At 43.7% G+C, this 144,179-nt stretch overlaps 2 protein-coding genes across 2 annotated transcripts; one reads left to right on the top strand and one right to left on the bottom strand.

Annotated features, from left to right (window-relative positions):
• Nucleotides 1–36,250: 36,250 nt before the first annotated feature.
• On the top strand, nt 36,251–61,734 carry Cnn3 (calponin 3). Its single transcript, XM_090334232.1, has 7 exons — nt 36,251–36,532; nt 53,648–53,769; nt 53,976–54,042; nt 56,076–56,213; nt 56,591–56,707; nt 59,803–59,949; nt 60,644–61,734. Exons 1-7 carry the CDS (start codon nt 36,476–36,478, stop codon nt 60,983–60,985), a joined length of 990 nt encoding a protein of 329 aa, XP_090190358.1. The 5' UTR covers nt 36,251–36,475; the 3' UTR covers nt 60,986–61,734.
• A 2,279-nt stretch (nt 61,735–64,013) lies between these two features.
• Nucleotides 64,014–100,171, bottom strand: Slc44a3 (solute carrier family 44 member 3). Its single transcript, XM_090333953.1, is given in 9 exon segments — nt 64,014–64,115; nt 65,321–65,537; nt 65,539–65,555; nt 67,227–67,363; nt 74,213–74,234; nt 82,283–82,645; nt 86,100–86,256; nt 94,670–94,839; nt 100,151–100,171. Coding segments are annotated over 9 exon segments (1,206 nt in total).
• Nucleotides 100,172–144,179: the final 44,008 nt, after the last annotated feature.

The raw sequence follows: 144,179 nt of genomic DNA, 5'->3' as shown, positions 1-144,179 counted from the left end.
CCGCAGCAGGAGGGAGGGGAGATTCTGGAATGACAGTCTCTTGTTGCTAAAAAGAAAAGGGAAAAAGAAGTTTCATTCTTCAAAGAAAAGGCAAAAGAAAAACAAGATTTTTATGGACAGAATTTTATGGCAGAAATTCAGCAAGGAATAAAGAAAACTATCCAAAATGTTCCGTTATTCAGTTCTAGTCTGGCAGACAAATTAGAAGAGGTTCAATTTTCAAACAATTCCCTGAATTATGTAGTCCCAAAAACCGCAAGAGGCATCTAAAAGGGCCCGTGCTTTGGTCTGCTGAAGATACTAAGGAACAAGCTGAATCTAACCCCAGACAGACACCCCAAGATGGTCTCATGGAAATCTTATATCAAGCTAAGGAGTTTGTGAGAACAGGTTGACAGGTCTGAGATTGGCTGACAAATCCATTGCCAGGGTGGGGAGGGAAGAGGAGTCACAAGTGGACCAGGATTAACCAGGCCTGGCCATGATGACACCTGGGAGGACAGTGTATGCCCCAGAAATGTCACTATACAAACCCACCACAATCTCTAGGCTTTCTCTATGTGTGAGGCCTTTCCATAATGGTAAGTTCCTTTGCAGTGCCCACAGATTACCTGGCCCTGCTGGCTCACGCCTGGAACCCTAGCTATTCCAGAAGATGAAATCCAAGGATCATGGTTCAAGCTAACTCTGAGCAGGAAAGTTTGTGAGATTTTTTTTTTCTCCTGTTACGGGACTTGAACTCTAGGCCTGGGTGCTGTCCCTGAGCTCTTCGCCTCAAGGCTACCACCCTACCCTTGAGCCACAACTTCACATCCAGTTTTCTAGTGGTTAATTGGAGATAAGAGTCTCAAGGATTTGGGGGGAGGGAAATGGGGATAAAAACATGAGAAGGGGGCTGGGAGTTTGGCCTAATGGTAGAGTGCTTGCCTAGCACGTACAAAGACCCAGGTTCAATTCCTCGGTACCACATACTTACAAAAAAGCTGGAAGTGGTGCTGAGGCTCAAGTGGTAGAGCTCTGGCCTTGAGAAAGTCCAAGGACAATGCCCAAGACTGGCAAACCCCCCCCCCCCCAAAAAAAAAAAAAACCATGAGAAGGGGTAGCAATGATTGTTAAGTAATGCACCTTCTATCTAGTGAATATAGTGTAACCCTTCTATTAATTACAATAAAAAATTTAAAAAAAGAGTCTCAAGGACTTTAGTGCCTGGGCTGGCTTTGAACCTCGATCCTCAGATCTCAGCCTCCTGAGTAGCTAGGATTACAGATGTGAGCCACCTCGCCCGGCTGTTCGTGAGATTCTTACCTCCAATTAATCACCAAAACTGCTGAAAGTGCAACTGTGGCTCAAATGGTATAGCACTTGAGCATAAAAGCTCAAGCGGAGGGAAGGAAGGAAGGGAGGGAAGGAGGGAGGGAGGGAGGGAAAATACTTTTAATAATAACAAAATAAAGACTTACTTGTTTTTTATGTGTACCTCATGGGAAAGAAAAAAAAATCTATCTGCAAATCTAATTCCTGAACCTGGATAGGTTTTTCTAACTTGAGTCCTAAGCTGTTTAAATACACTACAACCACAGAGGAAAAGTCACCTTACCCTTTATCTGCCTTTGGGCATTGCTGTTCATTGTTGAGTAAATATTTGAGGTGTTCCAACATCAACTTGAGAAGACCTTTACCAGAGGCTCAAAGGCTCTGATTGCCTTTAATGGCTCCCCTTTCTCCAAGGTCACACCCTGAGCCTTGAGCCAAGGACTGTGATAACTCCGATCACTACTGTTGGCCATGAAAATTACAATTGAGGCTGACCCCTAACTCGGGGCTTCTGCTGCTGGAGAGACTGTCCAGGAAAGCCCACTGGGCAAGTGAAGCCTTGGGGTCCTGGGTGCAGTTAATGGCTTTGTCCCCTGTGACTATGTTTAATCATGGCTCACTTCCTCCCCTCCCTGCCCCCTTTCTGTGCCTTGTGCATGCCAGGTTGGGGTTCTACCACTGAACTCCAACTTAAGTCCTTGGGATTTTAAGCCCAGAATTTGACAGTGCCGCGCAGGCCCAGCCTCCCAAGTGCTGGAGTTCTAAGCATGAAACACTATGCTAGGCTTAGTCATGTTGTGCTTTCCCTTTTCAGGGTTTCACTTTTCCCATTGCATAACATAAAGGATTATCTTGGCAGTCCTTTGATGACAGTAACTACTGCCACCTCGGCATCCGTGACAGTATCCATCATTTACTGAGAACAAGCAGCAACCAGGTACCATAAGAGGCACTGTAAATTAATGCAGCCACTGTGGAAATCCACATGGAGGTTCCTCAAAACGTCTATGAAAATAGAAGTTCCCTAGGATCCTGCCATAACCTCTTCTTAGCACACATCTGAATGTAGAGCAGTCGAGTCACATGCACCCCCTTGCTTATTGCAGCACTATTCGCAATAAACAGATATAGCATTGCCTAAGTACCCATGAACCACTGAATGAAGAATATATATATATATATAATTTTCCCTTGTATATATTATTCAGCCAGAAACTAGAATGAAAATAAATAGAATCAGAGATCATTATGTTATGCAAAAGAAGCCAGACAAATAGAATGCATTCTTGACCTTAAAATGAACAGCAGGAATGTAAAATGGGCGCTATTTAGAATAGAGGACTAGCAGAATCAAGGGAGGGGTGAAAGGAAAGAGTGAATGGCCTTGAATGTGGTCAGAGTACTTTGTTTACATGGAAATAAAGAAATGAACACAGTTGAAATTGTTTTAGGGGCCAAGAGTTTGGCCTAGTGGTAGAGTGTTTGCCTAGCAAGCATGAAGACTCAGGTCCGAGTCTTTGGTACCACATACATAGAAAAAAGCCAGAAGTGGTCCTGAGGCTCAAGTGGTAGAGTGTTCAAGCTCCACGACTTAACAAGGGGTCTGATAGAGGGAGTGAACATAATCTAATACTTCATGTGCATGTATGATCATTTCACACGGAAACTCCTCTGTACCACTAATAGATTCTAAAACTAGGGTCTGGCTAGCACTCTACCACTTGAGCCACAGTGCTGCTTCTGGCTCTCTCTGAGTAGATTATTGGAGATAAGAGTCTCTTGGAATTCCCTGCCTGGGCTGGCTTTGAACAGCAATCCTCCTGAGTAGCAAGGGTTACAGGTGTGAGCCATCACAAGCACCTGACAAGAGTATTTAATGATGACCTTGACCTTGACCCCAGAAAAGAAAGAGCCAACACTATGGTAGGAAAAATTTGGTTCTGCTCTGAAATTGTAAATCTCTTTTGCTGCACCTCTGCTGAATAATGATGTGGCCTTCCTTTAAAGGCAAACATGTTTCCTGATGCTGGTTTGTGAAGCCACGTGGCTGCCTCTGGCATGTTTTAGAGTGGTGGGCTTTGTAGAGTCCCTCCACAATCCCTACCCTTCTCTCCCCCACACTCTCTCTCTGTGTTATTACCTCCAACTGTTTTCTACAGTCTTTCAGAAGATTGTTTTCCTCTGAAGATCAATGAGAATTAGGATTCATGAAGTATGAGAATGGTTCTGTCCTAAATAACGCTGTCCAAAAAACAAAAAAAATAGCAGCTCAGTAGCCATGGCTTTCAGCGAGCACAAATTCCTCCCCACCCGTCAGCTCTGTCTGAAACGATCCAGACTGACCAGTCATCCCCACATTCTTACAAAGGCCAGTGATTTCTTCAAGGTATGTGAACATTCTAACTCAGGATCATCCAAACAAAATTCCCATTTCATTTTTTCAGGTGTTTATGAGAGTCTTGTTTCTTCTGTGGCTGAGAGCATTTTAGAGGGGTGTCCACACCATGGCTTTGTCCAGGGGCCCCTCAGGAAGCTGCCTTGCATGGGTGCTGAACGTACAGAGAGGTAAGAACAATGCAGTGGGCTGTGGTGCATGATACAGACAGTGGTGCAGCTCTGGAAACAAGTCAGTTGTACAATGGAAGGATTTCCTTGCTTTTTCCTCTACAGTTCTGGTGAGAGTATGATGAGTAAAATTACTCTGAAACCCTGAGTAATTTTACCAAACATTTCACAAGTTTCACTTTTCATCCACATACTATGTTGTAGATAGGAGTTTGTTCTGGAATGCTGAGTATCTGCCTTCCAGCTATTAGCTCTAGTTTTAGTCAGTAATCAGATGTTTAGCATTTTAACATGTCCATGCTCACACACTTTTAAGCCCAGGGTACTTAACTAGAGTCCAGAAAAATGCATGGGGAATTATATCCATCTATAGGCTTTCCAGAAAGCCAGGCCAAACTTCCATTAGATACTCTATAAACCCTTATCAGCACCCTATCCCCCCCCACAAAAAAAAAAGAGATATAAAAGATACTGAAGTTTAAAGGCTATGTATTTATTTTAAAATCTTTTCTTTCTATCAGAGGCTTGAATTTAATGGAAAATAAACATCTCTTTTCCTTCCTTGCCCATTCAATCATCCCTCTCCAAAAATGAAGTGTGCATGTCTGTGTATATGTATATATTTATGTGTGTGCATGCATACATGTATTTGTGTGCATGTGTCATGTGTGTGCACATCATTGTGTTGACCTGTGTACCTATGAGTGCATTTGTGTATTATATGTGCACTCATCTGTATGTGTATATATATCTATGTATATGTGTGAATGTGTATAGATGGGTGCCTATGTCTGTTCTTAAAACTTTGAGAGGAGAAAATAATACTGATTTGTTTCATAAAATGATTTTTTTTCCAACAGAAATTTGCTTTGAACAGTTTTATTTCTCTCAGGAGTGTCTTGGCTATTACTTTAGTGTTATTTCGTGTTCTTCACCGTGAGTTTCTTTTGTGGGTGACTGTAAATTGCTAGATTCTATTTTAACTAGAGGGGCCAACACAGCAAACTTGGGTTCTGTTATAAATTAAGTGACATGATGACATACGCTTAGTGGTCAGACTGACATAAAGATGGTGATCATTTGCATATCAGTCAAGCCATCAAATTAACCACTGTGGGGTAGAAAAAGACAGACTGGTTTGTAGCAGCACTCTACCAAGGCACAAAAATGCTAACTGTGCAAAAGAGGCATAAATTTAATTGGATCCTTTCCTCTCTAAGAAGGCAATAACTTAGATGTGAAGATATGGAGTTAGGTAAGAATACAAGATCAAACTGGGCACGGTGGCTCATGCCTGTAATCTTAGCTACTCAGGAGGCTGAGATCTGAGGGTCAAGGTTCAAAGCCAGCCTAGGCAATAAAGACCATGAGACTCTTTTCTCCAATTAACCACTAGAAAACCTGAAGTGGCACTATGACTCAAGGGGTAGGATAGTAGCCTTGAGCTAAAGAGCTCAGGGACAGAGCCCAGAACCAGAGTTCAAACTCCACCACTAACAAAAAAAGAAAACAAACGAATGCATAACCAACGTCAGTGTTCTGGGTGACACAAGCACTGGTCACCAAAGCTCTCGTGTTTGTCTGAATTTTCAGGCCTGCTTTCCATGGCCTCTTCTCTGAAGACCTGAAGAAAGAACAATGGATGTGCAAATGGTTACACAACGCTGTTAAGAAATACACAGTTAGAACATACTTACAATAATACCTGAATCTCAGGTAACAGTCTCACTACCAAGAAAACGGAAAAGATACTGCTTCTTGATGAATAAATAATACCCAGAACAAATATAAGGCTGAGGTTAAACTGTAGTCATTGTGATTCTCAGGCTTCTGGTCTGATTTTTTTTTTTTTTTTGCCAGTCCTGGGCTTGAGCTCAGGGCCTGAGCACTGTCCTTGGACTTTCTCAAGGCTAGAGCTCTACCACTTGAGCCTCAGTACCATTTCTGGCTTTTTTCTATGTATGTGGTACCGAGGAATCGAACCCGGGTCTTCATGCATGCTAGGCAAGCACTCTACCACTAGGCCAAACTCCCAGCCCCTGATTTTTTTTTTAACTTAAAAAAAATTAACTTTACAAGAGCGAGGACTCAATAGTTGCATTCCCAATGCTATGGACATGAAATGGGAAATATAAACACAACTACATAGACATAAAAACTTATGACTCTATACACATAATGTGTTATTACATGGATTAATATGTATCTATGATATACAAACCCTTAACCTAATTTTGATTATGTTCTAAAATCTAAGTGCCAGTGATTGTATATAGAGATTCCCTTCTTGAATACTTGTTTGTTAAATACGTCATTTGAAATATGATGTAAAAATCAATGTTAATAAATTCTTTAATTAAACAGTTAACTTCGTTCAAATCATTTTCTTTATCCAGAGCCATACTTGCTCTGTGCTACGTACAGTAGCTCTTGCCTACAATCCCAGCCACTTGGGATTTGGGCAGGAGGATTGCAGTTTGGCACTAGCCTGGAGAAAAAGAAATGATCATAACCTCATCACAAACAAGAACCTGAGTTTGTTGGTACACATTTATGATTTCAAGGGCTTCTGTGGTTTCTGCAAAAAAAGAGGCTTCCATTCTTCCCTCTAGCTCCCCCAGAGACAGAGCAGTCCTAAAGAGCCCCCTTCCCATTGGCTTTCTGTAGCTCACATTGGGCTGTCCCAAAGAAGCAGTGGTTTATACCGTGAGGTTTGTCTATGAGTGTCAGCAGCCTCACAGAGCCGTCTTGTCCTGGTCTGGCACAATGTTTTAGCAATCCAGTACATGCTACATTCGCACTTTCTCTTCAGTACAATCCTAGAGGATATTTTTTTCTTCCCTTCTTTCTTTTTCTTTTTGCTGGTGCCAGGATTTGAACTCAGGACCAAGGTGCTACCTCTGATCTTTGTGCTCAAGGCTCTATCACTTGAGCCATGTCTCCACTTCTAGCCTTTTTTTTTTTTTTAGTGGTTTGTTGGAGATAAATAAAGAGTCTCATGGACTTGCCTGTCCAGGTTGGCTTTGAACCACAATCCTCACATCTCAGCCTCCTGCTGAGATTACAGGTATGAGCCACCAGGACCGGGATGAATTCTTTTTTTTTTCTTTTACTTTTTTTTTAAAACATGTATTTTTATTGTCTTTAGGGGGTTGTACAAAAGAGTTCCCATTCATTTTGTTGAACTCTTTGGAGGAAAAGAAAAAAGACACACAACAAGATTCTATAGTACAGCCAAGCATCAAGTCTCTGTAATACCCAGGAGACTACTACATGGTTGTTTTGTCACCTGGACAAATTGTCACCAAGGCTCCAATCTGTCTCTTCTCTCACCTTGGGAAATTCTGTCAACTCCTTGCCTCACTTATCTGTCTCATTTCATTATTGGGCTGTAGCTGTAACTTCTTTATAGGGTTGTTTTGAAGATGAAATGAATTAATAGATGTAAAGCACATAGGAATGTACAAGAAACACACAATTAAGATGCTTTATTAACTTAAATGCATTTCTTCACAACCCTCATAAAATCCTTACCACCCTTTTGCAGCATACTATTTTCAGAAAGTACTTAGTGATGTTGTTCCAGGGCATTCTTTGTGCTCCTTTCCCAGGGGCTTCTGAGAGCGAGTTTGTTGACACACTGGTAACATGCCATGAGGGCAAATGCAAGTGGGGTTTACCAGACAGCCTAGGAGCCTGGAGCCTGGTTAGAGGAATCCTAATGGCAGAAAGGGAAAGCAAAACAGAACCCAGTTAGAGAGATAGAGACAGAGAGCGGTGGAGGGAAGAAGTGAGGGAGAGGCAGGGAAGAGAGGGGAAAGAAAGGGGAGGGAAGGAGAAGAAGCAGGAAGGGAGCAGACAGAATAAAAATATGTAAAAGCCTAGCTACTCAGGAGCCTGAGATCTGAGGATCACAGTTCAAACCCAGCCCCGGGCACAAAAGGACCTGCGACTCTTATCTCCAGAAAATAGGAAGTGGGGCTTGGCTCGAGAGTAGGGGGACAGCCTTGAGCTAAAGGGCTCAGGGTCAGCGCCCAGGCAAAGTTCTAGCCCCATGACCCACCATATATATATATATATATATATATATATATATATATAATCTCAGTATGTATCTCAGGGCTGTGTGTGTGTGTGTGTTCATTTTCTAAATATGACTTTTCTTTCTGACCTTCTGCAAACAACTATCTTTCTTTGGGTCCATTTTAAACATCTTTAATTTCTTTTTAAGGAAATAAATTAGCAAAGAAGAAAGAAAAGGCCTTTCTCTACCCTGTGTCCACAGCTTTGCCATATGTGGGCTTGGCTATGTTTCTGTGACCCTGGGGCCAGGAGCTGACCAATGCAACCAGATCAGGTCCTGGTCCTATGAAGGAAAGTGTGAAGTGTTCATTTTTCAAGTGTAATTGTGACAGTTTCTTTGAGGCTGGTAACACTGGATACTAATTTATTCTATTATACTTTTTTTTTTAAACCAATCCTGGGGCTTGAACTCAGAGCCTGCTCCTTGAGCTTCTTTGTACTCAACACTAGCACACTACCACTGGAGCCATAGCACCACTTCCAGCCTTTTCTGAGTGGTTGATTGGAGATAAGAGTCTCATGGACTTTCCTGCCGAGGCTGGCTTCAAACTGGGATCCTCAGATCTCAGCCTCCTGAGATCTAGGATTACACGTGTGAGCCCTTAGCACTCAGATTACTTAAAGTGTGTGTTAAGTGTGTATGTGTGTGTTAAGTGTGTATGTGTGTGTGCTTGGGCTATATTACTGTGATAAGTGACAAGTTTATAATGAAGTCTTTTCAGACTGTTGGCCATCACGACAATGGATGTGGTCTTTTGTCTAAGTGGTGGGGTAAGGAGTGGAAAAAGCTATGCATCCCATGGGGGCAGGGAGGGAAAGGAGGGGGGACAGGGAGAAAAAGAGATGGGTGAGGAAGAGGAGAGTAATAGTGCGACTATCATCTCAGCACCCTGCAGAAGCATAACAATAAACACCTAACAAAGGAGTGGACAGGCCTCTGGCATAGCCTTTAAAACTCCTTTGCTTTCCCAAATAGGAAGATAGCAATTTATCCTTAGCAAGCCCCAAAGCCTGTGTGCACTAATATGTGTATATGCACATGTGTGTGTGCATGAAACAGCTGGAGTGACACTGAACTTACAGACTATTACTTACTAGATAAAAAGATGCCCCATATTTCTTTACGTAGCAAACTTCCAGCAGTTAAAGTATAACGGTTTACCTCCCTATCCATATGAGGTAGTGGAGTAAACGCTGGGAGCACAAGTTTGAGCCCTGTCTCCACTCCTGACTCTGTGGGTTGCTAGGCAGGCTTTTCCCATCATCCCTTTCCCCTCTCTGCATCTCAGGAATGGCTCCATGACCCTAAAAGCCCCTGAACTGTGTGGGTTAGCATCACAGATAGGAATATGAGCTGCCACAATTGTGGTAGTTGGGTAGATTTTCTCAGAGTATTCAGTGAGGGGACTGAAGTGTCGTCGCAGCGACTAGCCCATCCCCAGAGCATCCTGGTATGAGTAGGGGAGTCCATGCTGAATCCCAGCGGAGGCATGGACGTGCCTGACTCCCATTAGTTTCCGCCTGCAGGGAGGTGAGAAAGCACTGACCTCGTCTGCCTTGCGTGGACGAAAAGAGAGAATGCTTCACGCTCCTCTGGCTTCCCCATGCCAACCTCTAAGGCTTAGCCAGAAAGAAAAGGGGGGTAGCTGTCAACTTTGGGGGCAGCAGCTGGTCAGTCTGGGCCTGACCCAACTTGACAAGAACACTCAGCACCAGTGTGAACTCTTCAGTTTGACCCATAAACTCAGAGCTGCCGGGTGTGGTGCCATCTCTTCTCTTCCAGGCATGGGGGAGCCTAAGGGGCTGAGGTCCAGTGTTAAAGATTCCACCTAGCCAAACAAAGAACATTTGATTCAGGTTCATGGTTCTAATCCCTACTGTGTTTCCAGAACAAGTTGGGGGCGGGGGGGAGTGGGCAGCTGTGTTTTGTGTTTCCCTCTCTAGCAGGTGCAGTTACATGTGCCCAGCCTCCCTTTGCCCGTGGGTGGCTTCTGGAGGCCCAGGAAGGCCAGGGCCCTGGCCTGTTACTGAGGTTCTCTGCATTTGGGCTCCCAGGCTTCCTCCCTGGTAATGCCCACTCTGACCTTCCAGAATAAGGGTGGGCCTTCCATGGCTGGCTTACTGGATGCCCTCACCCTGCCTGACCCACAAGAGAGATCTTACTCCTTTTTCTGTGTCCCTGGCTCTCTCTTTGTGATGCTGGGGAATCCATTACAGCTCAAAGGACAGATAGATTATTTTTTCAAGATCAGAGGCCAAATGGCCTTCAAGAGCAGAGACACACAATCCAGCCCCTCCCAAACACTGTCAAATGCTCCAGAGAAACCAAAGAAGAACAAGGGGTCAAAAGTGGGAGTCTGCTATCCTTTAACACGCACACACACACAATGTACATACCACATATGACATATACACAAACTTGCATACCATGAGTACACACACACACACACACACACACACACACACACACACACATTCCCTACTGGCCTTTGTCCTCGACTAACACACTATTTTAACTAACCAGCTTCCCTATTTCGTTGGCTGAACACAATCTAATTTGCCTCTCTTGAGGAGCAGTCCAGTGCCAATGCTTCTTCTTGGGCACGGCTTCCTCCTTGTGGTAAGGCAGAGAGAACAGTCATCCTTCATCTTCCAGATGTTCCTGGGTCCAGCATCAGAAAGGACAGTGAGAGGAAAGACACGGCTGTGGCCTCAGTGTGTGGGCCCAGTTGTGACCCTCATGGCTTCCACTTAGAGAAACTCTTCCAGTCCGTTGATAGAGATGACAGACCTGTGGTTCTTGGTTGGACACCAATCACTTTCTACAGAAAAGGTGGTGAGAGGCCGGAAACGTGGCTTAGTGGTAGAGTGTCTGCCTAGCATGCACAAAGCTCTGGGTTCGGTTCTTTGGAACCACATACACAGAAAAAGCCAAAAGTGATGCTGTGGCACAAGTGGTAGAGCAATGGCCTTGAGAAAGTCCAAGGACAGTGTCTGGGCCCTGAGTTCAAGCTCCAGGACTGGAAAAAAAAAAGGTATAGAGAATTTGGTAGCTAGCTATCATAGTCTTCTTTGTAAACCCTCATTTCCTTATGTTACTTTTTCAGAAACCTTGCTCTAATTTCTTCTGTTTTCTTTGACAAAAGTCCCAGTGCGATTTGTTTCCTTCTGACGTGGCATAAAACACCTCTTGTCAACTTTCTGAATTTGCCTGTGGTTTGACTGTGTCCTATTATGTTTTCCCATTATGTGGGAAAACAAAACTCCCAGTGCAACCATGTTGGGACTTAGGCCTGATAGAAAGTGATAGGGTTGGGAGGCTCTGTCCCATGAATGGATTAGCGCCCGCCTTATAAGTTCAGCACCGCTGCCTCTTTTCTACCTTTGTCTCTTGGGTGTTGCTTGGCATTCTAACCATGTTATGACATAGTAGGAAGCTGTGGCTGGGTATCAGTGCCATACTCTTGGACTTCCCAGCCTCCAGAGGGGTGTGTGTGTGTGTATTTAGAGAACTGAATTCAGGCCCTTACACAAGCTATCACTAAGCTACCCCTCAACCCTTCTTGGTTTTGATGGTACTGGGACTTGAACTCAAGGGCCTCATTCTTGCTAGGTAGGCGTGGTAATTTGAGCCATGACCTTTTTGCTTTTGGTTTTTTTGTTTCAAATAGGATCTTGCATTTATGCCTAAGCTAGCCTGGATCACAGTAAATAGGAATTTATACTTCCTACTTGGTTGAGATGACAGGTATACACTACCATGCTTAGCTGTTTTATGGTTGAGATGGGAGCTCAAGAACTCATTTTGCCAGGACTTGTCTTGATCCTCAGTTCTCCTAATTTCTTACCTCTGAAGTAGCTAGGATTACAGTACAATCCACCCCACTAGGTTTCATATATATATATATATATATATGTATGTATGTATGTATAATATTGAGACAAGATGACAAGGCCTTACTAAATTTCCCAGACTAACTTCCAACTTGCTCGCAGCCCCTTCAGCCACAGCCTCCTGAGTAGGGTTACAGGAGTGAGCCGCTATACACAATTCAGTGAGTCATTTAATGTGTGGTATTCCGTTATAGCAGCAGAAAATAGGCAAAAACTCTCAGTGACTGGCTTCTCATCCTTACATTTTCATAGCTTTAAACTTTAACAAGGAAAATGACATGGTGGCACATGCCCACCAGCACCTAGAGGGCCGAGGGCCATATCACAAGACCTTGTCTTACCCTTCACCACTAAAGAAGGGGGAAATGGGCAAGGTAAATAAGATGAACATAAGTGAAAAGACTAAATGCCACCAGATGATGGTGTATCGCTTTGTATGAAAAGACTACAGAGATGGTAAGTCCAATGAGGGTTTAGAAGACAAAGATCTTACACGTCTTTACGATCACAGAATGCATCTGTGGAAGAAGCATGTCTGAATTAGCTTAGTAAATGCCAAGAAGATATCAGTGGAGGGAGGGAAATGAGGACTTTGCAAAGTAGGCAAATAAGAGGAATGAATCAGAAAACAAAGACAGGACTGAAAAAGTAGTCTTGAGTTCCAGTCACCAATCAATCTGAACAGAAGGAATCCTAGGAAAATATTAGTTTAAAAAAAAGGGGGGTGGCAGGAGTTTGGCCTAGTGGTTGAGTGCTTGCCTAGCATGCACGAAGAAACTCAGTTCAATTCCTCAGTACCACATACATAGAAAAAAAGACGGAAATGATGCTGAGCTCAAGTGGTAGAGCTCTAGCCTTGAGAAAGTCCAAGGACAGTGCTCAGGCCCTGAGCTCAAGCCCAGGACTGGCAAAAATCGAAGAAGGAGGAGGAGAAGGAGGAGGAGGAGGAGGAAGAGGAGGAGGAGGAGGAGGAGGAGGAGGAGGAGGAGGAGAAGGAGGAGAAGCAACAGCAGCTGCCGGGAGCGTCGGCTCAGGACTGTAATCCTAGCTACTCAGGAGGCTGAGATCTGAGGATCAGAGTTCAAAGCCAACCTGGCCACATAAGGACTTAAGACTCTTATCTCCAATTAACCTCTAGAAAATGGGAAGTGTGGCTTAGCTCAAAGGTAGGGCAGTAGCCTTGAGCTGAAGAGCTCAGGGACAGTGCCCAGGCCAAGTTCAAACCTATGACCCACCAAAAAAAAAAATAGGGGCCAGGAGCAAGGCCTAGTGGTAGAGAGCTTGCCTAACATGAAACCCTGGATTCAATTCCTTGGTACCACATACACAGAAAAAGCCGGAAGTGTCCCTCTGTCTCAAGAGGTAGAGTGCTAGCCTTGAGAAAGCCCAAGGACAGTGCCCAGGCCCTGAGTTCAAGCCCCAACACTAGCATACATAATACATAAAGAAAATTTTTAAAAATGGAAAATTTGAATCTGGATTGCATTTAAACTGAATTAAAATATTATGTAAATAACAGAAGTCCTTAAGATATCTTTTGCATGACAAAGTAATAGTTTGGAAGAATAATATAATGTGCAGGATATAATATAATGGAAGGGGAGCCCACAGAAGGAAAGGCCGGGGTCTTCAGGACCCTGCTTATACAACCTTGTGCTTGTTTCTGTTTTATCCAGGACTTTCTTAGTTGCCTATGTGAGAAATCCAGCTTAACCTAGCTTACGCAGAAAAGGAAGGGCCTTAGTTTATGTAAGAGGGAATCTGGGCTGCATCTGTTTTAGGCATGGCTGGATCCAGGAGCCAAAAAATATATCATTCCAGTGTTTGGTCTTTCCATGTCTCAGCCCTGTGTGGCTCTGCCTGCAGGATGCTGGCCCCTCCAGCTTCACATCTGTATGGCTTGGCAAATCCAGAAGAAGAGATCTCTTTCTCGGTAGGGGCGGTAATGAAGTCCTAGGGTTGATGTATGTTGAACAGGTTTCCATCATCCTGAACTCCAGAACCAAAATGAAGGCCAAAGAAGTAGATGTCTCTTGGCAGTGCCAAACTGTGTGCCTCAGAGTGGGAAGATAGCTATATTCAGAAAGTGAGCCCTGCGTATGTTCAGCCCAGCTGAAACACCAAAATGGGTCCACCTTGAAAACAAGCAGTTTGTTTTTGTGCCTGGGTTCTGTCCTTTAGCTTTTTCATACAAGGTTAGAGCTCTACCACTTGAGTCAGACCTTCACTTCCAGCATTTTGGTGGTTACTTGAAGACAAGATTATTAAAAATTTTCCCTCCTGACCTGGCTTTGAACCTTGATCTTCCGAATTCTGCCTTCTGGCAGAGCTGGATTACCAGCTCCTGGCAAAACAAGAGATTCCGATAGCAGCAAGCCAAGGAGAGGAGTACAGTTCACTACAGGTGATTTTCTTTCTTTCTTTTCTTCTTTGGTGGGGGTGGATTTGCTTTTCCTTTTCCCCCAAAGAGTTTTAGTTTCTACTTAGCTAGACAGAGTATCTTTCTATTGATCAGATGCTGCCTAACAACTAACCCCATTCCCTACACCACCTGATCTAGTGCTAAACATGAAGGAAACACGGGACTCTCTGAATTTGCCTTCAGAAATCGATTCATTCTTCCGCTTGATACCCACATTCCTACCCTATGAACACGGCCCGGCTCCTCATTCCTGCCTTTCTAACTTATTCTGCACTAACTACCAGAGTTATCATCCTACACCACCAGTCATCTGGTGATACGCTTTGACATAAGACCAATTCCATAGGCCTTAAGCTGGCAATGAGGTAGTTTAATAGCTACAAATTTCTCCTATAGGTCCTTGTTGATTCTCCTCTGGGAGAAATATGTGCTGACCTTGTGGCAGGGCTTGACAAAAGAGGCAACAGATGTGATACCTTAGGCCTAACAAGCCAGGCAACTTCCGCCTTTGCTAGTTTGGATGGTTTCCTTGAGACTAAGACACCAGCCTACTGGAGGAGCAGTGGCCTCATGGAGAACTGAGATTCTCTAGCAAACAACCTGTGTCACCTGGCAGATTACGAGGCCAGGTTGGGTCTCTCCTGCCCAGTGGAGGGTGCTTATGTGTGGGCTTAAGAGACAGCAAGAGGATTTAGGGTTGGTTTCTGACACAGCAATTGGTGGCTAGAAGAGGTTGAGAGACAGACACTAGATGTGTTAGGAAGGGAGGGAGATATCTAAATGACCTCCCAGTAATGCAAGTTTAGGGACCTGGTAAGTACTGCTGGGGATGTGATAAGCTCAAGGGCCTTGGGGGGAGCTTCCTATAAAGATGCCAAGTTGGGAGATAAACACATTACCTCATCTTGCTTCACTGCTGTCATCAGTTTCAGTAGTTGAGCCTTAAATCCCCCAGGGCCAGCCAGTGAGAGGAGACAGGGAGCCAAAGGTCAGACTTCAAGAATCTCTGACATTTATCATTGGGTTGGAGGGCGGAATGCCAGCAGAGAGTGAATTTCGCAATACAACTCAAAAGGGATAAAATGTGTTTCTTTGCTTTTATTCTTCACTGATTTTTTTCCCCCTCACCAGTCCAAAAATTAAGGAGGGAAAAGAAACTATAGAAGTTGAAAAGATACCTGAATCAGAAGGTCAAGGAAGGAAGTCCCAAGGCTCTAAATACTCATTCTCAGAATGCAAACGATTGTGAAAACCTCAAATCAGGGCCAAGGTACTTCCAGTGGCACGCCAGGGCTCTGGAGAAGGGCTTAGCTGAGGCCCACAGCCAGCCAGGCAGCAAAAGCCACTATCCCGCTTGACTCCTCCCACTTCTGCTTCTCCAGACAGAGGTCTGAGGGAAACCCAAACAAATTCACAGAAAAGAGAAAAACCAGCCACTCTAATCAATGCCAGAAGAGACAGACGAGTGTAGAGACGCAGTCACAGTAAGACACATAGGAAAACACCCCAGCACCCACCGACAACACAGGAAGGACAGCAGTAGAGATCCAAGAGGCATTTCCTGAACCGTCTCAACCCCCCTCTCCTTTCTTCCCTCTCCCCCCTCTCTTCCAGTCACAATAACATCTTTAAGTAGCTTTATGGGCTACTTACTGCCTGTGGGAAACTTGATTGCTCCCTTTATACTTCAAGATGTAAGTATGTAATTACATATTTATGTCAGAGTCAGAAACTCCCAATCTAAACACTCTAACAATTTAACAAAGTTGTTGTTGATGACATTTAAAATACGTGTGGTGTGTGTGTGTAGTAGTAGTAATAATAATAATTTCACCGTGTTGCACATAGAAAGTCAGTTATCTTGGATCTAGTCACCTCCTTTTACAATACTGGGGACAGTTTGAACAATAATCCTCTAACACTGTTTGCAGCTTTGCCTCTTAACTGACTACTCAATTTTACAAACACACTAAGCACTGATACCACAGGACCCTACAGAGCATACACTGATGCAGGAAGTGATCCCCTGGTAAAACCAGCACTCCAGAAAAAGAAGACTTAATTTTGTAGCATTTGACAATTTTTGTGGAGTGAATACTCCCATCATAGCTGATTTAAGGTTTTAAGTGGGTTAACAATTAGCTCTAAATATCCTGAAAATGGCTATGTGTTGTTGGCTCATACCTGTCATCCTAGCTACTCAGGAGGCTGAGATCTGAGGATTGTGGATCAAAGGGAAGGAAAGTCCATGAGACTCGTACCTCAAATAATCCACTAAAAAACTGGAAGTGGAAGTGCAACTCAAGTTACAGAGTGCCAGGCTTAAGTGAAAAAGCTAGGGGACAGGATAAAGCTTCAGTACAGCAAATGAATGAATGAATGAATGAATGAAATACAAAAATAAAAATTCTGAAAATTCAGCTTCCCTGAGACAAACACAGAAGCTAGGAAATGTGAAGTCCTTCAGACAGTCATCACTATCAGTGTGCAGCTCTATGTATATAAAGCACTTTTTCCTTCCAGCCCAATGACTCAGGCAAAGTACTAAGGGGGAGGAGGCTAGGAAGATGATCAGGAAGAAAGGGCAGAGAGGATTTCCCTGAGAATTTCCTCAGCAAATCAAAGAATCACAAGTAGGAATAGGCTGTTGTTTTAAGCCACTAAGCTTTGGGGTGGTTTGTTACACAACAATAGTTAACTGATATACACATAGTATAACTGGCATGAAGAAGAGTCAGGCTATAGAGAAGCAAGAGCCTCTTGGCCTTCCCTTCCTCTTCATTGCATTCCCAGTCAGACTGCCAGGCTATCTGAGCTACATAGGCTTTTCTCTTAGCATATACCAAGTTTCTCTGGACCTCTGGTTCTAAATACAGGACTGATCTCACTTATGGCTTGTGCCCCATTGATGGGAGGTCAGCTCCATTCTCAACCAGACTAGAGGCTAGACAAAGTAAAATCCCATATTTACAGGCAGTTCTATTCAAATTTTTGTTTTACTGAAAACTCGGGGCCTAGGGCCGAGAGTTTGGCCTAGTGGTAGAGTGCTTGCCTAGCATGCATGAAATCCCGTGTTCAATTTCTCAGTACCACATACACAGAAAAGGCCAGAAGTGGTGCTGTGGCTCAAGTGGTAGAGCTCTAGCTTTGAGAAAGCCCAAGGGCAGTGCTCAGGCTCTGAGTTCAAGCCCCAGGACTAGAAAAAAAAGAAAAGAAAAGAAAAGAAAACTCAGGGTCTAGTATGGCAGTGTATGCTGATAATTCCAGCACTCAGGAAGCTGAATCAAGAGGATAAAGAGAGAATTTAAGAGGTCAGGGCCACAATAGTCTCCCTCATTTGTCATAATCAGTAGAAACCTTGGGCTCTCCTAGCAGAGATTTACAATAGAACAAAATCTAGATACATTAGGCCAAACAGTATGACACTAAATGTAAGGACCTCCAAGATAAGAAAACAAAAGCCATATAATGAGTAACTGTTGTCCTTAATGTACTATGTTATCGCTCATCTCTTTTGCCATCCCTTGGTTATCTCATATTGTTACAATTTTTCACCTTGTTATCTGATATATTTTATATGTGCTTAATTGGTTATTTGAAATTGGATAGGGAAGGGGGGGAATCAAGATAAGTTGGGGGAGGGTGGGAGGGAAATGGGGACCATGTCATGAGAAAGGGTATCAATGTTTGTGAAGTTATGCACCTTCTATCTGGTGAATATAATGTAACCCTTCTATTAATTGCAATAAAAAAAATATTTATAAAAAAAAAGAGGTCAGGGCCAGGATTTTGGCCCAGGTTCGATTCATCAGTACTACATAGGTAGAAAAAGCCAGAAGTAGAGCTGTGGCGAAAGTGGTAGAGTTTTTTCCTTGAGAAAGTCTTAAGGACAGTGCTCAGGCCCTGAGTTCAAACCCCTGGACTGGCAAAAAAAAAAAATGAAATAAAAAGTTTCAGAGGTCAAATTTTAAGACCCTATATCAAAAAAGGGGCAGTGGGGAGAGGGGGGGAAGGAGAGGGAGAGAACACAATTATCAGAACTGTAAATGGCATCAAGTGAGCAGATTTGAAAACCATGCCAAACCATATCACTGAGAAACAGGTCTTTGAATGCCGACATTTCTTATCAATAACAGACTTGGAACAACTGCACCTGATCTGCTAAATATTAACTTGACATAGTAATGAGGATCCAGAATCTATTTTTTGCCAAGAAACTTCATTCCTAAAGTTTTGTCTTGTTTTGTACCATTCTGGGGCTTGAACTCAGCTTCTTTTGCTCAAGGCTAGAACTCGATCACTTGAGACAGAGCTCCACTTCTGGTTTTTTGGCAGTTTATTGGAGGATAAGAGCCTTGCAGACTTTCCTGCCTGGGCTGGCTTTGAACCTTGATCTTCAGATCTCAGCTGCTTAAGTAGTTAGGATTATAGACGTGAGATACCAGTACCTAGCTTTAAAGTTCTTATTTCTGATCTTCATATTCTCCCACGTCTGAACACTTTGGCTGAGCAGAACCAAATTATTTAGACTTCTCTAAAGAATTACCTCCAACCAGAGATTTTGAAATATATGACTTATTTTTTAAAAGCTCATGAATACATTGTGTGTAAAATATGCATGATTTCAAAGGGTCAGACACAGAGTAACAAAAACAAAAAAAAAACCCACATATATCTCTTCAAAGAATCCAGACATCAATCACAAAAGTCAAGAAGGTAGCTGGGTACAGTGGCTCACACGCCTGTAATTCTAGCTACTCAGGAGGCTGAGATCTGAGTTTTGAGGTTCAAAGCTAGCCCAGGCACTAAAAGTCTGTGAGTCTATTTCCAATTAACCACTAGAAAACTGGAAGTGGCCCTGTGGCTGAAGGGGTAAGGTGGTAGCCTTGAGCTGAAGAGCCTAGGGACAACGGCCAGGCCCAGAGTTCAAGTTCCGCAACTGACAAAAAAAAAAGTCAAGAAGATTCTGTTTACAATAGTGTGAAACTCTCTCTCTCTCTCCCTCCCCCTGCCTCCTCTCTCCTCTCTCATCCTGGGCTTGAACTCAGGCCTCAGTGCTGTTCCTTGGGCTTTCTCAAGGCTAGAGCTCTACCACTGGAGCCTCAGCACCACTTCCAGCTTTTTTTTCTATGTATGTGGTACTGAGGACTCAAACCCAGGTCTTTGTGCATGCTAGGCAAGCACTCTACCACTAGGCCAAAATCTCACCCGTGAAACTATTCTCTTCTTCACTTTTACTATGGTATTCAACCAATTACACCAGCCACTTAGAGATTGCTTATACCATATGCCGGGGCCAGCCGGCAGCAAACCAGGGTTCACAGATTGGGATTCCTGAAATAGGGGCAAGGACTAAGAAAAATTAAAAGAGAGACAAACAGATGGAGTCCGGGAGGTCTGCAGCCCAGGTAAAGACTGCAGCCCAGTTTATTTCAAGTTCCGACCTTAAATACTCTTCTTAAAACTAGGGAACTGCCAGAGGCTACATTCATACAAAATAGTAAACAAGTCACATATTGGATAAATGAGAAAGGATTAACATTGCTTAAAGTCATCCTGATAAGAACTGATTGACATTGCTTAAAGTTATCCTGATAAGAGTTACTTCCTTGTGTATACAGTTGTGTAGGTGCAAGGTCAGGTCCAAGGTCATTGACCCCACAGTCGGTCCCCAACAACCATAGGCTTGGTATCATATGAGTTCATCTCATTGAAGGCTCACCTAGTATTCTGAACATGTTTGAGAGAATCCAGACTCAATTAGGGCATTTAAAAGTAAGATATAATTAATACATTTCCAACTTAGATTACTTTTTTTTAACCTTTGAGGAGGCGTTATCAGAATATAACTGCTTATCCTGAATCAAGGAGTGTGTGTGTGTGTGTGTGTGTGTGTGTGTGTGTGTGTGTGCCATACTAGAGCTTGAACTCAGGGCCTATGCATTCTCCCTGAGCCTTTACACTCAAGGCTAGCCTGCTACCACTTGAGCCACAGCTCCACATTCAGCATTTGCACTGATTAATTGGAGATAAAAGTGTGATGGACTCTTATCCTGCCCCTCCTAGCTTTGAACCTTGATCCTTAGATTTTGTCCTCTTGAGTAGCTAGGATTACAGGCATGAACCACCATTGTCTGGCTTCAGATTAATATTTTATTGTGAAGTCAAGCCTACCTGCACAAGAGACACAAGAGTTACATGAATACCTCAAAGGTTATTAAAAGCCACTATCTAAGCCATCTCGAAGCCACAAACAAGTCATCTCAAGCTACGGCAAGTCAGTGACTGTTGTAATGCAATCTGTATTCTTATTTCTCACTTTGTTACTGGACAAAAATGTTAGAAATGAAGATTCCTAACTCCTCCTGGGAGATCTGTTGGGTAAAGCTCCCAGCCCACAGGTAATCTATCTTCTCATTGAAGCCTGAGGAGCTCTGTCCATGACTACAAGGCCTGTGCTAGGGAAAGTCACTTTTTCCCAGTGTCTAAAGCTCATCTGTGAAACAGGTATAATAAAGCAGGCCTGTCCTCTGTTCCATCCTGCTGTGAGGTTGATCTGTGTGAAAGTCCTTTGGGGAATAGCCTCAGGTAAATATTACATCATCTTGGGACCGAGTTCTGCAGCAATTGCAGAGAAGAAATAATGGTCACAGCTCCTTGAACTCCATACTTTCTGGAATAGCTTCACCTCCAATTTACTGACACATGTGCGTGCCTGAATTCGGCTCTATCAGAATAGACACAGGATCATCCAGACCCACTGAAAGGTTCTGAAGCATACTCCTCATGTCCCTCATTTCAAATGGCCCTGAAATCCTCATCTTGACTTTTTGACCAATCATATGTCTGCTGATGTGATATGGGGGAGTCTGGCCTCACGTGGGCTCCGTGTATGCTTGCATGGTGGATGATCAGATGTGGCATTTGAAGGACCTTCAGGAGTTTTTGTCCAGTTCTGCCAGACTTCCGAGTCCCTTTTCTTCTTGCCCAGAGTGTAGGCACCTTGCCACTACAGCAAAGGCTGTCATGAGTAGGATTGTGTAGGAGTTCTTGGGGGATCCATCAAACCTAGGGGTCCTCTTAGGGGCCTCTCTGTGTGATGCTGTACTAGTTACCACAAAGAAGAGGAGGAGGAGGAGGAGGAAGAAAGAGAAAGAAAGAAAGAGGAGGAAAAGCAGGAAAAGAAACCCCCCACCAGTTTTTTGTTTGGGGTTTTTTGTTTTTGTTTTTGTTTTGGAAAATACTTGTGTCACAGCATTGTGTAACTCAATGCAGGTAAATCATTTTCATACAGACTCAGAAACATGAGGTCAGGGGGAAAAAACACTCAACCTGTGGAATGTAAAAAGGCTGCAATGCACCATTCTGTCATCGTGACTCTTCCAAACACTAGCCATAGCATAGCTTCAACGCTGTGGAATTTAGCTGTATTGCATAGAGTAAAGCAGGAAGCAGCAATGCTGCCATTAACATTGTAAAATCATTGTACATTAAAAATTCTCTGATCCATGCCCATATGTCATTTACCGTCTTCATAGACTGGATTTCCTTCCTCTCTCCCTTTCTTCCTCCCTCCCTCTCTCCCTTCTTTCCTTCCTCTCTCCCTCTCTTCCTTCCTCTCTCCCTCTCTTCCTTCCTTTTTCTTTTCTTTTGTTGTAACAAGGTTTTGCTGTGAAGCTCAGACTGTCCTGAAACTTGAATCCTCTTATCTCGGCCTCCAGCATGAATGTTGGAAAACAGTCCTATGCCACCAGGCCTGGCTCTTTGTGAGCTTAAAAAAAAATGTTTTTGGTGTTTGTTTTATTTGCAATGCTAAGTATCAAACCCAGAAGGACCTTGGACATGGTTAGGCACTGAGCTCCCACCTCCAGGCCAAATGAAGCCAATTTCATGTTCATATTTTTCAACTATGGTTTGCTCATCAGTTTGAATGGGATGGGTACTGTAATCTTCAGTATGGTTGCCTACGGGCAGCTTAGAAGCCCTTGCTAGGTCATCCTCTGGAAACCTGCATTCTTTTCTTTTCTTTTGCATCAGTACTGGGGCTTGAACTCAGGACCTGGGCAGCACTCTTAGCTTTTCTCACTTTACCACTTGTGCCACAGATCCACTTCTGGCCTTTTGGTGGTTAATTGGAGATAGGGGTCTCATGGACCTTTCTGTCCTGGCTGGCTTCAACAATTCTATCCTCAGATCTCAACCTCCTGAGTTGATTACAGGTGTGAGCCATCAGCACTGGTTTAGTTTTCTGTTGGAGATGATCAACATCACCATTCATTTGAGGAGTCTCATTGTTCTGGATTGTGTGTCACATGAGTATTGTTTTCCACTCCTTTAATAGAATGCACATTTTTCATGAAAAAAAGCAAATCTTCATTTAAAAAAGGTTTAGTGAGGGGCCAGGAACATGGCCTAGTGGTAGAGTGCTTGCCCAGCATTCATGAAGACTGGGGTTCGATTCCTCGCTACAGAAAAAAAGCCCAAAGTGGTGCTATGGCTCAAGTGGTAGAGCTCCAGCCTTGAGAAAGCCCAAGGACAGTGCTTAGGCTCTGAGTTCAAGCCCCAGGACATCAAAACCAAAAATAATAATAACAATAAAAAAGGTTTAGTGAAGCTCAGTGGCCAGTGGCTCAGGCCTTTAATCCTAGCTACTCAGGATGCTGAGATCTGAGGATCATGGTTCAAAGCCTGCCTGGGCAGGAAAAGCTGTGAGAATCTTATGTCCAATAAAGTACTCAGAAAGGGCCATCAGAAGAGGCACTGTGGCTCAAAGTGGTAGAGCACTAGCTTTGAGCAAAAGAAGCTCAGGGACAGTGCCCAGGGCCTTGAGTTCAAAGCCCTAGGACCAGTAAATAAAAGATTAGTAAATAAAAAGGGTTAGTGAAAATAATTTCACTAAATCATTTTCTTCCAACTGATTAAATTAAAATACTAGGGGGAAAAAACTTGCAAGCCAGCCTCTTTTTGCACATCTGGACTAGAGCATTTTTATTTGATTGCCCTGGTCTTGAACTCTCAGACCTGCATGCCTTTGTTTGTTCTGCAAGGGAGGTGTGCCCTGAGCCCCTCCACTGCTTCTGGTTGGCATGATCCTCTGGGTTGCTGCATTACTGCTGCAGCTACTTTCTTGCAGTGCTAATAGATACAAGAGAAGGGCTTTGCCAAAACTATTATTATTTTCCTCTTCTGCTTCCCCAAAATGCCTCATGACTCTACTCCTCCTATTTTTTTTTTTGAGGCCTACATTGAGTAACTGGCAAGAACGATGGAAACTGGTGGTAAGTGTATCCAGCTGCAACAAGAAGCATCTCATTAAATCATCTTAGTTATCTGCTGTGAATAGATACTGCCTGAACCCTGGGTCAGGAATAAAACAGTCAAGCTTAGCCCTTGCTTTCCTTGCACTACCTGGCCACCTGCTGCTTCTTCTACAGCCAGGGGCTATTAGGAAGTTGGGAGGGGGCGACAGGACTTCTACATCTCAGTAATGGACTGAAGCCAAGAACTGGCCTGCCAGGGTCTATGGTTCAAGGGGGCCCCATGTTTCTCACCTTTTTTTTTCTCCAAGCCTCTATGCCCTCCTCACTGCCCACTGTCAAGCTACACTAGTTTTGAGAGTGATCAGTTTCTCCTGTCCTTTGAGAAGAGAGTTTTGGTTGACCCCATGGCTCCTCAACCAACAGCTGTACTTAAACATCTCCCTTGCTACAAATTGTAAGCATTTACTGGCATGCAGCTAACACACACACACACACACACACACACACACACACACACACACACCAGTCCTGGGTCTTGAACTCATGGACTGGACACTGTCCCTGAGCTTAGTATTTTGTTTTGAGTGTTAACTTTTATCTACTTCAGTTAATTTTAAGATAGAGTGTAAATGTCCATGACGTCTGCATATTAGATGATAAAGAAGGGTGTGATCTGTGGCCGCAGTGGTGGAGTGCTATCCTTGAGCTGAAGAGCTCAGGGGAAGAACCCAGCCCAGAGTTCAAATCTCCCAACCAAAAAAAAAAAGAAGAATAAAGAATAAATAGATGGTAAAGAACTCTACTCCACATACAAAGAGGATATGATTTGTTTTTTATGGGTTGTCCTTGAACTTTTTTCAGCAAGGATAGCCCTCTACTGCTTGAGCCACAGCTCTGTTTCCAGCTTTTTGTTAGTTCATTGGAGATAAGAGGCTTACAGACTTTCCTGCCCAGGTTGACTTTGAACCCCTAATCCTCAGCTGCCTGAGTTGCTAGGTTTCCCTCTTAAACAGGGTAAGCTACTATATTCCTCTTGTTCTCTCCTTGCTGTTGATGTACAGCTGAGATGACAAGAGTTGAAATCATACTGACTTTGACCTGGAGGTGGTCAGTATGTCTGGGGAGGGCAGAGCCACAGGGTAGAAGAGGCCCTGATCTTCAACTACAGGTAGTCCAGACTGCTTGCTCAAGGTCACTTGTTTACAGGACAGAACATACATTTCTTTGTCTTATTTGGCCTGCTGTTTTATAAAGCTGTTGCTAAAGAAGCAGGACTGAATCTGACACATAGGGAACATTCAACAGCTCTTTGTTGAATGAGTAAGTGAATTTGATGAAATGATAAAATATTAAGATCCATGTGTGCTGACCTTTGTTCATCCTTTATGGATTGATGCAGATGGCAACTGTCGTTTCGATTTAGCTCAGAGCCAACAAATTCTTCAGTTATACATTAACCAGATTTTGGATGGTTCTAGGACTGGCACAAGCAGTTGCTCTGAAACTTTAACTGCTGTTTCATTGCTATCTCCGCTGTGACAATGAACCCAAGAAAATCACCTTTGCTGGAGGAAAGTGTTAACAAAGCTCACAGCTTCAGATCCATCATCAACCAGACCAATTCTTTGGGCCCCGTAGTAAGATAGAACCATCATGGCCATGACAGAGGCCACATGGTAGAACAGAGCTGCTTGCCTCATGGAGGTCAGGAAGTGAGAGTAAGAGGGGAGGGCCCTCTCAAGGACACCTCCCTATGGACCTAACTGCCTCCCAAAAGGCCTGACTTTGAGACTTTCACCACTTTCCTTTGGGGGGGGGGGGTTGGTGATCCCACCTTTAACACATGGGCCTGTAGAACACATCTCAGATCCAACCCATAGAACAACTTGTACTCATAACTCAGACAGAAACCAGCGGGGAACAGGTATAAAACAACTACTGGCCAATGGATTTAAGGTGTTATGTAGCAATATAGGAGCCAGGGGCTCACCTATAATGCCAACTACCCAGAAGGCTGAGACCCAGAGGTGTATAGTCAGATCAAGCTGAAAAGTCTTCAAGACTCCATCTCCAATATTACCAGAAAACGAATGGACTGCAGGTGTGATTCAAGTGGGAGACTGCCAGCTCTGAGGAAGAAAGCCAAGAAAGCTAAGCCAGGGTGCAAGGCCCTACATTCAAGTGCTACATATACCCTTCCCAACTCCCACACACATACACATCAAAAATGTAATATATACAGATGAGTGTACTCATGCCTACCATTCTACATAAAAGGCTGAGATCAGAAGAATCACAGTTCAAGGCTAGCCCAGACAAAAAGTTCTCAAAACTCCCATCTCAATCACTAAAATCTGACATAATGGTGCCTGCCTGTCTTCTTAGCCATATGGTAAGCATAAATAGGATCATGGTTCGGGCCAGGATAGGCAACAAATGAGATGGGATTCAGAAAGTAACTAAATAGCCCGACTGCAGCCCATATCAATAACAGATGAGGTTTAATCGTCCAACACAAAAATTATTTAGGCACAGTAAGGACATTCAATGTCATTTGCATAATGGCATTCCTATCGCACGCACCTAACCCGTCTTGCATAAACAAGGCCTTGGGACCATAAATAATAATAAATCATGACGTCTACACGCCTCTTGCGGTAATAGGGGGAAAAAAAAGTAACTAAAGCAAAAAGGGCTGGATACATACATCAAATGGTACAGCACCTGCCTAGCAAGTATGTGACCCCTGTAATGTAAGAAGGAAGCAATGTGCATAAAGGAAGAGTGGTAATTGCCAAGGCTAATAGCTAATGGTCAGTGACTAAATATACCTTGTAAATAATATACAAATAAATGGAATGCAAGATAGATAAATGAGGATGAATGATTATGAGCAGTGCAATTCAGCTTGGGAACACATACTTAGAAATATTTTATCACTTGAAATTCATACAACCACATGAGGCAAGTATTCTCATTTGACATGCGTAAGCTAAAGCTTAAAAGGCAATCTGCCTACAGTCACATAAACAGATGTCTTCAAGACCAGTCAAACTTCTGCCCCATAATTCCTACTGTATTTCAAAACCTTTACTGAGTCAGGTCCAGAAGCTGGGAATATGGCTTCAATGGTAGAGTGCCTGACTGATAAGGGCAAAGAATTGAGTTCAAACCTCAGTATGGCCAAGAAGGAAAGAAAAAAGAAAGCCACAGTGGTTTGCCCCTATAATCTTAGATACATGGGAGCTGGGGAAATCAAGGTAGAAAGTAGCCAAGGACAAAATTAGCTTACTAAGCTGGGCGCAGTGGTGCATGCCTATAATCCGAGCTACTCAGGAGGCTGAGATCTGAGGATCAATGGTCAAAGCCAACCCAGGAACAAAAGGGCCTGAGATTCTTATCTCCAATTAACCTCTAGAAAATGAGAAATGGGGCTTGGCTCAAGGGTAGGGCAATAACCTTGAGCTGAAGAGCTCAGGGACAATGCCCAGGCCCAGAGTAGGGTGGTACCCTTGAGCTGAAGAGCTCTGGGACAGTACCCAGGCCCAAAGTTCAAGCCCCATGACCCACAGGGGAAAAAAAATAATTTACTAGATTCCATCTCAGCCAATGGTTTGGTGTGTGATGGTAAATCTTTGGCAATTGCAGTTCAGAACAGCCCAGGCAAAATCAATACACTGCTCTGAAAATAGCCAATGCAAAAGGGTCAAGGAAGCATGACTCAAATGATAAGAGTGCCTTTCTAGCAAGTACAAAACCACTAGTTCATTCCTCAGTACTGAAAAAAGAAAAGAAAAGCAAAGGTTAGGCCCAAAAATGATGATAAGGGAAAACAAATATAAGAGGTATTAAAAACACCATGTTTTCCCCAAACAATCAAATTTAGTAATTCTTCTCTCTCTCTCTCTCTGTCTCTCTCTCTGTCTCTGTCTCTCTCTCTGTCTCTGTCTCTCTCTCTGTCTCTCTCTCTCTGTGTCTCTCTCTGTCTCTCTCTCTCTCTGTCTCTGTCTCTCTCTCTCTCTGTCTCTCTCTCTCTCTCTCTGCGACAATGTTATTAAACTTCTGGGCTGAACCTCATGCTTCAATCTCTAAATAGATGGAAATACAACTTCCTACCACTATGCCCAAACAGAACTATATACTTTGAAGGTTTGCTTGCCCCTTCCTGTGTCTTAGTCTATGTACTCTGCTGTTACAAAATATGTGAGAGTAAAATAATTTATAAACAATGAAAATGTATTTTTCCAAATTCTGGAGTCCAGAGAGCCCAAGATCAAAGCTCCAATGTGCTCTGTCACTGTTCTGTCCTCTTCAAGATGGTACCATCTTGCTCTATCTCCCCTAACGGGAGGTAGACCACCAGTTGCTGTGTGAATCTTCTTTCATGATGGCCTTAATCCCGTTCTCATGACCTGACTGCCTCGTATAGCTATTACTACTTCCTCTTCCAAGGAAAATATGTCTTCTTATCAGTTTGTTTTTGGAGGGACAACATTCAGGTTATGGCACTCCCAGTGTGACAGTAGTAAAACCAGGAAATCCGTAGGCAATTTTTTATACTAAAAGAATAAAGACTTTTATTAAGCATTGTAAGTTGCATTCAATAGCCTCCAGATACGCCACACCACAATCCATCAACAATCAGACCCAATAGCAGTTCATTCTTCACAATCCATGAGTTAGAGCAGACCTCCCTTCAACTTACAGTAAGATTCTACTTAGCTCTTGCAGGCAGGGGTCGGGGAATTACACCTCATTTCTAATCACTAATGTGATGAAGAGCATCAGAAGTATATGAAAACGATAAGAGGTGATTCAGATTTCAAAGTACATTGTTTGGAAACATTAACAAAAACATCAGAATGATAGAAGTATCCCTGCTTCTACTAAATTCTTGATGGGAACGTTCTCAAGAACAGGCAATCATTTCCATAGGCAATTTTAAACAGTTGAAATGGATCTTTTATTTGGGATATTGGAAACGATGCCTCTAAATCATACCTATGCCTTTTCCTGACTGAGAGCTTAGTGTAAAAACAATTCAAATCACATGGCAAAGCAGTTTTCCTTCAAAAGTTTATTTTGGGGAAAAAATAATTAGGTGCGGATAAAATATTTATTTTTAAAATTCATGATCATGATCCAAGCAATTTACAATGCAGAAAAGCAGGGGAAAGAATCAAAATCTAGTAGCATAGTCAATTCTAACCTTTTTTTTTTTTTTTCCATCATGGGCTTCAACTCTGGGCGTTAGCTCTTCAGCTCAAAGCTACCACCCTACCCCTGGAATCACAGTGTCACTTCTGGTTTTCTGGTGGTTAACTGGGCTGGCTTTGAACCCTGACCCTCAGATCTCAGCCTCCTGAGTTGCTAGGATTACAGGTATGAGCCACCACACCCAGCTATCACAGCTAATTCTAAACACACAAAGAAGGAACATTTTTTTTTTCATATTATGTTGACCACACTTCTGCTCTAAAATACAAGCTGTGGGTGGAATGGGTAATCAATGCTATTTATCTAGAGATGCTGGATAATGATGCTCCTATTTAATTCTATTTGGGGGATGAGTTTATCAGATGCACTACTCAAGACTTTCCATTTTTTAAATTCCCTCAATACTTAATTAACTGGGGTTGATTTTACTCTTTCTTTCACTTAGAAGTAAGCAGAGAAGCTCATTCTCTCAATATATAGGCCCAAAGACCTTCTTCCCGGAATACATTTCCCTCTTATCTTCACAACATTCACCCCTAATTCTGAGCATCCTTTTCTTCTTCAGTCCACCCTCTCTCCAGCACACGTACCATTGTGTGTTCTGAAGTAATCTTCTTGGTAGTGTTGCTTTTTTTTTTTTTTTTTGCCAGTCCTAGGCTTGAGCTCAGGGCCTAAGCACTGTCCTTAGGTTTTCTCAAGGCTAGAATTCTACTTGAGCCTCAGCACCACTTCTGGCTTTTTTCTATGTATGTGGTACCGAGGAATGGAACCCAGGTTCTTCGTGCATGCTAGGCAAGCACTCTACAAGTACGGCAAACTCCCAGCCCCTGGTAGTGCTTTTTGATTGCGGTCTGTCCCACCTCCTGCTGGACTGATAGCTTCTAAAGAAGGATCTTATCAATCCTCATTTATTTTTAGGGCCTGGGAAGAGTTCAGTATTACAGTGGCACTGAATAGATAGGTGCTGAATTAATTGACTCTAAAGATGCTTTCTATTGAATACATTCAGGTATCACCTTATTTCAAGTTCATATATTAGATTGTTAAAATATAAATATAGCCAAACACTGGAGACTCATGTTTGTAATCCTAGCTATTCAGAAGGCTGAGATTCTGGGGATCCTTATTTAAAGCCAGCCTGGGCAGAAAAGTCTTTGAGATGCTAACCTCCAATTAACCACACAAAGAAAGAACAAAAAAGAAAAGAAAGAAAGAGGTGAGTGTCCCTAGAGCAAAAAGTTCCAGAGACAGCACCTAGACCCTAAGTTCAAGCCTCAGGATTCGCACACATTATACACACATAAAAAGATAAACATAGACTCAAGACTTATGTGGATTTGTTTGAGCCACCTGGCTTCAAGACTTGGGCAGCCCTGTTCAGGCAGTTCTGTTGCCCATAGTCAGAGTTCAGCTGATGGCTTCTGATAAGTTTCACTGCTTATAGGGAACAGGGTTTTAACATCTCCCAATCGTTGCTGGTATTATTATTTATTAATGGGATAGACCTGGGGCCTTGCATGTAATAGGCAAACAGTTCTATCAGAATCTACCCCTACCTCCTCAATTAGTTATTTTAATAAAAGTAAAGTGTGTGGAAAATAATATCAAACAATGATTCCGAACCTCTTGGAATTTATCCTCTAATGAGAAGTAAAAGTCAGTTAATGAGTCTTCTGTTTATTGTATTACTACTTTTAACACCACTAAATAAATACCTATTTTTTCCAAACACAATCGTTACCCCATGTTTTCTTTTTAATTTTTAATTTTTGGGGGGTTGAACCAAACATTTATATTAGGAAACAAATGTTAAGCAACTTTGAGTTTAAGCTGACCCTGTTCTGTACTCCTTTATCAGGAAAGAGCCCAAGGAGTGACATTTCATGAGGGAACTCAGGCCTTACAATTCAGAGTAAACAAGTTTACAAAGTAATTAAAATACATTAGTATTCTGATACCATCTTAAATCAACTTATCTGACATTTTGTGAATCATTCTGGACTTCAAAAAGATTGCTTAGCTAAGATTCTGTAAATTAGTTAATCCAACTCCTTACAAGCAGAAGTTTTAAAGCTATGTCCTCATCAAAATCAGGAACAAATATTTTACAAAGTTAGAATTGAGAAACTATTTGACAGAGGTAAAAGGCAGCAGGACTCAATAGTTTTTGGTCCACCTCCTCTCAATCAAGAAAAGCAGTGGAATACACTCCCCAAATACTGTACATAAGGACACAGACACATACACATGTGTATGCACGCACACACACTCGAATCAAAGTCTTGTGATGGTTTAAGACACAATGACCCCAATTGGGGCTTCTCTGTGTTTGCTATATCTGCTCTCCAAGCTGCTCAAGCAAAGGCGGCGGCAGCCCAAGCATCATATTTTACTGTGCTGTTTAAATTTTCAATAAATACTGTTTTATATGAGGCATTCTACCTTTGGGGCCTTCCCTAAGAGTCTCCTCCTTTGTTCTCATTCTGCTTTATTGTTAAGGCCAACTGCTAATACCTTGAGTGACAATAGATAAAATTGGTGGGGGTGTTACCATTGCTTCAAGGAGAAAATAAGTCAAGATAAAAGTAAAAGGAGGGAGAAGAGAAGAGAGAAAGGATAAGACAGGAGAAGAGAAGCTAGGTAAGCAGGAAAGGCAAGCGAGGAGAAGAGATGAAATGGGAGGAAGGAAAGAAGATGCTGGTCATGTGACATATGCCTTTATTGCCAGCACTCAGGAGACCAAGGTCCGAGGACCATGAATTTTAGGCTAGCCTGGACTATGTAGTTAGACCTTGGTTGTGCATGAGTGTGTGTGTCCTTATGCACAGGAAAACTGAAACTATGGGACCCTGGGCCAGGAGTAACCGTAGAAATGTTTGCCAAGAAGAAAGGACCCATAAGAAAGGAAGTGAGGAAACCTTGTCTGAGAGAAATGGCTGCTTCTGGAGAAAGGTGGTGGGTGTAGGTGTGAGTGTGCACATGTGCGATTGCACTGGGGCTTGGATTCAAGGCTTTGCACTCTTGCTTGGCATTTATTTACTTATTTATTGCTCAAGCTCTTCCACCTGAGCTTTACACTTTTGGCTTTCTGCTGGTTACCTGGAGATAAGAGTCTCATGGACTTTTCTGCCCAGGTTGCCTTCTAATGGAGATCCTCAGATCTCAGCCTCCTGAGTAGCTAGAATTACAGGTGTGAGCCACTGGAGCCTGTCTTGAGTTGGATTTTGAAGTAGAGAAAACAACCCATGTTGAGGTCTGAGGCGAACCAGCATAGCATGGCTGCTCAGAGCTCTTTTTATTTTTATTTTTTATTTTTTTTTGCCAGTCCTGGGCTTGAGCTCAGGGCCTGAGCACTGTCCTTGGACTTTCTCAAGGCTAGAGCTCTACCACTTGAGCCTCAGCACCACTTCCGGCTTTTTTCTACGTATGTGGTATCGAGGAATCGAACCCGGGTCTTCATGCATGCTAGGCAAGCACTTTAACCAGTAGGCCAAACTCCAGGCCCTCAGTGCTCTTTTTAGAATTGAAGCATGCTTGCTGGAAGTGACAGAAGACAAGGCTGGAGAGATAGCAAGAGGGTGATGCCTTCTGTAATAATAAAAGTAATAGCTTCCAAAGATTGAATGCTTCCCCTGTGTGCTGGACAGACCTACATCATTAAGTACTTTACATACATGATTTTTTTTTTTTGCCAGTCCTGGGGACTGAACTCAGGGCCTTAACTCAAGGCCTGAGCACTGTCCTTTGGTTTTCCTCAAGGCTAGAGATCTACCACTTAAGCCACAGCACCACTTTTGTCTTTTCTATGTATGTGATACTGAGGAATCGAACCCAGGTCTTTGTGCATGCTAGGCAAGCACTCTACCACTAGACCAAACTCCCGGCCCTACATACATGATTTTTAAAGTTCTCATGCTGGCAGTCCTGATAGATAAACAATTTAGGTTTACCATGATGGCCAAACAAAGAAGCACTAGACTTTTTTTGTGTGTGTTCTGGATGGATACTACAGGCTTATGTATATTTATAGAAGTTATAGGTACCAGTTTGGAGGGTTGTTTTATTTTTATTTTTTTTGGTGGTACTAAGGGTTTGTGCTTATTAGGGAAAGCATTTTACCACCGAGCTACACCCTCAGCCTTAATTTGTCTTAATTGTGGCAAACTATACATAAAATTGCCATAATTATATAAATGTGTACAAGCAGGTGGCATCAAGACACTTACAGAGTGGTACGCTTCCTCACACCATCCATCCATTCAACTCCTTTCATCTTGTACAACCCATTACATGACAACTCCTCACACGCATTCTCCTCAGCCTCCCCCGGCCTCAATGGTGGACAGACAGAGCATGTATTCACAGTTAGTGACTGTGAAAATTTGGGATTTGTTGAAAAGGAGTCTGTCTTCAGCAGAAGTTGGGTGGTGGTATGGGAAAAAGGAATTGAACATCCCCAGCATTCTGGACAGAGGGCAGGAAATAAGGCAGAGATTTTGGTGAGCCGTATTGACCTGCACAACAGTACGCTTTGTGGCAGTGGTGTAGCCTACCTACGCTGTGCAGTGACAGGTGCTCACAAACTATAGGGATGCTGGACTAATTTTAGACTACCAGACTCTATGGATCCTGAGCATTCACGGCTTTTCCTCATCTCCACGTGATGGTGGAATCCTATGCCTGTGTATGCCTGGGGCCTACTGTCTATAGTGATATGAAACCTAGCAGTGCTTTTCTGGTGAGGTGGCGTGGCCAGGATTTCAGGGCAAGGGGTATGTGGCAGAATATGTACATTGCTGATTACAGATCTCTATGCGTGTCAAATTGTACATCTTAAATATGTGTACATCTTCAATTATCTCTTAATAAAGCTGGTTGCAATTATCTCTAATTCTCAATTTTTTTGCCAGTGCTGGGGCTTGAACTCAGAGCCTGGGCACTCTCCTTGGGATTTCTCAAGGCTAGTGCTCTACCACTTGAGCTACAGCACCACTTTCAGCTTTTTCTATATATGTGGTACTGAAGACTGGAACCCAGGGTTTCGTGAATGCTAGGCAAGAAGTCTACCACTAGGCCACTACTAGGCCTTCATTTAAAAAATGGGTCTTGCTTTGTAACCCAGTCTGGTCTTGAACTCCTGATCCTTCAGATAGTACAGGGAATTACAAGCAGCTGTTACCACTCCTGGCACACATTTTGTTCTCAAACACAGCATTACTTATTCCTAGGCAATGAACTAAATTAGAAATGAAGAAAGCCTGGGGAGCACTGATAGAATCTCCCAGACTAACTGTTCTTTAAATAGTAAGTTTTATTGCTTGTGTCAGATAGAGCGACTACCTCAGGGAGGATGCGCTGACCAAACAAACATAGCAAATGTTAAAGTTCATTTTAAAGCCACAGAGGTAGACAGCTTTATTAAGTACATTTCCATTGTTGTGTGGCCCTTTCCACTAACCACATTCCGAATTTCTATTTCATTTTATTTTCTTTTTCCAGTCCTGGGGCTTGAATTCAGGGCCCAAGCACTGTCCTTGGACACTTTTTGCGCAAGGCTAGCACTTTGCCACTTGAGCCACAGCATCACGTCTGGCTTTTTCGGTGTATGTGGTACTGAGGAATCAAACCCAGGGCTTTGTGCATGCTGGGTGAGCAAGCTACCAGAGGCTCTCTATGCTCCTGGTCCCACATTCAGAACTTTTGAGAATCATGAACTGAAGCTATAGTTCTTAAATAATAATTCCTGATACACAAATAAAGCTCATAGTCTTCATGAATATAATTATTTTACATTCTCCTCAGAAAGATGCTTAAACAGATTAAAATAATTTTGACCTCCATTTTCATGGCCACAGCAGCAGACAGGAAGCAGTCAGGCCTAGATTGCTTGTAGAACGTGTAGCTTTTCAGGCTGTCCCTGTGATATCTAACTCAGATTTGGCCACCTCTTTCACATAATGGTTCTGATGAAAAGTGAGATATGTGAATGACACATGGTCACTGTCACACTAGAAAAACAGCCCAAACTGCTTGTCCCACAAATAGTGGGTCACTTGTGTCATCTCTCTCTCTCTCTGTGGGAAGGATGCCCTAATTATCCTATATTGAGTCAAATGACAAACCATTTACAAATCATTTCACTTTTCCCCTATGATTTTTCTCTCCCAAAGTCTCCCCAAGTGAAGAGTGGTTTTGTGGGGTTCCTTTTCAAGTTTCCTTATTTGTAATCCCAGAATGTTTCAACTTGGGGAGATATTTGGGCTCCTCTTTTCAAGCAGGTTGCCACACCTTGTTCTGTGATCTCCTCTGGTATTTCAGCTGTGTTTGGCAAACAGTAAGATCCATAGGATTGAAACCTGCTCTCCACTCAAGATGACCAGAGGTGAAGTTCTGGAAGTGAATTCCAGCCAGCATAGCAGGGGTCTGAGTTACAGTTTGCTCAACTCCAGAAGGGATGTCAAAGTATGGCTAGACTGGTTTTGTTGTCCTCAGTTTTGGGGCTCTCTGTCAGTTTGGGTGCTCTCTCGGCTTTTCTGCTCAAGGCAAGCGCCCTACCACTTTGAGCTGCAGCTCCGGTTTTCTCATGGTAAATTGAAGATAAGAGTCGCACGGACTTTCTTGCCCGGGCTGGCTTTGAACTGCGATCCTCAGGAGGCTCAGCTCCTGAGCAGCTAGGATTACAGGCGAGAGCCACCCACTTGAAGGAGGGTTCAGTTTCTTCCCCCTGGAATAGAAATTGGACTTCCAGATGGGAATGCAAAGGGTCGGAAGGGTAGGAAAAGGACCACAAAAAGATTACAAGTTTAGAGAAAACTTCGGGTTTAAAGAAAACTTTCTACACAAAACGATTTCACATTCCAACAGGACTCCAGAGTAACCAACCAAAGAACCAGACAACTTGAGGAGACAGGTGGGGTGGGGAGAAGGATGGACGGGGTGAGACTGATCAAGACGCGCAGTACTCATTGAGAATGCATCAAAACACCTTTGTGCAACTACTCAAAGATTAAAAAAAAAAACACCAGCCAAACGAGACGCAGGGGTCGGGACTCCAGGGCGCAGCCGCTGGGAGGGAGGGACTGCCGGCACACGCGGGCCCGCTCGCGCCTGTCCACCCCGCACTGAAATCAGAACCCAGTCTGCCCCGGGTCTTCCCATCCAGGTCGACCCGGAGGTGGAGGTCAGGCGCTCAGGTGGGGCCCCGGTGGGGCATTCCGCGGACCGGCGCGGGGGACCCGGTCGTCTCCTCGGGGCGCGCGCCCTCCCACCCCGTCCTAGGAGCCACGGCCCGCCGGTGGACGTGGAGCTCGTCCCGGGGCGCCGAGGGGCGGGGCCTCCCGGAGCGGGGCGGGGTCGTCAGGGGGCCGGGCTCCCGGCCCGGGACCCCGCGAGGGGCGGGGCGAGGTGGAGGCGGCGGCTCTCCATTGGTCGGGCTGGGCAGCCAATCACTGAAGGCCCGGGGGACCGGGCGGGGGGCCGTGCGTGCGGAGCGGGCGCGGCAGCCAGCGCGTCTCTTCGGAGCGGACCCGAGGCTCCGCTGGACCCCGAGGACCGAGTCGCCCAGGCACCGCCCGCGCCTCTCCATCGCGCCCGGGCTGCTACTGCACAGCGCGGAGGAACCAGCTCCGAATCTCTCCCGCGCCGTCACCCCTAGGGGCCAGGAGCGGGGACACCGAGTGCGAGGGACTCCCGAACCCCAGCGCAGCCTCTTCCGGGCACCATGACCCACTTCAACAAGGGCCCCTCCTACGGGCTCTCGGCCGAGGTCAAAAACAAGGTACGGGGGCCCCATTAAATGCCGGGGGCCCCGCGAGATGGGCTGGCGTGCTGGGGGACCCCGCTAGACGCCGCTCGGACCAGGCGGCGGGGAGATCCCGCAAAACTCCGCCGGGGTCAGGGAAACCCTGCGCGACGCCAGAGTAGACGGGGGGGGGGGGGCCCGGCGAGACTCGGGGGCCAGGGCTGGGCCGGCACACTTCCCCCGCGCGCCTCGGCTCTCGGGTAGTGCGGACACGGGACGCCCGGGTGGTTTGCGAGTTGTCCCCGATCCCGGACCCCGGCCGCGGTCTTGGCTTTGTTCCCGCGTCGCGGGCCGGGACTCGAGGCGGGCAGAGGCTCCCAGGACGCCCAGAATCCCGCCTCGCCGGCCCTGGAGCTGGAGGGCCGGTCGGCGGCTGCGGGACGCGCCCCTCCGGGAAGGGGGCGCTGCTGCGTGGTCCTCGCCCTTAGGCGGGGCTCGGGGTCGCGGCGGGGTTCCCGCGAGCAGCCGCCTCCCGCTGCCCACCGCCCTCGGGGCGCGGGCTGCCGCGGTGGAACCCCGCGCCTTCCCCGCGGAGTGCGCGGCGGGCGAGGTCGGGCGGCGACGTGGCCAGCCGGAGCCTCCATTGTCTCTGTCTCCCGGGGAGGGACCCTCGGGGGTCCCGCCGACTCCGGCACGCCGCGGGGACGGACCCCGTCTCCGGAGCCGTTGGGCAGATTTTCTGCCCGTGCGGGAAACCGAGACAAAGCCTGGGCGCCGGGCGCCCCGCGCTTGGGGAGCGGAGTCCGCTGCGGATCTGAGACTTTTTTTTTTTTTTAAATAAAACCCGGCGAAGTTTGTGGCTCGCTGCCCGTCGCCGCGCCGGAGTCTTTGTGGCTTACTTTTTGTTGTTCAAGGTTTATTGGCCGAGGCGCGTTGGGGTTTGGTGACAATCAGCTTTGCCACCCAGCCTCAGAATGCGTCGGGTGGATCTTTGTAACTTTTGGCCTGCGAAAGAGATGAGAGGCGTCCCCCTCCCCAAATCCTCTCCTTCCTTCCTTCCTCCGGGCCTGCATTCCAAGCCCATGACATCAGGGGGTTCGGGGGCGGCGGGGGGGGAGGGTGGGGACCAGCCAATCGGCGTGGAACCGCGCACAGGCCGCTCATTGTCTCCCGACTGCCGCTCCGGCCCGGGCGCCACAAAGGAGGGCCGGCGGGGCTGTGTTCCCGTTCACCTCCGGGGAGCCTCCGCCCGGCCCTCCGCGGGGAGCGGGCACGCCGGCCCGGCCCGGCCCGGCCCGGCCGCCGCCAACCCCGGGGCCGCGGCTGTCCGCGCTGGCGGAGTGCGGGGCGCCCTTCTCCCGCCTCTGCGCCCGCCTCGCGCCCTTCCCATCCCCGAGCCGTCTTGGAGGTGGAGCTGGTTTTAGTCGGAGCATCTGAAACTGAAATCGTTGGGTTTTTCACCTTTCCGGGGTGCCGTGTACCCCGCCCCCTTCTCTCTCGCCCTCTCTCTTTTTGGGTGCAAGTCCTGGAGCTTGAACTCAGGGCCTATTCCCTGAGGATTTCCCCCCCCCCCCTCAAAGCTAGCATTCTACCATTTGAACCACAGCTCCAGTCCACGTTTTTGGTGGTTAATGGGAGATAATAGTCTCCGGAGGGACTTTCCCGCCTAGACAGGCTTTGAACCGCGATCCTCAGAACTCTGCCTCCTGAGTAAGTTAGGGTGATGGACGTGAGCCGTGGACTCCTGGCTTTCGCTCATATTTTAAAACGGCTTCCTATTTTTTTTTTTTTGGAAGAGACAGAAAGGTGAGAGGTTTGTTGTGTACAATTTGAGTACAAACATCTCTAACTGAAAACTCTGTTGGAAAATACTGCTCCCTGCTTCCTTCCACGGTTTACAAACGAAGCTTTAGGGGGCCTTGGAGCAGATCAGAGAGTTGGAAGTGTTGGATGCAGTGCTCTGGCCTGGCTCCTGCACCTTAATTACAACTCTGCCTGTGATTCTTGGCAGTGAGATCTGCCCACTCTCTTTACCTTTGCATTGTAAATGAGCTACTGATAACTTTGGCTGTCCTTCTAGCCCTCGACAGGCCTTTTACCTGGATGTTAATATCCAAACTGGTTTTCCTTTTGCTGACTAATGTAGCCCAGCCTCTGCCCCTTTCTTAATTCTAGTTGAGCAAACCCAGAGAAATTTGTAGACTGGCTCCAGATCACTATAATTATAAATGTTTTAACAGCAAAACCTTGGTTTTCAGAACTTTGGAAAGTTATAAGGGCTGTGAGGTTATCCCTTTAACCTTAAACCTATTTTTTTTTTAAATAACCCCTGGGGGGTGGTCAAGAGTTTGGCTTAGTGGTAGAGTGCCTGCCTAGCAAGCATGAAGACCCGGGTTCAATTCCTTGGTACCACATACACAGAAAAAGCCAGAAATGGAGGTGTGGCCCAAATGGTAGCGCTCTAGCCTTGAGAAAAGTCCAAAGACAGTGCTCAGACCCTGAGATCAAGCCCCAGGAATGGCAAAAAAACAAAATAACCCCTCATTTATGTGGTCTTTCCAGACAGTACCCTTTCATGGGAAGTCTTGAGCTTAACCTGCTAGCTGGGATTACTGGACTCCCTTGACAGATGAGGACTGGGAAGCCCAGAAGGGGGTGTGGCCGCTGAAGGTCACACAAGAAAGTTGGAATAACTTTGAGTTTCACCTCTACAAGCAGTTTCTTAGTTCAGTGAGATACTTAGTAGTCACTTTTGTCTGCCCCTCTCACTTATTTTTGTTACCCATCTGTCTCTTCTTAATATTTGATAATTCCTGTTACTCTGTCTTCTGTTCTGGGCTTGGAAACCAAATCTCCATGCATTGCTAGCCTGTGTTTGAGGTGATACATGTATAGTTAAGCTTGAGGGCTTAACTGTGGGGTAAAGTGGACAGGCTGGTGGTACATACCTGTGATCCCAGAATTTGTGAGGCGGAGGCAAGGTTGTGAGTGAGGCCAGTCTGGGGCACATGGTGAGTTCCAAGTCAATCTTGACTAAGATCTTGTCTCAGTAAACCAACCAACCAACCAACCAAACAAGCAAAAAAAAAAAAAAAAACCCAAAGGCAGTTGGATTCAGATGATTCACATCTGTAATCCTACCTACTTGGGAGGCGAAAAACAGGAGTGTCATGGATTGAGGCCAGCCCCAACAGGAACACCAAGTGAGACATCTCAATCCATATCTAGGCTCAGTATCATTCCCTGGACATACCAACCACATGGGGGGCAGAGAGTGGGAGGATCATGGTTCTAGGTTGGTCCAGGCAGAAAGGTCTGTGAGACTCATTCATAGAAGGGAAGCTTGCTGGGGTGCCCTGTGACTGGGCCTAGTGAGGATGGAGGCCTGTAGTGGGAGATTCTGGCTTAGGCAATCACAGGCAGGAAGAAAGACCCTATCTTGAAAAGAACCTGGGAAAATACCCACTGGAGGCCTGGCCTAGCTGTATCACTGCAGCCTTGAGCTCAGACCCCAGGGTCCCCCTCATTCCCCTAAAAAGACTGCATATATGCGAACATAAACTTTGACATTCCTTGGTTTGGACACCCTGCTTCTTTTTTTTTTCTTTATGTGTTGCATACTTTGTATGCAGATTCGAACGTCGGATCTTTTTTTAAAAAACTCATTTACCTCCTTTGTACAACAACTTAAAAATAATGGTGAAGATGAACAAAAGCCCTCACTAAGATTGAAAAAAGGCATAAACATTTTGGGGAGGTGGTGTGGACTTTATGTCAAGCATATGTGGGTTTTAGTCTCCCCTAGGCACTTTATTACCTTGTTTGATATTGTCAAGTTGTTTACCACCTCTGCTGGCTTCCTAAACTGTTAAGATGGAAGGAAACAGGAGTTTCCACCTCAAAGCTGTGCAGGGAGGTGTGCCTGTCCCTGTGTTCACTCAAAGATCATGTTGTGGCTATTGACTCTTAGTAATGGGAAATTAATGTTACATTTTTTCGATTTGTATTCCTTTGCTCTTTTAAGTGTTCTGTTTGTATGAATCACTCTTTGAGTTTACATTTTTATCTGTGAAAATGGTTCATCAGCGAATTGAAGGAACCTTTCATTGTAACTACTTTGTTTTCTGATGATATTGGATTTTGTACCTAGGACCTTGTACTTTCCTGACTAGTTTTAGACAAGTAAGACCCCACCTTGAGCTAGGCCTCCAGCTAGGCTTTTGCTGGTTACTTGAGAGATGGAATTTTTTGGCTGGGCTGACATTCTCCAAGATCTCAGCCTCCAGAGTAGCTAGGATTACAGATGTGAGCCACCTGCAGCCAGCCAGCCAATCTTAATCAAATACTTTTAACTAGTAACAGTCCAAGGGTGTGTGTGTGGGGGGGAAATCTTTAAAATGAACACATTTGATTAGATGATAATTCATAGCAAAACATAACAAACTTTTAAAAGGGGGGGCAAAAAGTAAAAAGGGCAAAAAGTTGAAACTAGCATTAAAACAGCCTAGGAAAATGAACAGTCTTTTATAATAACAGCAAAAAGATGCATCAGTTATGATGTGCAGGAAACCATGATGTGGGCACGGCAAAGACGCTAATCAGTCAGTGGAGGATAGCAGCACAAAATGCTGTTGTCCTACGGGTTGAGTCTGGCCCCCAGTATAACTTGGACAATAAAGGGAAAGCGCAGATAGTGGCTGAGGAAAAACAGTTGGCTGTAAACAAAGTGTTGGAGGCAGTGAAGCTCCTGAAATGCTGAGGGTCCCAGGAGTCCTGCCCTCTCAGGGTCTTGCCACAGGTGTAGCAGGGACCTCTCTTACAGTTAGCAGGGCAAGTGAAGGAGATAGATTGGGGTGGGAAGGGTGTGGCAAACAGCTGACTTGATCTTCTCAGAACCTCAGTTCCCGGAGAAGGTTGGGACTTCAGGATGGTTGGGTGACACACATTCCATCCCTTTGGAATGCAGTGTAACAAAGGAGCTGCTTTGGGGCTTTTTTGGTTACAGAATGCCATTCCTCAGCTGGGGAAAACCATTTAGAGGACTTAGCACTAAGAGTTTATCATTGAAGAATAAATGAGACAGTTCCATAGTTAGCAGCTATCAACTAGGAAAGTCCTTCAGCTGGGGCTGCCAGAAAGTGCTGGACCACAGCTGCTGGTGTGTGGAGAGAACTGGGGAAAGGAGCCACAAGTCAACCCCGAGGTGACTTCAGCTGGAAATTAAACTAGAAGTGCCAGAATCGCTGGGGAAAAGTGCAGGTGTCCTGCCTTAACTTTGTAAAGTTCAGAAGTCTTATTTTTAATTAATTTTAATGGTGTTTCTTCCACTCAGTTAACTAATCGTTGAAAGTGGAAATTAACACTCCCATAAGAGAATACAAATAAATGGGTGCATATATCATGTTTTAGAATGGTGTAATGATTTATATCACTTTTTTTCTTCAGTACTTTATTAGTTGGTTAAAATTACTCTGAATACGTACATCACTGAGAGAATTCTATCCTGGCTGTCATTTGTGGATTGTCTGCTAAGTCACCTGTTTTGTCTTCGACTCTGTTAGAAGTTAAGGGCCCTCTTTGCAAAGCTTTGTCTAATGCTTGCCACTCGCTGGAGACCTGTAGAAGTGGCCATTTGGTAAGTCAGAAAGCCAGCTCCTGCTGGTGGCTGACTATTTTGGTTTGTCCACTTGCTTTCCTCATCCCCACCCCCATCTTGACAGAAACAGATAAGGAAGATTCACTCCAATGAGAAGAGGAGGGGCCTCAAACTTTTCTCTTTAAAATACCCAGACTTACTGAGGGATGTCAGTGGGATTCTTATCTGCTCCTCCATCCAGCACTGGAACTTTCTGTGCTCTTCCTTTGTGGAGCTTGCTCTGTCTGCCTCACCTGTTCCCTTAGATTACTGCAAAGGCATTGCTGTCTGCCATCCACCAGAAATAACCACTTTTCCTCCTACCTGCTTGTCGGTCCAGATTGAGACTTGAGGATTATTGAGAGGCTTTTTTTTGTTGTTATTTTAACTTTGTTTTCTTTTTCTTCCCACCCCTCTTTAACTGTGTATTACCAGCTATGATTAATGTTGTCCCTGACTATTGGATGATTTTGGTAACTTTGTTTCCAGGAGGTTGAACAAATGCTGCACCTCCAGGAAACTTGTCCTCAGAGTTGTTGGCAGGTTCCACCTTATTTTAGGCACTAGTCTCAGCTGTGGCATGGGTCCTGTTCAATGGTTCTCTTTAACTCTCAACCCTCAGCCAGGTAAAATTTTTGTTAAGGATCTCTGGAGTCCAAGGATCCATTCTGGTTGTTTGTGAGGACTAAAACTTTGTTCTCATAAGAAATTCTTACCTTGAAAACATAACCGTATGAATGTTTGTCAACTGGCAAGTATTTCCTTGTTAGATTCTTGTTAGAGAGGAAGTTGTTGAGCCTGGGCCTCAAGAATTTGGATACTGTGGATTTGGGGCAAGTGGCTTATTATTCTTTGTATCAGCTCTGTGGGATGAGGATATGGTAATAATGCCTGTGCAGTGATGTTGGAAGAAGTAAATAAGCTGGATAATTCAGGTGTAGAGTTCAGGATGCCTGGAGCACAGTTGCATAACTGAGAACCTTAGCTCCCTGTAGCTGACTGGTCTGGCCAGGTTATGTATTCTGAGCTGCTTTTATCTTCTAGGTGTTAATAATACCTCCAGAAGCTTACCACTCACTCAGAAATCTTTATCTGGATTAGGGGAGCAGAGTTGCAGAGCTGCAGTGTCTTGGTTTTGTGACAGGAAAGTGATGACCTCCTGGGGTCCTTGTCCAGGCCTGCCCTGGGACACGTTTCCCCAGTGAGGTCCCGCGCTCTCTCCTCTTGCATCCTTCTGCCCACACTGCTCTTAGTGTCCAGAACATTTTGTAGAACCAGAGCAGAGCTTTGGACATGGCAGTTTTCTGCTTTTTCTTCCTAAGATCTCTTTCTCTCTCCCTCCCTCCCTCCATCCCTCCCTCCATCCATCCCCCCTCCCTCCATCCCTCCATTCCTCCCTCCCTCCCTCCCTCCCTCTCTCCCTCTCTCCCTCTCTCCCTCTCTCCTCTCTCTTATTCTTGTCTCCTCTCTTGCCACTGTCTCTCCACTCTCCTCTCTGTCTATTCCTTTCTGCTTCTTCCTTCTCTCCTTCCTCTCTCTTTCTGCCTGGGTACTGTTTCCTGAGCACTTGAGCAACAGCTCCACTTCTGGTTTTCTGGTGGTTAATTGAAGATAAGTATCTCACAGACTTTCCTGTCTTAGCTGTTTTTGAACTTTGATCCTGAGATCTCAGCCTCCTGAGTAGTTATGATGGCAATCATGAAGTCACCAGCTCCTGACTTGCTTTTATTCGATAAGATAATTTTTTTTGTTGTTTTTTAATTTCAGACAAGGCTTGTTCCTCTCAGTCCACTGCTAAGCCTTTGAGTGAATTGTTGAAAGCCCAAAAGTGTTATTTTCTGTTTTTTATTTTTATTTTATTTTTTTGAGGCCTGTATCTGCAGGGTACCTGGACGGTGAAGGGAGTCTGGACAGAAAAGAGGAGCGAGTGCTTCCAGTACCTTTTCTCGTACCCTGGGACTGGAGAGCTTCCAAAGTGGGAATGACTCTTGGATGAGGCCTCTCCAGAGAAAAGAGGTCCTTCTTCCCGGAGGGACACTTTGGGGTATTCCTAACCTAAGCTCAAAGGAATTGTCCCCACCTCCCTCCAGGCATTTCCCCGGGGAACTTTTCCCAGTGGCTGGATGAGGTTGGGTGATGAGGAGTAACTTTGGATTCTCAAGTGTGTGGTCTTTTGTGTGCCTCTGTGTCTGTGTGTCTGTGTCTATGTGCATGCATGCCTGAGACTTGAACTCAGGCCTGGGCACTGGCCTTGACAGTGCTCAAGACTACAATTCTACCACTTGAGCTGCATCTCCACTTCAACTTTTTGGTAGTTGATTGAAGATAAGGGTCTCAGGGACTTTCCTGCCTAGGCTGGCATTGAACCATGATCCTCAGTTCACACCCTGGAGTGCCACTACCCAGGTTTTAGAGGTGATGGGAGTGCTTCGTGGTTATACTTTTCTCTCTGTTTCTGTTGCACATGGAGGAAACAGGAGAGAAAATAATCAGTACCATGTGTAGCAGTTTCATACAGAGGGTCAGTTCAGACACACTATTCTACTTTGGGAAATGGCAACCGAGGGTCATACCTTGCTTCTAGTCAAGTATAGAAATTGCATGTACATGGAGCACCAGATGGAAATCTTGGGTTCTCTAGTGCTCTGCAGCAGAATTGTACCCCTCAGGCGGCTTTCCAGAGCCCAGGTACATTTGTTTCTGGTTTTCCTTTTTCTTCAAGCCCTGAATGTCAAATTAAAGCCCTCTTACCCCCTATTTCACCCTGCTCTCCACCCATCTTGCCAGTCAAGCTTTCACTTGTAATTTTCTTCCTTTCCAGTCTTAATTTTCGTTCCCTATTTTACTTCTTCCAGTGCAGATAGCTCTGCTGTGTGAACTTTCCTGCCTCTGTCTACAGGGCTTCCAAACATGCATGTGGCATTCACTTTAGAGGACCTGGAGGAGGAAGAGGAGGAAAGTGTTTTTAATCAGAGACATCTCTGCTATCTATGCCCTTTTTTTTTTTTTTCAGTACTGGGGCTTGAACTCCTGGCTTAGCTAGGCAGCTCCTGCAACCAGTGCCTTTTTGCTTTAGCTATTCTTACTCCTCATATGGTCTTCCATTTTGCTGGACTTGGCCCCGGGTCTGTCTTCCTCCTGGTAACTTCCAGCATAACTTAGATGATACATGTGTGCCACTGCCTTGTGTATATTGATGGAGATGGGATCTTGGGAACTTTGGAGATTGGCTGGCCTCAAACCTTGATTCCCTTGATCTCTGTCTCCCCAAGTAGCTGGGATTACAGATATGAGTCACTGTGCCTGGCTCTGCCAAATAATCTTATTGTGAACTTTTGCACCAGGCTGACAATACCCCTAGCAAATTCCTGTGGGCTGGTTTGAAGCAGTGCTTTTTTTTTTTTTTTTTTAAATCATTAGTGACTGTTCTGGTGCATTTGTCAGATTCATGATAGCATGTATTACCAGTGCTTTCCCCTACCTCCAGATGGGTTTTAAAATGTTCTCCAGGCTAGGTTCAGGAGTTTTCTCCTGCTTCAGCCTCCTGTGTGGCTGGGACTATAGTAGATTCCACTATACTAGCTTGCTTCTGTGGGATGGATTGTCACTTTGCTTCACTGTGGATTGAGAAGGACTTTGTGTCTAGCAACAGAGCCTAAAGTGGTCTTACAAAATATTACATTGTATTAGGCATTCATCTAGAGAACATTTTTAAAAGTATATGGACAGGTTGGGCTAGGAATGTGGCCAAGTGGTAGAGTACTTGCCTAGCATGCAGCAAGCCCTGGATTCAATTCCTTGGTACCATATACACAGAAAACATCTAGAAGTGGTGCTATGGCTCAAGTGGTAGAGTGCTAGCCTTAAAAAAGCTCAAGGACAGTGCTCAGTTCAAGCTCCAAGACTGGCAAATAAAAAAGAAAAGAAGAAAAGTATATGGACAGGGAGACTAGAAATGTAGCTCAATGGTGGACCCTCTGGATTCCATCCCACGAAGTATATTGGATAATGTGCATGGGTTATTTACAAATACTGTTTTAAGTACTGTTTTTACAAGGGACCTGAGCATCAGTGGTGCTGGTATTTATTGGGGTTGGTGAATGTTCTGGAACCAGTGCCCTGTGGTTACTGAGGGACTCTGTTCACTGGAAAGGAGGTTCTGGTCTCGTGGTCATAGCGGGCCTTAACCACAGCTCCGGAGACCTTTGTGCTGGATCACAGCACTGCACTTCCAGAGAACTTTCTCCCACCTTCCTGAGAGCTCTGTCTGCATTTCCAGAGAACTTTCTCCCACCTTCCTGAGAGCTCATTGCATAACCATAAACTGTGAGGAGGTGCCTTTATTGTTGTCCTGGGGGTGCCCTGCAGGCCACCTCTTGGCGCCCTCTCCCTTCAGGGCTAGAAAAAAAAAAAAAAAAAAAAAAAAAAACAGGACCTTGACTGGCTTTAAAGAGGAACTGAGTCTCATAACTGACTTTCTGCTTTGTTGTATAGGTAAAGAACTTGGACTCCACTGCAACCTGTCCCTCTTTTTTTGTCAACACTGGGATTTGAACTTTGGGCCTCAGACTTGCTAGGCAGGAGCTCTACCATTCCTAAACCAGCCTCTTTATACTTTAGTAATTATAACAATTTTTCTTGAGCTTACCCTATGATCCTCGTGCCTTTTGTCAAGCTCTCACTGACTGCTCAGGCTGGCTTCTATCTGTAATCCTTCTGTCTATGCTTCCTGAATAGCTGGGATTACAACAGTGTGCAAACACTATGGCTTAATTTTATCGAGGCTGACCTCCAAGCACTGCCCTCCTGTTTTTGCCTCCCTAATATCTGGGATTACAATTATGCACCATCACATCCTGCCTCTCCCTCTCTGGTAAGATTTATGCAAGCTTGGTAGCATGTGGGTATTTGAATTTTAACCTCCCCATCCCCCCACAATATTCTTCTTAAACAAAAACCAAAAAAGTGCAAAAAAAAAAATGACCAAAAGGCCTCAAGAAGCAGGATATGTTTTTATATTCTATTTCATAAGGCACAGTTAACCATTTTTTTTTTTTACAAAGAGGAAATGGGAAATTCCATCCTATGGTTTAATAGAAACCTTGTATCCTTTCATTTTCTTTTCTTTTTTCTTTTTTTTTTTTTTTTTGCTTTTATATCAACTTTATTCTCAGAGCCAGCCTTCATGGGTTTACATCTATCAAAACTCGTAACCATGAGTTCTGGTTGAAAAGTGGATTTACAGTTTGCATCTGTCTGTAAGGATTTGTTACAAATTAAAGACACACACACGCACTCACACTCCTAATTACTATTTCTTTCCTTTTCATGGAAGGGGAGAAACAACATATTTGCTAGACTCCTATCCACATCTACTCTACCTTTTGTGTGCGTGAGCATGCGCACCAGTAGTAGGGCTTAAACTTAGTGTCAGGACTCTGTCCTTTAGCTCAAGGCTGGTCCTCTACCACTAGAGCCACATATTCAGTTCTGACATTTTGCTGGCTAATTGGAGGTAAGTCTCCCAGACTTTCTTGCCCAAACTGTTAAAACTGAATCCTCTAGGATTACAGATGTGTGCTACCAGTGCTCAGCTTCTTCTCTCACCTTTAAAATGAGGTACTTGAGCTCTGACTGCTTATGTAAAGCCATCTCTCACAAATAGACTCTATTGTAGGAAGCCAAAAAAAAAAAAAGGCATTCATGGTCTGAGATCTGGATCTGGGTCCCCAAGGGAGTTCCAGAGTTTCCTAAGTCTGGCTGAAACACTGAGATTGTTTCTCCTCGATGTCCCCTGCCCCCATAGCTCAGGAGGAAGTAAGTATGGATTTGGAACATTTTGACACTGGTTCAGGTCTGCAGACAAGCACTTGGATGGCAGGTCACTTACTGAGGTGGCAGAGGTCTCCTCCTGCTCATAGGAGTGAGTTTGTTCCCACAAGCTCCAGAAACCAAACCTTCAAGAGCCTCTCTGTCTTCTGGCCTTGTACCTGTGGGAGTTCAGCTATTACATACATCCTCTTTCAGCAAAATCTCTGCAGATCCCTAACATTCCAGAGCAGCCCCTAACCCAAGAGCCAGTGCCTGCTAGCAGGGTTGCTGCTGGATGTGCAACTGGGATTTGTGCTCCGTGTTCTCCCATTCCTGGTTGCTTCATAGTCTGTCTCCTTGCAGATTCATCCCAGGGCACATATTTATTCTATTCTTCTCACCAGGTGGCCCAAAAGTAGTCATTTTGTTTTTTTCCTCAGGTTATTTTGTCACAGCAGCAACAAACTATCTCATGCACTGACTGTTGCATGTTTGGGGAAAGAAAATTATATGTTGTCAGGTGAAAACTTGGCAGATCTCAACATCTGCCAGTTCTGCTGCAGACATGATTTTTTCCCTGGCTTTCAAGCGCCTTTGGCAAGTTGGTCCAAGTTGACCAAGAAGAATGCTTGTAACCATCCTGAGGGCATCACAAGTGTGAAGCGGTTTTTCTGTGGAATCTTTATTCTTCCTTCCCCTACACTAGGACACTTCTTGAAAAGATGGATTACTTCATCCCTTTTACCAGCTATGGTATGAAAGGAATGCAAATTTGGAATCAAAGACACTACACAGAGGAAAAGCCTTTGGTGGTAGGAGTCCCAGTTGTGGATATTTTTTAAAATTAGATTGTAGACAGTAAGGAAATAATAGTAATAGAAAACTTTACTCCTTTCCATTTACTTCTGATGTGTGTGTCACATGTTTAATGGGGTCCTTTACCTGTGGGGCTTCCTTCGTCCTGAAGAGATAGAAAGCAGTGACAAGATGGAAAGCGGTGACTAGGTCTCTGGAATGTCAAGTACCAAGTTTTGAAGTTTGACCTCAGGAGCATGTGATCTTTTGTTGCTTGTTAGACCAGTGTGAATACTTTGAATTTTTTGCTAAAATGTTTACGTGTTTATAAGATTTGTTATGTGCGGAATTTCTGGTAGGGAAGAAACACTAAAGCCTGTTGGACTGTGCTGGTTTGAGGTGTCCAGAATGCAAAGTGATGAATCAAAAGGAAGGGAATTTGAGGCTGCTGAACATTTGAGATGGAAATCTAGTTCAGATTTTGAAATGGTTCCTGTTTTAACTCCCATTATCCCACCTTTATTTTGAATAATATGCCTTAGTAATAACAATCATATGCTTTTTTTTTTTTTTTTTTGCCATTCCTGGACTTTCTCAAGGCTAAGAGCTCTACCACTTGAGCCTCAGCACCATTTCTGGCTTTTTTTTTAGGTATGTGGTACCGAGGAATTGAACCCAGGTCTTCGTGCATGCTAGGCAAGCATTTTACCACTAGGCCAAACTCCCAGCCCCACAATAATATGTCTTAATGCCTCCTTCCCCCAGTTGTCTTTCATATATCCTACTTAGTATTTATCCCTTTCTAGATAAAAGATTTAGAACTGGGCAAAATAGTTTTTTTTTCTGTCAGTCTTGGTTACAGCTAGTGCTCCATAACTTGACCAGAGCTCTACTTTCTGCTTTTTGGTAGCTGAAGATAAGAATGTCACAAACTTTTCTGCCTGGGCTGGCTGTGAACCATGATCCCCAGAACCCAGCCTCCTGGGTAGCTAGGATTATAGGTGTGAGCCACCAGCATCTGGCTTACTTTGGTTATTTTTGAGGTAGGATTCTGCTTTGGTTTACATCTTTGTTAGTTTGAACTGTAATACTCCTGCTTGTGCACTACCACATCTTACTTATTGGTTAAGATGGAGTCTTACCAACTTATATGCTTGATTTAGCCTCAAACCTCCACCATCCCTCTATCTTTACCTTCCAGGTAGCTAGGATTAGTCTTGAGCGGCTGTACCCAGCATTCTGTGCCATTTTGTATGTGATCAACTATAGTGTGTACACTGTGAGATATGGCTGAACATTAGGGATTTACTTAAGGGAATGGTGTTGAGAACAACTAGGTAGAGCTTAGACCTTGTGACTCATCTCAGTGATTCTCACCTTTGTGTTGATTGTTAATTTCTTTAGGAGTCATTTTTGACTTTTTTTCCTACTTATCTACCAGCTTTGCTGGATTGCTACAGAGGGATAAGATTTGTTAAGGGGGTGAGCTTTGGTGGGTGTAAAATTTTGTAATATATAAGGTTTTCTTCACCATTCCCTTCAAGATCTAGTTTTTGCCCCTTTCAGAGCAGCGTCATCCTCTATTGAGTATGCTTCAGAAGAGGTCATATTCAAGGCTGGGAGTGTGGCCTAGTGACAGAGTGCTTGCCTAGCATGTGGGTGGTTAATTGGAGATAAGTCTCATGGAATTTCCTTTATCATCTGGCTTTGAAACTCAATCCTCAGATCTCAGACTCCTGAGTAACTAGGATTTCAGATGGGAGCCGCCCACCACTACCCAGCGAAAATCAAATATTTAAAGATAATTATTTTTGTTATGAGAAAGATGCTATAATTTCTTCTTTATGTTCAGGAATTAAAGCTTTTTTGGGATGAAAGTAATTTTTTCCTTTTGATTTTTTTTTTTTTTTAAACAGAAAGCTTAGTTGCTTAACAATTCTTTGATTTTAAGAGAAAATGCTTTCTGGGCTCTGTTGACTGGGAAAACATTAACAGAATTTGGGATAAAAGCCTTTGTTGCTTCTTTAAAAGATAAAGGAACAACCAAAGGTAAAAATCAACAGCAGGATGATGTGGCTACATACCTAGAGTTTGTTTGGTTTGGACTTACTTGTGTCAATATTGGGGCTTGAATTCAAGGCCTAGAGCTTTCCCACTTAAGCCTGGAGCTCTACTGATTGAATCACATCTCCACTTTTGGGCTTTTGCTGGTTAATTGAACAGAAGTGTCAAATTTGTCTGCCCAGGCTGACTTAGAACTCTAATTCTCAGATCCTAGCTTCCTGAGTATCTTGGAACACAGGTGTGAGCCACCAGCACTTAGGTTTTTTGTTTGTTTGTTTTTTTGCTGGTCCCGGGGCTTCAACTCTGGGCCTGGGCGCTGTCCCTTAGTTCCATTGTGCTCAAGACTAGTGCTCTACCACTTTGAGCTACAGCGCCACTTCTGGTTTTCTGGTGGTTAATTGGAGATGAATTGTACAGACTTGGCTGCTCTGGCTGCCTTCAAACCATGATCCTCAGATCTCAGCCTCCTGAATAGCTAGAATTACAGGTGAGAGCCACTGGTACCCAGCTCTTTCTCCTGTTTCAGCTGACCCATGGTCTTCCTGCAAAGGCCTCCTGCATTGCTGAGATGACAAGACGCACACTACCACACAGGCTTATTAGATGAGATAGAGGGTCTAATTTGTTTTGCCCACTGTAACTTGGAACCACTGTCTTTCAGGTAACTCTTGAGTAGCTGGGATTTACAGTGGTGAGCCCCTGAGAGTGAGTTCACTATTATTATTATAAAAGTGATGTTAGGTAGAGACTTTACTTTTGAAAAGAAAATCAATTCACATTCAGAATTTGCTTCCATAGCAATTGTTTGTGGTATCCACAAGAGTACTAGACGCTGTATTTTCTTACTCATTTTCATCCACTCATCCAGTTCATGTTGATTATTTTTCTAGCCAAACTAGGACAAGATTCTTAACAATCAGGACTTAAAAGATTTATTTCCCAGTTTAATCCATTTTCTAAAGTTACTATACCTACATCAGGATTTGTGTGGTATGGAAGAGATAAATTATCCAAGAATATTTATGGGGAATTATAAGAATAATCACTGCTTACTGCTTGGTACATTTCTGGAAAAATGTTTCCAAAGTCTCCATTTCTTCTTTACCTGTTCCACCATCCAGATGCCAGTGTAACCCAATCTGCAGACATGTGGGACATGAGGGGAGCAGAGATAGGGCTCTTACCATGGGTAGCTCTGCACTGTGCCTGAACTTCATCTCCACCTTGCCCTGAGAGTGGGGAGTAAGGGGAGAAGGTCTCTGCGAACTTGACGAGGCTCATGTGAGTCTGTACGAGGTGCCCAACTCTTCCCTTTATTTGACCTTGGAAATGGGATCTTTTCCCACCTTGAAACATAAACTATGATGGCAGAGGATGGAGGGAAAAGGGGAAAGGACCCTTTGTTTTTTAAGCCCCATACTGGACTTCACTGTCAGGTGACAAGAGCTTCTTCCTGTCTAGGCTGACCTTTCCCAGGTCCCCCTTGGAAAAGAGCTGCAGGCAGCCTGTAGGTCCGTACGCAGACACCATGAGCCTAGGGCACCTCAAACTTTGTGCCTGGTTCCCTTGTAACAGCTCAGACTAGACTGTGTGTGTATGTGTTCAGTGTATTTATCCAAAGAAGACAGACTATTCATATCTTTCCTTGTTCTCCCCTGTGATCTGCTTAATTCATTGAATGGCCTGTTTAAGGATCCAAGGCAAGGGATGGTTTTAAGAACTTGAGGGGCTGGGAGCATGGCTCAGTAGTAGAGTGCTTGCCTAGCATGCCTGAAGCCCTGGGTTCTATTCTTCAGTACTACATACGCAGAAAAGGCCAGAAGTGGTGCTGTGGCTCAAGTGGTAGAGCTCTAGCTTTGAGAAAGTCCAAAGACAGTGCTCAGACCCTGAGTTCAAGCTCCAGGAGTAGCAAAAATCAAAAAACAGTTTTCTTTCATTCTATTCAGTATTAGATGTCAGGTACTAATCTAGGCACTAAGAAGACAACATGACATGTCTTTCATGTGAGGAGAATAAATGAACAGAGTTTCAGCGGTTTACATTTAGTACTGAGGAAGGAGCATGTGTACATATGTGAGTGTCTGTCTGTGCACACCATGTTCTGGGCATCTGGCTGAATCGAAGGCAAGTACCAGGACTTTTTAGGCAATAGGACTACTTGAGTGTGATCTGTATTGGTGAATTGAGATACTGTATCATTGTATGCATTACAATTCTTTCATTTTGAACTGATTTTTAAATTTTGTAGTGTTAGTATAGAGGTCACAGTTACATAAGTCAGGCAACAAGTACATTTCTTTCTGGACAATGTCACCCCTTCCCTTGTGCTCTCCCAGTTTTTCCCTCCTGACCCCACCTACTAGTTGTAGAGTTCATTTTTGAGCACCACTGCTACATTTGTTTGCCCTTTGTTCCTCTAAAAACAGCAACCAAAGGAAAAAACCTCTTATTTCCATTTCCCGGAGTTCATTTCAGTCAATATTATTTGTATGAGTGCACCTGCGTGTTCCTCTCCCAAGAATAGCTGCCTTTGGTCTCCTTGTTTTTCTAATGTGGTGATTGCTAGCTTGATCTGTGAAGTTGTAAGTCCTGTGTGATGCCATACTGTCCTACACCACTAAGACCCTGTCACTTGCTGTGTGTCCGGATTGCAAGTCTCTTAATTTTGATAGATGGTTTTTCAGGGTCAATCACCTTCAGTTTGTACTTAGTTACTGGTGACTGTTGAGTGTCACTTCCTACCCATCCCCCGGGGTCTCGGTGCATAAGGAATGGGAGAGGGGCCACCCTCCCACTTGGTAGTGCTGTGCCAGAATTGCCCTGAAGCCAGTGACCTTGTGTTTCAGATTGCTTCCAAGTATGATCACCAGGCAGAAGAAGATCTTCGCAACTGGATAGAAGAGGTGACAGGCATGAGCATCGGGACCAACTTCCAGCTGGGCCTCAAGGATGGCATCATCCTCTGCGAGTAAGGAGGTCCCCAAGGGTGGGAGACACCCTTGCTGCTCGCTGGTCCTTCCCACGGGCTGCTGAGGGGATTGCCTGTGGTTCACGTCTAGGACATTGCCTGTCCGGTGATAACCTCCACAGATGTGTAATGCTTTGCTTTACTGATTCATATTGCAGTTCTTGTTTGACCAGTCAATAAGCAGCTCCATATACTTTTTGTTTTAGACTCATAAACAAGCTACAGCCTGGCTCTGTGAAGAAGGTCAACGAGTCCTCACTAAACTGGCCTCAGGTAATTACCAAGCTAGCAGCCCCAACCTCTGCCTCTAGTTGGTGAGGGGTGGGGAAGATAAGTTCTAGCAGTATAGCTGAAGCCAGCCTTCAACTAACAGTCTTCCTGTCTTGCCTTCTGAAATGCTGAGATTATAGACAAACAAATGACACTCAAGTAGTTTATTATTTAGTGAAAAATGTCAGGGCTGGAGTATGTATACTTTTATTTTTGTTGTTATTTTCCCCAACTTCAAACTTGATAACAGAAGCTTTTCATTGGCTTGTGTTCTACCATCTGAGCCATGCCTCCAACTCCAAAAGGGGTGGTTATTTGGTTGTTTGGGTTGGTTTCTTTATTTTTGCAGGGGGTGGGGGTTGGTTTTAAAAACCAAATAAGTTAGCAGAAGTCTGTGTACATGGCCATGTGTATTTTTGTCATTCTCAAAAATGTCTCCATAATAACTACATGTTTAGCTTAGAAGTTTGTCCTTTCTTTACACTTTCAAAAACCATTTCACACAACTTAAAGAGAGATACAAATTAGACTTTTTAATAGGAAGGAAATGGAACAAGCAAGGCATTTAATGTAACTGCTGCTTGTCAGCACACTGTATCAGATGTAGCTTTAGCTCATGAATATATATGATTAAGTAATTTCAGGCATTTATTTGATCTTAAAGATTTTTTCGTCTTATCCTTAAGGGGTTGTACACAGGGCTTCAACGTGTATATTTATGAGTACAATGTTTCTCCTTTTTTGTTGTTGTTGTTTTGGTCTGTTATGGGGCCTCAAGGCTACCGCCCTACCTCTGGGCCTGGGCACTGTCCCTGAGCTCTTCAGCTCAAGGCTGCTGCCCTACCCCGTCAGCCACAGCGTCACTTGTGGTTTTCTAGTGGTTAATAAGAGATAAGAGTCTTAGTCTTCAGTGCTCAGGCTGGGTTTCAACAACGATCCTCAGATCTCAGCCTCCTGATTAGCTAGGATTTAGGCATGAGCCACCGATCCTGGCTATATGTAGCTCTTTTTATGTTGTTTTGGTCCGTTGTGGACTTGAATTCTGGGCCTGGGTGCTGTCCCTGAGCTCTTCAGCTCAAGGCTAGTGTTCTGCCACTTTGAACCACAGCACCACTTACAGTGCAGTGCTTCTTGACCGCTCTCTCTCCTGGTATTGTCCCCACCTCTCCTAACACTACTGAGGATAATGCTTTGAGATATGAGAGATTGTGAACAATTCAAAAACCACAGATTTATTTTTTAATTAAGATTAAAGCACTTAATGGATTACTTAGTAAGTATGTAACCTTTGGAAAATGCCAGGCCTGGTTAGCTCTAGCTGTGACATAGCACAGTTCTTTTTTTTTTTTTTTTTTTTTTTTCTTGGTGGGTCATAGGGCTTGAACTCGGACCTGGGCACTGTCCTTGAGCTCTTCAGCTCAAGGCTATCGTCCTACCCTTGAGCCAAGCCCCACTTCCCATTTTCTAGAGGTTAATTGGAATGAGTCTCAGGTCCTTTTGTGCCTGGGCTGGCTTTTGAACCTTGATCCTTAGATCTCAGCCTCCTGAGTAGCTAGGATTACAGGTGAGAGCCACCAACCAGGTGACTTGGCGCAATTCTTAAAAAAGAGGAAGGGCTGGGAGTGTGATCCAGTAGTAGAATGCCTGACTAACAGGCACGAAGCCCTGGGTTCAGTTCCTCAGTACCACATACAAAGAAAAAGCTGGAAGTGGAGCTATGGATCAAGTGGTAGAATGCTAGCTTGAGAAAGCCCAAGGACAGTGCCCAGGCCCTGAGTTCAAGCCCCAGGATTGGCAAAAATAAAAAAAATAAAAATTTATAAGGAAGATTTTTGTCCTTAAAGAGCTAGAAAAGAATGTTGTTTAAATATGAATACTATTATGTAACTCCTTTTCCAGAGAGAGTTGTGTTTTTGTATGTATGTAACTGATAAAAATTCTTGACAAGTACTTTTCTGTCATGAAGACTTTAGATCTTAGAATGTCAATATTTAGCTTGAAAAGTTAGTTGTGTGCCTCTTTTTTTTTCTGTCTAGTTGGAGAATATTGGCAACTTCATTAAAGCTATCCAGGCTTATGGTATGAAGCCACATGACATATTTGAAGCAAATGATCTTTTTGAGAATGGAAACATGACCCAGGTTCAGACAACGCTGGTGGCGCTGGCAGGGCTGGTATGTACATGTCCTTCAGGGCCAGTTAAAACCATTCTCCACATATCAGCCTGATGGATTTCATCATTGCTCACCCATGGGTTTTCAGAGCACATGGGGGGAGGGCCTGTGCCTTCTGTAATTACTAGCTTTGCAGGGAGGCTGTGACATTTTTAGCTGCGTCAGGCTTAGATGGGTTCATTAGAACCCACACATTTCAGAGGGTACAATGTGCTACTTGAATAGCCTGAAATACGTTTCTCCAGTCTAGTGTGGACTTTACCTTAATGAGACTTGTGCCTGTAGACATATCATTTCTTTACCAGTCCCTCTGCAAAACTGTGCTGGCAAAATCTTTTGAGTGTGTCTATTTAGCAGTTATAATTGTTTCTGTCCAGGCTAAAACCAAAGGATTCCATACAACCATCGACATTGGAGTCAAATATGCAGAGAAACAAACAAGACGTTTTGATGAAGGAAAATTAAAGGCTGGCCAAAGTGTAATTGGTTTGCAGGTGAGTTGTTGTTATTTAGTTACTTGATCTCATTAATTACTGTCATGCAAAATGTTTTCTCTTGAAAGTAAGGTATAGATAAAGGTACTACAATGTAAATTTCTTGAGTATATATGTGGTTTATACAATATTGTTGTACTGGGGCTTGAATTCAATCAGGGCTTAGGAGCTGAACCTTAGCAGTTTTGCTCAAAGTTGGTAGTCTGCCACTTGAACCACAGCTCCATTTGAGCTTTCTACTGGTGAGTTAAGAGTTTCATGGACTTTCCTACCCAGGCTGTCTTCAAAATATGATCCTTAAATGTCAGCCTTAGCTGGGTGCCGGTAGCTCATACCTGTAATCTTAGCTACTCAGGAGGCTGAGATCTAAGGATCATGTTTCAGAGTCAGCCTGGGCACAAAAGTTCTTGAGCCTCTTATCTCCAATTAACCACCAGAAAACCAGAAATGGCATTGTGGCTCAGTGGTAGGGCACCAGCCTTGAGCTGAAGAGCTCAGGGACAGGGCCCAGGCCCAGAGTTCAAGCTCCACAACTGACCCCCCTCCCCCCCCCCAAAAAAAAATCTCAGGGCTGGGAGTTTGGCCTAGTGGTAGAGTGCTTATCTAGCATGCATGAAGACCTGGGTTCAATTCCTCGGTACCACTTACATGGAAAGGGCTGGAAGTGGTGCTATAGCTCAATTGGTAGAGCTCTATCTAGCCTTGAGGAAAGCCCAAAGACTGTTTAAGCCCAGAGCTCAAGCCTGGGACTGGCCAAAAAAAAAACACCTCAGCCTTCCAAGTATCCAAGTAGGTTTACAGACATGAGCTACCAGTGCCCAGCTTACAATTATTTCTATTTAAAAGCATATGAAAAGGATTGCGAGGTATGGCTCAAGTGGTAGAGGGCCTGCCTAGAGGCCCTGAGTTTAGACTTCAGTATTAAATAACAAAATATAGTCTATAGAAATTGCTGATAATTCTGGAAAACATTCCCAAGTATGCTACCTGACTTGACTGACAGTTTTCTCTAGGAAATAACATTTTTTCCCCTCTAATCATACAGTTTTTAAAAAGAAAATAAGCTGTATAAATTCCTGAACTATAGAAATTGACCAAATGAAGTGGGTTTTGTTTGCTTTGCTGATCTGGGGCTTGAATATGGCCTAGGCATTATCCCTGAACTTTCATGTTCAAGACTAGTGCTCTACCACCTGAGCTCACCTCCACTTCACCTTTTTGTGGTTAATTGGAGATGAGAGTCTTAGACTTTCCTGCCTGGGCTGGCTTTGAACCATGATTTTCAGCATACTCATGAGTAGCTAGGATTACAGGTGTGATCCACTGGCACATGGAAAAATGAAGCAGTTTTATAAGACTTTTAAGGCCAAAGCCATTCATTGACTAGAGCACTAAGCTCTGTAAAACCCTGGCAAATGCTTAGTTACAATGACTTTTCCCTTCACATGTTACCCTGGAAAGAATCACAAATATATCCTGGCAAGGGTTCTGTGTGCTGTGGACATATCTATCCCCCTTCTCCCCTGAGTCTCTATGGTGGCTTTACTTTTAGAAAGTACAAAAATAAGGAGTGCGAAATTAGAAACCTGACTTTCCAAACTATAGTCTGTTGGTTAAATTTTAACTTGTTGAACTTGGGAACTTGTTACATAAAAATAAAGCAATGTTTGAAAGATTAAGGGGAAAGTTAGGTAATAAAATGCTATGAGCAGTGAGGGTTTTTTTTTAGAATTTATGTTCATGCATATTTCTGTAACTGCGTGTCAGTGTATGCACAGTTATAGAAGTGCATACAGACCCATAAGTTAAACTGCCAGCAGGCACTGATCGACCACCCGTGCTACTTGCCTGCATGCAGATGCTAGTGCTTTAGTTTTGCCTCTTCCTTTTTGGCTTCTATACCTTCTGAATCTTTTTTGTTCTTTTTTTTTTTTGGTTTATGTTTAGTAATAAAGTTTTCCTTAACGTTTTTATGATCCAAAACAAAACCTTCCAACAGCCGAAAAGCAGAACAGGGTACTTGATGGCTTCTAAAGTCACAGAGTTCTCAGGGGGAAAAGAAAATTAATCGTTGTTTCTTTGGACTTGGCTGAGTTCTCATTCCTCATTCTGCCTCTGGCCAGTATATGAAAATTGAAGTTATAAATTGTGGTTCTTTTCCCATGAGAATGTTTAGAAACATGTTTAATGAATTAGGTCTAGTGGCTTATGCCTGTAATCCCAGCATTCAGGAGGTTAAGGTTGATAATGATTGTGAGTTTGGGGCCAGCAAGGGCTACATTGGTGAACCTTATTTTAAAAACAAATAACAAAATACTTATCAAATGCCTGGTATTTACTTATACTTTTTTATGTAAACCATAGGTGGAATGAGAAGGGTACACTTATTATCTGACCAGATTGCCTTAATCCATTTCCGTAGCTGAAGCAGGTAGCCCTTTGTGTGGTTATCTGAGCTACAGTGAAGAAGAGGAGCAGGGAAATAAATGACCCATAATTTTGCCACTGTACTATTATATATGCATGTTATATGTGATTGTTTATACTGTGAGGTTCTGAATACAATAGATAAAAAAATTAGTCCTTGTGTTTTGTGTGTGTGCATGTATACCAGTTCTAGCACTTGAACTCTGGGCCTAGGTGCTGTCTCTGAGCCTTCTGTGCTCACGGCTAGTGCTCTACCACTTGGAGCCACTGCACACCATTTCCAGCTTTTGAGTGGTTAGTTGGAGATTTTTTTTTTTAAGTGTCATGGACTTTTCTACTCAGGCTGGCTTTGAACTGCAGTTCTCAGATCTCAGCCTCTTGAGTAGCTAGGAATACAGGTGTGAGCCACCAGTGTCTGGCTAGACTTTGGAATGCTGTTGAAAAACAAACCTAGAGGAGAATGAACAAATTTGTCCTTTGACAAACAGAAGAGAGGTCTCAGGAACTTACCAGATCCACATCTTTCCACTTTTTGGGGGGATAGGGGGGTGCTGGGAAATCAAACCCCTTAGCTACACTCCCAGCTCTACCTTTTTTTAGCTGCAGAGAATTTTGTGTATGAGGGTGACATCTGATACATAATGCTCATTTTCTTTCTACCTTAAAAGATGGGAACCAACAAATGTGCCAGCCAGGCAGGCATGACGGCCTACGGGACGCGGCGGCATCTTTATGATCCCAAGATGCAGACTGACAAACCCTTTGACCAGACCACGATTAGTCTGCAGATGGGCACCAACAAGGGAGCCAGCCAGGTGAGCAGTGGCAAAGAGTGCACCCCAACTTCATTCTCGTGCACCCAAAAACACAGCATACTAGAGTCAGAGAATATTCTTCAGGAAAGTCGATTTTGCTGAGAAAGCAAAAGAATCAAAAGGCCTTTTCTCCAACAGTCACCGAAAGTGGGGTGTGTCTTGTAGTTTTTGTTGGCAGTTAGAACAGCTGGCCTTTCTACCTAAACCAGAAGGAAAAATGTGTGTGTGTCCAAGTAAAAGGTCGTACTGTTTAAATGCTGGCTTTTATTTATTTATATTTCATTTTTTGGTTTAGCTTTTAAAGGAAACTTTTTAAGTTGATAGGTAAGATTATCTTGTGTTTCTATTTAGTCCTCTTAAACTAGCATTCTTAAAACTAAGCTTCTAGAGAAAACATTTTCTGTAGAATGCTAAGTGGATCCTAGTATGGTAGCAAAACAGTACTTTGGTAGCAGATAGAATTTCAGCACGATGAAATATGTTAACATATTTCCTGTTAAAAACACCTCAGAGAGAAGGGAGAACTTTCTCCCCGTCTGAGTGAACTATACCCCTGAACCCACAGAAGATCTGCTGTATCCACTCTCACACTCGCTGTGATCGTCACACTGTATAGAATACTAAGAGGCACAGATTTATTTTCATTTTTTTTTTAAGCTGCTGTTTTAATTTGTATGCCCTGTTCTGATCCCAGGCGGGGATGTCAGCTCCAGGCACCAGACGAGATATCTATGATCAGAAGCTGACATTACAACCAGTGGACAACTCGACCATTTCCCTGCAGATGGGGACCAACAAAGTTGCTTCTCAGAAAGGAATGAGTGTGTATGGGCTTGGGCGGCAAGTGTACGACCCCAAGTACTGCGCTGCCCCTACAGAACCCGTCATTCACAATGGAAGTCAAGGCACAGGAACAAATGGGTCAGAAATCAGTGATAGTGATTATCAGGCAGAATACCCAGATGAGTACCATGGCGAGTACCAAGATGACTACCCGAGGGATTACCAATATGGCGACCAAGGCATTGATTATTAGAGTCACAGAGGCGCCCAGTATTTAGTCCATTGATTTTTATCCAGTGAGAACCAAACTAGCCTTGAGTAATTTTTATCTTGTCTTCCTAAAACACTATTATGCTTCTTGTACCTTTTTTTTTTAATTGTCTTACATACATTCCTTTTTCCTTTTTCTGCCTCTTCCCTAAATAGTTGCCTTTTAGTGCTGTAACAGTTAAATCCTACAGCCTAGCCAGTAACCCGCAAATGAAGTAAAAAGGAATACTGTGAAAGGGGAATACTCTTGTACAGCCAGTTCTTTTATTAAAGACCTATGCGTTTTTACGATCTTACACTTAAACTGGTATTTTCAAACAATAGGAAAGTGTGTTGGGTTTTTTGTTTTTTGTTTTGTTTTTACAGTTTAGCAGATCTGGTTTCTACATGGAAGACTAAACTCATGTTTATTGCTACACGTGGCCTTTGCCAACTAAATCTAAGATGCAGCATTTTAGAAATTTTCATATCGATGTCTACAGTATTGTTTGCTGATTTTTAATAAAGTCGTGATCGGTGTGCATTTGTGATTAGGCGTGTTCTCTTTCTCTTCCTGAGGCTGACAAATCTTGGTGGAGTGGTTAGGCCTGGGGCGTGCGGTTGAAGTCTTCATTTGTGCCAATGTATCCTTGTGGAGTTCGCTCTGTTTTCTTCAACTGTATTTATTGCTGCATTTCTCAGCATAAACTTACCCATTGTATTTTTTATAAATAAATATTTTTTTTGAACATTCATACGAACCACAGGCTGATTATTTTCTGGCTAGCTTCCAAATAGGCAGTATCAGATTAAGAACAACAGTAACAGAAAGTACTCTTTCCTAGGTGCTCTGATAAGTTATTTTAACATTTTATTCATTCTAACCAATACTGCACGCTGCACTTAGGATGTTGAAGCTTAGGATTTCTAAAGCAAAGGTTCTTGCTCCAAGCACGTAAGTAGTGACAGCCAGAAGTGGTCTGACCCTTGACTATCCTAGATCTGAAGTTCAGAAAGGAAAGAACATTTTTGTGTGTGCCTGTCCTGAGGCTTGAAAGCGGGTTCTGGATGCTGTCCCTGAGATTTGTATGCTCAAGGCTAGTCCTCTACCACTTGCATCACAGTCCTATTTGGGGCTTTTTTGGCGGTTAGTTGGAGATAAGAGTATTCTGGGCTTTTCCACCCAAGCTGGCTTTGATCTGTGATCCTTTGACCCCTGCCTCTTGGGCAGCTAGGATTACAGGCATGAGCCATCTATCTGTGCCTGGCTAAGAAGTTTATATACCTGATGTAGGGGGAGAATAACATACCAGAGATCAGAAACAGGATACGCTGTTTGATTAATAAGGTTAAACCTAAATCTTCAGTTTGGGCCATGATGGTTCAAAAATGACAAGGCTACAATCACTAAAGGGCACTGGCAAGTCACTTTCTGACATCATCTCAGTCAGAGAATTTCTGGTGAGACTTGCCCTGTTGCAAGATGTTCTTTTGCTGACACTGATAAGGAGGCTATGCATGTGCTTGGAACACATAAAACAAGTTTATTTGCCCAATTATGAGTCAATTCAATGCTTCCAGAAGCTGCTGTGGAAGCCCCTTTCTTAAAAGAGCTGAGCTAATTGGTGCTGCTTAAGAACAAATCACACATGTGTAAGTTTAAAGTAGGTGTGGCTTGTGCAGCTTTGAAGGGGTGATATGGGAGGGAAGAAGGCCTGCAGTGAAAGCACATTGTACCTGCTGTCTGGAGGGTGGGTTGATGCTACCTAGACATCTAACAAATGGGCCTACCAATCAATATGTGTGATGTGCCTACTTGTTAATTTGGTTTATCTCAGTGGAGGTCCAGTTGCAGTTAGAGGCCAACCTTTGTTTTTAATGTAAGAATTGTACTTTGAAAAGTTATTAATTTTGCATATTTGTAGGATTGAAAGAAAGTCTGCTATACAGAAAGGCAACATACCAGAGACTTCTGCTGCCACAATCCTTTTTTTTTTTTTTTTTGCCAGTCCTGGACTTGAGCTCAGCACCACTTCTGGCTTTTTTCTATGTATGTGGTACTGAGGAATTGAACCCCGGTATTCATGCATGCTATTTAGGCAAGCACTCTATCACTAGGCCAAACTCCCAGCCCACCACAATCCTTTTATAAAAAAAGGTTCATTGGTTTTTTGCTCCCAAACTCAGATGCATTTTTCCATTAAAAATGGTTATCAGCAGCTGGGAATGTGGCTTGGTGGTAGAGTGCTTGCCTAGCACGCTATGAAGCCCTGGGTTCACTTCCTTGGCAACACATAAGCAGAGAAAGCTGGAAGTGGCACTGTGGCTCAACTGGTAGAGCACAGAGAGGTTAGGGGCAGTGCCCATGCGCTGAGTTCAAGCCCCCGAAATGACCAAAAAAAAAAAAAAGTTATTATAAAGGATGTAATGAGGATTTTACAGTTTCCTAAGTTAGGTAATGAGTACATTTCTTTTTACACCTTTCACTCCTTTTTTGGGGCGGGGATCATTTGTGAGACAAGGTCTTACTATGTACTTCAGACTGGCCTCCAATTTTTATCCTCCTACCGCATCCCCCTGAGTGCCAGGTTTATATTATAGGGATGTAACACCATGCACAGCCACACTTCTGTTGTTCACTTATTTGTGTGTTTTGTCAGTCCTGGGTCTTGAACTCTGGGCCTGGGTGTTGTCCCTGAGCTTTTTTGGCTCAAGGCACTTGTGCTCTTACCACTGAGCTAAAGTGCCACTTCTGCTTTTTTGAATTTATTGGAGATAAAGAGTCATGGAGTTTCCTCCTCAGGCTGGCTTCGAACTGCGATCCTCAGATCTCAGCCTCCTGAGCAGCTCATCTTGAGCCACCAGCACCTGGCAACACATGATTCTTTTCAAATTGGTGCACATAAATAGGATATTAAACATTCCCTGTTGGTATCAGGTCATATGTGTCAAACACGCAACACATTATGGGTCTCATCAGGTCACTGGCCTCAAAGATCATTTTCTTTAGGTACAGGTGTTTTAACAAGAACTTAGGTCCCAGTGGGCCAGAGTTCTGTTCCCTCTGGATTCCTCAGTGAGTCCTTGTCCTGCTCAGACTTTGAGTTAAATTTCTGGGTCCTTTTTACAAAGCTCTGAAAAACAAAAAGTGTGGTGCATCTCTCTCTTGAGAACCATTTACTACTCTCACCTGGTAGTATAAGGGAATTTAATCCTTAAAAGTTTTTTTTTTCTTTCTTCTTCCTATGGTATTAAAACTCTGGAGTGGGGCCAGGAGTTTGGCCTAGTGGTAGAGTGCTTCCCTAGCATGCACGAAGACCAGGTTCAATTCTTCCATACCACATACATAGAAAAAAGCCAGAAATGGTGTTGTGGCTCAAGTGGTAGTGCTCTAGCCTTGAGAAAGCCCAAGGACGATGCCCAGGCCCTGAGTTTATTGGCCCAGGACTGGCCAATTAAAAAAAAATCTGGGGTAGCAGCTGGGGTTTGAGACTTCAAAGGGTAGTTTTAACTGCAAGAATATGAATCAGGAAGACTAAGCTAACTTCACACAACCACCAAAACCAGCCAACTTCTGGTCCTCTGCCTCCTGAGTAGCTAGGATTATAGGCATAAGCCACAAAGCCCATTCTATTTTCATTTACTTTTGTGTAGAAAAAGTATGAGAATGTTCATTGTAATAAAAAATATATATACAGGTGCTTGTTAAACAGCCTGCTGAACTGAAAGTGCTTTGAATGATGTTTAAAGCTGAGTTTTGTTTGTTTGGTTTTGGGTTTTGTTTTTGTTTTTGCTTTGTGGCAACAGAATGTAAGCTGAGGATGCTACTTGATGTTGGCAAAAGATGCGATAATCATTCAGTTGTTGAAAAAAAAAAAATTCCTGTCTAAGCAGGATAAGGCTGATGAGCAGCAACTGCTGCAGAAGAGAACAGATGCCTGCTATTTTCAGATACAAATGGGCACGGCTGAGGGTGTGCCCTGCTTAATAGAGGGCTGAGGGGTGCAGATCTGTCAGTATTGGCACAGAAGGCCTCCTTGGCACTGCGTCTCTCTCCCTTGCTCCCTCTCCCTCTTAAGCTCAATGGGTTATGATATGCCTTAGATACACATCAGTTGTTAACTCCAACTGCCCAAGGCATCTAACATAGCCTTTAGTAGCCAGGGTATTGGGTTGATGGCTGTATCTCAGGTCCTTTGATGCTGTGATGACCGAGGAGCTGCTGCCATCTTTCCAGAGGTGAGGTTCAACTTTGGAAAGCTGAGCCCAGGTCAGAGCTCCGGAAGAGGAAGGAGGCTGGGCTGTGAGCTCTGCCAAAGGAAATGAAATGTTTGCTTACCACAAACGCTTGATCCATGAAGTAGGGATTTTCTGTGGATCTGTCGTTTGTTTCCAGGTCCACAGTAAAACACAGGAGAAGTGTATCCAGCACAGTTCCAAACATGGATAGGAAACTATGAGTCACCAGATAGGCAAAAAATGCTACCAGAAGCAGAGGAACTGTCCATACCTGGAGCACACAGTTGTAGTTAAATGCCATCAGCCCTCCAAAAACCGTAGCACACCACCAACACCTGTCCAAAACCAGAGTTAGTTGAAAATCTATAAATTGATTGGTTAAACTATTCTAGAAGCGTGTCTGTGTGTGTGTGTGTGTGTGTGTGCGCGCGCGCGCGCGTGCACGCGCATGTGTGCATGCTAGAAGTACTTCTGTGTGTACATGACCTATTGGAGAGTCCTTGTCTGAAAATGTTGCAGGATGCAATAAGGAAAATGAAAGCTGCATCTGCAGAAAACTTAGTTCATGGATGTGGACAGGGAGATAATGTTTTTCTTTTATCCACATAGAGATGCATTTGTATCTCTCAACGTTTTTGTTTCAGTTTTTCATTTAATAACATGACATCACAAAACCATTTCCACATGAAAGCCTTTCTATAACTCTTGTTTTCATCACAGATAACAATCCATCAAGTAGTATGTACCACGTTGTGGTACATAACCAGTGGACTACATAATTAATCCATGCCCTGCCCCAGAGGATTGAAGTGGAAAGGCTTTCCAGCACTCCTGGGAGGAGAATTAGCTGATTCCATTTGTGATGTGTAATGATTACATTTGTAGCTTGTAATTACAGGCCATGATGTACCTAATTCTTCATAATAGATGTATTCCAGTCATCTGGGGTCCCTGTTGCCCTTGGCTATCTATAAAGATGAGCATGGAAATCCAAATCTATTCCATTCTCAAAACCAAATAATCACTGCTCGCCACATATTTAATTAAAAGCTGGTTAACTTTTGGTGTATTTCTTGTGGGAAATACAGGAAAGTGAACTAATAGCTAAGGGAAAATAAAATACTTGCTTTGGCAGAACTTGTGCTCAAATTGGAATGATGCAGAGATGAACATGGCCTCTGCTCAAGGGCTTCACACATTCATGAAGCATTCGTATACATGGCGGGTGGTTTACTGTGACTTGCGCACATTTCACAAAAATTAAAAATATTCAGAGACCGGGGGCCAGTGGTTCATGCCTATAATTCTAGCTATTCAGGAGGTTGAGGACAAAGGATTGCAGTTCAAAATCAGACTGGGTAGAAAAGTCTGTGAGACTCTCATCTTCAATCAACCAGCAGAAAGGCAGAAGTGGGAGTATGACTTAAGTGGTAGAGCACTAGTCTTGATCAAGGAGTCAAGTGAGAACTTACGGCCCTGAGTTTAAGCCCCAGTGCTGGCAAAGGAAAATAAAAGTATTTACATGATGAGAAATGCCACTCTGGCTCCATTCAGGGCCTTAACCCATTTTATAGACTTAACCTTAAATAACATACAAATTTCATTTAAAAAAGAATCAGTGATCTTCATATTTTTATAGCCAAACCTCTACAAAGCATATTTATCTTCTGCTGTTGGTAATGTATTCATTTTAGACATAAAAAGTTGTTTACAACAACAAAAACAGACTGAGGACTAAATCTCTACCTATTCTACATGTCAGAAAAGTTCTTCATTTTACCATCTGCCACTCAGGGCTGGCTTATAGGCTGGAAGGTGAAATGAGGTAATGAAGCCACGCGTCCACTATGGAAGAAATTGTCAAGGGCTCCCACATTTTCGTTTGTAGCATCACTAGAGATTGAACTCAGGGCCTTGTGCTTACTAGACAAATGCACGCCTCTTTCAATTGCTATATGGCTACATTGTTTTAATTCCCGTTACCTTTATTAGTTAAGACATCTCACCTTTCCTAGAAAGATTATGAAGTCTCCAAAACAATTCACAGACGTAAAATGCCTAAAATGCTTGGATAAGATTTTGAGTGCATCTTTTGCTGACATACAAAATTCTGTCCCAGTAATGGCAGCTGCAGCGTAGGCATGCTAAAACAAAAGAGCAGTTAAAATGTGGTTGATTCTCATAATGACAATTAAGAGTGTGCTAGGTACACAAAGTAGGTGACTATACAAACCCACTCTCCATCTCTACTCACAGCCTGTCAGTCCCAAGTCTCAGCTTCCAATACCATTCAAATGCATTTTCATAGAATCAAAGTAAGTTAGAAAGATAAGACTTTCTGGTCAATAGAGTAGGTTGGACATCCTTCTTCAAACATACTGAAATGATGGTGAACACAAATTATTTGTTTTAAGCATAGCACAGTTTAAGGGCAGGAAAAGTATAGCTGCCAGAAAGGAAGCAGGCCCCAGTGATTTGTGAGGAGCGAATTCAAGGGTACAAGGGTTGGCAGCTAGGGATTTTAACTCCTTAGGCTCTAGCTACAGAACCGAGCTCCCTGACCAAATTCAGAATTCATACTCAATGCCATGCTAATCAGTGTGCCGGAGGCCATTAGAATGACTAAGGTCTGGAAAAGTGCAAACCAAAATCACCTCCCCCTCCCTGCCCCATCCTCCCCACACAAGGCCTGGGAACAGTAGAGCCACACAGACAACTCTGCTTGCAGAAGATGAAAAAGTTCTCCCAGAAACAATCTACAGGATTCCTTCTCCTTCCCCAGATTAATAACATCTGTGCTCTGAGAACATTCTAGAAACAAGTATTCAGTGAGGAATATTTTTTTGTTATTGTATGCCAGTCCTGGGCTTGAGCTCAGGGCCTGAGCACTGTTCTTAGACTTTCTCAAGGCTAGAGCTCTATCACTTGAGCCTCAGCACCACTTCCGGCTTTTTATGTGGTACTGAGGAATCCAACCTGGGTCTTCGTGGCCAAACTCCCGGCCCCTCAGTGAGTGATATTTAAGTTGCTAAAAGACAAATGGAAGGAAAAGTAGTAACCAGAAGAAAAGCAGAATGGTATGAAAAATGGAAGAGGCAGGGAAGGCAAAGTTGAGTAGAAATTTTAGAAATGAACAATATACATCTTAAATGGTGCAGTGTCAAGATTATACAATTGATGATTTCATTTTCAGAACTATTTTATATTGCTACTTGGCTTCTATAGTTTTAATTTTTAATCAGTCTAGATTCTGATGGGCTCTGTGTATGTATACACGTGTGTAAGTAGGACCAACTGTTTTAGTTACTTTGCTATGATAAATAATAATGCAATGAACATTTTATTCCTGATTTTTGAATAATTAAAGGTGAATTTCTAAAAATAAGATTACTAAGTCAAAATCTGTGCATTTATACATTCACATGAGAAAATTTATGGGGTGATTTGTTTCCCAAAACACTTCTCTTATGACTGTTTTAAAATCATCTACTTCTAATTCTCCTGAAATCTTTAAAAATGCCACTTGCAATAATTAGTTACATTCCTAAGAAAATACCCTAGAATACTATCTGCTTAGGATTGTTATTCTTTTTGCTTAGATGAAGAATGAATGGTTTTTGTTTGTTTTTGTTTTTGGTCTCATTTTTTTTTTTTTTTGCCAGTCCTGTGCTTGAACTCAGGGCCTGAGCATTGTCCTTGGGCTTTCTCAAGGGTAGAGCTTTACTACTTGAGCCACAGCACCACTTCTGGCTTTTTCTATGTATGCTGTACCAAGGAATTGAACCCAGGTCTTTCTGCATGTCAGGCAAGCACTCTACCACTAGGCCACACTCCCAGTCCCAAGGTTCTTTTGGTTTTTGTTGTTGTTTTGTTTTAAATCATGATTTGCCCCATGATTTAGCCCATGATATACCTTCTGAATGTTTCAAAATCATCCTAAGGAAAGCTATTTGGAGTTGACTAATTCTGGCCCCAGCAGCCCAGCCCCACCAAAAAATAAGAGGCGGCTAACCAGTTTCCCAATAGGACACCATGATTCCTAGGGTGGGGATCAAATGAAATCCCTGCAAAAAAATGTTTCACCAAGAACCTCGAGTGCATGATTCACGCAGAATACATGTCAGATTTGCTTAAAACCTCCAACTCTTGGTAGGAGTCTGTTGCACACCGGGGACTTGAGTCTTGAATAGGGATGTAGAGATTCACTGGCTCCTATTATTAAGCTAAGCATCTTCAACACTGTAAGCTTTTCTCACAGTCCCCATGGACCCATCTGTGTAGAGTGCGGGGTATAGACAGGGCATGGAGAATGGCAGACTCATCCTTCTCAAGCCTGGAACCCATGATCAAGAATATTCTCCGAAGATCCCTTGGTGATTCAGTGAGACAGAGAATCTCCCTCTTTTAGCCCCCTTTCTTTCCCACCCCTACTTCTCCTCCTCCCCCTCCTCCCCCCCTTCTTCCTCCTTCTCCTCCTCCTCTTCTTTCTTCTACTTCTTCTTCACTCCTGGACATTAAACTCTCAATTTTCCTTAGGCTAAATGCTATGTAAGAGCATGGGTGGTTAAAGGTGTGGGTTCAAATCTCAGATACTGGTGCTGGGCTAGTAATTTTACCTCTCTAAGCCTCCATTTCCTCCTCTATAAAGGAAGCCAGGGCATGGACTGCAGAGAGATGGGCGTTGGGAGGATGAAAGGACACACACCCCAGAATGTGTTCAGCACAGCGTGCCTGGCACTGGAAAGTGCGCTGTGAAAGGGGGTTGTTATATATAGCTCACCAAAGATGACCTCGCCGACAACCTGGAGCACAGAGAAACTCTTTCATCACTTGGGGGTGAGGGAACCTATAGTTTTATTTTCATTCTTGGGCTTTCATCTCTCACATCTCAGGAATGCAGGATAGAAAGGCCACATGTCCCAATGTGTCACCACAGGACATCCAGATCTCTTTGTCTCCAAGCCTCCCCTTTCATTCAGCCTCAGGCCCCAGTTCCTCGTGCCCCTTTCTGAATTGAGGTTCTTCCTACTGCACTTCCTGAGTCACACAGAGCCTGGGGTCCTATGGGGACTTCTCTTCCTGAAACCCATTGCCTCAGAGTCATTTAGGACCATTTAGAAACAATCAAAGCAGATTGTGCACCGGGTACTGGTGGCTCTCATCTGTAATCCTAGCCACTCAGGAGCCTGAGATCTAAGGATCATGGTTCAAAGACAGCTGGGGCAGGACAGGCAGTGAGCCGCTCATCTCCAATTAACCATCAGAAAACTGGAAATGGAGCTCAAGGAGCACGGGCCATGAGCAAAAAGAGCTTGGGACAGCGACCAGGCCCTGAATTCAAGTTCATGACAGATAGAGGAGAGAAGAGGGAGGAAGGTGGGGAAGGGAGGAAAAGAGGGACGAAGGGAAAAAGGGAGGGAGATGGGAGAGGGGGAGAGAGAGAGAAAGAGAGAGAGAGAGAGAGGGAGAGATTGTGCTCTTTGGCTGAAATGATGGAAGGTTAAACAGTCATTTTTCATGCTTGTGTTGATACCAGATGTTGGGCACACTTACCATTTGCCTTGTTGGCAACCAAGCCAGGGGCCAGGCCCAGGACCAGTGAGCATTTCTCTGACAGAAAATTCGACAAGACTTCAGAGCTGTAATTCTTCCCAGGCACTCTGGCTCCCCAGCACCCCTACCACAGCACAGGTCTGGGGGATACACCCTGGATGGCTGGGCCTGGGCCCGACAGAAGCTTCCTAACTCATACCTGTGGCCCTTTTAGATTATGTCCATCTGTGGGCCGGGAATTTGGCCTAGTGGTTAAAGTGCTTGCCTAGCATGCATGACGACCCGGGTTCGATTCCTTGGTACCACATACATAGAAAAAAGCCAGAAGTGGTGCTGAGGCTCAAGTGGTAGAGCTCTAGCCTTGAGAAAGTCCAAGGACAGTGCTCAGGCCCTGAGCTCAAGCCCAGGACTGGCAAAAAAAAAAAAAAAAGATTATGTCCATCTGTTTCCTGTGCAAACAATCATTGAGGGGCAAACACTCATCCAGAGCCTACTATCCTGAATGTAGTAACTAATTTAATCCTCAAAGCAACCTTAGCCAGGTGAGGCAGCTGAGGACAATGAAGCATGGAGGGCTGGATGGACTCTCTCTGTCCCACACCTGCCACAAATGGTATGCTGCTCTCAAGGGAAGGGGACCTCAGCTCTGCCAGGCGCTGGGCAGGAACCGATTGACTTTGAGCTATGCTTTGTGCTTGCCTTTCATGAGGGTCAAAAGAATTGAGTGGTACTCTCCCAAGAGGTGCCCTGATACAGAGCTGGGAACAGAGCTGCACAGTTTCATGAAAAGAGGCTGGCTTTCAATCGTGGCACTTCTGCAGGCCTGCTGAATGGCCTTGGTGGTACCTGCCACTTCTCAGTTGCTTTATTTCTGCCCACTATGAAGTTCTGTGGCCCAGAACCCCTCACATCCCCTCATCTGCTCGCATTATTCTACCATACCTCATCACAGTGTAGAGAAACAATCACTATGGTCTGATCCCTCCCATCTTCCAGATTCTAAGTATTGAAGAAAAATGAGAGAGCTAAGTTTATAAGAAGTAGAAAAGGTAGATTATCTCTGTCGTCTGACTTTGAGAATTCTCCAAGAATGTCCATCATAGCATTTATGGAGAAGGTCAGTAGAGAGCCTCCCTCTGTCTCCCCTGTATCCTCAAACTGAAGTAGTTTCTTCTTAGGATGGTAGAATTATGAGGCTGAGTTTTTAGTCTCTTCAAAAAGGTAATCAAGAGGAGGAAAATGGGGACAAAAACGTGAGAAGGGGTATCAATGTGCAAGAAGTAATGTACCCACTACTTGATGAATGTAACTGTAACCCCTCTATACATTATCCCGATAATGAAATAAAAAAATAAAATAAAATAAAAGTAATCAGAGCTGGGTGCTGTAATCCTAGCTACACAGGAAGCTGAACTGTGTGGATAACCAGCCCAGGGAAGGAAAGGCTGTGAGACTCTTATCTCTGATTAACCACCAAAAAGCCAGAAATGGAGCTGTGGCTCAAATGGTAGAGCACCAGCCTTGAGTAAAAAGAAGCTCAGGGACAGTGCCCAGATCCTGAGGTCAAGCCCCAGGGCCCACATACAAAAAAAAAAAAAAAAGACAAACAAAAAACAAATCCAGCACCACAAAAAGACAAGGAAGAAAGAAAATCACTGATCTGCCCTCAGAAGAAATAATGGCTGCTAATATCATCTGACCATCTTCCAAAATTCCTCTGCCAGTTAGCACTGATGGAAGGAAGGAAGGAAGGAAGGAAGGAAGGAAGGAAGGAAGGAAGGAAGGAAGGAAGGAAGGAAGGAAGGAAGGACCAAAGAATGGACAGAAGGGAATGAGTAAGGAAAATAGAGCAGTGTGTTCCACAAGGTGTCAGAAGTATGCATGTCAAATCGACTGCAACCACACAAAAGAAACCACACCCAAACTGAAAGAACTGCCAGCAATCGTGCCTTCCCAGGCAAGCCTTAGGTTTTCAAAACAAGAGAGGTCGTTTTCTAACACCATTATGGAAAGAAGTGGTTACATACTTGGTTTTTTCATTTTTCTTGTGGAGATACGTCTTTCTTTGTCACTCAGGCTGGCTTTAAGCTTGAGCTCACACAACCTTGGCTTCGAGAATGCCAGGGTCAGGGGTGTGCCACACCACTGTCCTCCTCAGGGAGGAGGATCAGCCCTGCCTGTGCCCACCCCGCCTTCTCCTGCTCTGCCACACAGGCTGCTATTCCCCTGCTGAAATGCCCTTCCTGTCCCCTCTCTCATCTGATGGTTGAGAAGTGAAGATACTATTTGTCTTCCAAATACTTGTGTGTGTGTGTGTGTGTGTGTGTGTGTGTGTGTGTGTGTGTGTGTGTGTAGCAAATAAAAAAAGAAACTTCAGCCTGGCACTGGTGGCTCACGACTGTCATCCTAGCTACTCAGGAGGCTGAGATCTGAGGATCTCGGTTCAAAGCCAGCCCGGGCATTAAAGTCCATGAGACTCTTATCTCCAATGAACCAACAGAAAATCTGAAGTGGCACTGTGGCTCAAGGGGTAGGGCGGTAGCCTTGTGCTGAAAAATTCAGGGACAGCACCCAGGCCTGGAGTTCAAGTCCCACGATGGGGGGAAAAAAACAAAACAAAACAACAACAAAAAAATATTTGAATTCAACCTGGCACTGGTGGCTCACGGTTGTAATCCTAGCTACTCAGGAGAATGGGAACGGAGGACCAAGGTTTAAAGGCAGACTGGGCAGATAAACCCAAGAGGCTGTTTTCTCCAATTAACCACTGAAAAGCCAGAAGTGAAGCTGTGTAAATGCCACCTAGGAAATAGTCTCATTTTACCCCCGAGGTAAATGGGGCATGAATTTGGGGCCCTCTGCTAGCATTTTGACAGATAAGCCTGACCTCCTCCACATCCTGAAAAACCCCAATCAGGCAAGGGCATCTTGCCAAACTTTTCTCTTGGCTAATCTAGGAAAGTTTCCCTCCATCTTGCAGCCAGCCTCCCCTCCCCCAGCAGCAATGCCATTGTGAATGAGCCGGCAGGGCCAGACCCTGAAACCCTGTGCAAGGGTTGCCTTCATCCAATAAGCTCGCCCCATTTCCAGAGCCCTGTCATACCTATTAATCTCATTTGATCTGTGCATAATCAGGAGGAAATGAGCAAGCCAGAAGGGAGGCCTGGTCTTTTATAAGGAAAAAATTAAACTGGAGACCTGCAGAGGATGGAGGGTCACTGGGTCAGCTACTGACTTCAGGCTCTATTAGCATGATAAATAAGGTGTGTTTGTCCCTGGGTCACAAGCCCATTGCTTGCTCCTCTCATCCTTAGCCTTGACAAGGAGCTCTAGGCAGGGCAACGAAGCCAGCAAATCCATGGCTTTGGGTGCCATACAGAATACCACTTAATAGTACAGTCATCCTGGGTTAAGTTTTTCAGCCTCTGGGCCCCAATTTCCTCATTTGTATAATGAGGGTACTAGCAAAAACTGAGTCCTAAAGGAGATTCACTTTGCTAAGTGCTGGTGGCTCACACCTGTAATCCTTGCTGCTCAGGAGGCTGAGGTCTGAGGATCTCGGTTCAAAGCCAGCCTGGGCAGAAAAGGCAGTGAGATTTTCATCTCCAATTAGCCACCAGAAAATGGGAAGTAGCTCTGCAGCTCAAAGTGGTTGAGCACTAGTGATGAACAAAAGAGCTCAGGGATTGGCCCAGGCCCTGAGATCAAGCCTCCCCGCCCCCCACTCATCCACTTCAATGGTGTGTCCAAAATGTCTACCTTGTGTCTGTCATGATGTCAGCTTCTACCGTAGATTGTATTTCTAAGCATTAGAAGTCTGGCTCTTAATGGCAAACATCTCGAAATCTCTAATTGAAAAGTCAGGCAGTAGAGAATGGAGGATAGAGGCAGAAAACAGTAATTCTCATGTGTTTTTTTTTTTTAATCATAAGGGGAAATAAAATTTTTTTTTGGTGCCAGTCCTGGGGCTTGAGCTCAGGGAAAGTGCTCAGGCCTGGACACTGTCCCTGAGCTTTTGTGCTCAAGGATGGCACACTACCACTTGAGTCACATCTCCATTTTTGCTTTTGTTGTAATTAGAGATACAGGGTTTCATGGGCTTTTCTTTGCTGACTGGCTTTGAATTCTAATCCTCAGATCTCAGCCTCCAGAGTAGCTAGGATTACAGGCGTGAGGCACCACGCCCAGCATGGGAAATGGTTCTAAAGCTGCTGTCTATCCTCCCTGGCTCAGGGCTGGCAAAGCCAGAGTTGGCCTGTGAGGTCACGTGGTTCTTGTGCTTTTGTTGTTCAAATCCCAGAAATCGCTGTTGAAGGAGGACGCCATTTCTCCATTGTGTATTCTTGGCCATCTTCACCACATATGCCAGAATTTGTTTCTGGGGGTCTCTATCTTTTCTAAAGGTCTATATGTCTATTCCAGCACCAAACTGTCTTAATTACTGTGGCTTTGTGACAGGACAAAGGCCTTTGTGGCCCCCAAAGACCACCTTCTCGACTTCCCATTTTAACTCCATTTTGACAGGAGCTTCTGCTGAGTGCAGGCATGGTGGAGGCAGCTCCACAAACAAGGACAGCTCTTTTCAGCCAGGCATTCCTTTGTCTTTATCACCTTCCTGCTATTCTAAGCAGATGGTAGGAGCTGAGCAAAGGCAGCATGGATGTAGGGTAGGTGTTGAAGCAACGTGGCCTTCCCACTCATCCCTCAATCCACAGACATCTACTAAAGGTTTGTGCTGGCCAAGCTCCAGGCTGGAAAGTGGGGCAGCAGTGGGTGAAACCAGTAACCTCTGATGCTTTGGCCCTCATCAAATTTCTTTGTTGCGGCTTTGATAAAGGCGAGACTTGGGCATGGCAAACATGCCCAGAACCCTTTCTCCACCCACACTGAGATGCATCCGATGAAGTCATTCAGCCTCAGCTGTCTCATTCCTCAGATGAATGTGGGTCTTTATCCCACCCCTCTGCCAATGGAGCCATTCTATAAAAGGCAAACAGGGAACTTGGGGATCAGAGGATGAAACCACAAGAATGTTCAAAGCCTGGAGCCAACTGCCCAAACTTTCAGGAACTTTCTAGCCCCATCTACTTAAGAAAGCTTGCTGAGCCAAATTTATCTACTCAGTTGCTTCTCTACTGTTTAGGAAATTTGTATCTCAATGTCTGTAGACTAAAGGGAAAGACCAATTATCCAACACATGGGTGATAGTCTATCTTCCTCCTCCTCCTCCTCTTTCTCCTCCTCCTCCTCTTTTTTTTTATCTTTCCTAATGTATTTCTTCTCTCTCTCCTCTCTGCACATCCTACAGGCTTATGTTCTAAGACCAAGATAGGCACCCAGGCTACAAATCTTAGTGTCTTTTATTTCCTAAATTTTCTTTTTTCCTTTCTGATAGTGGGGCTTAAACTAGTGCCTAAGTGCTGTCATTTAGCTTTTTTACTCAAGGCTGGAACTCTACCATTTGTGCAAGCTGAGTGAGAGGTCCTGAGTTTAAGCTCTAGTGCTCGTAGAATAAAAAGATTCTCGCTTCTCAAGTAGAGTCTAAGGAGCTATGAAGGTGACAAGGTGGGTGTCTCAGGACATTCTATGTCTGCTACTGTCTACGATGTCTACTACACCTAAAAGTTTATAAAATCCCATGGCGAGAGAGAGCAGAAAAGATTATTTTTTTTATTAAAGAATTTATTAACATTTCAAATGTCATGCTTAACAAACAAGTATTCAAGAAGGGAATCTCTGTATACAATCACTGGCACTTAGGTTTTAGAACATAATTAAAATTAAGCATGAATCTATGTAATAAAACATTACGTCTATAGAAAGATTTTTTTAACTATCTAGTGGAATGAGAGCTCCAAGTCAGAAGTTAGAGAGACACAATATAATGTTCCTTGAGCATGTGAATTTGTGGCTGGGATTCATAGGAACATGGAAAGCATTTGAAGAGGAGGTTCAGCTGCTATGGCCTAGAACATTGTCAGATCTCCCACTGGCAGCACTCCCTGCAGGATCTGAACCCTCCACATTCACATTTATTCCCCAACCACTATGATTCAGCCTCCTTTCATGTCTGCCTAATACGAGTTCATCTCTAATCTCTAGCAAACCATCCCTTCCTTCTCCTGACAATGTCTGTGTCTAGGAGGGAGAAAGCTGGAGAACCTCAGCTGAAGGATTATCCACAGGCAGTGTGTAAGGGAGGAGCAGGTGTGGATTTCCAAGAAGGGGAGAGCTGTTGTTCTGACAACAACTTTGTTGCAGAAGAACCGAAGAGAAAGGGCCTATGAAGACGCCTATTCTCTATCATGAGGAAGATTAGATTTGTGGCAGGAGCTACTTAATTATTTCATTTCCCACACTACACGAATTGGGGAAGGGTTGACACCCCTCTATCATCATTACATGTTGCATGGTAAGCATCCTCTCGTGCTCTACCTGTGGTCCTAGCTGAGAGTTCAGCCCAGACTTGGGCGCCAGGCGAGCAGGGCATCCCTACAGACACGAACCTGCCTAGAGAAGGACTTAAAAGCTGCCAGGTGCTCCCATCCACCTGTAGCTCTCATGGCTGTGTTCTCATGAATTACCTGCTTCCTTATTTGGCGTGGGGGGGGGCGTGGAAACTGGGTTTTGCTGCCTCTGAGGTGATTTTCTTTCTGGGGATTTTTGTTGTTGTTGTTTTCGTCGGCTGTGGGGCTTGAACTCAGGGCTTGGGTACTGTTTTTAAGCTCTTTTTGCTCAAGGCAAGTGCTCTGCCACTTTGAGCCACAGCTCCACTTCCGGTTTCCTGGTGGTTAATGGGAAATGAGAGTTTCATGGACATTCCTGCCTGGGCTAGCTTTGAACCGCAATCCTCAGATCTCAGCCTCCTAAGTAGCTAGGATGGCAGGTGGGATCCCCCAGCACCTGACTCTGAAAGTGGTTTTCACAGATGAAAGTTAAAACCATGAGGGACCTTCCCCACTATTTGCAGTGGACTTAGAACCCATATTGGGAAGGCACAAAGATGACACATGGATTCCTCACGTTCTGCATGGAGCTTAGGTTCCTAAACCACTGCTACTGGATACAGTCCCAGCTGCTTTTGCTGGGTAATGTCACCTCTGCCTACAGTTGTTGAAACCAGGGCAGAAAGAAAACAAAGGCTAGATGCAGAAGCAAGAGATAGAAGGTCTGGCAACTGAGGACGGATGTGTCATGGCTTTAGGTCACACCTGTGATCCTAGCTACTCTACTCAGGAGATCTGTTGGATTGCAGTTCAAAGCCACCAGTCCTGGCAGGAACGTCTGTGAGACTTTCCTCTCCAATTTAGCACCAGAAAATTAGAAGTGAAGCCATGGTTCCAGTGGTGGAAAGCTCAGGGACAGTAACCAGACCCTGAGTTCAAGCCCAGGACTAGCAAAAAAAAAAAAAAAAAAAAAAGAAGGAAAGAAAGAAGGGAAAAAAAAGAAAGAAAAGAAAGAGAAAGAAAGAAAGCTGGGTGCTGGTGGTTCACACCTGCAATTTTAGCTGCTTAGAAGGCTGAGATCTGATGATCAGAGTTCAAAGTCAGCGCAGGCATTAAAGCCCAACACACACACACACACACACACACACACACACACACACACACACACTGGAAAAAGAACATCTGCATGGGGGATTTGTGAGGGAGCATGCACAATTAACACACCCAAGCAGCAGAGGATAGGGACTTAGTCAGGGCCCAATACAAAAAGGGTGTTTGTATCTCCCAAGGCTACACATTTCCAAGTAAGTCAAAGCAATTCCTGCAGAGCACACCCTGTCTCTCAGGAGACTTGCCTGAGTGTTCCAGTGCTCCTGTCCCCCTTTCCTATAGAAATAGAACCACTCATTTCACAAGTAGGAATTGTGCCTCCCAGAATTACAAGATTTCTGAGTCTTTCTGAGGATTTCAGACAGTCCAGTCTAAGATGGCAGCTGCCGGCAGCCCTTAGTCTGGAGGGGGTCTAGGTCTGTGCACACACGAGAGTTCTTCACCGCCTGGGCCTGGCTCACAGCAGGTGGCAGGTCCGGAGAAGCTCCCAGCAAAGCTGCACAAAGCCCTGGTCATGCACTGGGAGCTTCCTAGCTTGGCTTCAGGAAACAGGAGGATTCAGTTTGTTTTTTCCCAGACAGTCTGGGGCCTCTGACAAAGAGGTGCCTTAATTCTTTTTCTGTCTGGAGCCAGAGTGGTAACATTTGCCATGAAACAGCTGGCTGTGGCTATAAATGAGCCCTAATGCAAACGATGGCATTGACACACGTGTGTATTCCTCTTAAACACGCATGCAAGGGGCATCTCTCTATATCAGCTGGCTGCCCCAGAATAGCCCTGCACCAGCTGAGGGTGTGTGTGGGGGGGGTGGGGGAGCACAAAGCAGAGCCACCTAATCACAGCAGGCCGGGGTGGATACTCCATGACAAGGTTACCTATTATGGCACTGGCAGTGACCAATAGAACTTCCTCTTCCTCAGGACCTTTCCACCGGTTTCAGAGTCAGAGCACTTTCACACTATTCATGACTTTATTCCTCCCCGAGATACACGTGCTCCTCTGGGGAGAGAGGAAGTCACTGGAGATCTGCCCACTGGCCTGGGATGAACCAAAAGTCACCGGTCGCCTTTGCTATTGAGGGACAGGGAGAAAGAGAGGCATTGACTTGGAGCTGAGGAGAGAGGGCTGTGAGGGCTGGGGAGAGAGAAGGCTTTGAGATTTTTACAAAGTCAAGTCGGCTACAAAGGCTTAGAAGACAGACCAACATTATGCTCACTGAAGGGGGAGCGTTGGCAGGCCGGACAGGTTGCAGCGGGTGGGAGGGGGGGGAGGACGAGCATGTTTCCCAGGAAGCAATAGGATTTTCTCTGTGCCTGACTCCACACACTATCTGGGCCTTTTTGACCAGGACTATTTGTGAGAAGACAGGAAGCTGCAGTGTGACTCTGAATTAGTACCCTGCGCTTACAACTGATAACATGGCAAAGGAAAGGAGGTAGCCTTTCTTTTTTCTTTCTTTCTTTCTTTCTTTCTGTTTTTTTTTTTTTTTTTGCCAGTCGTGGGCTTGAGCTCAGGGCCTGAGCGCTGTCCTTGGATTTTCTCAAGGTTAGCACTCTACCACTTGAGCCTCAGCACCATTTCTGGCTTTTTTCTATGTATGTGGTACCGAGGAATCGAACCTGGGTCCTCGTGCATGCTAGGCAGGCACTCTACCACTAGGCCAAACTCCCAGCCCCTGTTTTTTTTTTCTTTTTTGCTCAAAGCTAGCTCTCTATCAACTGAGCCACACCTCCACCTCTAGCAGCTTGGTGGTTAATTTTGGTTGTGCGAGTCTCAGGGACTTTCTTGCCAGAGCTGGCTTCAAATCACAATCCTCACATCTCAGCCTCCTGAGTGGCTGGGTTTGCAGGTGTGAAATGACACTTTACTGCCTGCATCAAGTACTCCCCAAAGAAAAGGCTCCAAGTTAAATATATCGAGGTCAAATACATGGCTTACAAGGGTAGAGAGTCAACCTTTGTGTGGAAAAACAGGCAATGGGGAGATGAGCTGAGTTCAAACCCTAGTATGGACCAAAAAAATCAGAAAGCTGAAAACATGTCCTTCATTTGTCAAATTCAGTAGAAACCTTCGGCTCTCCTAGCAGAGATTTACAATAGAACAAAATAGACATAAGGCCAAATAGTATGACACTAAATGCAAGGACCTCCACGATAAAGAAACAAAAGCCATATAATGAGTGATTGTTGTCCTTAATGTACTATGTTATCTCTTATCTCTTTTGCTATCCCTTGGTTATATCATATTATTACAATATTTCACCTTGTTATCTGATATATTTTATGTGTGCTTAATTGGTTATTTGAAATTGGATTGGGAAGGGGGAAATCAAAAAGAGGGGGGGAGGGGGGAGGGAAATGGGAACCATGTCATGAGAAAGGGTATCAATGTTTGTGAAGTAATACACCTCTATCTGGTGAATATAATATAACCCTTCTATTAATTACAATAAAAAAAGAATAACAGAGTAGAGTGTGAAAATAGGAGATAGAGGCCTGTTCTCAATGAAACCTTCAGGAGACTCCCAGCTCAACGCACGAATGAATGCAGGTGCTCCAGTTGACAAGCAGGGCAGGGATGGAGCCAGAACCCAGTCTTTCTCCATCTCAGCCATTGCTTCCCGCTCTGGATGGGGAGGGGCCTACACGGTGCCCCTGAGCGGCTACAGGCAGTTTGAAAACCACCGTGAGAGAAGGGATACAGAAAGAACACAACTAGGCGCCTCAGAGGCCTATGTGGTCATTGCATTTGCATCCATGGCCTTATGCCTTTCTTCTTTCTCTAGTCTAGATGGCCTCAACTGCCCATGCAAATGCAGCATGTGGTTGTACTACATCTGCAGTACTTTTATGGTGTAAGATGGTGTCCAGAGTCATGCACACCACTCTAAGGAGAGAGCTAGGTTATCTCACCCATGACATGTGTAGATCCAGGGACTGGATCTACTCGCCATTGCTCCGTGACATTTTTATAATTGTGTCTTATTGTATGCTGGCTTGAGGGGATCTAAAATGAAAACCAAATATGTTCTACAGTATACTCCAAGATTCTTCAGAGCCTTAAAAATAGAACTGAGCTTTACTTTCTGGAATAATGAAAGGTAGTCTAAGTACTACTTATAAGCCATTATACGTGGACAGTATAATTAGCCCCTTTACTTGTACTGCTGCATTTATTAGGGAGATGGGTGATGATAAGAACTACTTTCCTTAAGTAAGATCTTGGAGAACATTTAAATTATAAAACAGCCCACTGACTCACAAAAACACTGCATTGTATAAATCTGAGGATGGGCAATTAAACTTTCCTAAGTGATCTACAGTAAAATAAAACATGTATTTAAATTTCCATCAACTTGGAGATTTAGGAGAGGGGAGAAAAAAAAATCTGAAGTTCAAACAATTGCAGGATATCCTGTTTATGATTTTAAAGGAATATTTATAGTTTGAAAAAGGAAAAGCTGGTGAAATACAGAAAAATGAGAGAGGCCACTTTTTCTTGAGCAGGAAAATTATGGCCTTCAAAGACAGTGAAAATGAGCTCTTAGTAGGTGTATATTCATTATGTCAGGGTTTCTAAAGATGCCCTCTACTTGTTTTATTGGTTTGTTTATTTATTTTACTTTGGATGGGGAACTACATTTCTTTCAGATTTTGAAACGTAGCTTTAATAGCCTAAGGTTCTGCAAACCACAGCCTGGGTGATCCATTAGATTGTGGCTGCAGCTACGAATGATTTTTTTCCTTACAAATTTAGAATGGCTGGGGAAAGACATCAAAAGATGTCTTAACACATGCAAGCATCCATTAATGAAATTGTATTGGAAGGCATTTTGTCTGCAATGATGCGATGGCGGCAGGTTTGAGTGGGTTCAACTGACAGAATATGGCTTAAAAGTCTAAAAGATTGACATGATTTTTTTCCTTTCACAGAAGAATGCACCAGTGTCTGACCTGAAAGATGGCAGCAGCCTGGGGGTTCTCTGAGGATGAGGGGTAGCAGGGCACATATCTGGTTTGAGGCGGGGTAGGTATTGGGTTAGACAGAGTACCCACGAGTGTCCAGATGGGCCCCTGGACCTCAAACTGCGCTGTGGGATCAAATCCCGACCACAGGAATCCAGGAGAAGGTGGGCAGGCCGCTTTTGAGCGGCCACTGCTTCCATCTGCCAATCTACACACCTGGGGAAGCCCGGGGCTCTCATTCCCAGTGGGAGAAGTTCCATTTTGTGCATGTTTTTTAATGACTGTTATTACAAAGAGCGAAATTCTTCTCACGGGCTTAGTTGATATGGGGATTCTAAACCACAGCAGAAACTGAACAAAGCAACAGAACTTCTGACTCTAGCCATGGGACTCTTAGCTCTACTTGCCTACTACTCTACCTCTAGCTCTGACTCTACCTTTGAGGGTGGTGTCTCCAACAGCACACTGTACTTTGTCAATTTTGCATTTTATTTAATAGTTTTTGGTGCCAATCCTGGGATTTGAACTCAATATCTTGGCACTGTTCACTTAGCTTGTTATTTTATTTTTTCTCTCTCAAGGTTGGTAACTATTATACCATTTGAACCAGAGTCTCATAGTCTTTCCTGCCTTGGCTGGCTTTGAACCTTGATCTTCAGATTTCAACCTTCTGAGTAGCTAGGATTATATAGACTTCTAGGCTAGAGCCACTGGTGCTCAGCAGGCTTTTTAAAATTTATTCTTATTTTATTTTATTATTTTATTATATTGCCAGGGTAATGTATAGAGGGTTACAGTTATATTTATCAGGTAGTGGGGGCATTACTTCTTGCACATTGATACCCCTGCCCATGTTTTTGTCCTCATTTCCCACCTCCCACCTCCTGGGCTTTTTTAGTTTTGAGACAGAGTTTTACTAAGTAGCTCAGACTAGCCTTCTTGAACTCCCAATCCTCCTGCCTCAGTTAAAGGTAGGCATCCTGATAGGCATGTACCACTGCCCCTGGTATGTCTTGCTGTGTCTATCTGTTTGTCTATCTATCTAACTAATACCATATAACTAATTTTTCACATAGTGAAATAATTAATTGTCCTCCATTATAATTTTTGGTAGATGTACGCCTTGTATTCAGTTTCTCATTTTTAGGTTTCCAGGTTGTCTTCAGCTTCACTTGGTCTTTTTAAGCCAAAGTTTATGTTCATGAAGAACCAACCAATCAACAATACACTGTAGACACTGGTTATATGCCCACATCCATAAAGAATCAAATTTGACTTTGGTGGAAATGAAATCCTGTTATGAAACTTTTAAGGACTACATCTCAAGAAAGAATTCAGTCTTTGGAAACATATCTAGAACGTGTGCATAACTCAAAAATGAACTCTTGAGTAAAATGCCTGGGGGAGGGGCATCTCCCTGTGTCTTACTCATGGCCCAGAGAGAGAAATTTTTCTAGTGAACCATCCTAAAATAGTGTGCTATGAGGACCCCAGGAGTAACTCAGCCTTATATGGACATTTTCTTGTCCCAGAGTTAATTCAGTTGGATGAAACTTGATCTGGATCCTCTCTGGCCTGGCGGAGGCTCTGAATGAGCCAATTTAGTGTAGGAAAGATCACAGAGAGCTGTGCAAAATGTTTTCAGTGTGGACAGAACTGAGCTGTCAGGCCACTGCAGATCTGTAGTATTTTCTTTTTAACCTAGGAAAGGTTGCCAGCAATGACATCATTGAAAAAGGAGTTGGCTGCTTTGGTGTGGAATCTAGGTAGGTGATAAATAATCCTTCAGATGTTGTTCAGAGTGACCCTGGGTCTTTCAGAAACTTCTCTTCTAGGTTAATGGAAGGCTATTTCCCCAAAGGGCTTAAGATGGCTCATTGGAAGAGGGTAGCTAGCTCCCGGCTAACTTATTATTGATGATTATCTACCACTAATTCATATGCAAGCAAATGAACATATGCATTCTAAATATATAAAGATAGGATTACTAGTCAATACATAAATTGGTCTTAATATAGCTAACACACACAAGCAGAATATTTGTGTAAATGTACACATGCATTACTATATTTATTTATTTATTTATTTATTTTTGCCATTCCCAGGGTTTGAACTCAGGGCACTGTCCTTGAGCTTTCTCAAGCCTAGTTCTCTACCCCTTCCACTATTTCCAAGTCTTTCTGTGTATGTGGTGTGGAGGAATCAAATCCAGGACTTCATGCATGCTAGGCAAGCACTCTACCACTAAGCCATGCTCCCGGCATGGCTATAGTTTAGATAAAAGGCTGTGTCATTCAATAAATCTTTCTGAAGGTCTCTCAAGACTGAAAGACCCATTTCAAAATTCAGGAGCCTGAAGTAAGTACATTTGCCGTAGAAGAGCTAGAAATCTATTTCAAATCACCAAAATGAAGCCAGGTGAGACTTGGATAGAAACACAAGGAAACATTCTGTGACCAGAAGTAACTGCACAGCATGCATTTCAGAAAAATGGAAACCAGATAATTTTCCTGTGAAATTCAATCCATAGTTTACTAATTGACAAGCTAATCTTACATCTTGATTGTGGATTTTAAAATGCCAACCACTCAGATTTCTGTTTAAAAGCACAGAGGTGAATAATTCTCAACTATAGCATGAACTGGTGTGTCAGATGTCCTCCATTTATGTAGGACATAGAACTAAGGGTCTCTCAAGGTTTAGACAAAGGTAGCTTGGTGAAAACTCGAACCAAATTATGAAGCCTAAGGTCGGGATTGGGGGAAGATTAACAATGTGTGAGAACAGAAAAATTGGGAGAAGTCCAAGCTTCCTTGTGTGGCAGGCTAGAAATACCATGAGAACAGCTGTTTTCCTGGTGTTCTGGTTTCCACTGGCATTCAGAACCAAATGTGTATGGAAATAAAATCCAGGGAGGAGCAAATTCTCAACACAAAAGCCCCACAGTCCTCTGTCCTTTGAGCTGAGATGTAGGTCAGCTTGCCCATTTCTTGATTTCAACGAGCATGTGTGTGTGCCTCCCCCCAAAACATTTACACAGATTTGGACCTTCCTCCTTCTCTCCTTTCCTCCCATCCCTTCCTCCACACCCACACCCATCACTTACCTGTGGTACCCTCTAGAAAACACAGCTGGAAGGGCAGGGAGTATGTCAGCATTGAAACAGTAACAAATGGTATTCCTGTGTCATAAGGTGTTTTCTTAATGTAAATAAAGCATGCTAAATAGCTACAAAAATGGGTTTAAATTTCTCCTGCAGAACTTAACCCATTTGTGCTGCCTTTTTTTGGGGGGGAAGGGGCAGGTGATGTATGCTAGTACTATGGCTTGAACTGAAGTCTTCGTGCCCTTGCTTGGGTTTTTCACTCAAGGCTGGCACTTTAACCATGTGAGCCACAGCTACACTTCTGGCCTTTTGCTGGTTAAATGGGTTTGAAAGGGTCCATGGATTCAGTCCTAGCTGGCTTCAAGCCCTGATCCTCAGATCTCAGCCTCTGGAGAAGCTAGGATTACAGGTGGGAGACACCAGTGACCGGCTATATTTGATCTGCATTTTAATTGGAAGGAAAATAGGCTTTTCTCCTTCCCAACTCCTTCCAGCTCCCCTGTTGGAAAAGCCACAATGAATCAGATCAAAGCAAACCCTGGATTTGGCACGTGGCCTTCTGGGGGAGGATCCAGGACAGGCTAAGTAGCACAGAGGCCTCTGAATGGCCACCACAAGCCACCAGTTACACTCCAGTTCTAGGACCCTCTGAGTTTTCAGCCCTTAGCGTTCTGCTCTCTGTATCTGGCATTGCCTTACCTTTTCTTTCAGAGTGTTATACATGTATATGAAAACCATCCTTGGAATCCTTGTCACATTGATTAAAAATGACTCTTTGATGATCGTTCCTTGGTGGTAACAGAAAAGAATGGAAAGGGATGAAAGGATTGGATGGTCAGGAGGGTCGTTCTTATTTCTGGAAACAGGAGGAAAGAGGGTTTCAAAACCACTATTTAAAAAGCAACAAGAAACCTCTCTGGCACAAACCATCCATGTACTAGCAAGTTCCAAAGTATGAATGCAATAGCACTTGGCAAGACTTTCACTCCCCCAATGGTAGTTTATTTAATTCCTTTTGATGGCATTCGATGCCATAGACAAATAAGACAGAAGAGAAATTAAAAAAAAATAGTGGTGAGTTAAAAATGAACAACTGTTCTTTTTACAGCATTTCCAATTGTCTGTTTATCCCATTTTCCTACATTTAATTCTCTCCCCAGAATGTAACCATTTGAATGACACAAGAGCAAAGGGAAATATGACCAGCATCAGCTCGATATAAAAAAGCATCATCAAGTCACAGGAGTAGGATCAGCAAAGGTGACAACGAGCTCCAGTTCAAAGGGCAAAGACCCAGAATCCAGGGTGTCTGCAGCTCTAACTTCATCAAAGGTCATTTCAGTGTTCATGGGACTTGTTTGTGGGACTTTCCACGACAAAGCAACCAAGAATGTGTTCAAGTCAGTTGCCAGGCAGGGGAAGAGGAATGATGAAAGAATGGCATGGGCACAGCCTCTGGGCCTCCTCTATCCCACACCTAACAGATGAAGCACAAGAGCAGAGCTGTGGTAACCCTTCTGAGTCCCCTCCTCTGATGCCAGTTCTAGAAAACGAGATTATTTCCGAGAAGCAACTTCATGGGTTCCAAGCAAAGACCAATTTCTTCAGAACAGATTCCTCGCCAGCTTGCCCCCGTTGCTCATTCGTCAATGTGAATTAAGGTTTTGACAACAGCTTGGGTTTTCAGGAAGAAAAAGAATCCAAGCCAGCAATGCCTCATGAGCTGGCAATGGCTGCATCTTGCTGTTACTTTAAATCATCCAGGAAGAATAAAAAAGAGCGAACGAGAGAGCGAGAGAGCGAGAGAGAGAGAGAGAGAGAGAGAGAGAGAGAGAGAGAGAGAGAGAGAGAGAGAGAGAGAGAGAAAGAGAGAGAGCGAGAGAGAGAGAGAGAGAGAGAGCGAGAGAGAGAGAGAGCGAGAGAGCGAGAGAGCGAGAGAGAGAGAGAGCGAGAGAGAGAGAGAGAGAGAGCGAGAGAGAGAGCGAGAGAGCGAGAGAGAGAGAGAGAGAGAGAGAGAGAGAGAGAGAGAGAGAGAGAGAGCAAGACAGAGAGAGTCAGAGAGAGAGAGAGACGGGGGGGGGGGAGAGAGAGAGAGAGAGAGAGAGAGAGAGAGAGAGAGAGAGAGAGAGAGAGAGAGAATGTGGTGACAGTAATTGGGGGAGCAGAAGATCTGCAGCCCAGTGGCAACCCCCTCTACCCCCCAGAAAAAATGCTGTGGTCATTTGGGGGGAGGCCAGGGAGCTGTTGCTGATAGGAATTCATTTGGATTTGATACATGAGAAGAGTAGTGTGTCAGCCAGGAAAATCTGACATATCTTTTTCCTTTCTTCTTTTTAAGGAAGAATGTTTACTTTTCCATTGAGATTTATGCGCCTCAGAACTTATTCCGGTGCTTAAGAGATTGGAAGAAGAGAAAAACACCTGCTTTCCATCTGGAAAGGAGGAAAAAAGGATTCACAGGCCACTGTCAATGAGAGCCCTTGGGGGAGTGGGTAGGGCTGGCCCCCCCAGGTACTGAAGTCTGGGGTCAGACATCCCGTGTTTGAGGTTTCAGAGCTGGGGGAATACATGGTTTCAAGGCACTGTTGCTTTCTTTATGACTCTATGCTCAGCAGTGCTTGGCTGGAAGAAGATACAGAGGCTGCAGCAGCTGGGTTATCACATGATGAGAGACAAAGAAAAGAAAAAGAGGCTCTTTCAACCTTAGCCAGCTCACAGGGCCAGGAGACACTCAATACCTGTCCTCAAAACCAGACACAACCATGTTGCTGAGAAGTGGGGGAAGGCTAAGCAGATGATCTGGGAGGCCTCGTCTTGGCAGAGCCTTTGCTACCCACATTCCCCAGTACCAGCCATATGTCATCCCTGCCGTCAGCTCTGTCTCCCTCACCAGCAGCAAAAGCTGCCTGGGGAAGATGTGATCACAGGGAGGCTTCAAATGATATTCATTTCTGCACTCAACTATGTTTTCAAGAATGGGCATTGAAGTGCTAACACAGAGGGTGATTGACAAATTAGTTTAGAATGGGGCCGAATTAAAACAAATACCTGGTTAGAATTTCTTTCTCTAAATTAAAAAAAAAATTCTTATTATGCCGAGCACAGTGGCTCATGCCTGTAATCCTAGCTACTCAGGAGGCTGAGATCTGAGGATCACGGTTCAAAGCCAGCCCAGGCAAGAAAGTCTGTGAGACCCTCAGCTTCAATTAACCACCAGAAAACCAGAAGTGGTGCTATGGCTTAAAGCAGTAGAGCACTAGTCTTGAGCAAAAAGAGTTCAGGGAGAATGCTCAAGTCCTGGATTCAAGCCACACAACTGAAAAAGAAAAAAGAAAAGTACTTTTCTTCCTTTCTACCTAAAGAGCTCTACCTAAAGAGCTGTATAATTTATCATATCCCAGTGTATTTTAGATCTAGTTTTTGCATATGGGAAAAAACATGTGCCATTTGTTTCTCTAAGTTTGGCTTTCTTCACTTAACATGATTTGTTCTAGGTCCATCCATTTCCCTGAAAATGACATAATATTGCTCTTCCTAATAGCTGTGTAAAATTCCATTGTGTATAGGCACCACATTTTTTGGATCAACTCATAGTTTTTTTTGTTTTTGTTTTTTTTTGCCAATCCTGGAGCTAGAACCCAGGGCCTGAGCACTGTCCTTGGGCTTTCCTCAAGACTAGCGCTCTGCCACTTGAGCCACATCCCTACTTCCGTTTTTTCTGTGCATGTGGTACTGAGTAATTGAACCCAGGGCTTCATGCCTGCTAGGCAAGCACTCTACCACTAGGTCACACTCCCAGTCCTGAATCAACTCCTTTTAAAACTCCTTTTAAAATAACTATATGGCTAAAAAGAAATCATTGGGTGTTTTCTTTTAAGGTAATTCATTTTAATCATAACAATAAAGTGATTTCAAACGTCAAATGGTACTGGTGGATCAAGAGCAAGAAAAATGGCAGTTTTCTTCTCCCATCCCTAATTCTTCTGCCTTGTGCAGGCCAGATAAGTGCTACACCACTGAATTGTGCTGTCAGTCCTTCTTGACTTGTACTTTAAGATATGGCTCGTCCACTCATTATGGAATACCCAGGTTTCATTTTCCTATTCATTCAGAACTACTACCCCATATACTCAATTCCCATGATCTTTCTTCTCAATCTAATTAGATTTTCAGTCATGCTTAGTGTTTATATCATTAGCTTCATTAGATTTTTGGTTATGCTTACTTTTATGTTATTAGCACATAAATGATGTGTACTGTGAATACTCACAACTAATCCAAGTAACTTACTCCAATTGTGTTTCCTTCCCTTGGCATCTTTTCTTTTTGACACCTTTTGTTTTTACTTGGAGTTCATAATCATTACACATTTTTAATTTGTTTTTTTTTTTCCTATGACCTTCACTGATTGTACATCTTCCTCAACATGTTCAAACACATCTCTTCTTCTCTCAGTTTCTTTTCTTTCTTTGTTAGAGACAGCCTTCCTGAAGTTTCAGTGCTCTTCTGCTCCATTTTGGACTAGATTCCTTCCTTCCTTCCTTCCTTCCTTCCTTCCTTCCTTCCTTCCTTCCTTCCTTCCTCCTTTCCTCCCTCCTCCTTTCCTCCCCTCCTCCCTCCCTCCCTTCCTCCTTCTCTCCTTTCCTACATCCTTCCCTCCATCCTTCCTTCCTCCTTTCTTCCCTCCTCCTTTCCTCCCCTCCTCCCTCCCTCCCTTCCTCCTTCTCTCCTTTCCTACATCCTTCCCTCCATCCTTCCTTTCCCCCTTTCCTTCTTTGTACAACATGGTAACCTTCCTGGGGAATTCTCTTCTTTACTATGCTACAGAGCTTTTTTTTTTTTTTTTTTTTTTTTTTGCCAGTCCTGGGCTTGAACTCAGGGGCCTGAGCACTGTCCTTGGGATCTCTCAAGGCTAGAGCTCTACCACTTGAGCCACAGTCCCACTTCTGGCTTTTTCTTTTTCTTTTTCTTTTTCTTTTTTTTTTTGGTGGGTTATGGAGCTTGAACTCAGCCTGGGCGCTGTCCCTGAGCTCTTCAGCTCAAGGCTACCACTCTACCCTTGAGCCAAGCCCCACTTAATTGGAGATGAGAATCTTCTGTCCTTTTGTGCCAGGGATGGCTTTGAACCTCCATCCTCAGATCTCAGCCTCCTGCGGAGCTAGGATTATAGGCGTGAACACGCCCATTATTTGTTGTTTTTCTTGTTGTTTGTTTGTTTGTTTTTGGTTTTGTTTTTGTAGTACTGAGGAATAGTACCCTGGGCTTCATACATCCTAGGTAAGCACTCTACCTTTAAGCCACATTCCTAGTCCTTTTTTATTTTTTTGAAACTCATATTTTCCTCCTTGGCTTACTCATAAGTTTCAATGGAGAAAGTCCTTATGAAATAAGATGGAAAGGAAGCAATTTGGGGACTTTATTTCCTTTTATTCCTGACCACCAGCAGAAATAGGTATGGATTCTATATGGGGAGCAGTCTTCCCTAGCATGGCCACAGTCTTGCTCTGATGATCTCCTGGTTTGAAGTTGCCGTTGAAAGGATTGCATCCTGGTTCTGGTTCTCTGGTACTGCAAAATTTTCCCTTTCTTTCTTTCTTTCTTTCTTTCTTTCTTTCTTTCTTTCTTCCTTCCTTCCTTCCTTCCTTCCTTCCTTCTTTCCTTTCTTTCCTTCCTTCCTTCTTTCCTTCTTTCTTTCTTTTTCTTTTTCACTTGATCTCTCCTTCTTCCTCACTTCTCTTTACTTAAGTCCTCAGTCCTGGGAAGCTGTTTAGCACAATTTATTCCTCTAAAAAACTGTCTTGGGAGCCAGGCACAGGAGGCTCACACTTGTAATCCTAGATATTCAGGAAGCAGAGAGAGATCTGAGGATTGTGGTTCAAAGCCAGCCGGGGCAGGAAAGTCTGTGACATTCTTATTTCCTATAAATTACCACAAAGTGGAAGTGGAGTTGTGCTTCAAGTGATAAAGTACCAACCTTGAGCAAAAGAAGCTCAGAGGCAGTACCTAGGCTCTGGGACAAACCCCAGAACCAGCAAAAAAAAAAACCCCAAAACATATATATATATATATATATATATATATATATATATATATATATATATATATATATTCGGGGCTGGGGATTTAGTTCAGTGGAAAATCACTTTTCTAGCAAGTGCAAGGCTCTGAATTGGGTTATAAGCATTGAAAAAAGTAAGTATTTTCTATTTCTGGAACTCATATCCATCCTAAGCAACTCTAATGTTTTACTTTTTCTCAGGTTTTCCATCCATGCCATTTTTCTTCTTCTTCTTCTTCTTCTTCTTCTTCTTCTTCTTCTTCTTCTTCTTCTTCTTCTTCTTCTTCTTCTTCTTCTTCTTCTTCCTCTTCTTCTTTTTCTTCTTCTTCTTCTCCTCGTTTTCCCTCTTCCTCTCCCTCTCCTCTTCTCTCCTCTCTTCCCCTCTGTCTGGTATGCTAATACTAGGCTTCAACGCAAGGCCTTGTGTCCTTGCTCAGCTTTTTTGCTCCTGGCTGATACTCTACCACTTGAGCCATTTTTGCGGGTTAATTGGAGATGGAATCTCACAAGCTTTTCTGCCTTGGCTGGCTTTGAACTGAGATTCTCCAGGTCTCAGCCTTCTTACAGGTGTGAGTCCCCAGTGCCCAACTCTGTGTCTTTTTGTTCTGCTTTCTAGAAGAATCCTTCAACTTTATATTCTAACTATTCCATAGAAAAGTCCTGTTTTTATAATTTTTTTAATTATAGAAGGCTCTTTCTTATTCACTTACAATTCCATTTTGGGGGAAGATCTTAGTCTATGGTTATAAAATTTCTTTGTTCTTTCTGATAAAATGAGTGTGTGTGTGTGTGTGTGTGTGTGTGTGTGTGCATACATGGACATATGCTTTTGTAGTTTCCTCTTGCAATCTATATTGTCTCAGTTTTTTCTAAATTGTATTGTTCATTTTAATCACTAGTGATTGTCTTCAGATCTTTGACAATAGCTGACATTTTGGAATGCCTTGGGTTCTGAGGGTGGGTAATTGTTGTTTGCTAGGCGCACTTCATTGTTGGGTTGGGGTCAGGAATTCCATTTCCTTAGCAGCATTTGAACTGTTTGTCTATCTTTACTTGTGTTAGCCATTTTCTCCAGAGAATATTTTTTTGTGTGTGTGTGGGGGTGATTGGTGGTGTGACCTGTAAGCTTTTTGCTCAAGGCTAATGTTCTAGCACTTTGAGCCATAGCACCACTTCTGGTTTTTGAGTGGTTAATTGGAGTTAAGAGGCTCACTGGGGCTTTTCTGACCAGGCTGGCTTTGAACTGCGATCCTCAGTTCTCAGCTTCCTGAGTAGCTAGGATTACAGGAGTGAGCCACCTGCACCTGGCTCAGGGTGGAATCATTTTGTTTTTTTTTTGCCAGTCCTGGGGCTTGAGCTCAGGGCCTGAGCACTGTCGTTGTGCTTTCTCAAGGCTAGAGCTCTACCACTTGAGCCACAGCACCATTTCCAGCCTTGTCTATGTATGTGGTACTGAAGAATCAAACCTAGGTCTTTGTGCATGCTAGGCAAGCACTCTACCACTAGGCCAAACTCCCAGGCCTCAGAGAAGAATCTTTTTTTTTTTTTTAGAAGAATCTTTTAACCTTTCACCTGGCTGCCAACATCTAGGAGCTGAGCTGTGGAATGTGCCGTGTGTGTGTGTGTGTGTGTGTGTGTGTGTGTGTGTGTGTGTGTGTGCGTGTGTGTGTGTGTGTGTGTGTATGTGCATGTGCATTGCTCAGGGCAGGGGGGAGTCCTTCCTCTTGTATCATTCTGCTTAGCTTGGTACAAAGCCTTGCTCTCAGCATCAGCTTTGTGGTTCTTCCATGTCCAGTGCCCCTTGAGTCTGGTCACTGAAGAGCCCAGGTCCCAACTGCTTCTTTTCTTTGTGAGCTTCTCTGGGTCTTTTGTGGCAATGGTCAGTGTGCATCTCATTTGTATCTCATTCTGCCAAAACACACTGCCAGACCTTTCCAGATTTTTCTTGAATGGCCAGCCACCCTAACCGTCCTGCCCTTAGCTCTCACCATTTATCTATTATCTCTCATTTCTCTCCATGCTTCTCTCTTCCTGGCTCATTCTGTTCTGTACTCATTCCTTTTTCATTCTTTCAGGGATAAGCAGATAATGCACAGACGTCTCTGGAATGCCACATCAAAGCCTTGCTGAAAAGGCTTTGCTTTTGCTGCTCTAAGATAACACACATTCTCTCTCTCTCTCTCTCTCTCTCTCTCGCTCTCTCTCTCCCTCTCTCTCTCCGTTGGACAAGTGTCACCTGCTGGCCAATTCAGCTAGATTAATCTTTGTTCCCCACTCTGGAGCAATGCCCGTAATTCCCCCCCCCCCACCCAGCCCCTGGGAAGATCCTAATGCCTAGGGCAACAGCCCCTTTGTGGGTCCTAGAGAGCCTCTAATGATGAGGTCCTGAAATCTCACCACTACATTAAAAACCACAATGTTCTCTATTGTCAGGAGCAACTGTAAAATGGCATAAATCATCCCTGATTGACTTTCTTTCCCCATGGAAACTCCTATTTATCTACTCCTTTAGTCTGAGAGATTAGAGGAAGATCAGCCCTTCTGAGACTAAACTTCCTGTTTAGTGTTCAACCCTGTCATTGTCCTGGGTCTGCTCTCTGGCTGCAGTCTCACTGTCTGATGGAAAGTTACACACACGTGTGTGTGTGTGTGTGTGTGTGTGTGTGTGTGTATGTTCAATTATTTTTTTTTATGAGGTAATGGGATATAAACATAGAAGCATTAATTTGCTAGTAGTTAATTCTCCAGACACAAATTACAGTTATACACAAGTCCTTTAGGGTTTAAAATTATTTTGGAAGTAAACATTCTCCTGACTTTACAGAAAAAAAAAGAACCCACGAGTCACAGAACTTCTTAAAGTATATTCAAAATAAACATATAATTAAAAACATCTGAAGTAAATAAGAATGGATATTTATGGAATTGAACGCATCCTTTCAGTTCTAAGCAATATGATCACTTTGCTATTTGGCTTCTTTCTACCGTATCTGACTTAAGGCCAAACGGCTTGGAAATGTAACAGATTTCTGGTATAACATTTCTTCCCACCTCCAAATGAGCATGTAGTTTCATTTTTAGGTTAGTCTTTGACTCCTGTCAGTCTTTTGAAAAGAGTCGGGTGAACTCCCCCGCCCCCCATGCAAACTGTTTTTGAGGTTCCTAATGTAAAGTACTTTGACAATACAACAGGAAGGAAGGTGGTACCCACCTGTTGAAATAACAAGTAGCCACTGTCCCAGCTACAGTCATTTGCTGGCAGGCAAGGATGAACAAGCTGGTCCAGACTAGGCCAATTAAATGGTACCACCACATATACCGAATGCCCAGGAGAGGCTTGTATTCTACTTGGCCATCTTCAATAATCTGGGCAGTACCTGAAGTTTAAAATACAAACATGCTTTAGTTAACACCCATGTTTTTCTAACATGGAAGACGATTCAATCAAACACATTTCTTCATGGCTAGCTATTGGCAATTCACAAAACACAGGTGCCCAAGTCAAGTTTGAAAGACGCAACATCATTTAACAACTCCATAGCCAGAGTTAAAAATCAAAAGCCCAGCAATAATAATCATAGTGTCTAATTCACATGCCATTTGTAAGACACTTGACATACTCTCTCATGGTTTGGATCTGACATGTTCCCCACAGGCTTGTGTGTTGAACCATTTGTGCCAAGTTAAACTCCACCTCCCCAAATGGTACCACCAGGTGGGGACCAGTGTCAAGGTGTAATAGTCCCAGACCTCAAGTCCCTTCTCTCTGCTTCCTGTCTGCCATGAGGTAACCGTCTCAGCCAGAAGCTCCCACTGCCATGTTGTTTTCTGCCTTTCCCTGACAGCCTTGGAATCAACAGAGCCAACAGATTAAAGGCGGAATCCCCTAGCACTTACATTGTTTATGTTAAGTATTTCGTCATAGAGATCAAAAGTCAGAATAACATAACACTCTGAATTTACTCTACTTTGAAGATGTGAAACTTGAGTTTGGGAAGAGCCAAGTAATTCAAGTCTCACTGCTCATAGTTCGTGGAAGGACACCTTGGACTTACATCCTCGCTGTTTCTCTGAAACAGGCTTTGTGATGCAATGCAGACATATCTCATGGAGGAAAATACATAAAGCCATTTAGACTTTTATTCACCCTAAATTTAGAATTTGTAAATCAGGAAAGGATTTCAGTTTTCTCAAAGGAATTCAGTTTAGATGTCATTCCAAGAGCACACTCTTCTAGTATATTTAAAATTTCAAATATCTTCCTTCCAACCTTAGCTTTAGTCTTTCCTGTGAATCTGAGATGTGTTATTTGGATTTTTAGAATCACTGATATTCCTGCTAGTAGTCTGACCATGAAGTAAGATCACCAGGATAAATTCACGTGCTGGTAGCTCATGTTTGTAATTCTAGCTACTCAGGAATTTGAGAGCTGAGAATTGATGCTCAAAACCAGATAGAACAGGAAAGTCCATCAGACTCCTCCCCCTCCTCCTTCTCCTCCTCCTCCTTCTCCTTCTTCTTCTACTTCTTTTGTCAGTCAGGGGGCTTGAACTCTGGGCCTGGGCATTGTCCCTGAGCTCTTCAGCTCCACTACTTGAGCCACAGCACCACTTCAGTTTTCTGGTGGTTAATTGGAGATAAGAGTCTCACAGATTTTTGCACCCAGGCTGGCTTTGAACCGAAATCCTCAGATCTCAGCCTCTTGAGTAGATGAGATTATAGGCATGAGCCAATGGCACCTGTCCAAGTCCATGAGATTTTTACTTCCAACCAATCAGCAAAAAACTAGAAGTGAAAGTGTGGCTCAAATGATAAAGTGCCAGCCTTGAGTGAAAACGCTAAGGGACAGCAGCCAGGCCTTGGGTTTAAGCCCTAGTATTGGCAATACACACACACACACACACACACACACACACACACACACACACACACACACACTCACGCACTACTAGGACAGTACTTAGTTTAGGGATGATTGACAGGAATCTCCCTTTATGGGAGATGATGGGTAATAGCAATTATAATAATAAGTATTACCACTGAATTTTTGTTCTGTACTAGGGATTGAACCTAGGGCTTTGCACATGTTAAGAGGTTATCACTTTATTATTTGGGCCATACTTCTAGCCCTATTATTTCTAAATTTCAGGAGCATAATACTGCATTAAAGAGGGGCCAGTGGGGGTGGGGGGCAGGGGAGAATAATAATATTCAAACATTCAAGCTAAAGAAGCCCTTGAATTTTCCCTGGACATAGGGGTGAATCTAAATCCCTGCTTTGTATGCCTCTGATTTGTAGATAACCTTCTATTTTGCATTTCAAATAAACTACAGTGAAGAAGAAAATTGGCACTTTGAACTTTGGTGCAATCTATGGCTTGAATATTATTTTAAAATGATTTCACCTTTCTTGTCATTGCTAGAAATTGACTTTAGGTTCAGAATTCACGTGCCTGTGCACAAAAGAAGGGGGAAGAAATGATCATGCTGTAGAATTAAACTGCTCCTCACTCCTCCATTCTGTGTCCTGTTAAACAAGAGTCACATTGTAAGACCCAAAGGGTGGAGCAGCTTGATTGACAGACACAAGTCAATATTCTGTTGAACACTGAGCTCATTTCAGCTTGAAAGGCAAGCTGCTTCAAGTGAGGTGAGATAAATGCCTATGCTTTTCCAATGTGGATGTGTTTCAGGTGAGTATTCCCAAATCAAAGGTGCAGGACTGATAACTAGAATGCAAGTTTAGGAAGGCCAGTGGGCTTGGAGAACTAGTCACTCAACCACTTAAGTCTCAGGGTCCCCTAACAAGGCCAATAAGTCCCAGCAATGAATGACAATTTTGCAAGACCACGTCTATCATTTCCTGAGATAGACCAAACGTCAAGAGGAAAGCTTTGGATGTTAAGAGGGAACAGCCGGTTCTGGTGGCAGATGTGTATGATGAAAGACATGAATTTGCACATACACTGGCAAGAGTTCAGCAAATGGAGCAGCTGAATGATGTCAAGATCCCCTTAGAGCTTTGTAATTCTAGCTACTCCAGAGGCTCTGAGATCATAGGATCAAGACAACAACAATAATAACAAAAGGAACAACAACAACAAACCAACAAAATCACTAAGACCTTAAAATCTTTTGGTATTTTCTAAAGAAGCACAGCCCATATGTTTGTGTGCGTGCGTGCGTGCGTGCGTGCGTGCGTGTGTGTGTGTGTGTGTGTGTGTGTGTGTACACTGGTATGGGACTTAAACTCAGGCCCTAAGCCTCTTAGATTTTTTTTGTTCAAGGATAGGTCTCTACCATTTGAGCCATACCTCCACTTCTAGCTTTTTGCTGGCTAATTGGAGATAAAGTCTCACTTTCCCTGCCTGGGCTTGTCTTTAAACCACAAACCTCAGATCTCAGCCTCCTGAGTAGTTAGGATTCCAGGCATGAGCCATGAGCCATCAGCATCCAACATACATAAGTTATTTTTGACAGGAATTGGCTTTGGGCATATTTATTGAAGCCATCTTTTATCAGCTTTACCAGGCTGTTTATAGATTTTTATTTAGGATAGGATTACTTTATTTCTCATTGTACCAACTGACATTGTAGGCCAGATACTTCTTTGTTGGGTGTGGTGCCTATCTTAAGCATGTTAGGATGTTTAGAGGTATTTCTCGCCTCTACACACCAGTTATAAAACCCCAAAACATCTCCATATGTCACCAAATGCCACCTGGGAGGAAATCCCCGCTTGAGAACCACTGCTTTAAGCAAACATTCTTGAGGAATCAGGCGCCTGTGGCTTCAGGGTAAAAGCTTGGGAACAGAAGGGACACAGCTGGTGTCTGGTCCTTTCACCGTCTGTAAGGGTGGGGCAGGCTCATTTACACATGACTGCCCTCTCCTGGATGGTTGGGTTAGTACAGGCAAGCTTCCAATAATCCACTGGGTGAGGCTGTAAGACAGCCATGTCAATGGGTAGCTGGTATTGTTGGGCATTGGACTGTGGACAGATCCTGAGATACAATGGAACTTAAGGAATGGGGGTGGAAAGGGCACTGACTTTGGAAGAAGATTTGATTTCAGGCTCAGTTCTGGAACATGTGTCAGAAAATCTGAGCCCTAGTTCCCATGGCAAAGGTAAAGAAAACAGATGAGGACAATGGAGCCAGGATGAGAGTTAGGCTTGGCCTTGAGAGTTATACTAGGCTGAGACTCACTTCCATCCCTCCACTGTCCCCGAACGGCTGACCAGACAAGCTGTGACACCTACAATCTACCTTCTCACTTGTCACCTAAGGGAAGCAGTACCTACTTCTCACAGGCTTGGTGATGCCATCCCATTGTGGCTCTAAGTGCCACCCACAAGGCCACTATGAGCAACTTTAATAACTAGTGCTTACAACCGCAAGCGCTCATTTAGAGCGCGCTAGCTCTAAATGAGCTAGATGTAGATAAGATTCCAATGCTAAACCTCATTTAAATGCTTAGGTAACATCTACTGCATGCTGGACTACACCGGCCATGAGCTACTAAGAGGAAAAGTGGAGGAGGCAAGAAACCCAAGAACAAAGATCATCTGAGTGGCTCCAGGAACTCTCCTGGTGCCATATTGGTCTCCTCATCTAACCTTTTCCTCCAACCATGGATTCATCCCATCCCTCCCTCGCAGCGCATGACCTCCTATTACTCCAGGAAAAGTGTGGTGATCAGAAAAGCTCTGCAAGTGTGCACTCCACACCTCCCCACCTCTGTCTGCTATCGATGTGTCTATACCCTGCTGACCTTCTCTTTACCATACACTGTGATCCCGAAGCCAACCCCTCCCCCACCTAGCCTAGGTTCCACCCTCTCTCCCACACTTAATTTGCTCTTCAACAGCTCTCTTCCTCTTCTTCTTAAGAACAGATTCCCTATTAATATTCAGAATATACAAATAACTCAAGAGTTAAACGTAGCTGCATGCTGGTAGCTCATGCCTGTAATTCTAGCTATTCAGGAAGCTGGGATAAGAGGCTCATGATTCAAAACTAGTCCATGCAGGAAAGCCTGTGAGAGTCTTTGCTCCAATTATCTCCAGAACGGCAGAAGTGGAGCTGTGGCTTAAGTGGTTAGAGTGCTAGCCTTGAACAAAACGGTCAGGTAAAGTAGCCAGGTCCTGAGTTCTAGCTCCAGAATGTGTACATACGGCTAAACAGCTAAATAACAATCAAATTCATAAATGGGCAAACAAACTGAAGTAGAAATACAAATGGCTACTAATTTTCATGAAGAAATACTCAACATTTCAGCCATAAAGGAAGTGCATACCAAGATCACACTAAGATTCCATCTAATCCCAGTTATAATGCACTCACCAAAATAAACCACAACAAATGCTAAAGAAAAGGGAATGTTAGTGGAAATATAAACTAGTGAAACTTCTTTGGAAGTCAGTACAAAATTTCATATACATATATATATATATATATATATATATATATATATATATATATATAGCCAGTCCTGGGCTTGAGCTCAGGGCCTGAGCCCTGTCCTTGGACTTTCTCAAGGCTAGAGCTCTACCGCTTGAGCCTCAGCACCATTTCCGGGTTTTTCTATGTAACAAGGAGTTGAACCCGGGTCTTCGTGTATGCGAGGCAAGCACTCTACCACTAGGCCAAACTCCCGGCCAGAAGTTCTTCAAAAAGCTAAATAGACTTACCTTCTGACCATGTTTTACCATCTTTGGACATATATTCAAAGGAGAATAAATCAATATACCAGAAAGTTTTTTTTTTTCTTTTCCCTGTTCTGAGCCTTGAACCCTGGGCCTGGGCACTGTCCCTACGTTTTTTTTGCTCAAGGCTAGCACTCTATCACTGAAGCCACAGCACCACTTCAAGCTTTTTCTGTGACTTAATTGAAGATAAGAGTCTCACAGACTGTCCTGTTGTGGCTGTCTTCAAACTGCAATCCTCAGATCTCAGCCTCCTGAGCAGCTAGAATCAATGTGATGATCAGCACCCAGCTCCCGGAAGGTACTTATTTTTTAAGTTCTTAACTATTTCAATATACAAAGAAAATCTGCTTTAGACTCTCCTCCTGTTTCTTCCTCATTCCTCTTCCATATTTACAGCTAAATTCTTCAAGATTGTTTATGCGTGCTAGTTCTAATTTTTTTCCTCTTACCTTCTCCTAATTACTGCCATCTCCATACCTTTTCCTTCTTCTCTGAAATCATTTTGTGTCGTCCAGGTTGCTAAATTCAGTGCATCACCATTGGAATTTGAACTGAAAACCTTTCTTCTGGATTCCAGGACACCTCTCTCCTCCCCCTCCTCACTACTGATTTCTCCTTTCACCCTTGCTGTTCTCTCCTCACACCCATGGCATTTTTGGTTTTGTTTTGTCCATGCTGAGGACTGACCTCAGGGCTTTGTGCAATACTGCTGAGCCCTTTGGAGAATTCTACCATTGAAATGCTTTAGACTGCCCGTGGATTCCTCCTCTTTCTACATCACTCTAATCCCATGGTTTTAACCGTTACTTATAAATATTATTTATATTATTTTAAATATTATAGATGTCCCAAAAGGACACCTATCTGGGATCTCCTCCTGAACTTCTGAAAGGCCAGGGCTGAGAGGTGCCATCTGCGCCTGCTCTGTTTCTAGGTTAGGGTCTGGCTCCCAGTCTTGTGAAATAACTTCAATTCTCTCCTAGATCTCTGATAATCTATCCCTCCCCCCTGCCCCAAATGTTCATTTTCTTTTTTCTTTTCTTTTTTTTTTTTTTTTTAAATTTTCCGTTTTGGTTGATCATGGGACTTGAACTCTGTCCCTGAGATCTTCAGCTCAAGGCTATCGCTCTATGGCTTGAGCCACAGCACCACTTCCGGTTTTCTGGTGGTTAATTAGATGAGAGTCTCATGGACTTTAGTGCCTGGGCTGGCTTTGAACTGTGATCCTCACATCTCAGCCTCCAGAGTAGCTAGGATTATAGGCGAGAACCACCATGCTTGGTTCCTAGATGGTTAGCCAGATCATTGGCCGGCCGTCCACTCCTCAGGCCGGGGCCTAGGAGAGCCATCAGGCGAGGTCCAGATGCCTAGCCAGGCAGCACCCCCTTAGGCCAGCACCTAGGCTCGCCACTGTGCGAAGTCTAGGTGGCTAACCTGGCAGCTGACCTGCTGTCCTCCCCTCAGGCCAGAGCCAGGTCCTGGCAGCTGGCCTGCCATCCTTCCCCTCAGGCCAGCACCAAGGAGAGCAATTGGACGAAGCCCAGATGGCTAGCCTAACAGCTGGCTAGCCTGGCACCTGGCCTGCTGTCCCCCCCGCCCCAGGCCAGCACCAAGGCCTGAGCTAAGCCCAGGTGGCTAGCCTGGCAGCTGGCCTGCTATCCCTCCTTCAAGTCAGAGCCAAGGCTAGCCATTGAGTGAAGCCCTGGTGGCTGGACAGGCAGCTGGCCTGCTTTCTCCCTCTCAGGCCAGCATCCCTGCCCTGGGAGAAGTCCAGGTGGTAGCATGGCAGCTGGCCTGAGGTCCCCCAATAGGATAGCACCAAGGCTGATCACTGAGCAAAGCCTAGGTGGCTTGCCTTGTATCTGGTCTGCCATACCCACTTCAGGTCAGGGCCAAGGCTCTGGGTGAAGCCTAGGTGGGTAGCCTGGCAGCCGGTCTGCTGTCCCCGCCTTAGACCAGCGCCAAGGCCCTGGTGGCCCAGGTGGCAAGCCTGGCAGGTGGACTGCCTTTCCCCTCAGGCCAGCACCATAGCTAGTCAGCTGTGTGAAGTGTAGGTGGCTAGCCTGGCAGCTAGCCTGATGAAGATATATCCTGACCTTAACAGCTAATATAGTTATCCTTTCTGAACAGCAGATGGCAGTGCCAGCCAGGGTTTGAGCTGTCATGTCACTGTATGCCTTTATCCCACTGCTTCTAATTTTTTTTCCTCTTTCCTTTCTTTCTTTTTATTTTCTATCTCTTCCTTTTTATTTTCTGTCTCTCCCTCCCTCTTTCCCTTATTCCTTCCTTCTCTTTCTCTCTCCTCTCTTTCCCCAAAATTGTGAGACGTTTTATACTCGACATATGCATACAGATGCTATACATACAATAGCTTTTAATCTTGCACTTGTCTTAGTATGGAGGACATTGAAGACCCTAGAAATTATTGATTTCCTACTTAAAGCATAAAAGATATTCAACACAATTATTTACTGGCCAATTTCAAGTAATGCTCCAGTTGTCTGAGTATCACTGAAGGTTTGAGGTCCTGTGACCGAGGTTGAAAACAATCTTAAACACATGCCAGCTGCATGATCTCGGCAAATGAATGTATCCTCTATGAGCTCCAGTTTCCTTCATTGTTTTTTGTGCTGGTCCTGGGGCTTAGGCACTGTCCCCTGAGCTTTTTTGCTCAAGGCTAGTGTTCTACCACTTTGAGCCACAGCTCCACTTTGGGTTTTTAGGTGGTTATTTAATTGGAGAAAAGAACATCACAGATTTTCTTGCTTTGACTGGCTTTGAACCTTGATCCTAAGATTTCAGCTTTCTAAGCAGCCCCCAGCATTTCCTTATGTATTACTTGCTTGCTTGCTTACTTAATTTCCCCCCCCCCCAGTCCTGGGGCTTAAACACAGGGACTGGATGCTATAACTTAGCTAATTATTGTTATTATTATTATTTTTACTTTTTGTCAAAGCTAGCGCTCTACCACTTGAGCCACATCTCCATTTCCAGCCATTTTTTCATGGTGTGTGTGTGGGGGGGGGGGTAGGTAGTTTATTGGAGATAGATGTCTCACAGACTTTTTTGTTCAGGATGGCTTTGAACCTTGATCTAGAAATCTAAGTCTCCAGAGTAGCTATGATTGCAAATGTGAGTCACCAGTGTCCGCCTGGCATTTCCTTAGTTTCAATGGCCAATTTAGAAAATTGTCATTATATTCCTATCCAATAACTTTTAACTTGGCCCCAGACAAGTTCAGTAACTTTAAGCTAATATTAAAGAATACTTAGTCGGGTGCGGTGGCTCACAGCTGTAATCCTAGCTACTCAGCAGGCTGAGGTCTGAGGATCAAGGTTCAAAGCCAGCCTAGGCACAAAAAGACTGAGACTCTTATCTCTAATTAACCTCTAGAAAATGGGAAGTGGGGCTTGGCTCAAGGTAAGGTGGTAACCTTGAGCTGAAGAGCTCAGGGACAGCGCCCAGGCCAATTTCAAGCCCCAAGCCCCCTCCCCCCCCACAAAGTTAAAAAAACAAAAGCTCCAATTAATGATACCAAAGAGGCTCCCTGAATTTGACAGGGAAGGAGGGGGCCTGGCCAGGGGTCTGTGGCACCAAGCGCACATCTGGATGTCGTGCGAGGATGGGGGCTGCTGGCATGGACAGAGGTCAGTTGTTCTTTTGGGTGCCACCTGCCAGTGTAGCCCAGCTGCTGTCCTTGAATTTCCCACAGCTGCCAGAGCAGGAGGAGATCCAGACCCTGGTCTTCTGAGGGGAATGATTTGGACAGCATCAGACTTCAAAGATGACTAGAGCGGAGTGCCATCTTGAAGCAGAGGGTGCAGGGACCCTGCCGTGTGAACGATGTGCAGTGGGGTTTAGTTGGTGGAGTGATTGCTAGGTGATGCTTGGAGGATTCTTGTGAGCAGTGTTTGGTGGCAGGTCTGTTTGTGTGGCCCCCCCAATTGCCGTGGGACCCCAGGTCCCTCTACCATGGTCTCTACCTGTCCTCATCAAGTCCCCCCTGCTGTTTTTGTTTGGTGAGTCATGGGGTTTGAACTTGGCCTGGGCACTGCCCCTGAGCTCTTCAGCTTAAGGCTACCACCATACCGTTGAGCCAGGCCCCACTTGCCGTTTTCTAGAAGTTAATTGGAGATAAGAGTCTCAGGTCCTTTTGTGCCCTGGCTGGCTTTGAACCAAGATCCTCAGACCTCAGCCTCCTGAGTAGCTAGGATTACAGGAGTGAGCCACTGCGCCTGGCTTTGCTTTGCTTTCTAAGTCAAGGCTGATGCTCTTTCACTTGAGTCGCAGCTCCACTTTTGCCTTTTGGGTTGTTAATTGGAGATAAGAGTCTCATAGATTTTCCTGCTCCATCTGGCTTTGAACTTTGATCCTCAGATCTCAGCCTCCTGAGTAGCTAGGATTACAGGCATGAGCCACAGCACCCGGCTCCCCCTGCTGTTCTGAGCTGCCCAAGGTCTTCTTATTGCTGCTTCAGCTACATTCCTCCTAGTTTGTCCCACAGCTTTCTTCCCCCCACTTCTTTTTCCTCTTCTCTTGCTCTCTCCTTCCCCCTCCACTTCCCTTCCCCTCCCCCTTTTTTCCCCTTCCCCTTCCTTTTCCTTTCCTCTTCCCTTTCCCTTCCTTTCTCCCCTTTCTTCTCTCTTCTCCCTCCTTTCTTCCTTCCCTCCTTCTTCCCCTCCTGTCTCCCTCCTTCTCTCCTCTTCCTTTCATTTCTCATTGAGTTTTGTCTGTTTGTTTTTTAAGGAACCATGTCTAGCCATGACAATTTCCCCCTTTTTGTTAATCAAGACAACTAAACGCCTCTTCATCTCAATCTCTCAAAAAGCATACGACAGAACATTTTTTAAAAAAATCTCACGAAGATCTTATGTATATCATTATGCCTACTAAGTATAAGCACCACAAAACCATTTGCCTCTGCTGGGAGTGCACAAGAAGCCTAGAATCAAGTCTCCCACGTCTGCGTGGGTCCCACGCACCTGCACATGTTATGTAACATGCTCATCTGCTTATTTTCTTGGGGTTTTGAGCCAGCTCCAGCGCTTGAGCCTTTGCTGGCCACTGCTGGCTGGCTGCGTGTGGCCTATGCCTTGCAGGCCCGGAGCCAGGGGTCACCAGGAGGGACGCTGCTCCCTGCAGACTTGATGGTTCCATCTCGAAAACATCTTTTCTTCCCCAAACCCAAGAGGCACCGGGGAAGACTGGTGCCCGCCCCTCAGACAGGATCAAGCAGCTCCGGGAGGGAGGGGGACCCCCAGCCCGTAACCCGTGCCTGGCACTGGCTGGCGCTCCCTAGGCCCTCGGCGAGGTGGGCCGGCACTAGCCACGCCCCCCGTGGTCCCGCCCAGAGCCGCGATCACCTGACTCCCCTCGCCCAATCCCAGCCCCGCTCTGGGAGTTTGCGGCTCCCCTGACTCCGGTGCTCCGCGTTCAGCCTGCAGAGGGAGCCGGGTGGCTGTGAATCGGGGACGGGCGGTCCGCGGAGGCTCGCGGCGCCTCGGAGCACCGCACGGGAGGCGCCGGCCAAGCATCCGCGGATGGTTTAACGAAACAAACACGGGGCCCGGACTTCTCATCCACCCCGAATGAAGGCCTTTTTTGCGTTGTGCGTGGATGTCCCTCCCGAGGACACGCGGGACACGGAGGAGAGCGGGGGGGGGGGGGGGGCGGGAAGGGGGGCGGGGGGCGCCGGGCCGGCCGAGGGAAGGCCTCTGACTTCCTGCAGAATTCACGCGGCGCGAGCCTCCTACGCCCGCAGGAGCCCGCAGAGCGCATGCGCCGGACCCCCGCCCGCATCGTAGGGAGAGAGAATGTGTGCAAGGCGCAGCAAGCGAGTCAGAGTCAGCACGGGAACAGAGCTGCGCGGAAACGACACACATCAATGAGCAATCGGCCGAATGAACCGCGGGTTAACAGTAACTACAAATAAAAAAGAGGGGCCGGGAGTGTGGCCTAGTGGTTAAAGTGCTTGCCTAGCCTGCACGAAGACGCAGGTTCAATTCCTTGGTACCATATATATATAAGCCAGAAGTGGTGCTGAGGCTCAAGTGGCAGAGTTCTAACCTTGAAAAAGTCCAAGGACAGTGCTCAGGCCCTGAGCTCAAGCCCAGGACTGGCAAAAAAAAAAAGTACACCGGCTCACACCGTGCTCCTCCCCCCCCCCCCCCCCCCCGCGGGCTTCCCAATGAGCAGAGTTAATCAGACATTCTATCACAGGAAAACGCCGTAGCAACTTTCAGGTTCTCACGTTTCTCGAAGACTGCGTAACCAGGTGATAACTAAGAATGATTGGATAACCTACAGCTACAGAACAGAAGTTGATACACTTTTACCTAAATTCAAAGTCAGAGATGGTCATAATTACTGAAAACAGTTTCTAAAAATCTTCCAGTCGTTGAAGGTATGGTCATAAAATTTCTAGGAGAAAACAACAGAAAATGGGCAGAGAGAGGAACTGGCCAATTCATAAAGAAAGATGCACAAACTTATAATCATTTGGGGACCCTATCTCCTTCTCTCCCTGTCCCCACCACCAATAGTGGTGTTTGAACTTAGGGTCTCATACTTGCTAGGCATGAGCTCCACCACTTGAAGCACACCTCAGCTTCTTTATGCTGTACATAGTTTCCAGATAAAGTCCAAGTTTTTGCTTTGAGCTAGCCTTCAACAGTGATTTTCTTAAACTGCTTGCATAGCTGGGATTACATTATGAGCCATCATGCATGACCTCCAAACCCAGATTATTATTATTATTATTATTGTTGTTATTAGGATCGTAAGTTTCCCACATGTCCTTCTGATGGTTTACTGGAGATGTGAGTCTCAAGGACTTTCCTTCCCTGGGCTGGCTTTGAACTGAGATCCTCAGATGTCAGGCTTCTAAGTAGTTAGGATGAGGCCTGAGTCACCCGTGCCAAACTGTAATACAAATTGAGGACTTTATATGAATGTATGATATCAACTCTAATGGAATTAAGGTTTCTCTTTGAAATAGCTAAAACTTGAACATAATCTGAGTGTTTTGCTAAAGAGAAATGGTTATTCACGCAATAAAACTTCCTTCAGTCACTAAAGTAGTTTTGAGAATTATTTGATACATAGCATAATATCTGCTTTTGATATAAAACCACGTGGAAAGTTATTGTCCAGCTGCAATCCTAGGATGACTTCAGCCAACTGAGATAACTCGAGGAAGATGCCGTCTGACAGGAAAGTTACTAACACATTAATAAGGGACTTTGAATAGAGAAACAATGGGTGACTTTAATGGTTTTAAACTTTTTCCATGAAGTTCTGTATTTCCCCATTTTTCTTATTAAAGAAAATATGTCTCCCCACCCACACACAATGCCATGTAAGGGCACTGTTTGTACCTTGTGAATAAAAACAGAGGCCAGTTCAATTTGAACTGTTTTCTCTGAGTGGAATTTTGACATCAGTTGATGAGAAATGCAATCACACACAGGATGATACAGGACACAGCACTGTTGGACCTGTATGATTATAATTAAATCAGTTCACATAGATGTCTGCTATTCACGGGCTTACACAGATAAAGTGAGAGAAAGCAGAATATGAGAGAGAGAGAGAGAGAGAGAGAGAGAGAGAGAGAGAGCGAGCGAGAGAGAGAGAGAGAGAGAGATTCCTTGTGCCAATCACAGACATTTCAAAAAAGAGGGAAATAGAATCCCATAGCAGAGTTCATCACTTAATGGTAAAAAAATTTTATTTGGAAAATCTTTGTCTTTGAAGAAGGAAGCAAAAATCCACTTAGATATTTATTGTTTTCTTGTCTTAAAATATTGTTTTTAGAATTGCAGTTGTACAATTATATACTTACAGTTGTACAAAGGAGTTGCCATTCGTCAAATTAGTATATAAATACAATGAATCTTGATCAGTGTTATCCCTTGGTTATTACTTTCTTGGTTTAATGTTATTTGTTTTTGACCTGAAGCCATCAAACTAGACATTTTAGTAGTCTAAGTTGGAGTGACATACTTCTCATTTTTCTGCTGTCTTGTGCTTTTCCTGATTGTAGTGGATGAAGAATGAAATGAACTGAAATAATCCCTGCACAGTGTTTTGATTGGTATCATGAAATCTCACATCTCTCTCTGGAATAGGCAGAATGCCATTAAAAAAATGTTTACCAGGTGCTTGACACTGCTGGGAAGGTTCGACACAAATTCACTCACTTCTCTTCAAGACAGTCTAAGGAGAGGGATAGAATAATTATTTGATGAGGTTAAGTTTCTTGACCAAGACTATGCAACTGGGAAGTGAAAAAGCCAGGGCAAGGTAGCCTGTGGAATGTAGCTTAATCTTTTTCTCTACCACATTGAGAGATCTAGCATTGTACATTTATCCCAGTGCGATTGTGCTGCACCTAATGTCTCAGAATCTGCAATTTGCCTTCAGTGTGGCTAAGCATCCATCTAAGCCAAGTGACATAAATCTATTTCCTGTTTTTAGTGGCTGATTTGTATTTTGTTTCACAGATGATGCATTTAACCACATGAATTGTGGTTAACTCCATATGGTTAAATGCATTATCTGTTTCCACCACTGTATTAATGTTTCTACTACTGTAAATGCCAATATGCTGAGATACATTTTATAAGGTAAGTTCTGACAAAAGGAATGCCCAAATTCAAGGGATGATTTTAAGTCTGTGGTTATGGAATCCTCAATAAAAGATATGTCTGATTTTTCTCTGTATTCTAGTGGTTTAAAAACATCTAGCACCTAACTCTGGAAAGCAGTGTGGAGATTTCTTAAAAGAACTGAAAATTGACCTTCCCTACAATCCTGCCATACCACTTCTGGGCATCTACCCTGAATATCATAACTCACGATATGATAAGGATACCTGCTCAGCTATGTTCATCTCTGCACTATTCACAATAGCCAAGTGATGGAAACAATCCAGATGCCCTACTACAGATGAATGGATACAGAAAATGTGATATATATATATATATATATACACACACACACACACACAAAGGAATTCTACATAGCCAACAGACAAGATAAAATAATGGCATTTGCAGGGAAGTGGATGAATCTAGAGCGAATCATGTTGAGTGAGACAAGTCAAGACCAAAGGAACAAAAGGTGCACGGTATCCTTAATATGTGGCTATTAGATCCAAACAGTACAAGAGCGAGGACTCGATATTTGCATACACAATGCTATGGACATGGTATTGGAAATATAAATACAACTCCATAGACATAAAAACCTATGACTCTATAGAGATGTTTTATTTCATAAATTAATATGTATCTATGATATACAAACCCTTAGCCTAATTTTGATTATGTTCTGAAAACTAAGTGCCAGTGATTGTATATAGAGATTCCCTTCTTGAACACTTGTTTGTTAAACATGTCATTTGAAATATGATGTAAAAATCAATGTTAATAAATCCTTTAATAAAAAAACATCTAGCACTTCGATTCACTGTAAAAAACATACTTCAAATAGTGATCCTCTACAAATACATACATGCACACACACATGCACATATACACTTTCACAAAGTAAAGTTTAATAATTTTCTCCACTAGATGCAACACATTATTCTTTTCTTCCTTCTCTTTTAAAATATTTTTTCCAAAAAAACACATGGTATGGTTCACTAAATTAATTTCACAATCAATGAATGGCTAATATTGCACCACTTGAAAAACACTAGGTCAATGGTTATGTATTAGCATCCTTTTAAGCATTGAATATCTGATTAGCTGATCATCTGCAATAACAAATTATTGCTTGATTCTTTTTAATTACAAGAAAGGTGGAATATTTCAGGACATTATACTTTTGGAAAGGAAAAACTGAAGCTCATTGTTTCTCAACTTTTAGGGCACATTATGATTTTTTCAAAAGAATTTGTTAATTTATTGGTCAAATGATCTCTAGAAGCAACAATATTTGCAGTCAGTACTAACAACAATGGCCATAGATGGTTACAGTAAATTAGACATTTGTATTGCATAGTTCATGAAAGACCTAACTTGTTATGAGTGTGTGTGTGAGAGAGTCAGAGAAACAGAGAGAAAGAAAAAGAGGGGCCTGGAGTTTGGCCTAGTGGTTAAAGTGCTTGCCTAGCATGCACGAAGACCCGGGTTCGATTCCTTGGTACCACATACATAGAAAAAAGCTGGAAGTGGTGCTGAGGCTCAAGTGGTAGAGCTCTAGCCTTGAGAAAGTCCAAGGACAGTGCTCAGGCCCTGAGCTCAAGCCCAGGACTGGCAAAAAAAAAAAAAAAGAAAAAGACACACAGAGAGTAGACACTTTGATTTGATGTCATATTGAATTCACATTTATTTTGAAATATTCTTGCACGACAAATACATAGGCTGACCTTTCTAAAATACTGTATTCACTTGTGAGATTCGGATTACTAGTCATACATCACTACTAATAGTCATTCTTTACTTAATTTTAATCCTCTAATTTTCCTTTTCTTTCTTGCAAGCCTATTATGTGCAAAGCATAATGCCTCATCTTGCTCTGGGGATTAGAAGAGGAGCAAACAGCTGGCCAGACAATGGTAACTCTAATTTACAGAGGAAAATAACCCTAACACCAAGGATACAATAGTCATGTCATAATGTTATCATTTAAAATCAGACCACTTAGCAATTTATGTTTAGTTCATTTCTGCTCATTTTCATTACTTGTACCAGAAAGCAGTAGGAAAGCTTGGACATAGGACAGCTTGGCCCAGATGTTGAGCTGTTGTCTGCCTCTTCCCCAGCGGTGCCTCCAGAGGGGCGAGCCCGGACCTGTCACCTTGGGAGAGCTAGAGTTGGTAGCTTGGATGAGCAGAGGGTGGATTTTCCCCTCATTGTCCACAGTCACGGGAGGTCAGTGATCAAGTCATCAAACACAGACATCACTGTTTCAGGGCTAGAAAGAGGGAAACGGAGAGAGCGCTCCATCCTGTTGGGTCACATCCTGTTCACCAGGGCAGGAAGTGGGACAGCAGCCCATGATGGTTGAGAAAACACTCGTAGACATTCGCACGCAACCTGTGTATGTGAGTGTGTGTGTGTGTGTGTGTGTGTGTGTGCACATGCGTGCATGGGGTGTAGTACACTATTCCTAAAAACTCTGAATCAAGACAAAGCCTGTGTTCAGAAGCCTTCAAGCTTCTTGTGAAATGAAACTGGCTACGGGCCAGGCCTTTTTTTAGCTGGCCATGCAGGCCCTACGATGCTGACACTCTAAGGACAGCCGTGCATCCTAGTGGCCGCCGGAAAACCAACCACAGCCGCCAGGGCAGCCCCGAGGCCTCCAGAAATAGGGACGTAATGTTGGGAATTCCGAGACCACACTGCTAGGGAGCATGAGGCTGTAGATCCTGCCTAGAAATGGGGGTGTTCTCGCTTCTCTTGACGGGAAGGGATGGGGTGTGCCAGTCATGGAAGCCCAATGTACGGAGGAAGAGACAGTTGACAGAACTGAGGAAACTCAGCACTCCCTGCTCACAGCTGGTCTGGTTTTCCTTCCTTCAGCTGACTTATCTGACTTTCACTTTGACCTTCACCTGTCACTCTTGCCTTCATGTCTCTCAGTCCCTTTCCTTTTTTTTTTTTTTTAAGTCCTGGCACTGGAGTTTGAACTCTGGGCTTGGGTGCTGTGCTTGAATTTTTTTTAACCCAAGACTGACTCTCTACCACTTGAACCACAGCTCTACTTCTGGTTTTTTGGTGGTTAATCGTAGATAAGAGTCTCACAGACTTTCCTGCTTGGACTGGCTTCAAATTGCTATCCTCAGATCTCAGCCTCTGTGTAGCTAGGATTGGAGATGTGAACCACCAGTGTCCGGCCTTCGTTTCCCTTTCTTCTCCCCCTTTCCTTTACCAGCTCTTCATCAGGATGGTGGCTGCTGGGGGCTCCTGCTGTCTGTGGAGTGGGTTGGAGATGATGGTGACTACCATCTTTTGGCGTTTGGGCTGATAATTAGCACCCGTAGTAAGTTACTTGATGGGATCTGGAGAATGACAGAGCCAGAGGCTGGTGCAGCGATCTTGGTGTCCTGTAGCTCTTTCCTGAATAAACACGGACTAATCCCAAAGCAAGTCCCACAGGAACGGATCATCCCGTGGTATCACTTGTATTATGAAAGAGCAGTGGAATATGGCTCCAGTGATGGAACACCAGTCTAGCATGTTCAAGGCCCTGGGTTCAAAAAGAAGAAGAAGAAGAAAAAAAAAAAAACAGAAAAAAAACAACTAAACTGAATCTCTGTCTTACCAGTAACATTGGGTAGAAAGTAACTGATACGTGATTTCAGGTCACCAAGATAGAAAGATCCAGTTTTAAATGCTGCCATATATATATGTATATATTTCCCGCCCCCCCAGCTGTGGGGCTTGAACTCAGGGCCTAAGCACTGTCCTTGGGCTTTTCTCAAGGCTAGTGCTCTACCACTTGAGCCACAGCACCACTTCCAGCTTTTTTCTATGTATGTGGTACCGAGGAATGGAACCCGCGTCTTCGTGCATGCTAGGCAAGCACTCTAGCACTAGGCCAAACTCCCGGTTCCAGCTACCATATTTTTTAAAAGGTCTTGGGATCTGGACAGGTCACTAGGCAAAACTGTGTCCTGGTATGTAGGTGCATCCACTGCTTTCCTTTTCTTCTCATCGTTCCCTACCATTCTTTCTTGAACCCCAGCTAGGCCTAAGTGGCAAGCTCCCCCTTGTTAATCTCTGGAAGCTTGTTGTATGCTAGGCCCTGGACTTATTTAAACCTAACACCTGACAAGGTTTGCAGACGATGAGGTACATACAGTGCTGGGGTGCAGTACGTTGCTCAATGTTATGTATTCAGGAAGCAATGGAGCTAGCCCCCTTCCCCCACTTTTGCAATTCCAGTTTTCTGACTACAGAAAGCAGGCTGTGCTGCAGTACAGGTCTTAAGACAGCATGCTAGAAAAAGACAAGAGTGTGAACTGTTTATTCTTTGAATGGGCTCATTCCGCTACGTGTTTGTTTTTTTTTTTTTTTGCCAGTCCTGGGCTTGAGCTCAGGGCATGAACCCTGTCCTTGGACTTTCTCAAGGCTAGCATTCTATCACTTGAGCCTCAGCATCACTTCCAGCTTTTTGCTATGTATGTGGGGTACCGAGGAATTGAACCCGGGTCTTCGTGTTTGGTAGGCAAGCACTCTACCACTAGGCCAAACTCCCGGCCCCCGTTTATTTGGGTTTTGAAGCTTGAATCTATTGTCACCAGTTTCTGGGAGCTGAAGACAATTGTAATGGGTGAGTGGCAGCTGACAAATATAGCTTTATGTAATAGGAAAAGAAATATTACAGAAACGTAAACTGGGAGGAAAAGAGGCATCCTGTTTCTGGATGTCTGACTTCCTTCTTTTCTCTCCACTGCTTTCAATGAGCTATTTAGTGGCTTCATTTAGAATGAAAAGCTAACTCCCCAGAGGATAAAAATAACTCCTTGGGTAATTTTACCTCATACTGTGCTTTTTTTTCTTTTTAAATGGAAAGATCTATTCTCAGAAACAAGGCAAGTCACTCGCACCCCTCTGAGTAATAATTATTGGGTAAGATGATGCTTACAGCATAGGATCACTTTGAATCCTTGTTTGGAAGGATTACGAGGCGATTTTCTTCTTAAATTCATTTTGTACGTGTTGTGTTGTGGTACATGTAAATTTATTCAACTGGAACCACCAAAGGACGTATGTAAAGGCCTTTGGGAATTCCTTTTACTTCCTGTATGACTCATAATTTAAATGCACCTAGTTGGGCAGAGAGAACCTGGCTCTTGGCCTTGCAAAACAAAACTCTTGTAAGCCACGAGAAACCCCAGAATACTCTTCCTGTGCACACTGGGCAGGAGCTGGCCTCTGTGGATGGCACTGGAGTCTAGAAAATGAGACCATTGGTTAATACAGCCACCTAGCTGAAGATGCAGCCAGAATCCATGCCTTACTCTCTTCCTAAAGCACTCGAATGGCTAAGCAAAATAGGAAAGGTGAATAAAATATGGAATTCTAGACCTTAAGAGTCATGGTTCTCTAGAATTCTCCAGGTGGGCAAGGGGATAGTGGGGATAATTCCTGAGCTGGGTGGGTGGCTTTGTGCTCTCAGATCTTAGCAGTTCACAGCTCTTTGCTTTGCTAGGTCTGATGAGTTTCTGCCGAGGGGGGAAAATTCTCAGGTTTTGATCAAAATGATCTTCAGAACAAAAGCTCATGTCAGAATCTCCTTCCTGGAAAACAACTGGGAGGCTGCTAAGACTATTTTTTTTTTTGCCAGGTGTGGGACTTGAACTCAGGGACTGAGCACTGTCCTTGGGCTTGTTAAAGGCTAGCATTCTACCACTTGAGCCCTAGCAAGACTTCCAGCTTTTTCTATGTATGTGGTACCAGGGAATGGAGTCCAGGGATTTGTGCATACTAGGCAAGCACTCTACCACTAGGCAATGCTCCTGGCCCCAAGGTAAATTTTTAAAAAGAAAGAAAATCAAGTTTAAAAATATGATTATTATTTCCATTGGAGAAGGAGCCAATACTTTGACATAAAAGTTAAACTTGAACTTTCACCCACCATTTGCAAAGGGAGTCATGGCTCAACTGATGCTAAATTTGGGTCACTAATGCTTCCCAGAATTGTGTTTTTCTGAATGTATTTTCCCCTCAGCTCCCCTCTTTATTTTCTCCCCTCCTTCCCTCCTTTCCTCTCTCCCATCTTTCCTCCCTCCCTCCCTTCCTTTCCCCCTCCCCACCTCTCTCTCCTATCTTGGCATTGAATTAAAGGTTTTTACATTTGCTAGTGACCTATCACTTGAGATACTCAGCCTTTTTAGTCCTCAGTTTATTTTTCAAGGTCTCTCATTGCCCAGGCCAATTTTAGATCATTATCCTCCCAGTTAGTAAGGACTATAAGCATGAACAACCATATCTGGCCCATTTTGAACCATGGTTCCTCTGTCTTTGCTTCCTGAGTAGCTGGGATCTGTGCCGCCCTGGCCAGATCCTTGTTCTGAATTTTATTACACAATGTATAATTCAAGATTTTGTATAGTTGTATTATTTGAAGCAATAATTTCATCAATAAATCAAGTAAAAATTTACCCAATGATTGAGTCCTGTCCCCAAGGGAGATAATTACAAACAATAATTAGAGGCATATCACAGAACCAATTCTCAAAGATGATGATTTATGCTTGGACAAAATTAAAGCTCATAGAATAGGTATACATTTAATATCACAAATGCAGATGTGCAAGAATGAGCACAGGCTTTTGAAATAACATTATTAAGCTGGGTGCCAGTGATTCTCACCTGTCATCCTGGATACCTAGGGGGCTGAGATGTGAGGATTGCTGTTTGAGTCCTTTCTTCTAGCTTTTTGGAAAAGCACAGCACTCCATTTCTTAGTGGCATCTTGCAAAATAAAAGCTAAATTTGGATAAAGTCTAATTTAACATATCTTGGATAACGTCTAAATTAATATATGACGTATGTTTATGGATCTAGCAAATGTTTGCTGAACTCATGATCATAAAGATTTTTATTTTTATTTTTATTTTTTTGCCTGTCCTGGGGCTTGAATTCAGGGCCTGGGCACTAACCTTGGATACATTTTGCTCAAGGCTAGTGCTCTGCCACTTGATCCACAACACCACTTCTAGCATTTTCTGTGTAGGCGTGGAGGGATCGAATCCAGGGCTTTGTGCATGCTAGGTAAGCACTCTATCACTAGGCCACACTTGAAGCCCTGATTTTTATGTTTTTGTATCTACAAAATTATGTTATCTAGGGTTGGGAATGTGGTTCAAGTGACATAGCACCTACCTAGCAAGTAGTAGAGTGCCTATTTAGCAAGCAAAATTAAACCCCAGTACCATTCCAAACTATATACATATCGATGCATAAAGACAATTTTATTTTCCTTTATAAATTTCGTGCTTCTAATTTCTTTTGGTTGTCTTAGTGTACTGATCAGATTGTCTAGTACAGCAGTGGTGAGAACAGACATCCTTGCTTTTCCTTTCTTTAGGAAGAAATTATTCAGTTTTTCATCAGTGAATATGATGTGAGCTGGAGATTCTTCATGGATGTACTTTGTCAAGTAGAACTTCTATTCCTGGTGTGTTGGCTATTTTATTTTATTGTATATTTTTGCTGGTTGATTTTTCAATAATACCAAGAAATAATGTGAGATTTGGGTAAAATGTTTTTCTGTACCTGTTGGGTAATTATCATATGCATTGATTATTATTATTAAATCAACCTTACATTCCTGAGATATATTTTACAAGTACAATTTTGTGGATACCTTGGCATTTTTGTTGTTGTTGTTTATAGTTTTGTATCTCTATTTATAAGAAATAATTACCTGTAACTTCCTTTTGTGTTTGGCTTTCATCTCAGGCGAATCCAAGAATATTATTAGAATAAATCTGAAAGTGTTTCTCCCTCATTTTATTTCCTTTTTTTGGTCTTATACTATCTATAATTTCAATGCTGAAAGGAATGGTGAAAGGGGATGTTATTGTTTTGCTCCTGATCCTGATAGGAAAGGTTTTAGCTTATTATTTACCTGTAGGTTTTAAAAATATTTATTTAGCAGCACGTGGTTTGAACTCAGGGCCTTTAAGCTAGTTAGACAGATCCTCTACCTGAACCATGCTTCTGGCCCTTGTATGTATTGCTTTTGTCTTGTTTTGTCTGTCTGTCTGTCTGTTTTATTTGTTTTAGTGGTATTTGGGCTTGAACTTGAGAACACGTGGTTGCTAGGCAGGTGCTTTACCACTTGAACCACACCTCCATACTCTTTTTGCCTTAGTAATTTTTAAGGTTGAGTCTTACATTATGCCAAGGCCCACTTGGGTTGCGATATTTTTTATTTGTTTATTAAAAAATTTATTAACATTGATTTTTACATCATATTTCAAATGTCATGTTTAACAAATAAGTCTTCAAGAAGGGAATCTCTATATATAATCACTGGCACATAGATTATAGAACATAATTAAAATTAAGCTGAGGGTTTGTATTTCAAAATATAAATTAGTATATATATATATATATTTTTTTTTTTTTTGGCCAGTCCTGGGCTTGGGCTCAGGGCTTGAGCACTGTCCTTGGACTTTCTCAAGGCTAGCACTCTACCACTGAGCCTCAGCACCACTTCCGGCTTTTTTGCTATGTATGTGGGGTACCGAGGAATCGAACCCGGGTCTTCGTGCATGCTAGGCAAGCACTCTACCACTAGGCCAAACTCCCGGCCCCTAAATTAGTATATATAATAAAATATTATGTCTATAGAGTATGTAGCCCATCATAGATTTTTTTTATGCTTATGTAATTCTGTTTATATCTCCAAGACCATGTCCATTACTTTGGGTACCCAAATATTGAGTCATCACCGCTGTACTGTTTGGATTTAATATGTACATATTAAGGTACCATGCGCCTTTTGTTCCTTTAGTCTTGACTTATCTCACTCAACACGATTCACTCTTATTTCATCCACTTCACAGCAAATGCCATTATTTCATCTTGTCTGTTGGCTATGTAGAATTCCATTGTATATATATATATATATATATATATATATATATATATATATATGCACCACATTTTTTGTATCCATTCATCTGCAGTAGGGCATCTGGATTGTTTACATCGCCTGGCTATTGTGAATAGTGCAGAGATGAACATAACTGAGCAGGTGTCCTTATCATATCCTGGGTTATGATGTTCAGTATAGATGCCCAGGTGTGGTATGGCGGGATCATAGGGAAGGTCTATTTTCAGTTCTTTTAAGAAACCTCCACACTGCTTTCCAGAGTGGCTGAACTAGCTTACAATCCCAGCAGCAGTGCAGTAGGGTTCCTTTTTTCCCACAACCCCACCAGCATCTGTCATTGTCTGAGTTCAAAATCTTGGCCATTCTTGTTGGGGTAAGGTGGTATCTTAGGGTTGTTTTTATTTGCATTTCCTTTTGGACCATGGATGACGAGCATTTTCTCATGCTTTTCTGCCATTTTAACCTCTTCTTTTGATGTCTCTCTTTAGTTACCTTGCTCATTTAGTGATTGGTTTGTTGGGTTTGGGGCGGGGCATTAATTTCTTGAGTTCCCCATAGATACTGGATACTAAGCATTTGTCTGATGTATTATTTGTAAATATTTTTTCCAAGTTGATTGGCTGTCTTTCTATTTTATTTTTAGGCAGTCCCATTTGTTAAGTCTCCAATCTCCAATCTGTTGTGACCCTGGGAATCTGTTCAGGATGTTTTTGCCTGTGCCTATGAGTTCCAGTAGACAGTCTCTCCAACCCTATCGTGTTAGCAGTTTCAAGGTTTCCGGTCTGACATTGAGGTCTTTGATCCACTTTGAGTTAATGCTTGTGCATGGTGGAAGGCTAGGGTCAATTTTTAGCTTTCTGCATGTGGCTGCCCAGTTTTGCCAGCACCAATAATTGAATAGGCTGTGTTTGTTCCACTGTATATTTTGGCTCCTTTGTCAAATACAAGTTGACTATAGGTATGTGGTTCTATTTCTGGATTTTCTATACTGTTTCATTGATCTTCTGGTCTGTTTTTGTGCCAATACCATGCTGTTTTTGTTATTATGGCTCTATTGTAGAGTTTGAAGTCTGGTATGGTAATACCACCTGCATTGCTCTTTTTGTCTAGAGTTATTTTAGTTATTCAAGGTCTTTTCTTGCTCCGTATGAACATTTGGATTATATCTTCTATTTCAGTAAAGAATGTCTTTGGGATTTTGATGGGGATTGCACTGAATTTGTATATTAAGTTTGGCCATTTTCATTATATTGGTTCTCCTTACCCATGAATATGGGGTGTCTTTCCATTTCCTGGTATCCTCTTTAATTTCTTTCGTTAGGCTTTTATAGTTTTCATTAAATAATTGCTTTACATCTTTGGTTAATTCCTAAATGTTTTATTCTTTTGGGGACTATTGCAAATGGGATCCTTTTCTTGATTTGGCCTTCGGTTTGCATATTGTTGGCGTACAGAAAGGCTACTGACTTTCGCAGGTTAATTTTGTATCCTGCCACTTTAATAAAATGGTTTATTAGTTCTAGGAATTTGGGAGTGGAGTTTATTAGGTCGTTCAGGAATAGGGTTATGTCATAGGCGAATAGGGATAGTCTAATTTCTTCTTTACCTATGTGGATCCCTTTGATGTCCTTCTCTTGCCTTATTGCTCTGGCTAAGGGTTCCAGCACTATAGTGAAGAGAAGTGGAGAGAGTGGACATCCCTGTCTAGTTCCTGATTTTAAGATAAATGGTTCTAGTTTCTCCATTTAGTATGAAACTGGCTGTAGGGTTTGTCATATATGGCTTTCACTATTTTAAGGAATGTACCTCCTATTCCTATATTTTTCTAGTGTGTTCAACATGAATGGATGTTGTATTTTGTCAAATGCCTTCTCAACATCCACAGAAATTATCCTATGATTCTTATCCTTAGCTCTATTGATATGATGTATTACATTAATTGATTTGCGAAAGTTAAACCAGCCTTGCATCTGTGGGAGGAAGCCTACTTGATCGCAGTGTATAATTTTTTAAATTTGGGTCTGGATTCTGTTGGCTAGTATTTTATTGAGGAGCTTGGCATCTGTGTTCATCAGAGAGATAGTTTGTAGTTCTCTTTTTTGGTTGGGTCTTTCCCTGATTTGGGGATGAGTGTGACGTTAGCTTCATAAAATGAGTTTGGTATGGCTCCTTCTGCTTCTATTTCTCAGAAGAGTATCAGGGCTGTGATCTTTTTACTTGTGCTTCTTTTTTTTTTGCCAGTCCTGGGCTTAGGCTCAGGGCCTGAGCACTGTCTTTGGACTTTCTCAAGGCTAGCACTCTACCACTTGAGCCTCAGCACTACTTGCGGCTTTTTTCTATGTATGTGATACCGAGGAATCGAACCTGGGTCTTCATGCATGCTAGGCAAGCACTCAACCCCTAGGCCAAACTCCTGACCCCTTACTTGTGCTTCTTACTGAGCCCAGCCAGTGTGCTTACCCTATAGCTTGCAGTACAGGTATTTGATACCCTGTCTAACCATTGACTGAGATGGAATCTTATGAACTTCTTTTTGCCTAAGCTGGCCTTGAATTTTGACTTTCTTCTCTCTGCTTCCAAGAAGCTAGGATTACAGGCTTGATTCATCATACCTGTTTGTGTATTTATTTTTAATTTTGTCTTTTTCTCTGAAGAATAGATAGCAAGATGCCTGCTCCACATGACATGTTGGTATATTTACCATTATTTATTTTCATAAACAACTCAGTGAGTTGGAAAAGTGCCTACAAGAAGCAAAGGAGGCATGGCTAAAACCAGGACAAATTTGGCCTGTGTTCCTTGAGCTTGGCTCTGAGGAGAGTGAAGCTGAACCAAACTGAACGTTCTTCAGGTCCAAGCTCCCATGGGTAAAGGATGGTGTTTACTAGGTAGAAAACTGCTGTAAATTGTGGGAAGAGTATAAGGTACAGGTCAGAAAAGAGAAGTGCCAGTGCCACATGGTTCTTTGTGTAGCTGTCACACAGTGCCTAGAGGGCCTCACTTTTTCTATCTGCCGAGTGGGAAAGTGAATTTAGGTGTCTGTCCCTGGATTTTGCAGTGGTTGCAAAGATGTCTTTGGGACTGATAGGGTAGAGACAGTTCAAAGAGAACCTCAGGAAACTGCGGCCCATGGGGAGCAGGACAGCTCAGGTATGTGAGCACCTCTGGGGCTATATCTCTCAAGAGTGAGCACAGCGATCTGACCCAATGAAGCCCAAGCATTGGTAACACAATTCTTAGAAACCCAGAATGCAGGGTCCAGTCTTAAGCAGTTGGCAGTTGGAGAAACAAAATTCCATCGTTTTTCTTCTGCTTTTCCAGAATGCAGAAGGCGCCAAGGAAAGTTCTGTGGAATTAGCGTCCCCAGGTTTCTCCCTTGCATTCCTGCCTGCCCTTCAGTTCCCTGCTCTGTGAGGCTAAACTTGACCTCTCTGAGCTGCGTGTGTGTGTGTGTGTGTGTGTGTGTGTGTGTGTGTGTGTGTGTGTGTGTAGAAACTGAAGCAGAGGGATAAGTTAATTTTTATTATCCCATCTCACTTATTCTGTGTCCTGATGCTGTAAAGCTCGTTGGGCCACAGCCATAAAGATTGTGTTGTTGCTGAAATAAAGCATGCTCTTTAGGATATTTTGTTTTCTGTCCCCAGTCTACCTTCTAAGTTCATTTCCAGCTTTCCCTCAGGGTAAAAAATGGAAAGGTAAGTTCCTGTCTTGCTTAAGATGTAGCTTTCAAAATGTAAGCCACATCTCAGGGCAGGGAAGCTTCTGGATTCTGTGTTTCCAGCTTCAGGTGAGATCTGCATCCTGGGAGGCTTTTTCTGAGATGTGGTACCAAGAAATGGAACCTAGGGCTTCATACCTGCTAGGTGAGCACGCTATTACTAGGCTACACTCCCGGCCCCAACTGGAGTTATTTTTGAGAAGATTATTTGAGAAGTGCCACGGTCAAGGTTACTAAGGCACCCTATGGGCCTAAGGGCTCAGGGCCCAGTCATGTACCACAGAGTAAAACTGAACCGAATCCTGGGCCCAGGATTGGATTTCTTCATTGGTGAGATGGAGCTACTCTTGGGGCCTCACAGGTGCTTTAAGTTGTATATGCAGGAGCTGGAAAGATTCTGCTTGTCCACAGGAAAGTTGGGGATGATCTAGAAGGGATGAGTTCATTACCTTCATGGGGAAAAAGCATGCTTTGACTCTCCGTTTTCCTGGGCAATAGGTAATTCCAACCCAGTCATCCTGTCTGGTTCTAGAGGTTTTCGGAACACTGGCATTTAAAGGTCTCCTCAAATTCTGACTTTTCTCCGTTACTACCTAGCCACCTACCTGCTGGCACCGGTGGCTGTCGATTGTATTCCCCGCAGGGCTAGGTTCTGTAGTCCCTCAACTGTTCCTTCCGAAATCTGATCACTTCCTTCCAGTGTCCAGGGGTCTGGTCCTGAAAGACATTCTTCCTGCCTCTGCTTCAACCTATTGTACGAGGTTGATGATGTCATGTCTGCTCTCTGTTTTGTAGACGAGGAAAATCCTCTCACACAAAATTGCAAGATGATTGCTTCATTGAAATAAAAGGTTGGCGATAATACAGGGAGTTTGGATATATTTTGAAAAAATAGCAGCAATAACGTTGTTATGGTGATGAGAGCTCCAAGTCACTGAAGAGAGGGAAAAGCACTTTTAAATTTCCACAGAGCCCACATTTCATCCATGTAGCAGGCATATAGAATGTCCCAGAAACGGGCCACATTCCTCCCTATCATCTCCTTCTCACCAGCCCTGGAGCCCACAGCTTGTGTTTAGGAAATCTGTTATTGTTCCAGGCTGTGTGATTCTGCTTCTGGGGCAGAATCCTGTGTGTGAATTGTGGGGAAGGCTGGCATCCAAAGTAAACAACATTTGTTGTGGTGAAGGCTGCATGGGCGGCCTTGCTGGCTGCCTTTCAGCGGCTTGGCGGTCTCCTCCAGTCAAGCCCGGAGCTGAGGTTGGATTCCCTGAGGCCCTTGGGCTGGCAGCTCAGGTCTCTAAAGAACATTCTTGCCCCTATCTCCCTCCACCAGGATCTTAGCCACTCTGTGCCTCCCATTCAGATCAGAAGTGCGGGTGTGTGAGGGGGTACACTCCGCCTCCTCCTGCTCACCAAGGGAGCAGCAACAAGCATGCCAGGGTCCTGCACACTCGGGTCTCTCCCATCAGCCCAGCACCCCAGGCAATGGAGGACAGAAGGAAAGGGTAAGGGTAAGGGTAAGCATTCCCTGCAGCTGTCTGGACTCCTTGCTCATCATCTCCTTCATACCTTTGCATTGCTATTTCCTCCACCTTGTTCTTTCCTAGTCTCCTGGAGAAATCATAGCTCTTCAGGAAATCCACAACCCCTCTCCTTAACCCATTGTTCTCTTAGTTTTTTTAGACCCAAGAACAAATGGAGTGCTTGGTACATGTAAATGGCAATAATGACCATGATAGATTTAGTGTTCTTTCTATGGAGAGCAGATGCAAGAAACTCCATCTTCATGATAGATTTGGATCACCATTGCAATTCTAAGGGAAATTATTGGTGGTGTCTTCATTTTGGATGGTTTGGTAGGTTAGGGAGATTTCACAGCTTGTTTAAAGTCTCAAGCTTGGAAAGGATGGAGCTCAACTTGGTGTCTCATTGAAAACAGTGTTTTGAGGCCAAGTGCTTGTAATCCTAGCTATTCAAAGGACAGAGATTTGGGGATCCAGGTTTAAAGCTAGTCCAGGCAGGAAAGTCCATGAGATTCTTATCTCCAGTTAACCACCCAAAAGCCAGAAGTGGAGCTGTGACTCAAGTGATAGAGTGCCAGTCTTGAGCAAAAATGTTAAGGGACAGCAGCTAGCTCTGAGTTCAAGCTCAGTACCAGCACATACACGTGTTCCTGCCTGTGTGCGCACACACACACACAGGCACACACACATACACAGACCCAGAACACTCTGCAACACAACCTGACAGTCGAGACTTCCCTTGGGGCTCTCTAGTAATTTCTAGAAATACACCAGAAACTTGTCCATATATTCTTCAACCTGAGCTAATGATTGTTTTCAGTCTGCCCACTGACAGTGTGTCCAAGATTTAAATAGGAAAGGGAAATATAAGTAGATGGTTCATTCCAGTAAGGAAATAATACACAGCACATAGTAAGTTCCAATAAATATGTGAAATGAAGAAAGGAAATAAAAATCCCACTCAAAGAACCTTTCTTGAACATTCTGTTGTTATTATAATTTTTTTTGTAGGTCATGGGGCTTGAACAAGGCCTAGGCATTGTCCCTGAGCTCTTTAGCTCAAGGCTACCACCCTACCCTTGAGCCAAGCCCCACTTCCCATATTCTAGCGTTTGTTTGGAGATAAGAGGCCTCAGGTCCTTTTGTGCCCGGGCTGGCTTTGAACCTTGATCCTCAGATCTCAGACTTCTAAGTTCTATGTTAGAGAGTAGGACTGTTTGTGTAAGCCCTAACCACAGAGAAGCCATTTTGAATTCAGACTCCACTTTAATAATGTTTTTCCTGAAACTCACCAACAATTAGCCACCAGGCGACAAACATCAGAGCCCCAGATGTAAGAGAGCATCGTAAATGTTTTTTCACTCCTTCATTGTTTAAACTTGTGCCTATAGTCAACAAAATCATGATATGACCAGCCTACATGTTAACCAATCATGCAGTAACTCAGCTGGAAACCCCCAAGATCTGATTTTGTATAAAGACCCTGCTAACAGGCAGGTTAGGGCTATCTCAACTCAGACCAGCTGTGCTGGTGTCGGTTAAGAGTCTAGGCTCAAGCTTGTAATAAAGATTCTTGTGCTTTTACATTGGATTTGGCTCCTTGGTAGTCTTTGGGGACCCCCGAATTTGGGGCACAACGATCTGTGACAGATATGATTGAAAATAAGCATCTGCTAAGACCATATTTCCACAGGAAGTAGTGAATGTCCCAGTGGACAAGTAGTCTAGCTGACAGCAGAAGACCACCCACCGAAGTGATGATAGGGTTGCTGGACTACACGAGCACGAATAACTTCTCCAATGCAAGATTCTGTGAATGAATACATTTTAGCCCATCTTCTCTAACTTGTTAGTCTTAACACTGAACAGATGACAGAAACACTCCAAAAGAAGACAAAGTTACAAATGAGAAACAACTTCAGATGGTATCCAAATATTTGTTGATAATAAGTTCTTTTGAGAAGTCTTCAGGATGTTATTCTTGGTAAGAGACAGATCATTTTTAAGAAATGGAATTTAAGGAAGCATTACATGTCAGAATGTGTTTAATTATGTGTTCTTTAATTCAATTCATCTGTCACATTCAAAAGTCAGACTCGTAAACAAAATAGCCAAGAACTGAACAAGTTACTTAAAACAAGCTATCTATAATTTTCTTCCTGTCTTTCTCTTTCTCTCTCTTTTCCTCCCCCATACTTCCTTTCCTCCCTCCCTCCCTCCTTCCCTTACTCCCTCTATCCTTCCCTCCCTCTCTCTCCTTCCTTCCTTCCTTCCTTCCTTCCTCCCTCCCTCCCTCCCTCCCTCCCTCTCTCCCTCCCTCCCTCACTTTTTTCTTTCTTTTTTTTCTTCCAATAAGCTTGCACTACTCAGTCCTGGCTAGTCTTACCTTGAGCTTGTGATCCCCCCACCTCCCTCTTCTGAGTTCTGGGATTGCAGATACGTCCTACCTAACCTGATTGGTAAGCCTTTTTTATTTTTTTTCCCCTAAATCTTTTAGAAAATCGCAAAGTCTTGATTTGGGCTCTTGTTTGAGAAATCTGAGTTTAAAACTTTAGAATAAATATTCCCACATGTTGGGGCCAGGAGTGTGGCCTAGTGGCAGAGTGCTTACCTAGCTTGCATGGAGCCTTGGGTTCAATTCCCCAGTACCACATAAACAGAAAAAGCTGGAAGTGACTCAGTGGCACAAGTGGAAGATCACTAGTCTTGAGAAAGCCCAAGGACAGTGCCTAGGCCCTGAGTTCAAGCCCCAGGACTGGCAAAAAAAAAATCACATGCTGATTTTATTAACTTGAGATTCAAAATTTGTTCATCTCTATCTTCACACAAGAAATACACAGGAAGAGAAAAAAGGCCAGAATAAACATCCACTAAATGCGAGACTATAGACTTTGCAATACAGATACTTTCAAAAGGGAAATGAGGACATCTGCCACCTGTTTGAAGAGACATTTTAAAGAGTTCATTTTAGCACAAGTCATCCATCAAATACAAATTTAAAAAACGAAAATAGTTAAAAGATCACCTCAAATTATGTCACCTAAATTACTACTGCTTGTATTTTCTAGAGCTCATATTGATATTTGTGCCTTGGCTTTCTTTTGTGTATGTTAAGTATAATTATTGAATTGGAAAAAATATGAAAACTTGTAGATTGTGTTCAGAGTTTGTGTTTAGGGCTTGTGTTTAACAATAACAAAGAAGATTTAAATTTTTGAATTTGATCAGTAATGCCCAAGTTAAAAAATTGCATACATGACAGGCACTGGTGGCCTATGCCTGTAAAATTAATCACTCAGGAGGCTGAGATCTAAGAATTATGGTTCAAAATCAGTCCAGGCAGGAAAGTTTGTGACACTCTAATCTCCAGTTGACCACTAAAAAGCCAGAAGTAGAGTTGTAGCTCAAGTGGTAGAGTGCTAGCCTTGGGCACAAAAGCTCAGGAACAGTACTCAGGCCCCGAGTTCAAGGTTTAGGATTAGCACACAAAATAATTAGACTACAGATTAGCAGCCAGATATCTAAATGATCAGAACCTATAGTCATAGCTATTATCCTTAAAATCACACCTAACCTTAAGTGTAACCATTTTGGCCACTATTTCTTTCTTTCTTTCTTTTTTTCAGGAGCTATGACTCAGTTTATTATTCTTAACTTGACCCTGTCTTCCCTACTTTACATACCAGCCACTGCCCAAAAGCTGCCACACCCACTCCCATTACAGTTGGGCCCCTGAGAGGAAAATGGAGTAAATTACAAAGGCAGAAAGTTACAGGAAAGCCAAGGTTACATACGTCTCAAACAAGAAGCGGGCTAACAGTACAGGGCTTGTGAAATCGGAAATGGTCTGTTGATAGTGGACAACACAGTCTCTGGCTTTTTTTTTTTTTTTTGCCAGTTCTGGGCTTGAGCTCAGGGCCTGAGCACTGTCCTTGGGATTTCTCAAGGCTAGAGCTCTACCACTTGAGCCACAGCACCACTTCCGGCTTTTCTTTTTTTCTACGTATATGGTACCGAGGAATTGAACCTGAGTCTTTGTGCATACTAGGCAAGCACTCTACCACTAGGCCAAACTTCCGGCCCCATGTCTCTGGCTTCTTGAGCTCAATTATGTTCCGAAGTTAAGAAGTGGGCCCAGTGATGCTGTGAGCAAAATACCATTTTCTACAGGGTCACAGGGTGCCGTCTACCATGTGAGGTACTCCAGCAGGTTGAAGATAAGCAATGATCATACAGTTCAGGGTCCTGAGGCCTTTGCAGGAGCTTCAGCTTAGGTAGCTTGGCTTCATCTTCCAGTTCATCTAGGAATACTAAGTAGAAGGCATAACCATAAACACCAGGTTGACCACTATTTTTTTAATGACCAACTCTCCTATTAGACGGAGTTCTGTCTAAGTCAAGGGAATATTCCCAGTGCCTGGCTTATTGGCTGCTGCAGGCTTGGCTCTTAGGGAGTGTGAATTGAGTAAATGAATGAGTGATTTATTTACTGGCAGGTTGGGGGGGTTATACAGGGCATCCACACATTTATTCATTCACCCATCATCATTCAAGAAGACCTGCTACACGCTAGCTATGTGCCCTGTACCCCAAATACAGAGACAAGCAGACATGGCCTTGCTCTGAATGGAAGAGCTTGCCAAGCCCTAGGAAAGAACTCAAGATCTTTACGAAGTCCTCCACATCTCTTCCATCAACTCCCTTGCACTACGACGTAAACAGAATCTCTATTAAGGCTATAGACATAGTGGAGGGTGGACCTGGAGGCATGAATGAGTGAAAGGCAGTGGCTGAGAAACCAGAGAAGGTTCTAGAAGAGAGGGGCAGTTCCCAGGCCCCATAGCTGTGGAAGGGCCTTTCCCAGGAAGTGTTTTTCCCCTTTGGTAGAGTCAGAGCCTTGGGTCACAGGCCAAGGTCACAGGAAGCTGTGCCTTCCTCTCCTCCCCTGTGGGGGTCTAGGCTGGGGCTCTTTCTTTGCCTCACCCTGAGTTGGGCACATGGGGTACACTTGGATGTGCCTGGAACACAGGACAGGGTGATGAGACAGGCTGGGCACCCACAGAGATCTGATCTCCGCAGACTCGCCAAGGACAAGCACCAACTGGGCTATGCAAGCAGGTGTTCTGGGAAGGGAATAGTACAATATGAAGTCACAAGATCCTGAGAACTGGCAAGTGTGGAATCCGTGTGTGTTTTCTTAGGGGTTGTGTGTGCTTTCATTGTTAACTATTTGTCCCTAATCATGGCGATAGTTGTTCCAGGGTGAGCACAGGCTCTCACCTCTGTCCCTGCTCACCCCTCTCAGAACTTTTCTCAAGGTACTTGAAAGTATAAACACCTAGGAGGTTTTAAGAAATTACACTCTGGGCCAGCTGCTACCACAGAAGGGGTCAGAAGAGGCTCTGTTTCCAGCTACATCCTGCTACAGGGATCCCAAGAGAGCCTTGTGATCTACAATTCTGAGATCTTCCCATTTTCTGGAAATGGAATGACCTTTTGCCAAGACCCTGCCACCAGATGTGTGAGCTGGAGCAGAGTGCCTGTGCCCTGGGGCAAGTGAGACAGTGAAATGATGGAGGCCCAAAGTGGGCATGGAAAAGTCTGGGCCTCAGATGGCTGTGATTAAAGGAGGCCTTTGTGAATTTGGGCTGGTTTATCTTGAGGGTGGACTGCTGGGCAGTAAGCCCAGGAGAGGCAGTCCGGGTTCATCCTGTTCCTTAGCCCAGCAGGCACTGGACCACTTCTGTTGATTCTTCTTGTGCAGTGATGTGTGGGGAGGGTTTCTCTTTTCCAGGTGAAACAACAATGAGGCTTGGATTTCTGTAAGATCATTTTTCTCCCTCCTAGGATACTAAGCTTCTTTTCTAACTCAGGCTAACCCCAAGTTCTGTACTACCTCTAAATAATGAATTAATCACTAGCCCATTCTTTATGCAGGCTTCATCGTCCACATCATTCGACTTTCACCTACAGCTCAAATTCATGTCCCAGTCTACTAAAGGTCTCATGATTTGTCTCCTCTTATTCACAGAGGAAAGTGGATGGTTCGAGGGATTTCCAACATTTAAATAAACCAGGCATTTGTGGCTCACATCTGTAATTCTAGCTACACAGGAGGCTGAGATCTAGCGAATCAGGCTTTGAAGCCAGTCCAGGCTGAAAAGTCTGTGAGGATCCATATGGCAAATAACAAGCAAAAAACTAGAAGAAGAGGTATGGCTTATATGATAGAACATCAGCTGTGTGCAAACAAACCAAGCAACTACAAGTCCCTGAGTTCAAATTCTGAGATAACATTTAAATAAACCTAAGAGGGAACCAGTATTTTAGACCCATTTAATCTAAAATTGCCATGTTGTAATTGAGGATGCAGTGAGCATTGCTTCTCTTGTCTTATTAACTGGAACCATAGATTGAAAGAGGAAAGAGTCTTTCAGGTTAACTTAATCTATACCTTGAATTGTACTTCGCAGCATACAGATTCAGGGCTGTAGTGATATGGGGTACACCCAGGATCCAGGCTTTTTCTTCTGTCTAGCTCGGTGCTACTATTTCATGCTGCCTTATCCATGAGCAGTGTGTGTGTGTGTGTGTGTGTGTGTGTGTGTGTGTGTGTGTGTGTGTCTGTGTCTGTGTCTGTGTCCATGTGCATATGTGTGCCAGACCTGGAGCTTGAACTGAACATTTGGGTCTGTCCCTGATAGGGTTTTTTTTTTGTTGTTGTTGTTGTTGTTTTGTTTGGTTTTGTGGGTCATGGGGCTTGAACTTGGCCTGGGTGCTGTCCCTGAGCTCTTCAGCTCAAGGCTACCACCCTACTCTTGAACCAAGCCCCACTTTTCTTTTTTAGAGGTTAATTGAAGATAAGAGTCTCAGGTCCTTTTGTGCCCGGGCTGGCTTTGAATCTTGATCCTCAGATCTCAGCCTCCTGACTAGCTAGGATTACAGGCGTGGGCATTTTTTGCACAAGGCTAGCACTCTAACATTTGAACCACAGCTCTATTTCCAGCTCTCTTTTATTTACTTATTGATATATTGGATGGTTAATTGGAGATATGAGTATCACAGGCTTTCATGCCTGGGCTGGCTTCAAACTTCTGTCCTTATGTCTTAGATTCCTAGCTTGGGGTTACAGACATGAGCCACTGGCACCCGGCCTCTATGAGTATTTTATTATGTTACTTTACCCAACTGTTCATGGCTTTGTAACCAGAGCACAATGTTCTTTTTTTAAATTTTTTTTAATATTTTTTATTGTAATTAATAAAAGGGTTACATGATATTTGCCAGATAGAAGGTACATTAATTCACATACATTGATACCCTTTCACATGTCTTGGTACCCATTACCCTCCCCCCACCCCCCACTCCCCCACCCCCTACCCCCATCTTGGTTTTCCCCCCTTCCCTATCAAATTTCAAATAACCAAATACAAATAATTTCAATATATCCGATAACAAAGTGAGATACTGTAACAATATGAGATACCCAAGGGACAGCAAAGGAGATGAGAGATAACATAGTACATTAAGGACAACAATCATTCTTTATAAAGCACAATGTTCTTTATGTAGAAGTTTTTTTTTTTTTTTTTTTGCCAGTCCTGGGCTTGGGCTCAGGGCCTGAGCACTGTCCTTGGACTTTCTCAAGGCTAGAGCTCTACCACTTGAGCCTCAGCACCACTTCTGGCGTTTTTCTATGTATGTGGTACTGAGGAATCGAACCCGGGTCTTCGTGCATGCTAAGCAAGCACTCTACCACTAGGCCAAACTCCCAGCCCCTGTAGAAGGTTTTTTAAGAAACATGTTGCCCAACTTTTTTATTTGCTTGGTATTGCAATGTCACCTGGCAGGAAGTACTCTAGAAATAAATGCTTCAGGGGAAACTCCAAGGAACCTGCAATGCCTCTGTTGATTTCCAAGGGCAGTGATGTCATTCTTGAACAAAATGAACAGAAAGGCTTCAAAGACCCTTGTAGGGTGCAGCGCAGTGCTTCACACAGAGCTAAAATCTTCCCACTGTGCATCATGCTGTGTACAGGGAACTGCCAAGAAACTGGCAAGACTCTAGATCTCTTGAGTTTAAAAGGAAAAAAAAAACTGGAGAAAAAAACATTTACTTTATCATTCATATAAATAAAATCCAAGCTGCAGCCTTCAGAACACCAGCAACCATCATGGCATTTTACTACGTGCCAGATATGATGGCTCTGCTGTGCTGTCCAAAGTACAACTCACTGAATCTACCTCCACCCTCAAGTGATAGAATTAATATTATTCTGAATTTTACAGGTGAGATGAGTGAGCCTCAGGTTCTTGTCCAAAGTCACATAGCATGAAAGTGACAGAGGCTGGTTAGCTGCAAACCCTGCAGTGGTCAAAAGGTGATATTGCATCTTTGGAGACATCACATCACATGGGTTGGGGGTGAGTCTTGGCATTAACATCACTAGCTATGTTCTGTTGTGTGTGTGCCAGTCCTGGGGCTTGAACTCAGGGCCTGAGCACTGTCCTTGGGCTTTTTCCTCAAAGCCAGCAGTCTGCCACTTGAACCACAGCACTACGTCTGGCTTTTTCTATGTATGTGATACCGAGGAATCGAACCTGGTTCTTTGTGCATGCTAGGCAAGCACTCTACCACTAGGCCAAACTCCTGGCCCCCATAACTATTATTTTATATGATCAGATGCACAAAGGCATTGTGTCTTTATGTTTCTTCCCTATCAGCATCCTCCTTTGGTCTTACTATGTGTGAAAATGCCTAGAGACAAAAAGGGGGATTCTTGTTCATTTCTTCATTCTCTGGTCCCACTGTCAAGTCCTGTTCTCATGCTGGGAGGAGAAGAAGGGAAGGGAGGAGACACAGCCCATTCCAAGCTCTCCTCTATTTGGCACTGGAATCACAGTGACTGGGGATTGGGGAGCTTGGGAGGGATGGACGGCTGGAAATCTGGTATCTTGGGTTGCTGTGTGGTCTCGAGCTTCTGGGGTTTGAGCTATGTTTGCTCCAGGAGGGACAGAAGGATACTGCTTCTAAACATCAAGTATCTGAGCTCATTTCAGAAGATGACGGGAAGTCAGCCCTCGTGGGAATAAGGCTGTGGAGAAGGACTCTTGTCTTATCATTGGCACATGTCTAGGCCATGAGACAGTTGTTCTTGCCAAACACAACAAATCTGATTGGTCCCCCCCGCCACGATCTTAAATGTGTTTCAGAAACAATTTATCTGTGCCCTTAAATGATTGATTTGCTTTTTCTGCTTATCAAGTTGATAGAAAAATGGGCCTCTCCTGTGGTGGAAGCCAGTATTGGAACAGTATTTGCATAACTGTTAGAGTTTTCAAACAAGTATATTTTTCTAACTTTTATCATGTAGTCTTCAAAACCAAAGATATGCCTGTCTATAGAAAGCTCATAATCTAAAGCTGACATAGCAACCCCCCTAGTGTGTGTGTGTGTGTGTGTGTGTGTGTGTGTGTGTGTGTGTGTGTGTGTGTATGCATGCCAGTCCTGGCCCTGGAACTCGGGGCCTGGACACTGTCCCTAAGGTTTTGTTTTGTTTTGTTTTTGCACAAGACTAGTGTTCTATCACTTGAGCCATACCTCTATTTCTGGCTTTTTGGTGGCTAACTGAAGATAAGAATCTTCCTGGGCTGGCTTTGAATGGTATTCCTCAGTTCTCAGCCTCCTGAGTAGCTATAATTAGAGGCTTTTTTTTTTATTTTGTAAATTGTGAAGTATTTGAAGAAAACCAAAACCAAACAGCAACGAAAACCTCCCAGATTAATGCAAATTTTGCATTTGTTTTCCACTCTGGGTATTGAACCCAGAGCTATACTGTACATTAGATAAGTACTCTACCACTCACTCCATCCTCAGCTTTTAGAAGTTTTTTTGGGGGGAGGAATCAGTAGTGGGCCTTGAACCCAGGCTTAATGCTCACGATGCATCACTACCACAGAGCCATGCCTTCAGCCCCTTTTTGCACCAGATATTTTTGACATATACTTATTTCTGGGCCCTGGTATGTGCCTAGATAAATAGCTCTCTATTTCCCCCTACTTGCTATACTAGGATAACAGGCAAGCCTCATCTATCTCAGCTTCTTCCACTGAGATGGAGTGGTGAGGAATTTTTATGCCTTAGCTAGAACCAAGATCCTCCTAATTCAGTTTCTCTCATAACTAAAATTATATAGACATTAGACTGAGGTTTTTATTTGTGTGTGTGTGTGTGTGTGTGTGTGTGTGTGTGTGTGTGTGTGTGTGTGTGTGTATGCCCTAGCTAATGAGAAAGTGAGATCCTTCTCATTTTAGCCTTTTAAGTAACTAGGATTGCCAAGTATTGTCAGTGATGGCTGGCTTCTTGATAACCAATTCTGATCAGTAAACCTATTAAAAATAGGAAGGAGGAGGGATAAACTCTTGGCGTCATTTATTATTCTCAGAATTTAATTTGTTTTCTCTGCTCCTCACCACCCCAATTGTAAATCTATTAAACATGATCCTAAAGGGTGAAAAGCTTATAAAGTAACTTTAAAGGAGCAACAAATAGTTGAAAATGAACATATTCCCCTTCAGATTTCAGAACACTTTGAGTGCTGTAGGTGAATAAATAAGGAGGGTTGTTAAGTCAACAAGTATAGTCTCAGCTACTTAACAAGCATTAGAGACCTCAGCAGGAGCCAGAAGCTAGTGGCTGACACCAGTAATCCTAGCTACGCAGGAGGCTGAGATCTGAGGATCATGGGTAGAAGCCATCCTGGACAGAAAAGTCCATGAGATGCTTATCTTTGATGAACCACCAAAAAAGATGGAAGCACAACTGTGGCTCAAGTAGCAGAGCATTACCCTTCAACAAAAATGCTCATGCCAGGAGAGAAACACAAAGGTGCAATACCCCCATGCCTCTGGTCATATAGAGTTATATTTATCAAAGTGAGCTCTAGGAAATGGGTAAAGAGGTTTTACTTTGTTGCTTTTCTTTTCATTTCCTTTTGTTCATTTGTCTTTGAGAGGATAAGGGAGAGGCACAGAAGGGGTGGGACAAAGGTGAACAAATGCAGCAGTGGTGGTACTATGATCCTATGTGGAAAATGAACTGCACAACTCATGAGTTGGGCTGAAAGAGAAAAAAAATGGGAGAGAGCAAGGGAAGGGGTGACAGTGTGCCATTACCAAGGCTTGAACTCAGGGCTTGAACTTTCTCAAAGCTAGAGGTTGAGCCACTTGAGCCACAGCACCACTTCTGGCTATTTCTATGTATGTGGTACCGAGGAATAACCCGGGTGTTCGTGCATGCTAGGCAAGCGCTCTACCACTAGGCCAAACTCCCTGCCCAAGATATATACTCTTTATTTGACTTATGTACCTGAAGTTCCTCTATATATTATCTTTATAACGACAAAAAGAAAATAGAAAAATGAGAAGAAGAAAAAGCTCAGGAATAGCACCCAGGAACTGAATTAAAGTCTCAGGATAGGCAGACAGAGAGAGAGAGAGAGAGAGAGAGAGAGAGAGAGAGAGAGAGAGAGAGAGAGAGAGAGAGAGAGAGAGAGAGAGAGAGAGAGAGCACTCAATTGAGCTTCCCCAAAAGGTTCTCCCAGAATTGTTAGAAACAGTGTGGCTTCTTTTTCTTTCTTTCTTTTTTTAATTGGTCACGAGGCTTAAACTCTGGGCCTAGGCACTGTCCCTGAGCTCTTTGGCTCAAGGCTACCACTCTACCCCTTAAGCCACAGCGCCACTTCTGGTTTTCTGGTGGTTAATTGGAGATAAGAGTCTCACGTTCTTTAGTGCCTGGGCTGGCTTTGAACCATGATCCTCAGATCTCAGCCTCCTGAGTAGCTAGGATTATAGGCATGAGTCACCAAGCCCAGCTCAGTGTGGCTTCTTTTGTACCATCTTGACAAACTGCACATCCACTGGTCAAATGATTTTGGGAGATTCCATTGGTTTGAGAACATGAACATTGTCACTTCCTCACCACACCCCTCAAAATCACGGAAAAAAACTGAAGCCCTCACGCCAGTTAAACGCTGTGCACACTCTGCCTGCCTCAGCCTCCTGGGAGCCTTTTCACCACATGAGGATACTTTTTTTTATTTTATTTTTTGTTATTATAAAGGTGATGTAAAGGGATTATAGTTACATAAATCAGGTAATGAGCAAATTTCTTTTTTTCATATATTTTTAATTGTAATTAATAGAAGGGTTACATGATATTTGCCAGATAGAAGGTGCATTAATTCACATACATTGATACCCTTTCACATGTCTTGGTCCCCATTTCCCTCCCCCTCACGCCCACCCCTCATCTTGATTTCCCCCGTTCCCTATCCAATTTCAAATAACCAAATACAAATACATCCGATATATCAGGTAACAAAGTGAGATACTGTAACAATATGAGATAATCAAGGGACAGCAAAAGAGATGAGAGATAACATAGTACCTTAAGGACAACAATCATTCATTATATGGCTTATGTTTCTATATCCTAGAGATCCTTTCATTTAGCGAATGAGCACATTTCTAAAGGGATATTTCTCTTGGAAGATTTTCTTCCTGTGTGAGAAACAGCATCTCAATATGAAAAATGCAATGAAAAGTGGAATTTAGTTCTAAACATTTTTAAGGTTAAAAAAACAAAAACAAATTGAGAGTCTGTACTTTATGGTAAAGGGGAAAAAGAATCAGAATTGACCTTTGGGGCATACCTGCCATTTTGGAAGACACAGTGGGATTGCTTTTTCTCTACTATGCTGGACTTATTTGGGGTTCCCATTTCAGAACACCTTGAAATTTGATCTTTGTCCACTATTGTGTCCTAAGCACCTAAAGCAGTGGCTGGTGCAGAATAGTTAGTAAATATTCGTGGCATGAGATAATTCTCTCGTGCTGCCAAGGTAAATGGGAGGCTTGGCAATGTGTTCCTAACACTTTGAATTGGTGCTTGAGCTGCAGTTGGAATTTTCCTTTAGCAGCGGTGTTGCCTATAGGGGATCAAGTACTTGATACTCTTGGCACATAATTACTGAGAGTACTGGTGTCGTGGCCTGAGGCCTGCAGGAATAGTCTGTGTCAGTTTCCATGGAAAAACGCATTCTTGATCCTAAGAATTACCTTGAGGCAGGGGAAACACAAACCAATCTTTGTTGAGATCTGGTTTACACTTTGGTCAGTTGTGGCTCTTTTGCAATTTGTTAGCAAGTAAGGTATTGCTAGGAATTCTGAATAACCTTTGTTCTTGTGGCTGGTTCCTAACTGAAAAGGTGGTGTAAAATTAGGACCATAGTTACAGCACTTAAAAATCATTGTTATTATGAAGATGATGTACAGAAGGGTTACAGTTATGTAAGTCAGATAAAAAGTGCATTTCTTGGGGCTGGGAATTTGGCCTAGTGGTAGAGTGCTTGCTTACCTAGCATTCATGAAGACCTGGGTTCGATTCCTTGGTACCACATACATAGAAAAAGCCAGAAGGGGCACTGTGGATCACGTGGTAGAGCTTTAGCCTTGAGAAAGCCCAAGGACAGTGCTCAGGCTCTTCACACTATCCCTTAAGCTTCCCCAGTTTTTCCTTCCTATCCCCACTCACAAGTTGTGGAGTTATTTTCCAGATAGGTCTCGTGAGTATCACTGCTGTATTTGCTCATCCTTTGTCACTCCATTTCTGTCATCCCCACTTTAATCTCCCAAAGACAGATAAACAAACAAGACAAAAAGAAAACAAAACAACAAAGAAAAACCCTCTTGCTTTCATTTCCTATTTCTATTTATTTTTATTTTGTCAATCACAGAGATTGAACTCAGGGTCTGGGTGCTGATCTTGAGCTTTTCTGCTCTATCACTTTAAGCCACAGCTCCACATTTTAGAGGTCATTTGAATAACTATTGTTTTATATGATTCGGATGCACAGAGGCATTGCACTTTTGTGTTCCTCCCCTTAGAGTCTCCTCCTTTGGTCTCACTTTGCATTTATGCCTAGAGAACTGAACAAGTTATCATATCTCAGTGTATTTTAGGTCTAGCTTCGGCCTATGAGAGAAAGCACGTGCTGTTTGCCTGAGCTGGGCTTACGTTAGTCAGGGCACTTTTAAGTGGTCCAGGAAGTCTGGAGGACTTTAAACAGATGAGGGGATGTGGGAGGCTCGGAAGGATGTTCGTATTTCAAATGAATCTGATAAACAGATGTGGCCAGAAATCTCTCAGTGGGTCACCAGCAATACTGATTTTTTTTTTTCCAAGAGGAAGCGCCTCAGGAGGTCATGACATTGGGTATGCAGCTCTGGTGGAAGGCTGGATCATCCCAGAAGATACTACATTATTACAAGTCGATGTAGACTCATTTACCCATCCCAGCTTGCTGTCCTGGGGACGGGGTCACACTGGTAACAGAGGGTCCACTGTTGCCTCTGAGGGGGTTCCAGACCACACACAGGTACACTTGCCACCACATGAAGAGACAGCGCTTCCAAGAGGAAAACAGATCTTGTCAGGGAACCAGGGTAAAACTGGAAGGAAAAAAAAAGCCAAAAGAAATTTCTTCTTTTGCGGAGTTGGAAGGGTTACGGGATCTCAGCCAAGATAAGAATGTAGCATCACGAACCTCTTTTTATGTTTATTATATTTTATTATTTATTTATTTATTTTGCCAGTCCTGGGCTTGAGCTCAGGGCCTGAGCACTGTCCTTGGACTTTCTCAAGGCTAGAGCTCTACCACTTGAGCCTCAGCACCACTTCCAGCTTTTTTTTTTTTTTTAAATGTATGTGGTACCAAGAAATTGAACTGGATTCTTCATGCATGCAAAGTAAATACTCTACCACTAGGCCAAACTCCTGGCCCTATATATTTTTATATTTTAGTATAAATTTTTTTAATATCTTAAAGCATTGTACAGACGAATTGCCATTAAACAGTTTATAAAAACAAATACTCTCTTAATATCACTAAGTACTGTATCCAGTCCATGTTCAAACTTCCCCAATTCTATCAAAGGCATTATCATGGGTGTGTTATAATTAAGTCTGTAAAGGACCCAAACATGTCATAATTCATGGATATCTCAAAATTCATCCACAAACCTAGTGCCGAATTCCTTATCCAGTTTTTCTATGTCTTGTAAGGTATTTCTTAATGACCCTACTTCTTTTTTTTAAAACTGTACTTAAAAATGTACTGGTATTATAAAGGCGATGTACAGCGGGGGTTACAGTTACATAGTCAGGTAAAGAGTTCAAGCACTGGGCTTTTAATGAAGGCCATATCAGTAATCTTCATTTCTCCCTTCAGGGACCCCTCTGGCAAGTGTCCAATTATAGAAACACTAGTAGCTTCATGCGGGCAGGGAGAAAGTCATAAAAGGCGTCAACCCACCCTGGCAGAAACGTGGATGCCATTAGCTTCATGTGCCAGCAGGTAGACTCCACCCATGTGGCAGCAAAGATGATACTGTAGGGCCTAGCTCATCTCCCAGGAGCCTGCAGAGATTCTAAGGCTGATGTGGAGCAGCACAGCCTGGACCAGGGTTGGGGTCTTCACTGGCCAGGACTGGAGCAGATGGGCATGCTTGAGCCTTTGCACAGAGATGGACAGATAGCTGGCTTTGAACCAATTTCTGGCATCTAAAAGAAGAGGATGTGAGCAGCAAAACATCAACACACCCAGACAGGGTGGAGGTCAAAGCTGGAATTAAATAAAGGACCGAGCACGTAAGGCTTTCCTGCAGCAGCTAAGGTTCCTAGAAAGTGAGGGGATTTCCCTTCATCTGTTCTAGAATATTTCTTAAGCACACTCAAGCACTCGCTCTGAAAAATAGTCATGTGATTTACCCACATATAAACCAGAACATTAGGGAAGATGGGCAAAAGAGGCTAAAGGAGAAGTCTTGTACCCCGTCAACAAATGCAGAAGGCATCACTTCACATAAAGGAGGAAATGAAGCAAGAATTGAAAAACATGAAGTGAGCATGCATTGGTGTGTGTGTATGTGTGGAGGGGGCGGGCAGCACAGTGATGCACTAGCAGTGTGAGAACCTGAGGAAAGCCCAAGTGACAGTGGTGTTCTTCAATCTTCCTAAATTCCCTGTTAGTGTCATGTTGCAATCAATTCTTCACTATCAGATAAAGTCCCTGCCATCCATCCTTCTAAGATCTCCCCCCCCCTCCACCTGGGCACGGTCCCTGAGCTCTTCAGCTCAAGGCTACCACCCTATCCTTGAGCCAGGAGATAACAGTCTCAGATCCTTGGGGCCAGGAGTTTGGCCTAGTGGTAGAGTGCTTGCCTAGCATGCATGAAGACCTGGGTTCGATTCCTTGGTACCACATACATAGAAAAAGCTGGACATGGTGCTGAGGCTCAAGTGATAGAGCTCTAGCCTTGAGAAAAAAGCCCAGGACTGGCAAAAAAAAATTGAGTCTCGGATCCTTTTGTGCCCAGGCTGGCTTTGAACTTTGATTCTTAGATCTCAGCCTCCTGAGTAGCGAGGATTACAGGTGCGAGCCACTGGGCCCAGCTCTAAGATGTCTCTTTGAAAGATCTTTCCAGATTGGTATAGGGAGAGATGTTTTTCCTTATCAGTCTTTCTCTCTCCCTCTGCCTTTTGAACTTGTGGTGATGGCAGTGTTTTGTCACATTGCCTGGGGGTTTGTAGCACAGGTTTGAGCAACACTGCCTGGTAGGAGTGGTGTGTGTGTGTGTGTGGTGGGGGGCGTCCTTTGGTTTCTCTGAAGCTTACACTGGAATACTAATGGCCCCTCCAGATGGGCTCGCTGAGAGAGTGAAATGCAATGAGTGGCTGCTCATTCATGAGAAGCCAGAGTGGAGTATGATTTCTTCACTTAGCAAGAACTCCTGGGGTATTGGTGGCTGTCATTCTAAGGATTGAAATAATAATTGCTGATAGTAATGTTGCCTGTTGCCTGTTCTTCTCTAGAGAGTGACAACCTTGGAGGAGGGCAGGGCAGGTTCTATAGGTGGAATGAAGGAATGAAAAGGAGAAGAGGGAAGGATAGGGGATGAGAGGAAGAGGAGAGAAAAAGAAGAGAACAAAAATGAAGCAATGCCAGATTTGTTAAGATGCAACAGATAGCTGGGACTGGCCTGTTTAGCCACGGGAAATCACCCAAGCTTTGCTTTACAGAGGAGGACAGAAAACATTGGAGAGCTTTCTCCTCGGTTATCTCTGATATGATCTGGGTTATCTTTATTGACCACTCCAACTTTTTTTTTTTGATGCTGTTCATAGGTTTTGAACTCAGGGCCTGGGTTGTCAGCTGTCACTGACCTCCTTTTGCTCAGGGCTAGCACCCTACCACTTGAGCCATAGTTCCACCTCTGGCTTTTTTGGTGATTCGTTGGACAAGAGTCATGCCCTGGCTGGCTTTATGCTGTGATCCTCAGCCTCCTGAGTAGTTAAGATTACAGGTGTGGGCTACCAGTCTCTGGGTGTTCAATTCTTTCTTTCTTCCTTTTTTTCCTTCCTTCCTCCCTTCTTTCCATCCTTCTGTTCTTCCTTCCTCCCTTCTTTATTTCCTCCCTCCCTCCCTCCCTCCCTCCCTTCCTTCCTTCCTTTTCTTTCTTTTTCTTTTAGTAAATACTTATGTCTCCACATAGCTGCCAACACTGGGAGATCAGGAAAGATAACTTCAGATAATAGAGTGTGGTACTGGGTAAGAATTTAATACAGTTGAGTTTTATGAAAACTAGAAGGCAACCACTAAGGCATAATATGATCTTGGTGTTGCCCTGGTAGTTTTTCACAAGACCAAACCTTGTTTCCAGCCATAATGAGAGTTATTGATGCTAATAGCATGTTAGGAGGCAAAGAAATGCTTTACATTTTTCTTTGAATGTAAGTTTGGACAAAAGTGCCTTTTTGGGAAACAGTCACACATTATAGCTGATCTATTTTATGTATTGGTTTATTTTTATGCTGGTACTGGGGCTTGTACTCAGAGCCTCATGCTCTTGTTGACATTTTTGCTCAAGGTTGGTGTTATCCCATTTGAGCAATTCTACCCCTTCTGCCATTTTTTTTTTAAAGCTGGTTGACTGGAGGCAAGAGTCTTACAGATTTGTCTGCTTCATACCATGATCTTCACATCTCTGTCCTCTTAGTTGCCAGAATTACATCTGTGAGCCACCAGGGCCTGGCTTATAGCTGATCTAAAAGAGCTAACATGGGCTATCAACAAGCTCCTACAAGAGAGAACCTCAGAAAAGAAACCAAACTCCAAATCGGAGTGGATGAGGATTCTCAGGAGTGGAAATTAACTGTGAGACGTGACAGGAGTACATGGAAGAGGAAGTGGGAACAAAATTCAAGTGATAGAGCCAAGGTAAGCTGTTGAAATGGCTGCAGCTTACAACGCCTCATTCTAGCACGGGTGGTGTGATCTCACCTGTGCACGGCAGGGCAGTTGCATTAGTCCAGGTGCAGTCACTCATCTAGGTGGGAAACTCGCCCTGGGGGAGGACCAATTTTGTAATTAGGAATCTCGCACCCTGGAAACAGCCTGGGGGAAGAGTTTTCACCATTGCTGCTGCTGACCAATGGCACAGCTTAGCTAGTGGGAGCACTTGATGTTGGAAATGGATTTCTGTTGATGGCCTCAGTGGCTTTTAAATTAGCATGCTGGGTGCTACAAAAAGTGGTTTCCTTGCAAATCAAAACAACTTTGAGATTCCACCTCACTCCAGTAATAACAACGGATGCTGGAGGGGATGTGGCCAGGAGGGATCACTACTACACTGTTGGTGGGAGTGCAAACTCGTTCAACCACTATGGAAAGCAGTGTGGCAGTGCCTCAAAAGACTAAACATAGAGCTTCCCTATGACCCAGCAATTCCACTCCTTGGCATTTACCCAATCATCCAGAAAGTAGGGCATACTAAATCCACTAGCACAACAATGTTCATTGCAGCATTATTCACCATAGCAAATATGTGGAACCAACCCAGATGGATCAACAAGATGTGGTATTTATACACAATGGAATTCTATGCTGCCAATAGAAAGAATGACATCACCCCATTTGTAAGGAAATGGAAAGACTTGGGAAAAATCATATTATGTGAAGTAAGCCAGACCTAAAGGAACATAGGCTCAATGATTTCCCTCATTTGTAATAATTAGTACACATCTAGGACTCTCTTAGCAGTGGACTACAATAGCTCAAAACCTAGATACATAAAGCCATATAGAATGAGGCTAAATGAAAGGATCTTCAGGATGTGGAAACAGAGCTTTGTATTATGTGATTGTTATTCTTAATGTACTGTGTTACTTCTCTTTTTTATTGCCCTTTGGTTAATCTCATATTGTTACAGTATCTGACTTTGTTACCTGGTATATTGTATATACGTTTATTTGTTTATTTGAAATAGGAAAGGGAAGGGGGGAAAACAAGATGATTGGAAGGGTAGGGGATGGGAAATGGGTACAAAAACATGAGAGGAGTGACAATGTGTGAGAAGTGATGTACCCTCTGTCTGGCAAATGTAACTGTGACCCCTCTATACATTACAATAAAAAATAAAAATAAAAAAACAGAAAACCAAAACCAAAATGGGGTTTCCTCGATCAACTTGCTGATGGAAAAAGACTAGAGTATGTTAGTTATCTCCCTGTTCTGCTTGAAAAGAGTATTAAAACCTCACCAGGGCTGTGACACTTAGTAATATAATAATCCCACATCTACATTTAGCTTTATATTCCAGTTGCTGGATATCTATTATAAGACTAATTCAATGCTGTCTAAATATGCATTTTTTTGTCTGTCATGGGGCTTGAACTCTGGGCTTTGGCACTCTCCCTGAGCTCTTCAGCTCAAGGATACCACCCTACCCCATTTCTGGTTTTCTGGTGATTAATCGGAGAGAAGATTCTCATGGACTGTAATGCCCAGGCTGGCTTTGAACCATGATCCTCAGATCTCAGCCTCCTGAGTAGTTAGGATTGCAGGCATGAGCCACAGGGCCCGGCCTATGTATTGTATTTATCTGGAGCCATCATGCTTTAATTATAGAGGGGACAAACTGAAGACCAACATGCACTGTGTGCTAATTTACCCAGGCCCTACTAACAACTTACTCCCAAACTGAGTGGATTAAAGCAACAATAATAGTTTATCACGTCCCCTGGTTCCTAAGAGAAGAAATTGGAGAGCCACCATGGCCTGAAGGTCTCTCTTGAGGTCACCAATCCATGTTGATTGGAGCTGCAATTATCTGAAGGCTCAACTGGGGCTGAAGGATCCACTTTCAAAATGGCAGGCTCACACTGGGCTATCTGCTAGTGACCAATCTTAGGGTTTCAACATCTTGACACCTCTGTGCGTTCTGAACTGGCTCACAACATATATCTTGAAAAAGCCAAAGCAGCTTGAGACACTTGATCCATAAGCTCCCTGCCCTCTAAAAAGATGCAGGAATGAAACTTCTGGATTTTTTTCATTTTTAATAATATATCATCTTAAAGAAGAAAATGAAAAAAAAATAGCAAACGAACAGAAACATGAGCTTCAGTGCCCTTTAAAATTGCCTCAATAATTTTCCACAGAATTTTTTTTTTAGTCAAAGCAAATGAAAAGAAAAGGTGTTTTCTGACAGAGCAACGTAGACAAAGTTTAGCTCCTAAGGATTCATTTAGTAGATTGAAAAGTAATTCATGGCCTGCTCATGAATTGGGACTGGTGGGTACCAGTGCAGGCTCAAGGATACTGGGAGAAAATGTCTGTCCAGCCAGCCCAGAGGGCTGGACAGCCCAAAGGTGTCCAGGACAGAGAGGAAGGCTGACTTTCCTTAGGGAGATGCTGCTCTTTCTCTAAAGTGTTAAGTCCTCTTGCCAAGCGAATGTCTTAGTTTGTGCAAATACAAAGAAGCAAAGCAGAAAGTCACTCCCATCTGTTTTGCTTGGAAGCTGACCTTCAACTCTCAAAGGAGCATGTCTTGTATTGGAAACAAGGGCGTCTTTGCAGAAAAAGTTTCTGAGAAGAAGGCACAAAACCTACGCACGTTTCTCAGGCCAGACAAATTTAGGGGAGTTCTGGGGATGTGTAGACATGCCTAGCATACTCATTTTGAAGAAACACTAAATGCCACTGGAGTAAACTGGAAATGTGAGGTCAGTTACTTAGAGTTCCTGCTTCCTGGTAAAACTCTCGCCATTATGTCTTCTCTT

The sequence above is a fragment of the Megascapheus bottae genome, chromosome 6 (genome assembly GCF_031878675.1).
Source record: "Megascapheus bottae isolate mThoBot1 chromosome 6, mThoBot2.hap1, whole genome shotgun sequence".
Taxonomy (NCBI): Eukaryota; Metazoa; Chordata; class Mammalia; order Rodentia; family Geomyidae; genus Megascapheus; species Megascapheus bottae.
The sequence above is the reverse complement of the archived record's forward strand: the minus strand, read 5'-3'. Positions and strand labels throughout refer to the sequence as shown.

What these genes read in the sequence shown, in the direction of transcription:
- Cnn3 (XM_090334232.1), top strand. Translation starts at nt 36,476, where the DNA reads ATGACCCACTTCAACAAGGGCCCCTCCTACGGGCTCTCGGCCGAGGTC. An exon ending in TGGTGGCGCTGGCAGGGCTG is followed by an intron (nt 56,214 to 56,590) that starts GTATGTACATGT and finishes GTTTCTGTCCAG; the next exon opens with GCTAAAACCAAAGGATTCCA. An exon ending in AAAGTGTAATTGGTTTGCAG is followed by an intron (nt 56,708 to 59,802) that starts GTGAGTTGTTGT and finishes CTACCTTAAAAG; the next exon opens with ATGGGAACCAACAAATGTGC.